Source organism: Ambystoma mexicanum, chromosome 4q (genome assembly GCF_040938575.1).
Source record: "Ambystoma mexicanum isolate Mex_15411 chromosome 4q, UKY_AmexF1_1, whole genome shotgun sequence".
Taxonomy (NCBI): domain Eukaryota; kingdom Metazoa; phylum Chordata; class Amphibia; order Caudata; family Ambystomatidae; genus Ambystoma; species Ambystoma mexicanum.
The window spans coordinates 571,676,087-571,820,265 of NC_090928.1; positions in this window are offsets into that span (position 1 = coordinate 571,676,087).

Genomic DNA, 144,179 nt, shown 5'->3' on the forward strand with positions numbered 1-144,179 from the left:
ACTTTATTTAAGCTTGGCAGCCAAGAGTACAGCATCGTGACATGGAGAAACCAATAGATCGCATTCCCAGCAGTAATACATGTACAACAGAGAGAGCAACTTCCCAGATCAGGATCCTTTACATTTAGTGTGTTACAGCATTAACCTGCCTCCTCTCCACATTAGCCGCACCAGTGCTATCCCCCACTTGTCTGTACAACACCCAGACCTTGGCCTTTAGACTTTGAGTTTGTCGTCCAGGTATGCACGACATTTCCCCATATGTCCTTAGGTCAAGGTGATCGGCAGTGTCCCAATGCAAGCCTCTTCACAATTCTCAGCCCACATCAGATCAACCTGCCACTCCTTTGTCCGCAGTGGGGCTTTGTCCTTGCACTTACACAAAATGCACCGCTTGGTCATCATGCATTCCATATTGAAAAATGCTTTCAGCCGCTTCCTCGGAATGTCCGCTCATAGGTCAAATAATGACCCTAGGGGCGAGCGTGTCACTGGGAGCCCCACCATCTCAGAAAATAATTTCAGCACCGAACTCCAGAATTCACCTAAACGTTTGCAGCTCCAGAGCGTATGCAGATGGTCAGCATTATCTAAACAGCATTTAGGACATGTGCTCTCAGCAGATGGTTTAATTCTGTCGATTTTACCAGGTGTATAGAACAATCTGTTAAGAATCTTGTATTGCACAAGCTTAAATCTGAAAATTCACTGCCACAGTTTTTGTATGAGAGCAGATCAGTTTCCATTGTTGATCAGACAGCCCTATACCCATATCTTCTGCCCATCAACGCCTACCCTTGGGGCTTGACAGTTCTATTTTTATAAATTATCATTTTTTCTAATGTGGCCAGCAGCCTACGCCTGCCCCAGGAGTTAGCAATTTATACTAGAAGTTCGTCTTCAGGGTGCTCAGAGGGATTGTCCTCCCACCAGGCAGAAACCGTTGCACACAGCCTATAATACTGCACTATTTCCAGAGCTGTGTCCCTGTGTTCCTGCTTCCATGTTTGTGGTGTGATAAATGTCTCTTCTGGGACAATGTCACCCAATGCCATATATTTCATCTGTTCCCAAGCCTTGATAAGTGCTCTATCCCATGTAGGGACAAGGCCCCTCCACAATAGGAGCCATTTATAATATTGATGTGCCACTCCTATTTTTGTGTAAATGGCATGCCATGCAGTCACTGTACTAAGGACCGGATCGAATGGGCAGTGGTCTTTATATCCCATATCCAGTAATAGCGGTGCAGTGTCTGTTTCGCCTGCCGCCAGTGCCTCCAACTTAACATGTGTTGGGGCTTGCACATCCCTGTACCAGTACGTGGCAAATTGGGCCTGGGCTGCCAGCCAATACACTTCAAGATGTGACGCTGTGAAACCTCCCCTTTGTTATGGCACTGTCATCTCGGACCATTTCTTCTGGACGGCACCCACATTTCATAAAAACTGCAAGAAGGACTTATGAATCTTCGAAAACAGGATTTGCCAGGCCAGAGATGAACATTGACAAAAACATAAAATAATTTGGGCAACAACACAATTTTTACTAGGGCCGGCCTGCCCGCTAGTGAGATAGATGGAGGCTGTCATCCAGCGAGTTATTCTCTCTGCATCATTCTGCTCTTGTGCTACGTAGTTATTCCAGAGAAGTGTGCTTTTCTGTCTCCATATAGTAAACCCTAAATATTTAATACAATCAGATGCCCACCGCAGAGGGAAGTCCCCACACGGTTCTCTTGTTGTGGATGTCAATGGGAAGATCTCATATTTAGACTAGTTTACCACAAATCCTGAGTATTCACCCACACGCGTGATATCGCATATGATTGTACAAATTCACCTGCATATCTCTAACATAAAGGAGGACATCATCCTTGTATAATGGAATTATCTCTGGGGATCCCTTCAATCATACCCCACGGTTCCCATTGCATTCTCTGACCAGGTCAGCCATTGGCTCAATGACTAGGCCGAACAGCAGTGGAGATAGAGGGAAGCCCTGAGACCTGAGAGTTCACTAGCACCCTAGCCAACAGTCGGAAATATAACAGCTTGATGTAATGAAGCATGTTGGAACCCAGCCCATTCTTACTTAGCACGATAAAGAGATACTTTCTGCACATCTAGCGTCACTGCCGTTGCAGAAGCCTCAGGTGTTAGTCTTGCCATGACGTTAAACAGTTGATAGATATTAAGGGTTGTTGATCTGCCCGTAATGAAGCTGGACTAGCCCTCATGAATCAAGTGTGGCATCAGTGGGAGCAGGTGGTTTGCCGGTGCCATTGCATATATTTTAGTATCCACATTCATGAGTGATAGGGGTCTATAAATCCCACAATCATTACTAGGTTTGTTTGGCTTAAGCGGGACCGTTATTATGGCTTTGTGCAGCGACTCCAGGAAAAGGGAGTTTTCCAAGGATTCCTCTCAAACTCCTAAGAGGTGGGGGCCAGGAGTGCACCATATTCTCCACAAAACGCAGCTGTCAAGCAATCTGGGCCTGAGGCTTTATGCTTCGTAAAGGTCTCTAATAATGGTCAGTAGCTACGCAACCATGAATGGGGAATTTATTTAGTCTCTAGCCTGGTAAGATAGCCGCAACAGCGTAACATCCTCAAGCAGAAAATGTATAGCATGCTCCCCATGATGCTGCTCAGCCCTATAGAATGTCTCATAAAAAAGTTCGGAACACCCCAAATATATCTTGATCAGCTCACTTAGTTTCACCCTGTACGTCTATACAAAGTCCACTTGTGTGTGTCACTTCTCACTACCCACCAGCCGGGCCTATGTCCTCCCTGGTCAGTCCCCCTCTCCATATTTCTTAGTGGCCATCGGCTGAGCAAAGTACTTGGTTTCTCTCTGGGCATGATCACGGAATTTTTCTAACATGATACGTATACACGGCAGCAGTTCTGGGTAGGTGCCGCTGCATACGCTCTCTCCAAAGCCTTGAGCTTATCCTCACAGGTCTGCAGGTCCCGCCTAATAGTTGTAAGTACCCCAAATTCTCTAGAAATTGCCATGCCTCTAATGAACACCTTATAGCCTGCCATCATGTACCCAGGGATGTGATGTCTAGAGTATTACACAAGAAGAAGGTCTTTATGTCAGCTCCTATATCAGCCTTAACACTATGTCCAGCAACGCCTCTGTCTTGAACCTCCATGCACCTCCTAAGGCCAGCCCCTCTATTCAGTGCCAGTCGTATCACTTTGGGGGAATGGTCTGACAATGTACACGGGAGGATATCCACATTTACAACCTTGCCTATCAGTGAATGTGATAATAGAAAAATATCAATGCATGATGCCATACCATGTACAGAGGAGTAAAATGTGTAATTGCGGGTCTGCTGGTGTACGATGTGCCACACATCTCCTATAGCTAACTTTTCCATTCAACCCAGAAGACATTGTGTGACCCTAGATAGAGGTCTAGAGGCTGTGACTGTTTTGTCCATACTCTGATCTAGGATAAGATCCATGTGGCCCCCCCACAGGATAGGTATCACAGGGTAAGCAGCCACTATTTGTGCAACACTGGTATAGAACTCCGGGCAGTCCACATTCAGCCCGTATGTGCATACCAGAAGCCCTATATAATCCCATGCACAACCACAAACCAGCCTTCAGGATCAATATGGGAACCTTTCCCAGTAAATTTAAGTGACTTATGAATGAGAGTCATAACCCCTCGGGACTGGGTCGAGAAGGAAGTGAAATATCTGTTCCTACCGATTTAACCAAATGAGAAATGTTTGAGGGAGCAAAACACAAAAGTTATTTGAACGAAAAAAAATTGCTTTCAGTTTTCACTCCCCCAAATATTTCTGGTAACCCGCACTCCCCATCCTATACTTACTTTTTGGCTGCACACTTCACTGTTTGCTGCGGACTCCTCTATCCCTCTATGATGCTGGTTACCTTCACTTATGTGCATCTGAACCGGCACCATAGGGTCGTTTTTAAAAAAAAAACATTATTTTGACTTAGCGGGGGAGACCCTCGCAACCCCTCAAGCCATTGTAACTAACAAGGATGCGCGGGTCACCCCAGCTCCTCTTGTTAGCCACAATGGTAATGAGTGGTAGATGTGTTCGAAATCTTCGGAGTTATCAGTTGTGAAAACAGAAACACTGGCCAACGAGCAGTGGGAAAGGTCCCCACCCAACCCCCCTTACCCTGCAACTGTACCACCTGAACATCCGGGGCGTCTTCCTACTTAAAACAAACTCAGAGCTATTGCAATGAAAGTGTGTACAGCCGCTGCTTTGGCACTTCCTTGAAGTCTCTAATAGGACATTCATTGTACAGTAGCAATAGTAGAAGAACCTGGTACCATCAAACCATATAGTTACGTTCATATTAGTAAATACTGCATATGGTAAGACGCTCATGTTGCTAACGGGTCCTCGGAAGTCCCACTGAAAGGTCCCTGAATCTGAATTTTGGCCTCAATGAATTTCACTGCCTCATCTGGGACCGTGAAGAAAAACAGTTTACCCTGGAACTGAAAGCAGGGTCTCACCAGGAATAACATTGTATATGAGATATTAAACTCCAGCAATATCTTCTTAACCCCCCCCGCTATTGCTGCACCGCCACTGAAAAATATGGGAAGATCCAAATAGTTTGGGAGCCCAGCCGGAGTACTCTTTTCTCTTGTCAGCTTCAGGAGCAGACCTCTATTGCGGTAGCACAGGATTTTAGCTATTATAGGTCTCAAAAAGTCACCAGGCTTTGGTTTCTGGGTCAGAGCTCAATGAGCCATTTCCACCGTGAAGAATGGCGAGAGTTGTGGCTCACCCGAGACATTTCTGAGCAGTTGCTATACGGCTTGCTCCAGACCCTCGAGAGGCCGTCCTCAAGAATCCCAATGATTCTGAGGTTATTCCTCCATGAGCGGGATTCAAGGCCATCGATTTAGGTTTGACATATTTTGTATCTTTTGTTAGGGCATTAACAGTTGATTGTAAAGCATGCACGGTGTCCTCCATTGCCCCAATCCGCTCCTCGGCCTCATTGATCCACTGGACCTCTTTCGCAATGTGGTGACATTTAGTGTGATGTTGTCCAGTTTTTCATTCACAGCCGCAAATCCCTTTGTCATAGTGCCCATCATTTGTTGTAGATCAGTGGGGGAGTTGCTCCCTGACTGTTCAGGAGTCACCACAGGGTTGGTCACCGCATCTCCCTCCTTCGGTGGAGTTGCCTTGGTAAATGCGTCTATTGTTCCAGTCTTTTTACCCCCCCCCTGCACACCTGGTCATGTTGTGTGTCAGGCTACCACTGACAGGAAGGCACCACTGTTCAATTACTCTTTGCTGGATATCCAAGAGATGTACTCCCTCAGGCGACCCTGTTCAGTCCCATTTGTCCCTCTGCTGTAGAGGGGAATTGATCTGGTATTATCAGCCTCTTTTTTCAGCTGTGTTTGGTATATTCCACACACCACTGTCTGCAGTGCTGCAAATGTATGATGACTACAGAGACGCCCACAATGCACAAAGTCAGGTATTTCAATATGCCATTGATTATGAGTCCCCAGCATGCACCTGCATCTATGTCGGGCCCTCAGCTGCACCCATAAGAGGGAGCCACAACCTCTCCCGCCACAAAGCACAGACGCCCAGCTCCCTGCTTCACCCCTGGGGTGGGCACAGCTCACCAGAGCATCCCCAGTGGGACACAGTAATGTCACTAGGGTGGCAACAAATAAGGCCTCCGAGTCCCAGCAATGCATGCCCACAAGCCGGACCCGCACTAAGGGAAGCCCCTCACTGCTCCTCCGGGTAAGCTTAGCCTAAAGTCTCCAGCCTCTGCTTTCCCCGAAGCCCCATCTGGTCCACGATCCACCAGGTCTCCGCTCTCATGAACCGGTGAGCACCGTGCAGCAGACAGTTTATGCAGACCTCAACGGTATGCTGCAATCCGTGATCAGGATATAGCTCCGGCAAGGATTATTGCTACTGTTCAAAACATTTTTGTGGCATGAATAAGAGCCCCCAAGCTACAGCCATCTCACTTGGCTGCTCCTCAGCACACTGGCTCATTCTAGTACATGGCACATTCTAAAAGCAGATGAATTCTATAGGAATCTGATGCTGTGCTGCCAGCATCAAAATCATGTTTTGGCAGGAATGCATGGGTTAAGTATGGCAGAGGAAGTCACTGAATATGTAAACTTCCTATTTGGATCATTGGAAGCAAATCCATCTCGTGATTATTCATATTGGAAATCATGAGAGACAGACGTGTTTGCTGCCCTCAAGAACTGGTGCTGCGCACCCATGTCTTGCATCTTTTTCTGAATGCTGCAGATCCTGTATTTTTCAAGGAAAACCAGTAATGCTGGGAAACATGGCACATCATCAGCACATTCTAAGTGTATTTAATTACAGAGACACAACCACACTGCACCAATGAGCCCTTACTATTGCATTTAATTAAGCAATTCTAACAAGGCGAAACAACTTCTGAACCAGCCGACACGTGTTTCAGGTGATGCTCTTTCTCAATGAAACGAGTAGGGAGGCGTCCTGCCACTTGTTTTTAGATCTCTTTACCTATACATTTTGGTAAAGGGTGATTATTCCAAGAATGGCCCTCAAAAGAGGCAAAAATTTGAAAGATATGTTAACCCATGCGAGGCTAAACAAGAAATCCCAAAGGACTAAACTTTGGAATATGAGAGAAATACTGGGACACCACCCATGTGGCACATGCAATGTATGTAGATTCACGAGAAAAACAACATCATTCCAGGTAGAAGAAAAAGAGTGGAAAATCAAACACTTCTCTAATTGCAAGACCAGCAATGTGGTATATATCATCGAATGCCCCTGTGGTCTCAGATATGTTGGCCAAACTCAGAGACAGATCAACAAGAGAATTGGCGAACATCGCTCAAGGATCCGATGTCGGGTCCATACAGCACCACTAGTCTCACATTATATGGAATTTCAACACAGCGCAGATGACATCCGCTGGTGGGTGGCTGACACAGTAGTTAATACCACCAATACCTCTAATGCTCTTATTCATAAAGAACTCTGGTGGATTTTCAAACTTAAAACCATTACAAAGGGCCTTAATGAGGCCACACCAACCATCCATGGGCAGTAGGGATACTTCCCCCCTTCCCCCCCCCCTTCCTTTCCCCCCCTTCTCTAGGCTACCTGGTTCCTAACATACATCACTAAGATGCCAAATAGGGGCTGTAATCCATGAATCCAAAACGAACAAGTTGTTTGTGATTATATAATCGTTTTTGTTCACTTGGCCTTCTATCTGAAAATATGGCCCGACCAGGTCTAAGATCATAATTACCTGTGATAGTTTTGAACTCTGCATGTATATTCACAACTATGTCTGCTGTAAAACCGACTGTCTACAATGCCTGTGATAGCCTTAAAGAAGCAATGTACCTTTATTTCATTTTATAAGTATGACAATATGTGCGCTATTTTGCTGAAGAGGGTGATTTCTAGATAAATGTCTGCATAGCTAGTTTGTGTTGACGTGTGAACTTACTAATAACCCGAGAGGACCCCATACACAGACTCCCCTCCAAACCTTACTTCGAGCATGCACCTCGCCACCACAGCAAAAATCTTCATGATTGCGAGTGCTAGGCTCCCGCACGTATACAAGCGGGTGCCATGACAACTTAGAGACAGAATTCTAAATGCACATGCGCGGTTCTTAGACACTGGTCTCACGCGCATGCGCACTTCCTAAATTATACGCACAGCTCAGTCCCTCCACTGAAGCTACGCGAACAACAGTAGCTGCGGAGCGACACATAACGACCTCGAGCCAAAATCAAGCGCCCCAGGTAAAGACACAATACAATGATAGACGGACTGTGAACAGGAACAGCAGTACTTTACATTCTGCCCTCCTGTCCACTAGTCCTCCACCGAAATACCAGTCTCCTTCATATGGACTGGATAGCCCGCGCATATCCATTCCCACGAGTCCTTAATTGCTTTCACACTAATTGATTACGATTTCTTTTCTGCTTGTTTCAGGGGCACTAAGCAGTCCCCCATAGACGGTTCCGATGCAGATCCAAGGGCCCTAGGACTGTGAACACAACCGCGCCTCCCTACCTATACTTCATTATCTAAGTTGCAGGCACAAGGGTTTTCCCCCCTGCTACTACCAGCGCAGAACCACCCATTTGAATGCACTTGGACGTGCGCCAAGGTAATTGGGGCTCCCTTATATGGCATATGTTCTATCAGCCCACATTAGAATATCAATGAGACACACATTGTTGTCTTCTTTTTCTTTTCTCTCTTTTGCCTCCTCAAGCACATTCTTAACCAAAGAAGCTGTGACAGTGGATCCGCCCATATTCTACTATCAATCCCGCTGAGAACGGCGGTCTCACAGCCCAATTGTACACTGTGCCTCCAACCACTTGGAGCCAGTCTAAACCAAGCACACTTGTCCAGGTCAGTGAGTGAGCTACAGCAAGCCACAGGACAACTGCAAATGTTGTACCCCCACTTGGTCTTTAATTATTTTAATGCATGCAGGCCACACTAGCACTAGACTCATCCCTTTATAGAGATGCACCTAATAGCAAGTTTGCCCCGCATTTTTATGTATTTTCTATTTAATACTTTTTCTCGTTTACCACACACAGGGGTGACCAAGTCAAGGCCCAAGAAGAAGGCTCTAAGCCGAAACGTCACGGGACTAAATAAGTTTGAAGGCTTTATTTCCTCCAATCCCGTCCATAAGTTGATCTGTCTCCAGACGTAGACCAAAGACTAGGTCCCTGTTTTCCTAAGAACTTACAGACACCAGTTGTCTTGCACTTATTATTTACTTAAGACAAAAAACTTTGTGAATGATGGTTCTAGGTTTTTTCATTTGTTTATTAATTTTTTTGTATTTTTCAAGTTGTTTGCCATAAACATGTTTGTTTTCTGTTCCTTTCTCAAATGCACTTATAAAAATGAGAAAATGAATGTATTTTGACGAACGATGTACCTTAAAAAACACCTATACATCTTCTTGTAAAATTAATTGCATAGATGATGTTGTGCAGCTACTAGCACTAAGTAATTCCTTTTTTTCTTAAAAAGAAAATTAAAAAATGTGGCAATCCAAGGGCCTCTTTTGCTCATCTTTTTAGAATATCCTTTGACAGCTAGCTAAGTAACAAAGCTGTTGCCAAATCCTATTTTTGCATGCTAAATAATCACCCTTTACCAAAATGTATAGGTAAAGAGATCTAAAAACAAGTGGCAGGACGCCTCCCTACTCGTTTCATGTACTATTAGCTCTCAAGTCCTTCCACTTATTCATGAGCTTACCCTTCAGTTACACACGATGCTCTTTCTCAAGGCTGGGCATTGTATGTACAGGTTGTTACAAAAATCCAAATAAACAGTAATATGCAACATAATCAACATATACAAATAACTATACAAATAACAATTGTGTGAAAGCAAACAACAAACAAAAGGAACAACAGGGGTTTACACCCCATTGTCAAAATCCGAAAGAGTGAAACACATTGGCAAATTGCATTGAATTATCAAAGGATATGAGGTGACATTGTTATATGCCAAAAGTCAATAGAACCGAAGAGAACAGTAGAAGGCACAAGACAAAAAAAGAGAGATAAAAGTGATGAAACTGATATGATCCATTCATAGCAAGCATACAATGTCAAGTGTGTCAGATAGGTCATGGTAAAGATACATTCTGTTCCTGCTTCAAAACATTCCACCCTAAGAGGCAAAGAAAAATCCATAGTTGTACTCAGTGGCTCATTTAATGAACTGCTGTGTAAGGTAACCAATGTAATTAAAAAATCACTCACCTATGGCAATTGTGAAAAAAGTGCGGGTGATTAACCAAGTCTAATTCTGCAAGAATAAATTGCAAACGCTATAAATCCATTGCATACAGTGTGAAATAAGAGTTTCATAAAACTTTCTGATATCACTAGTGTTGTCAAAGCTAGATCTGCAATTGTAGAGACTATCCACTCTTAAGAAAGGGTTATCATTCGCACCATCCAGATTTAATAATTTTGTGGATATACAAATTGACTTATTTAAATTTGTACGTAAATTGAAGTTTAAAAATGTCTTTAATACTCAAGTTAAACAGTACACAGCCAGACCTAAGCCACTCCCACTGTCAGATATCTCTTTACAAAGTATGCTTACTACACATGTACTAATTTCATTAGAAGACACGGCCATGACAGAGGATTTGAATATCCATGATATACTGAGAGAACTTAACATTCAGCAAAGAAATTTGAACATTAAAACGTTTCATAAAGCGGTTATTAAGGACCTAGATAGGCTGGCAGACAAGGCCAAAATTCAAAAATGTCATAACCTACTACCTGCTGAGGTACTGGCAGTTCAACAACTAGCCTGTAACCCACATCTGATCATTAAGGAAGCCGACAAAGGCAGCAACGTTGTAATCATGGATAAATCAGGTTATGTGAGAATGGGCCTGTAATCTTCTGGAGACACCAGGATGTTACCACAGATTGCCTTACAATCCATTACCTAGTATAAAGGTTCAAGTTTCAACACTAATTCATAGATGGCATTTGAAGGGCAATTTGACGGATGCTCAAAAACAATTTTTCGTAGTAGAGGGGCCTATCATGCCCACAATTTATTTCCTACCGAAAATACATAAGACATTTGTGGATATACCGGAAGGGAGACCAATTGTGAGTGGCATAGGAGAAATCCTAGAACCACTTGCCATGTACATCAATGAATCCAAACACCCACATATGTTAGAGATACAATGTACATTTTAAAAATCTTTCAGGAGTTGCCCATTCTCCCAGGTCTACTACTTGTCACATTGGTTGTGAAGGCACCCTATACCTCGATAGAACATCACAGAGCTATAGAGAGTGTGGACTATATTTTCAGGGAAAAATCTGCGTCATTGTATGTGCACAATCAAATGCTCAAAGAACTGCTTGCATTCACTTTGAAGAACAATTTGTTTTTGTTTAATGAGGTCTATTATAAACAACTCATTGGTATCGCGATGAGAGCTAGCTTTGTTCCCGCTCTGGCCAATGTATTTATGCATCACTTCGAACAGCAGTATGTGTTTGCCAACCCTGTGTTTCGTCCACATATCTACCTATGGAGATGTTACATAGATGACGTGATTATGGTTTGGTCAGGCACCCCAGAATCCTGAATGCATTTGTTACATTCCTGAACACGAATGACTGGGGGCTTCAATTCACATTGAATATGAGTGATAACTATGTGGAATTCCTTGACTTACAGATTCACTTTACACCCAATGGGTTTGACACCAGAACCTTTACAAAAAGGTAGGAAACGCAAAATCCTACCAGTGGAATGTCGCTGTTGCGATAACTAGTTAATTCTGTTAAAAAATTCAATTTCGGATGCAAAGTGCATTTGTGAAATGTTCAAATCCGTCGTGGAACCAGGTTGCGTGAGGACAAGAGATAAGCAAGGGTCAGCTACTAATATTCATCCCTGCGGTTCACCCTGCTTATTAATGCATGTATAATAGGCCAAACTATTATGGTTAGGATGATCAGAAATGCCAAATTATCACAGACTGCAATGCGCTATTACCTGTGCTTGCCTTTCGGCCAAAGCATCTGTCTTTCGCAGAGACACTGTTACTGTTACTGATATCTAGCATGTCTAACTGAGCAAATGTCTGTACCTAGGTAGGCAGCCATCTTGGTGGGTCCTAAGTCTGGTCGGACCTGTTAAGGTACGCAATGTTATATACCTGCATATAGCTAAATAGCTATCCCTACCTGCATATGTTGAGAGAGAGAAACCTAAAGGCGGCTGTTCCTAATAAGCCATGCCGTGACCCCACATTGCCGATTGAGAAATGCTAGCAATGTTACTGAGTTCGCAATGCTATGTGCCCGTGTATAGCCATTTACTCTCCAAACCTGCATTTTGCAGTCAGAATGACCTGAACACGACTATGTCTAACTAGCTATGCCTCAATCTCACAATGCCGGTTGAGTTCAAGTGTGTGTTTCGGGAGGAATCTGGTGTGCAAATGCTGTAAAAGAAGGAGACACTTTGCAAGCTATTGCAAGAACATTCATGAAAAGTGAACCAATGCAGAGGAGAAGAATTACTTCAGTCGAGAATGTTGGCGAGGGATACACCACGGGAGAGGAGGAAGATAACCCGGATGTATTGATGATTAATATGTTGGATGATGAAAGTGATCAGGAGTGTGATAGCCCCATTTCTAGAGTGTCTGTGAATTGGAAAGAGATACAAATGATGGCAGAATCAAGTGCAAAGTTCACATTGACATCAAAGTGTTTGTAGGAGAACGAGGTGAAGAGCTGTGTGGAGGATCGATTGCCTCCAGACTTTGAGCCCGGTGGGCACATAAAGACAGAAAAGGAATTGATAGGACATTTTGTGAGTAGGTTAGAATTTCTTTGTAGGAAAGTGAGTGGAAAGGTGAATGTAACTAAAAAAGGAGGAGCCTCACTAATGGGATGGAAGTATTAATAAAAACTGCACATAAGATTAGACCCCTTCACAACCAAACAGGTGTTGTACATGAGTGGGGAGCAAGTATGCAGTGAAGTTGAACAGTGCATTAAGGTGTTTGAAAAATAAATAGGTAGGCTTAAGGGATTCGCTGAAAGAGGATGGTGTACTTGTTGGGGCTGAGTTGCAACCAGATTCTTTAACTATAAGGGAGAGTGTAAAGGAGGAAATTAGTAGGCTGTGTGAAGAGTGCATCATTGAGAGGACAGGAGCAGAGGAAGGGGCCTCAACATTTGTAGTAGCGGAAAAGGGAAATGTAGATATCTGGCTTTGTGTGGATTTGAGGCAACTAAAGATGCGTGGTAGTAAAAAGACATCAATTACCGAACATGGCTGAGATGTTATGCTTGATTGGTAAAGGAAGGATATTTACAAAACTTAATGTAGCATCATACCACCAATTTACTCTCCACCTGTAATCAAGAGCTCTCACAGTGTTTTTAATACACGAGAGCATTTTCCAGTCCAGAAGGATGCCCTTCGGGGTGGTTCAAGTTTCAGCAATCTTTTAGAAAGCTATGAACACATTGTTTGGAAGGTTGGTAAATGTTCACTGGTTCCAAGATGACATTTTGATATGTGAAGGACGATGAGTGAACACTATGTTGCAGTGGAAAATGTTTTGAAAATCTTAGAGGCTAGTGGATTAATGCTAACGAAGGAGAAGTGTTTGTCTTGAAAAGTGAGTATTTAGGACATGAGATTTCTGGGAAAAATGGAAATGATAGAAGAGAAAAAGAGGGTGATGCTGCCTCAGGTCAAGGCACAATTGCGATCATTCTTGGGTTAGGTCAAATTTTATGAAATGTTTGTTAGGATTTTTTGGGAAAAACTGTATCATATAAGAACACTTTTAAGGAAAGGAGAGGAATTTGGTTGGGACAACAAATGTGAGAATTAATTCTACAGTATAAAAGAGGAAACAGACATGTTGGTGGCATTAAGCCTGTTTGACACCAACTTAAAGTCCATTGTCACGGTTGACATCAGCTGTGTCCTGAAGTAAGGTTCTCAGTTGTGGAAAATGAGCCTGTGGAATCTTAATCAGGCATAAAGGGGTTTTGCACTTTTCTTTGTGGGTCAGATTTTATTCTAAGAACAGATCAGCTGCTATTCAGCCAATTTTTGAGTCAAAGGGACCGGATAAAGTGTCACGCAGAATTGCGGGTTGTGTAACCTAAATGCAGTGTTATAGTTCTTCTCACCAGTGTCACAGTTTTGTAGTAGAGGTGCTACCTGGAAAGGAAAACCCATTTGCAGACCATTTGTCCAGATTACTGGGAAAGCTCGAGGATGGGAGAGAAGACCGGATGGAACAAGTGTACATCACACATGAGGGTATCATTGAACGACAGGAATGGATTTAGTACATGAGTCAAGAAAATGGTAATATGCATGCACTCAGGCTCGGACTGGCCTATAGGGCAATAGGGCAATGCCCGAACCAAAAACACAAAATGCTATTGTGGGCCAGTTTTTCTGATCAAAGTCTGGCACTTTTTTCGGCCGTTTGGGCCAGTTTGATGAGATACTTCGCTATGTGGCTGGTAGTTTTGACCATTTGTGCTCAATAGATATTCTTTAAATTGCAGAATTTGCATCGCATTTAAGCAACAAACCCCCCCTTGGGTTCTATTCAAACAGTCTGTCACAAAAGGAATGCATGGCCATTTGCAACTGTGAGCCACTTTTCCATTGGTGCATGAGGCCATTGTATGCCCCAATCCGACCCTGTATTTGCACTGAGATATTTAAATGGGGCTGGCCCAGAAATGGAACGTTACAAGGTGAGGAGAAAAGTTACCATGAAGTTAAAGATGAGTTGAGTAGTGACTGGTTTGCTTTATCGATCTGGTCGAGCAGTGGTGCAGAAAGAGCAAAGAGCGCAGCTCCTTGAGATGGCGCTCCAGGGGCACGTGGGAATTGCGAGAAGAGAGGGAGTTCTGAGAGGAGATTACTGGTGGCCACATTTCGGTGGTGATGTGAAGAGGAAACTGTGTGAGTTGAGTGTATGGATTCTGGCAAAGGGTGGTGTGTGAAAACATGCCCTATGGTTGTGCTGGAGAAGATTTATCAATGGATATCTTGGGACCAATTTGTCTAGGAAGATGCGAGGGTGAATGCATTCAGGTGTTGGTGGGTTTGCTGTGGCGGTGGATAGACATTATGTTTGTGAGAACAATATCTACAGACAGAATACTTGCGTTTCTGGAGGATGTGTTTGGTCCAGAATGCTATCCAAGCAATATCATGACAGACAATGGGGTGGTCGGAGAATATTTTCTGAAGTGCAGTACTTGCCATAAGAAAGCTTTGTTATACCATTCCAAAATGAATGGGATGGTGGGAAGAGTAAACAGCTGCATAATGGATTTGGCTACTATGAATATTATTTTTCAACAAGAAGACTGAAAAGTAACTGAGCCTTAGTTACTCAGTTTGGAGCTGCGACTCAAGACAAAACAATATTTTGGGGAGAATTGTTAGTAACCAATGTTCCTTGATAATCTTCTTTGCACTGTATTGCGTTATTTGCAGGTTAATGCTGGTTTGCACATTTGTCTATTGTGATATGTTTCGTGTTTGTGGTGAGACCACTAGGTTTTATGTACGAGTGGGAATGTGTGAGATAACTGAGTAGTATGAAATATGAGATTCACATTCAATTGAATTTTGCTGTATAGTTTTTGTCACATTATGTATTAAAATGTGTACTGCAAAATTCAAAAAGATATTTTCTTGAAGAATTCACTGTGTGTGATATAACTTTCAAATGAACTATCTAGTGACATATCATTTTGGCATGGGAGATTGCCTTTGTTTGTATAATGTATGTTGTGCAGACGGCGGATGCAGAAAGGGGAAGAAAGATGGAGTGCAGGAAAGAGTGAGAGTTCTGCAAACGCCTCCTCATGCAGTCAGGCCCGGCCTTATGGGGGGGGGGTGGGCGACTGCCCGGGGTGCAACGCCCCACAGGACGCCATTAGCCCCCGCCACGGCAGCTCTGGGGAGTCTTTCAAGGGCTCCCCGAGCTGGCGTAGTGGGAGAAGGTGCAGCAGGCGGGAGCATTCAATGTCAGTCGGGTGCTCAGCACCCCATTGTCACCAAATGCACCCCTCTGCCGCGGGCACCTTCACCAACAAAAGGCACCGTTAGCCCCGAACCACGCCAGCTCAGGGGAGTCTTCCAAGGGCTCCTCGGTGATAGCATAGTAGCAGAAGGCATGGCAGGCACCTCATTGTTAGTCAATGGTGCCCGCAGCAGCGGAGAGCATTTATAAACAAAAGGGTACTAATGCACTGTATTAATAGAATTACCTCCTCGGCAGAGCGAGGAGGTTTAAAAAAAATGTACACTTCGTGGCCCGCCCCCCTGTTGACCCAGGGCGCACGTGGAGGGGGGGTTGCCAATTCACCCAGGGTGCTGCTGCCCCTAAGGCTAGCCCTGCATGCAGTGACAGGGCTAGCGCCTTTTGAAATGATAAGTAAAAGGGACATTGAAAACTGTGTCCACGGTGAATAAACAGAGTGAGGAGCATGGAGATTGGTGTTGAGGCTGTGATGAAGAGGGATTAGGATAGCAAGGGAAGAGTGAAAATGGAAATGGACGAGAAGAAGCATGTGAAGGATGAAGTAATGAGGGTTGGAGAATAGGGGCATAACAGGGAGGCGGTAGTTAAGAGGAAAAGGGAATGTTTATGGAGTGACCGTGTGAGGGTGGAACGTGTTTTCAAGGGGGGGCTGGGTAAAGAGGGAGGCCAGGCAGGGACGTCTCTATGGGGGGCAAACGGGGCACGTGCCCCGGGCCCCCCATCCTGGAGGCCCTGGAGGGGGACCCCATGGGAGTAGGACATGGAGGGGATGGGGGGACAAATCCCCCACAATCTTAAGTGGGGGGATACAATATCCCCCCCAGTTTGTGTGTCCTGTGTCCATCTGTGCACTGATGCTTGCAAACTTCAGACTCTGTCTGAAGTTAGCATGCAGCAGGCGCGGGCCGACGCTGTGGTTTCGATTCCCATCCATGCCATGGCATGATTGATTCACTGTACAACAACAGTGGGGGAGGGAGAGGAGGACGACGACGCAGGACCACAAGCAAGAGTTGTTGACAACAACTCTTGCTCGTGTGTTCCCCTACTCCCCCACCCCCAGGGAATACAGCACGTGCCAGTGCAAGCTGGGCTGGAGTGCACAGTGCACTTCTGGCAAGCTCGCCAGCCTCCCTCATCTTCTGCAGCAAAGCCAGCAGGCAGCAACGCATGCTGTGGAGGCTCGTGACGATGACGAAGGACGGTGAGAAGAAGACTGATAGTCTGCTGCTCAGCTCTCTCTGTCTCAGGTAGGTTGGCAATGGTGCAGTGTTGACCAGGACTCTGCCATTAGACTGTGACATGTCCTCATAGAAGATCATGCATCAGCCGTCTCTGTGGCGCAATGTTGGTGGTTCAAGCCCACCAGGGAATGCATTTGTTTTCTTCCTCTTCCATTTTGTTTGATGCTGGCTCTTCACCACATTATACAGCCACCTCAGATGCCGAGAAAAGAGATGGCCCACAAAGGCGGTGGGCGCAGTACCCAGTATTAATAGCAGCAGGTTCCTCTGCTTCCTCCCCAAACACATTTAACCTCTAAAAGCGTCTTATTTGTACAGTGCATTTCTGTATACCCAGCGCTCGCCCTAAAGGTATACGGGTGAACATGCCCCTGTTGGCATGAGTGGGGTGGGGCTGTTTTCTGTGCGGGCCACAATATGCCCTGACATCACTGCAAGGTCCCTCAACATGTAACGTGGCTGTTAGCGGCGCTGTGAACTCCCTCCTTTCCGCCGCCACTGTGTGCAGCAGGATTGCCCCAAGTGCACAACAAAAAGCATCAACCGCTGGACACTGGGGGGTCCTTCTCTGGGTGAACATGTAGGTTTAGCAAACAGTTAAAGATTAACTCTGCATCTTCTATGCAGAGTATTTGGCAAAACGCCCACTGGATTAAAAATAATGTTACTTTTAATCACTCAAAAAATCGAGACTGACTTGACCCTGACGTGATTTGAACATGCAACCATCTGATCGGCAGTCAGACGCGCTACCGTTGCGCCACAAGGTCCTGTGTATGGGACATCTTGAGGATCTCATCTTTGGTCAGCTGTGGCAGTGAGGCAGTCATGAACCAACACTGAAAATGTACCTCTGATTTCATACATGCAAAACATGCCTTTTGAACAGGGGAAAGGAAGAGTAAAGCATCAGGGGACGCAGCAAATGCAGGCAGTTGTCAAACGCATCTGCTCCACAGAAGGTTTCTTACATGCGGCTTATCTTGGAAAATAACCCATGTTATAGTCAATTTGTCTTTATCCATCCCACACTCGTGTACATGCCCGGAAACAGGGGCTCACACCTTTCAGTTGCTTTGAAAAAGATGCATTTGTTCTTCCGTCCATTTCGAATCGTGTGCACATGTCCAATCGCCTTTCTAATTGATAAATGAACACAGAGCAGCCAATATTCTTCCAAAATTAATCCTTTATTCTGTCCCTCACACAGCCATAGGTTACGGAGGGGGACGAGGGGTCTTTTCATGGGAGTCTCTGAAGTATCAGAAAAGCTGTTTGTTTTCTGATTGGTTACACAAAATCTCCCAAATCACTACCCAGCACAGTTAATGTGTAGGATTATGGGAGTTGTAGTCTGAACTCTGAAAAATATTGTGTGCCGCCGGATGCAAACCATGCCCTCATTTCTGTTGGTATGGTTACGTCAGCATAAACTAGCAACTCACTCCCTGAGGATTAGCAATGTTTATTGATGTGACTTTTATTTTATGTTCTGCAGATTTGTCCCCCCCTGTAAAGAGCAGCTTTCTTTTGGCATATTTGTTTGCGGATATTAATTCAACAGGAAAGCATAATTAAATAAGTATATAAAGAAATATAAAGGAATGCACAAATAAATTAATCTGTATTCATCAGGGGGCATTTCTAAATAAAGTGGGTAGTCTTGTGGTTTGTAGGGTAGCGTCATTAGGTGTTGGCTTGATGAGGATGTGAGAGATACTTATTTTACTAAATGCGTTGGGGGAGGAAGCAGGGCAGTGGGGCCACAGACGTGTAACGCTCACCTGATTCCCGCAGAGGCGCCGGTCTTGACTGGGTGAATGCCGTATCTTCAAAGGTGATGTGTAACACACGGTTGGCTCTTTGGGCTGGACCTCTGTGCACTGCATGTCTGACTCGAAGAGTAAGATGTCTGCAGATGGAAAATATGGGATTAATGAACTGGGGTTATTGGGTGCCTCTCTCCTCTTCCCTTTCTCTTCTCCTGTAGAACCCCAAAGGTTAACGCCCTCACCTTAGGTAAGTGAACGCCGAGCTCTCCATCTGCCTCGGGGCAGGGTGCCGTAACCAGTTTCTTCACTGGATAAGGGTGCAGGCCTCTTGACCTCAGAGGACTGCTGTCCGTCGTTAACTGCACGAACGGTAAGTTTTGGGCTTTCAAATGTCTTAAAAGTCTTTTGTAATGATATCTCTTGTTTTGCAGGGTTCCGGCGATGGCGGATGGCGGGCTGATGTGAGTTGAGGATCGAACCCGCGTGAGGAATAGAAGCGCCTGGAAGCACGTAAGTAAGCGCTTGTAGCCTGCTTCACGATGCGCACTAACTGTCCCTTTTATCTTGCAGGTACAAGTTCGGAGCTTTAGAGAAGCTGAAGGGTGCTGGAATACCCACTGGATTCGGCGTGGGAAGGAGTATTGGCACGTGAGTAATAAAGTTGCCCAATGTCTTTAAACGCACCTTCTTTTGTCTTTCAGATGCGGGATGCAGCGCCGAAGGCCTCCGGAGCGTGCGAAGAGCTGGTAAGCTTTTGTCTTTCAGATGCCGGAATGCAGTGCGAAGACCTCCGGAGCATGCGAAGAGTAGGTAAGCCTTTGTCTTTCAGATGCCGGAATGCAGCGCGAGGCGTTGGTGACAGCCGATGGACCAGGTAAGAGATGCGCTGCCACTGAAGACCGTAGTGCTAACCTGTTCTTTCTTTGTCTTTACAGGTGCTGCTGAAGACTGGATTCCAGGATGGTAAGCCTTTGTTCCCTTAGGCCCAGGATCAGAAGCAGAAGACACGATGAGCGTTCTGCTGCAGAGAATGCAGAATAATGCAAAGCAAGATTCATCCATCGGGTGTGGTTTAAATAGCCTCCTGTAGTGCTTAGGTGTCTCCTTCCACAGCCTCGCCTAGGTGAGAAAAGAGTTCCTGCTTTCCAGAAGAGTTCCAGTGTTCTGAACCTAGGGAGTGGCTCCTGCCCCACCCAACAGGAAAAGAAGTCCCAAACAGAAGAGGATCAGGGGCTCAACTGGCAGGTAAGTAAGCAGCATGGTCTGCTGCAGGTAAGTCCACCCAAGCATTATGAGCCCGGCGCTTCCAGCGCTGGGACTGGGCATCTTTATGAGCCTGGTGCCACTGGCGCCAGGACAGGGTCCAAAAGGTCCCAATTGGGACTGGCTGGCACTCAGAACCGGGGTTATGGGTCTGCTTCCAAGGGAGTCGGGCAAGTCCTGATCTTTTGGAAGCAGAGATCATGACAGCACGTTACCATTCATTTTGGTGGTGCATCGGCAAGAATGAGTTTGGCGTGTGATCCCCAGTAAATCGCACATGCACAATGCAGAGTATTGTGGTCCTCATATTGCCTTGGTTTCCAGCCCATCAATGTTATACCAAATGTAAAACTGTTCAGGTGCTTGAACGCATCACTGATCATCTCACCCGGGGTGATACATTTGAAACTGCTAACAATGTACTGCTCATTCTCTGGGGGTAATATCTCACATTGGAAATGGGCATTGTTGCACTAAGAGATGGGTGCAATTCATCTGTGCTGCCGCAGAGATTAACCAGGACAAAAGGTTGAAAAGAGGTGTGGGGTTTACTGGTGTGTAGATATTCAGTACACAGGGTTGTGACGGTGCGTGGAAACTGCCACTGGTGGACCTGTCAATAACGGGGATAGGTGGCATGGAGGGGGACATGAAGGGGAACATGGAAGGAGCAACAGGCATGCCAGTGGATGTCAAGGAGAGTATAGGCAGCACTGGGATGATGGAGAAGTGTGTAAGGGGTGGCAATGCCAAGAGCACAGGGATTGCCAGCTGAAGATGCTGGGATACAATTGATGGAATGCTATGGCGCAAATCATTGTATTTTTGCTCTTTAAGCTCATGTTGTTCCTTGATGATATATTATAAATCTTTCAAATGATAGAGACCAATATTGTAGCTGGCCCTGTTCTGCAGCGTCCCAGGCTCATTGTGCACCACCCCCAGCCATTAACAGGCACACCCTGTTTCTTATAAGGCACAATTGCCACTTCTGGCTCCACAAGTCTGAGGCAATCCTCTGTATTCTGAAGTGCATATGGCTGGCTTTTTTTTGTGGGCACACAAATGTCCTCCTTCTTCGTTTAAATGCCATTCAAGCACGTGCTGAAGATAAGCGTCAGCATCAGAGTCAAATTTTGGCTGCAGCTCCTTGCCCCACTCCACGGTGCAATCCACTGGCTTGTCCAGCATTGCATATTTACCCTTTCACTGGGGTCACAGCCTCACAGGCAAGTTGTTGTGGCCCCTGAGCTTTCTCGCACTATGTGCTGTAGTGCAGTCGGAATGCATGCCGCAGCACTATGCCCACTGCTGGTAGGAGCAGCTGAGGTGTAGATAAGCTTGGCACTGCATTCCCAAATCTAGAAATCGCATTAAGAATATTCCTCTCTATGATGGTGACAAATTGCAGTGGGGAACGTTCATTTTCAAAATTGAAGTTGATAAAAAGTGAGCTACGAAATCGTATGCTTCAAGCCAGGCTGAATTCTTTGGCTCTGTTAAGCATTGAATCTGAAATGGTTCAAGAGATAGAATTTTCAGACATAATTAAGGATTTTGCAATATGCAAATCTAGAAGGAAACACATAGTTTAATGTTGGTGGTGTACAAAGCATAGCCTCACGGTCATCTCATTCTTTCTAGGATTACTTGAATTTGTTTGGCGTGCGGGCATGAACTCAAATGCCAAGTGAATTGTGATGTTTTGTTACATGCTTTTGTCATTTCTGTACTTCCTTTCTTTATTTCATGTGTTTCCAAGTGCTTGTACTTTGGACACATTCATACAGGCAAAAAAGTTAATGTTAAACTGTTAGGTTTTCATTTTGTTTAATACATGCTTGCTTAAAATCCTTTTCCTTTATTTTCTCACAAAATATATTATTCAAAACAAAAACAAAGTGAAATGTCCTTAATATAGCATCCTCTTGGGGAAACCGATCACAGATGTATAATGTTTATATTTTATTAACAACTAGATAATCCATTTAAAACTTAGAGGAGTATCTGTTGAATTAGACTCGAGATATTGAGGGGGCATGGGTGTCGTGTCACGGGGGGCAACATGGGTTTCGGGGGGGCAAGGCTGTCTGTGCCCCAGGCCCCCAAATCTGTTAAGATGGCCCTGAGGCCAGGTGTGAAACATATGCAGGGCTATAGTGTCTGCCCTGCCGTTGACAGGTAGAGCGTAAAAGAAGGGAGGTGTTTTGTGATGCTTCATAGTCTGAAGTCTCGTGAGTGGAAGAGAAGCGGGAACATGTGGTAGTTCTAAGTAGTCAGTTCGGAGAGTGATGAAGAGGTTGGCGTGAGGTGGTGACTTATTAACAGTGAACTTGTGAATGATTATGAAGAAGCTTTTACCACACTCGCTGACTCTAACGTCTTCACAAAACATATGATGCCTATCCAGCAGCACGCTGTGAGCACAGTAGATGTCCCAATGTGTTCATGTGTTTCACTGCATCCTTCTAGCCATAACAGTATTCAGGTCCAGAGAGCAGTTGAACCACACCGGCCAGCACAGGAACGCTTTCATGATCAGTCGAATTTTCTTCATGGTGTGCACCATGTAAATGCATTTTTTTCACTCACCTGCTTGCTCACTCAAATATTTACTCCCTACCAGTTCATCCCACAATAGACAGACATGAGGTGGCATGTTTTACATTTGTTGTGGGCATGTCTATTGACAGGGAGACTTTGAAGCCTCAGAAAGCCACACATTATGTCAGTGACCACATGCGCTTGTTTTGTACAATGAACGATTCATATCTAGATTTAACAGCGCACTGCTGTTTTAACATTTGAATCAACTTTGAACAAAGTTAATTATGTATGTTCTTAACTACAAATTAAGGTATTCATTCAATATGCTAGAGTTGAAATTCTCTAACAAGGAAAGAAATATTTTATGAAAGCCCTCCTCTGATTGTCCTCTCCACTTTTGTGTCTGTTTGCAATCAGTCATCTATCTGCTCCTACACCAACATTTTGAATAATCTGTTGATTCTGCCCATCTCCCATGGCCATCACCTTTGACAGTGCTTAGCCATATTGTAGTCAGTTGGAAGGGTGTTGGTTGGTGGCTGGGTCTTCCCATGTACCTGCTGCTCAGCAGAGTTAAATTCTGGCCCCTCATTCCATTCTAACCCACCCTCCAAGCATGAGTTGCTCACTTTAATGGACAAAACCAACAGTGCCACCCCTGGCCTTTGCATTTACAGAACATGTCAAGACTGCAGTTGGTGCGCCCATGCTGGAGTAGAATGAACAGTGGACAATGACAGAGGTTGCCAGTGACTGAGGAATTACCGAAAATATCACACACACAAACACAATCGCACACACACCTCTGTTCAGTTCCGCCATGCCACTCACTGTTTTCTTTATAACACTGTTTATTTGGGTTTATACAACAAAAACATCATGAACATAGGCATTCAACTGAAAGTTACGGCAGTAATGACAGCAAGAGGCAGCTGGGTCAGGTGGTTACATTGGATATATCAGAAAAACAAAAACGGATGGCAGTTCCAAGTACATCAGTTGTCCGAGGGGTGGCATGGGGGGGAGAAAGATACATTTTCTAGTACACATCTAGCCATTTCTCCCATATCTTCTCGAATTTCCGGGGGCAACCTCTCGCATTGTAGATGCGGTGTTCCATGGATGCGCACGTGCTTACTTCGTTGATCCATCGGTTCAGACATATTGACTCTGCCGAACCCCAAGTTGCGGCGATCAGCCGTTTTCCTGCTCCCAATGCCACCGCTAGGAACAGTTTTTCATATTTGGTGAGGTCTACCGCTCCCCAGATTCCCAGGAATGTCATTTTGGGGTCCTTTGGAATTGGTGATCCTATTATGTTGGAAATCTTATTGATGCATTCGTCCCAGAAGAATTGTAACACTTCGCATTCCCAGATCATATGAAAGAAGGTGCCAATTCTCTGTTTACATCGTAGACAAGTCTCATCCACGGGCCCTCCCCATTTGGCAAGGGCTGTCTGAGAATAATAGGAGCAGTGGAGTATTCTGAGTTGTATCAGCCTCAGTTTAGCCTCAATACCTATCTCTGGGGGGAACATCAGTGTGTCAACCCAGTCCTCCAGTTCCAGCTCATCCAGGTCCCCTTCCCACTTTTCTTTCAATTTAGTAAGCTCCTTAGTTTTGAAAGAATTAAGGGCCTTGTAAAGCATGGAGATAACTTTGGAGGTGATGCGTTGCAGGAGAATGTTGGCCTGCAGAGGGGAGCAAGGAGGTAAAGCAGTTATGTCTGGGAACTGGGTGTGTATGGCATGAGCAAGTTGTGCATGTCTAAACCGATCCATAGGCGTCAGGGCAAATTTGTCGTTCAGGGTTTCAAATTCTAGTAGGCGCCCCTCTTGGATCACATGTGCTAGTGTGCATATTCCTCGCTTTTCCCAGTTCTCGAAACAGCCCATTCTTTGTATTTCTGGGAGGTGCGTGTTGTACCATAAGGGTTGTGCTAATGTTGGTTTTGCTCCCCAGCCAATATGCTTGTGTGCTTCCCTCCAGGTATGGTGGGTATGAAGTGACATTCTGGTGTATTTTCGATACTTGTCCGTTGTCGGCATATAAAGCCTTTAGGGGTGTTACGTGGTGCATAACCGCTGTCTCTATGTGGATATATGGTAGTGTGGCATCACTGTGTAGCCATTTGTTTACCACCCCCGTCTGTGCCGCTAAATAGTATGTGCAAATACATGGTAGTCCAATGCCTCCCTCCCATACTGAGCGCTGCAGTGTTGTGAGAGTGATTCTGGGTTGTTTCCCCCCCAAAGCAATGTTCGCAAGTTCTTGTCTATTGATGCCAAGGTTTTGTGGGGGATGGGGAGTGGAGCATTTTGTAGGACGTACAAGAGTCTCGGGAGTGTCATCATCTTGAACAGCACTGCCCTACCCATTAATGATAGTGGGAGCAGTTGCAATTGGGAAACATCCTTACTAAATCTGTCTAGTACAGGTTGTAGATTAAGCTGACGGAATCTATCCAGAGTTAAGCCAATCCGTATGCCCCTATTTGTGAAGTCTCGAATGGAGACGTGGTAGGGGCAAGACTCAGGGATCACGGTGTCACCTCCCTGAATCGGGAAGTATATCGTTTTTTGGTTGTTCATCTTTAGGTGAAATTTTGGTATTTCCTAAGAGTATGGGACATGATTGGGCAGGAGCTCACCGGGTTGCTAAGGTATATGAGGAGGTTGTCTGCATATAGTGAGAGTCGATCCTCTCCTCCCCCCGGCCAGGTGAATCCAGATCAGTTTTTGTCTGCTCGAAGTTAAATTGCTAGTGGCTCGATAGCCAGTAAGAATAGGAGGGGGGAGAAGGGGCAGCCCTGTCTGGTTCTGCGGCCCAGTGGAAACAAACTGGAAGACCTGCTGTCACTCTAACAGTTGCTTCTGGAGATGCGTAGAGAAGTTGAACCCATGAAATAAAGCCCTGCGCGAAGTTCATCGAACCCATGATCTCCCATGGGGCCTCCGACCCGACAGACTGAAATGCTTTTTCAAAATCGACCATTAACAGGGCTAGTGGGCATGGTATCTCCGGGGCCCTATCGAGAGCAAGATGGGCTCTACGTAGGTTCATACGGGTGGACCTATTGGGCATGAACCCACACTGATCTGGGTGGACGAGGGATTCAATCACCCTGAGCAGTCTATTAGCCAGTACCCATGCAAGGATTTTTGCCTCCCCGTTGATCAGCGAGATGGGCCGATAAGAGGCACAGTCTTCTGGGGGGATTTCCAGGTTTAGGAATGACCACTATGCATGTTCTTCTGAGGTCAAGGGGTAGTACACCCTGTTCTTTGCTCCAGAGAAACATGCAGTGCATGTGTCCTGTTAATGTGTTGCTGAGACGTTTCCAGGTCTCCACTGAGAAACCGTTAGGCCGCGTGGTCTTTCTGGTTTGAAGCATCCTGCAGTTCATTTTCTGTAATATCAGTGTCTAGGAGCTCTGTCTGTTGTGTGGAGAGTCTCGGGACCTCTATCTGGTTGAGAAAGTTGGAGTGAGTGGGTGTGGGACTCACTACAGGTGAGGAATACATTTTTTCATAGTAGGTGGCAAATGTCTCCACTATGTCGGAGTCTGCTGTCAAGAGCTCCCCATCTGGTGATCGGATGGTCCGCACATGCCACTTACTTTGTTTGTGTCTCTCCAGGCAGGCCAGGGTCTTGCTTGCCTTATCCCCTCTTTCGTAGATTTGGCTCTGGACCAGCCAATGAGTGGTCCGGGAGTTGTCTAGGGCTATGTTGCTGAGGGCCTCTTGTGCCGTCATCAAGGCCTCTTGTGAGGCTCTGGTTCCCTGCACAAGGAATTGTTTGTCACTCTCGGACACCCTTCTTTCGGCGTCAACAATCTTCTAGGTGTGTTGCTTACGGGGGGCCAACACCAAGACAATTGCTTCCCCACGTAGGACTGTTTAGTACGCCTCCCATATCGAAATCAGGCATTCAACAGAGCCTTTGTTTGTTTCGAAGGATTCTGCAGTCTTCGTCTCTAGTCCCTCAGCAATCATGGGCAACCCCAAGTAGTATGTATTCAGTCGTCAGGGGGTGTCTGGTCGGTGGTGTGCACTCTACAGGGTTATAAGTAGAGGGGAATGATCCGAGATAACCCTTGCCAAAAATTCAGCGGAGATGAGCCTATGAGACATTTTCCAAGGGATGAAAGCATAGTCTATTCTCGAGACTGTCTTATGTGCATGGGAATAAAACAAGATCCCGGTGTCAGTATTGTGTAGTGTTCTCCAAGTGTTGGACAATCCCAGTGTTTCGGCAAAAGTGTATAGAGCAGTCGGGGTATGCCGAATCCCAGGTCCACTGTGTGATCTATCAACATTGACCTCCATGACTTCATCAAAATCCCACCCTAAGGCCCACAGGTCTGCTTGTTCATCCAGCAGTATGTTCTGTAGTTCACCGAGGAGTTCCTTCGTGAGTGTGGGGGGAGCACAAGCCGCAATGAGGCCCCATTGTTCTCCCCATATGTCACAAAGTACCACTACAAATCGGCCGCGGGGGTCGGCACGCACTTTTCTGACTTGCAGCGGCACTCGTTTTTGGAAGAGTACCATCGTGCCCCTGGCACCTCTTGAGAACCCAGCCTGGTATATGTGAGGGTAGTTGGACTTTTTAAAGAATCCACTGCTGGTTCCGATCAAATGGGTTTCTGTGAGGAGAGCTATATCTGGTGAGGTTCGGTTGACGTATTGGAGCACTAGTCTGTGTTTGACACAGGAACCAAGGCCACTGACATTCCAGGTCAACAGGGACAGTTTATCAGCGTGCATTCTAAGCACGTGTGCAGCATTTTGAAGTATCAAAAAGGATCATATGTCTTAGTAGCCCCCCGACGTGTATATGTGCCCTCCCGTCTTCTGTTCCGGTGCCCCCTGCACATTGTTGACACAGCTGCTAAATAGGTATGTGATATAAGCCCTGAGTGTCTGGGTGTTCCATTTTCAAGGGCCGGTTTGGAGGCTGCCATGTAACTTTGTGGCTTAAACTAGGGTATATTGGGTGCCCAATCCCAATGGATGAAGTGTTTGCACTTCCTGCGCCAACAGCAATAGACATCTTGCCTTTTTGTTCTGTAATTCTTGGTTGCCAACACCCGTGAACTCCCCCCGCCCTGTACTCCCCCCCTACCAGAAGCACCTGTCGCCCAAACATATAACCATAAAGAACAAGAACTTATTCGGGATAACCCAGACTGAAGCAGTAGATTCACCTCTTGGGGAGCAGCGGCCGCAGTGTCAGACCCTTTGGGAAGTTGTGTTGCAGCCCAATCAGTGCAGTGTGGGAGCTTCACCCGTTCTCCGTAGTGCCACCGTCGGTGTGCAGTGCCGTTTCAGTTTCCGGGCCAGTGGGGGTTGAGCAGGGTGAGGGATGTTGGGACCTAGGTTTCTGCCCAGGTGGTCCAGGAAACGATCAACAGAGGCCAGGCCCATTAAGGATTTGAGTTTGAAGCGATTCCCATGACTCTTTGGGAGTGTAAAACAGGTGGGTAGTGCCCTCATGATGGACTTTGAGTAGTGCAGGGAAAAGAAGGGCATATTTGATTGACAAGGATTGGAGATTTTTCTTCACGGAGTCAAAGGCCTCCTGGACCTCCTCAGTGTAGTCCGGATAGAACCCAACGCGGTATCCATTGTATGTGACTGGGCCTGAGACAATGGCCATCTAAAGGATAGTGTCCCGGTCTCGAAGGTTTAAGAGGCGTGCAATAATTGTCCTTGGTGGGGCTCCGGGGGTGGGCCGTCCGAGGGCATTCTGTGCGCCCGCTCGATGGAGAAAAACTTAGACAGTTTTTTGGGAGCAAAGATATGAGCCAGCCAGTCTTCTAGGAAAAGTTAAATGCTGGGGCCTTCCTCCTTCTCTGGGATCCCAAGAATCCTTAGGTTATTGTGTTGTGCCCTTCCTTTGCTGTCTTCTGCGCAGTATTTGAGTTGTTCAACTTTCTTGAAGATTGCTGCTAGTTGTTTCTCCAATTGGCAAACTGTATCTTCTGTGTCGAATATCCTTTGTTCAGACTCCCCGACTCTGGACGACAGATTGTGTAGGTCTTGGCAAAGGAAGGACACCTCAGAGGACAGCCCTCCGATCTTCAGTTCTAGAGACGTCCTTGCGTCGGCAATTGCCCTCATGACATCGGTGAGTGAAATTGGAGAGTCCTGAATGTCTTCCCTGGGCTCTTCACCATCTGGGATTTGCGTTGCGGGTCGGGGAGGGGCCGCTACTGTGAAAAGGTCAATTTTTCTTTGCAGGGCCTGTCTTTTGACCTACTCTTTACCCATGAAGCAGCTGTGCAATCCCAGTGAGGCACTGGGTCTGAATAAATCGCTACAGTCCCATGTAAGTCCCGGCATCGAGAACTATGCTTGTGTCCAGATTCTATGAGGCCAACATATGCTCGTAACGGTGGGACTGGTAGGACCTCTTGTTGCTCAGGTAGCAGTAATGCGTCCCCAGGATGCACAAGGGTAGGTCACTCACCTCCAACTTGTCGGCGGCGCAGAGCTGGGCATCGTGCGCAGTGTGGTTGAATGCAGTTCACAGTGTCAGGAGATGGCTACTGTGGTAGGCCGTCGGTCCCCTGGGTTTGTACTGTGGGGACCCCCGAGTTCCCAGGTCGCACCTGATTGCACTAGATAGTTTGTGGGGCTGCTTGGCCCGTCGTAGGCATTCCCCCTGGACTGAAGGTGAGGGAGGCAGGCCCCTCAGGTGAGTCGGTGCTGGTGTCCTTGGCGTCCAGTTGCCACAGCGGCTGGGTGTGCCTCAGTGAAGGGGGGGTGGTGCAGTAGTCTTGAGGTGAGGCTCGTGAGCCTGTGGTTCTCCCTGTTTTGTCCGCTCCTTTTACAAACGCTGTGTTGCGACCTGCAGAGTGGAGGTGCCTGCTTTGCGCTTGGGGCACGGGCATTGGGGATCCATCGTGTGCCTTGGAGGGTGTCCAGGGAGAGGTCTAGGCGTATGTGATGCCTCACCCCAGTCTGCCATTATTCTGAGCCAAGGGCCTGGGCTCAAGAAGGCGCTCCTTGTCGTGTGAGCAGCCCCTACCACCGGGCTGTGAGGTTTTTCTCCCCTGCCTGCCACCTGCTAAGGTGCAGATTAGTTGCTGCCAGGGTCTTCAGCTGGGACTGGTGGTTCGCTCCATATGCGCAGGGGGCTTGTGTACCTCTACACCGGTACCTGGGAGACAGTTCCATGCCTGTGGGATGCCTCGCTTGGATCAGATGGTGCACCATGTTCGGGACGTGTGCATGGGGGGGCGGCCTGCCAAGCCGCAGGTTGTCATGGCCGGTGTCGGGTGTCTCTTGGGCACCAGGGGGCACTTCCAATTGGGTGGGAGGAGGGTTTTACTGGCGGTTTCGGAAGCCACCATGGGCGCTGTGTTTGGTGCCCTCGTTTCACACAGCGGACACCCAGCGGCATTCTGCGCTCCCCAATCTCTTCCTTGGTCGTGGGTTCCGCCCTCCAGGCTCTGCAGGCTCTTGCAGCTTGTAGGCGGGCGGACTGCCTTCCGCCTTGGTCCATAGCAAAAATGGCAGCCGTCGCACTGCTGATGGTCGTCTGCCCACCTTGCACTTTCCAGGCTGCGGGTCTTGTCAGGATTGCAGCAGGCAATGGCCGGGAGGTACCGCCACACAATCGTCTCGTTTCCCTATGGAACCAGATCCAGGGGGTGATTATATTGTAGGATATTGGCCACAGCCGCCAGGAGCTGGTCCCTCTAGTTCCTCATATGCGGCTCGCGCATGCGCAGTCCCCAGGCCACTCACTGTTGAGGTCGGCATATAGAGAGTGTGTCTGAGAGTCAGTGTGAATCGCTATACATATGTGTATACTTTCAAAGTAGTTCATGTTAGTTCACATTTGCACTAAATATATAAGCAGAGCAAAGACACATAACATGTTGAATCATCTCTACTGCTGCACTGCAGAAGATTGAGCAAGCTTCAGGAACAGGACAAGCTGCAAATGCCCACTTTATATCTACTTGATATTGCTCAGGGCCCAACTCATGTCTGAGGACCAAATACACTCACCTAAGGCCAACATGGCACATTTTCTCAATATCCTATCCTGTATCCATTCCATATATTATTCACTGATATTTACTTTACCGTTGTTATTAATACCTAAGGAGTTCAAGCACAGATCCCCTAAATCCAAGATTGTGGCTGGATTCCCTATGTATTTAACACAAGATTATGATGACCCTCCATGATAAGTATCCTTCAGGACATCTCTCTAATTTGCTAGATGGGTGAAGTTATATACACATATGCAGTCCAGTGTTGATGCTGGTTGGGAGAGGGTTGAAATCCGTAAAAGACTGAGTGTCTGCCTTCTTGGAAAGAAAGAGGATCTTAAGGTTGATTTGGATTGTTGAAATGTCCTTGAATTGAACTGGTAAGGAATTCAAGTGAAGGTGAACCAGGAGGATGAAGGAGTTGGACAAAGGACAGTGAGGTTGTGGACATCTTTGTAGATTACAGTGTGAAGGGGTGAGTCACAAAACATAATGTGTATTTGTAGAGCCCAGGTTCACCCCAACAGGTGTATCATGCCACTTTAAACGGATATCAATATTTGTTTCAACCTCAGAAGGATGAAAGGCTTAGTGAACTAGCAAGGATAACAATCTACGACCATGTGACCAAACACAGATTCCTGTGGTGGATACATTTGTTCACTGATCCACAAACCCAGCATTACAGGAGTACCAATTGAGAGATTCAGCCAAGTAGTGGGAAGTCGGGTGCTATCCCAAGGTTGGGGTTTAAACACAATCAGAAGGAATTTGAACAGGGACCAATTTTTCATGGGTAATCAACCTGGGTGATACCGGTGTGGGGAGGTGGATAATGCGAGTGGGACCTTTTGCAGAAAAAGGGTAGCAAATCCCAATAACTTGTTGAGAAGAACAAAGAAGTTGAGGTTCCATCCCATGATAAAGATGGGACAGCAATCCAGCCCCTTGAAGAAGAGGTGGCAATTCATATTTTTTAAGTGTGAATGGTGAGGTGTATTTTACTGATATTTAAAAGATTAAGCCTGTCATCAATAACAGTGGAGGTGAGAAAGTTTCAGGTCACTGTCAATGAAAACACCACCATTGTGAGCTTTGTAGGATGGGATAAGACCGTCAGAAGTAAATTAGACAGGAGAACTGGTAAGGGATATGAAATTGGAGGCCAGGAGAAAGATAATTTCTGTTTTAGAGGAGTTGTGCAACAAGAAATATAGCACCAACCTGTCATGCATATTGAATATACTATAATGTGAAAGAACAGTTATGCAATGAAGAAGTGAAGGGTGCAGAATATTTGAGTATCATCAATAAACAGATGATGCGAGAATGAAAAGGAGAATTGAATCTCCTTTTTGGTGATTTTGACATCCTGCCATTAAAGAGAGTAACTCTTTTTCAAGATGAAGATGACAAAATCTTTATCAAAAGCCAAACGTGCTCTCTATTTTTCAGTGTTTATGCTGGCATTTTCTCGGAGTTGTGTTAAAAACAAAGTCATATGCAATCCAAATGCAAAGCCTAGCATTATCCAGCTGTCAATATAAGAACAGAAAGACTGGTGTAATTCTATAAGTTTGTTCTGTTCTCACTTCACATTCTATACATTTTCTACCATGCTGCTCTTTCAGTCTTTCACTCTAATGCAGGGAGAGAAACAAATATATGCATTTTACCTCAGACATTGGTCTCCGTTGTGAATGAGTTGCAAGAAGACAGAGTTAGTATATTATAAAAGGTATTTATTAAAAAACAACCAATCTTCATGGTTCTGACAATCAGTTTAATGAACATAACAAAAAGCACATTTAGGTTGATTCACCTTCTTACAAAATATATCCACCCTTCACAAATTCCTTCTTTACAATACAAATACTATACAATGGGTTGCAACTGTATCTTATTCCTCTACAACATTCATGTCGGTTTATATTTGAAATACCTACAAATGTATGTGCTGTCATGAGCTGTCTCCACACTTAACAGGTAGCTCTAACCTGAATCATACTTAGTGTATTGGTCTCAATAGAAATTGAGATGTAGGCCCCACTTGGTGTGCCTATAATGTAAGTCTTGGGACTTCAAACTAAAATGTTTGAAATTGCTCCTTATATCTCTATACTTAGTGTATTGTGTAACCAAAAATAGAACTTCTCAAAATGCTCCTTTGTATGAAGGTCGGAGGCGGTAACGTACATGTAGCTTTCCTCGATTTAACTATGGCATTTTACTCCATTAATAGGAATCTCTTATGGGGGAAGCTGACTAAAATAGGTGTTCCGGCTGGTTTGCTACAGATGATACAGCTGGTTTATAGCAATACCTCTATTACGATCTGATGTGCAGAGACAAATGCATGTCCTAGAGATATTAATACAAACCGGGGTGTTAGCCAGCGGTACCCATTGGCCCATATTTTTTTCTCATTGTTCCTATGTGATTTTAAACCACATAATTCCTTTTTTAAGGTGATCCCAGAAAAATTGATTGGGTCCTGCATAGTGCCCTCCTATATGCCGATAATACAGCCTTGATAGATCTTACTTAAGGGGGATTACAGCAGAGTCTCCAATATGTAGATGACTTTTTCAAAAGCCACAAACTCTCACTAAATGTATCTAAGACAAAGATTGTGGCTTTTGCAAAAGGCAGGCCCGTGGGGACCTGGTGTATCAATCAAGTAAGAATAGAAGTGGTCACTACTTATAGATATCTCAGAGTTGTTTTTACGAGAGATGGGAGGTGGAGTGTCCATATAAAGCTGCTGGCTAAGCAGATGGAAGCAAGTTTAAGGGGTCGTCAAAGATTTTACCATTTGTACAGGGAAAAGGCTGGATAATTGCCTAGAATGGTTGAATTTTAAGACACATATGGCAAACATATATGGCAGTGAGCTTGTTTGCTTGTTTGTTTTATTATTTGTAGTGCGCTCCAGACCCGAAGGTATCAGGGCGCAAGGTTATCAAGGATATTCTTAGCTTGGTTACAATGCTGTACAGGAATTTACAAGTTTATACAAAAATAATATAGGTGCAGATATGAGACAGGTGCATTAACAACAATATACAACGGACCCAGGAAGCGAGGATCGGGGTTACAAGTAATTTTCCTTTACCCAGTGAATGTAGTTACGCCTGAAGTGGGGGTAGGTTCGGGCAGTTCTTAGAGATGGGAGCAAGCAATTCCAGTGTTGGGCCGCTTTCACCTGGAAGCTATTCCCTCCAGTTTTTGATTGTTTGAATCTGGGGACTGTGAGGGGATTTAAGTTCACTGATCTGGTTGATCTGTTGGGGGTGTATCTCGTGAATATGTTTATAAGGTAGCAAGGGGCTGCATTATTGAGTCATTTGTGTGTGAGTGAGGCTACCTTTAGCAAGATGTTGTCAGTGGTGGTAAGCCAGTTGTATATTCTCCTGGTGATGGTGATATGTTCTTTTTGGGTAAGATCAGAGCTGCTCTGAGGGCATTATTTTGCAGAATTTTGATGTTTTTGTGTGATATATTTGTTGGCTCCAACGTAAAGGGCATTACAGTAATCCAATTTGGATAGGATGAGGGCTCTGGCTAGGGTAATGGAGCTGTGAGTTGAAAGGAAAGGTTTGGCTGCTCTGATTAGTTTGCAGGTGTAGGCTGTGGAGGATGCCATGGAGCTGACCTGTTTATGGAAGGAAAGGGTGGCGTTGAGGTAGAATCCCAAGTTTTTGACTTCCTTGGCCACATTAATCAGGTTGCCATCTATGATAAAGCTAGAATATTTGTGGTCGAGTTTGTTAAGGTTAATGGCAGCGCCCAATAAGATGATCTCTGTCTTGTCATCATTCAGGCATAGACTGTGAGCGGCCAGCCATGCCTGGATGATGAAGTACACTTTGTTCACCAAGGCCAAATCCTTGTCATAATCTCCCTTTCAACGGGATGAGGATCTGGGTATCGTCAGCATAGTTGGTGTAGGTGATATCCAGAACGTTGAGATCATTGAAAAGGGGCTTCATAAACACATTGTACAGAGTGGGGGAGACACATGAACCGTGGAGGACCCCGCATGTGATGGGGATAGGGTCAGAGGTTTCTCTTCATGTAGTAATTTTTGAATATGTGCAAAAGATTTTCTTGAGGAAACTAGTGAGGATCTCCCCAGCAATCCCAGGGAATGCATAACGACGCGAGGTAGGGATTTTTAGCATGGGACGACATGCCTGTTTTAGATTTGTACAATTTTTTATGAAAGTCTTATTTGATGTGTTTGTAAATCCTGATGTTAAGAATGCCCTAATGGAAATGTTAAGTTGTACTATGCAGGGTACATTTCAATGGCTCTGAAAGGGCATGAACCTATTGGATTAATGATGAATGAACAATTTAGAGCATTTGCGCACACTAACCAAATGGCAATGGAGAAGACTGATCAAGGTGTGCATGTATCATGATGAATGGACTAACACAGAGAAGCACTTCTCAAGATTTCCATCTATGCAAATGTGCCGGCAATGTTGTGTAGTGATGGCCCGAGGAACTATATTATAAAGATAAACTCTCACGAGCGCAGAAGAATTATTCCAATGATTAGGGTACATGTTTTACCAATACCGTCCAGAACACCATGGATATACTTGGATAAAATAGGTCCATGTGGGCTGGGAAAGACAGGAAACCTCTTGCATTTTGTATTGCTATGTAACTGTAACATAGGGTCAAGAAGATGGCTAAACCCACACTTCCTAAAGAATAATATTAGAAGTTGCGTGGAGGTTACGTTTTTAATAATGCACTCGGAAGAGGACGATTTTACATTTTATATTTTATCATTTGCGAAAGAATCTTGAATGGGGATATGCATACTTCCTGATAGAAGTGGCACTGTTTCAGTGTCTGGCCTAAGTACATGATTTCATTTTTAGCGCATCAGTTTATTAGCATGAAGTGTTTGTATTGATAGGTAGGTTTGTCTGTGATATTTTTTTTAGTGTTTTTTTTTAATGGTGCAGACTGAATGAACTTTGTATGACTGGCCCTTGTATCTCACTAAAAAACTCTAAAAATGTCCCTTTGTATTCCCACTAAAAATTCTCAAAATGCTTTCCTTCAATGACTTTCATGTGTAAGAATAACTGGGCAGTATGCAATATCTAAATGCAGCCATTTCAAAATAGGTGCACAATAGGTGCAAAGCAGTTTATAGTAACAGCCAGCAGGCAATTTTTCAGAGCATTTAGTAAAACGTTTTAACACAGTGTGCTGTTATTTTAAAATTCAGAGGTGCACATTTTTTACAAAGTGGATGTTTTCATGTCTGCGAACTGCATTAAAAATACATAATTAATTAACATTATACTAATTTTCATACTAATATATTAACTGCCCCTCTGAAATGTTAATGCAATTTGACATGCCTGGTTTAAAATCCACTTTATTTTTTCCATGAAGAGATTCATATTCTGAAATTCATACCATGTTAGTTTTTTCAGTGGAAAGCAGAAATATGCCACTGGCAGGAGGGCAAACGGAAACATTTGGTTTGCAGGGATGAAATCTTCATTGTCTTGAAAAACAAGGGCAGGTACAGGGCACATTCTTTTATTCTGATTGGTAGGGATTGGAGGTGGATGGGCCACGTCAATAGAGGGCTGACCTAGGGGTGATAGACAGGAGGGGTTTTCTTGATGAATGAGGCGGTGGGAAGAGTGGAGTTCGAGCTGAGACAGAGGTACAGACGGTGCTTCCAAGGAAATGCTGCCGGACTCCATGTGGATGTGAGCGCTGGCTTAAACAGCTGGGAGCTCCCCAAACAAGAAGGTCAAGTTGCTGTCTTTGATGCGAAGGAGTCCTTAGCTCTGGGTCTGCGAAGTGGCGAGATTGTGCAGATGAGGTCCTGACAACGAGAATTTCAAACTTCACTTGTCCAGGGTGAGTTACGTGCCAAGTGCGGAATGGGAATGAATGGGAGATGACGTAATTTCTTGTCAGTGCAGAAAGTTAGAAAAAATAATACTGCATGTTCATGTCTCTCTCTCCACGTTTAAAAGTGCTGAATACCAAATTCTTTTTTTTTGCAATGCGCCTGTTGTTTTCTGTTCTCTTTTATATTTTGTAGGCCTGGTGCTGTGATATTATGTGGTAAGATGTAACTATGTTTATAATGGTTGTGTAATACATAGCCTACAAAAACCAAAGGCTGGGATTTTGGTGTCATTTCATGCGTCTGTAAATCATTTCTATACATGGGAATCACAGAGGTTTGATGTTTATACCAGAGCGTTAAAGCATTTGCTATTTTACCACTGTAGCTAAAGTAGAACGCAAGGAAGAGTGAATAAATACCTGCACGGTAGGAAGGTGTGTGTATGTGTTTTGAATGTGCTTTTCTCTGCATGCATTAGAGAGAGAGTGGTGTCATCAGGACATATAGATAACCGGATGTAAATAAGCCAGTAATACAAGCCACATATGATAGATGGCATTTTGAATAAACTCGCTGGGTTCTCTAAAAGTGTGATCGGTCTGGGGGGTTCTCTACAGGCGTCCAAGAGACATTCTAATAGAGAGGAAAGGTTTGTTTTAAGATGGGGCTGTAGTATAAAAATATATGCTCACCACTATACCACAAAAATAAGGTAATTTTGAAAGTACCACAAGGTAAGATACCCTTGAAATTACCACCAACACAAGCTAACACTATATGATCACCAAAATAGGGTAATACTGAACTATCTCTAATGGTAAGGCCAGTTTACTGCCAGTTTACCACCAACATATCACAGTAAGAAAATACCACCAAATCCTGAATTAGCTCCAATAAGACAAAATCAACAATGGCACCTCTTTGAATCATATTAATTATTACTGTGTTTGGATAGCACATGTGTGCTCCTAAAAACATAACGCAAGACATTTGTTTCAATGTTGGGTTGTATTTATCATCCCCATGTCTTCAGTTGCTGCCAGCTGCCATATTTTTCTTGAATGTTTCAGCTCCCTTCAGATCTTCTGAGGTTGTTCTATTTCTAGATCATCTGGGCATCTTCGCTCTCCTCTGCCTGCCTGGCTGGCTATGCGTCAGCACCTCTTCCTTCTTCTTAGGTTTGTTCTGTGGCTGTTCATTCAAGCTAATCCTATGCCCTCTTTATATACTATTTTTAGGGATCCTTAATAGTAATCATCACTGCCAATTGCTGAGTCTCACATTGCATCATCTGTTTAAGGGCTAATAAAATGTAGGCTCAAGTGTGAAATGCTGAAGCTTGCATTTCTTCACCAGGCACTAATACAGTTTCCATATCTTGTTTACTTATTGGTCATTTTTATTTGTAAAAAATGTCACTACATAATTTGGTCTTATATTACCTTGTCAGAGATTGAATGTAATTTCAGTGTCCTGTCTCCTGTTGGTTATCTTATTTCATCAAAACTTCCATATATTAATTGGAACCTTGTCCTACCCTTATTCATCTAGATCCTTATCATGTGTCCAATTTTGAGATTAAAGAAGGGACTTTTCCAAACTTGGCATTTTCTGACTGAGTCATCAAATTGCAAATCTCAGACGCCTTTACGAAGTCACACTACTAGCTGCACCTCCTCAGAGGTATTCTTCCTTTCCTCTCCTTCCCCCAGAAGCTCACCATCTCCAGAGCCCTGGTTCTCTCTAGGCAGGACTATTGCAACAGTCTCTATCTTAATCTGCCTGCCTCTACTCTCCTCCCTCTGCAACTTATCCAAAACAGGACTTCAAGACTTGTACTTGGCCTCAAGCCCAGGGACTGTATCTCTCCAGGACTGAAATCTCTGCACTGGCTCCCAGTAGCTGCAAGGATTAAGTTCAAAACCCTCTGCATTATCCACAAGGCCTTCTGGGGCCTGGGGCCACAATACCTTCAACTCTCTCTTCCCAAATGCCTTCCTTCTCTGGCTCTTCGCTCATCTACCTCCAACTCCCTCAGGGCCAATCACTTCTCCAAGTAACGAGTTGGTGGTCGAGCTCTCTCTTCAGCAGGGGCCTCCCTCTGGAACAGTCTTCCTGCCTCCCTGAAACTTGAGGAGAACCATCTCCAGTTCCGAAATCACCACAAAACCTTCCGCTTTGCTTCTGCATTCTCTGCCTCTCTCCCCTGCTGAAATTCCTGGCTGAAACTGCACTGGTTACCTGGCCACCCTTTCTGATCTTGGGGCCAAGCCCCACTTTTGCACACCTGCCCTGCCCCCCCCTGGAAACGCCCACACCGCACTCACTTGGGCTACTCCATTGGTAATGATAAATATCATGATCCTTGATTCAAATTCTACCTTTGCTAATAGTTTGAAGGCAATGTTCGGAAGTTAGGAAGTAACCAGTTCAGTTAAAGGACTACTATTGCACCTGAAGCAGGTTTGTTTAGACCTCCTTGCTTACATCACCACATTTAAACAGATGGCCACAGATACAGCCTTGTCCGATGATGCCCTTCTGACATTGATCAGGTGCAGGTTAAACAAAGACCTAAAGGATGAGGTTGTACAAATCCGTTGGGCAGCAAATCTGGCTGAAATAATTTCATTCACCATGGAACTAGATTATAGACTTCAGGAAAGTCTATCAGAACGTAGAAAGCATAAAGGAGAAAGGAATAACGGAAACATGTCAGGAACCCATGTTAAACCTGTAGCCCAATAAGAACTAGTGCAATTGTGACTTGCTAGAGGCCCACTGACTGCCAAGGAATGTAGCCAGAGAAGATCTGTGCAATTGTATATGTATTGTGCTGGTAAGACCCATCTATTGAGAGATTGTCATTTACCCCCGCTGCAGCGTCAGGAAATGCCAGTTCCCAATTGTAGGGGTACCCATGATTGGAGATGGCAGAACGGGATCCAAGGAGTTAAATATGGTGCCCCAATCACCTCCTTCTTTTAACATCCATGTGGTGGTGATTAGGATCAGCTTAACCTTCTCCGGTATCAGGGCCCAAGATATACCAGCTCTGACAGACTGTGGCGTAACAGGACTCTTTCTTGATGAAGTTTGGGCCACATTAAATAAGATTCCCTGTGTATCTAAGGTCATACAGTTTCCAGTGGAATGGAGAATATAACACCTCTGGTATTAGGTCTGATATGTGAACAGACAGAAACTTTGCTTATGTCTGTTTCCTCCCATAAAGTGATCATTTCTTTTGACATCATCAAGGCTGCACACCAACCTATTATTCTAGGTCTTCCCTGGCTTCATTTGCATAACCCTTTCATTAACTGGAGAGCCAACACTCTATTTTTGGGGTCAGAACACTGTGTAAACCACTACTTGTATTCCAGGACTAGACACTCTAAATCCATCACAACGGTTCCTTCAGATGATAACATTCCTAAAAGTATCAATCAGATACACCAACTCGCAAAACAATATTGGGAATACCACAAGGTGTTCTCGGAAGAACAATCAAGAGAAATTCCTCCTCATAGTAGAGATGATTGTATAATCAATTTAATTCTGCAGCAGCCAATTCTCTTCGGTAGGATGTATATGTTATCGGAAAGAGAGAAGACATATTCTTAAGCAATATTTGAAATTGAATCAAAAGAACGGTTTAATTACTGAATCCACATAAACAGCGAGGGCCTCTCTGTTTTTCATACCAAAGAAGGACTCAGATGAGCTCCGTCCTTGAAGAGATTTCAGGGGCCTGAACAAGATCACAGTACCGGATAGGTTCCCCATGCCTTTGATCCCCAACATTTTGGAAGCAGTAAAAGCCGCCCAAATCTACACCAAATTGGACCTGCAGGGAGCATACCATCTCATTAGTATAAAGGCAGGGGACGAATGGAAGGTGGCTTTCCAAACTCCCTTTGGACATTTTAATAAGGGTGATGCTGTTCATATTATCCAACGGTCCTGCTATTTTCCAGTGGTTCATGATTCATTTGCTCTCTGATCTCCTTCTCCACTTCATCTATTTAGATGACATATTAATCTTCTTGCATGACTCAGGTGTCAGGTGCGGACAGCACAATGGATATATGTCGGAGTACACACTGTAGTTTCGGGGTGACTCGGGAGGCAACACTTACTATAGAACAGAAACAGGGTATATACCAGGATGATCTTTGAGGAGACAGGTAGTCACCGGAACTGTATGTGCAGGAGTGGGATGCAGCAAAGTGACACAGAGAGAAAGAGAAGGCAGACAAATATACTGGGTAGCACGGATCGATCAGAATAAAAGGTGTACTGGAATATGATAAGGCATTTCCATGATATTAGGGAAAGCCCTTGGGGCCCCGACCAGCAGATTACTCTTAACAACAATCGTGCAGCAACATTATGGGTAAAGTGTGCTGATGAGATGGTTATACTAAGTGGAAGGGTAAAACTGGAGACCATATACTGAGACAGGTGAGACTTGAACAAACTAGACTAAGGCAACAAATGTCTTTCCCTTATCTGATGTTAATGGAGACCATCCCAGGGGTCACATTGTATATGGATACATAGCTAAGGCACAACAGTGGACCAATTTGTAATTAAGAAGGAAAAGCAGATTGGATAGAAATAACCATGTACAGGACAGGCAGAGAAAAGAAGCAAAGATCAGAAACTGTAGACAGAGGCTGTAGGCAGGAACTTAGGCAAGGAAGGTTTCCATGCAAACTTGGAAACCTAGTGTTCTAGGAATATCATGACACAAAGCTTTAGTCATAGGAAAGGTAGTCGGACACTGCCAACTCAGTGAATACATGGTTTAAGAAACTCAGTGCACTAGTCATAGACAAAAAAAGACTTTGCCGCAAACAAGTGGTTCAGAAAATTAAATTACACTAAAAGGCAGGTACTTAAACTATGGACAAGGGTCTTAGCAAGCAAAGCATGCAACTTGGAGTGTAAAGTGACATGGGAAGGGGCAGCTTTGCAAGAAAAAAGGTCAATCTGTGAGTGTCACGACCCTCGCCCAAAACCCCCTCTGGCAAACACATTGGCCAGGTGGAGACAGGACTCGGGCCTCTAGAGCCTGGCATCCTCTTCAAAAGCCCTCATGAGGCCAGTCCTGGCGCATATGGCGCCAGGCTCATACACCATGAAAAACAATGTGCTTGGGAACTACTTTATTGTATTGTCAGCCAACATGGAGGCATCCACATAGCTTGGTTCCTAAGAACCAAGCTATGCGGTCTAGTGTTTTGGGTGTGGTAGCCTAGGGACTACTTTACCTGGACTCTTTTGTTGGGGCTATTTAAACCACAACCGAGCAAGACAACACGCTTCATGTTACTTTGCAGCTTGCAACGTGACACACACCGTGTCCAGCTATTCCCTCGAACCTCGGAGAAGCAGAACCTGCAAGGAGACAAAAGGATCATCATTAGCAGCAGCATCTTACCTGCAGTCTTCATCTTTAAACACTCGCAGCTACTGAGAACAGCTTCCTCGAAATCTGCACGGCTTCCGGACAGAACAAACTGAAAGAGGAAGACAGAGGCAACATTAAAGAAAGCTGTAGAGACATTTACAAATTACGAACTGCTCAAAAGGCTTATCTGGCTGGTCGCCTCTTGGCTGGCACCACTCCGGACATTCCACTCGCACTGAAGAAGACCGCGACCTACAAGGAAGGAAAACACAGATTAGCAAAGGCAAGACGTTGCAGCGCTGCGCATAGCGCTTACTTACTGCATCATAGCAGTCTTAATGCGTCATCATTTACCAGCGGCGCACAACCAAGCCAGTTAGCTGCGCTGAAGCACCGCATACCTAAGGGAGAAAAAAGAGACATTTTAAACAAAGAAAGGCATGCAGGATAGCAACAAAACTAAAGAACAGCAATAAGACCTACCTGAACAATATCAAACGGGCCGGAGTCAGTGAAGTAACTGGACCGCACTCGCCCATAAAAGAGAACACGCCCCTGCAAAGAAGGCAGTACGGAGAGCACGCCTAATTCTACCACAAGTTGAGGAGAGGGCACCAGAGGGACTGAAATCATACGGGGGTGGAGGGAGGATACTTACCCCAGTCGGTCAGTCTTGAACACAGTCCTCCTGTATTTTCAGGCAGAACCTTCCCCGCAGACCACATCAGGGCAAAGCTGAGAAGCATACCAGCGAGTTACCCAGCTGGGTCGGGTCCCTGTGGATACCAGATGAGCGTAACAGACACAAAGACTACCATGACAAATCCACCTGGGCGCCATGGAGACATCACAAATGGACCAATTGGCCCAATTACTAGGAGAGCTTCCTGCTGAGGTTCATTCTGCCCGACAAGAGACTAATGCCCTCTGGAGAGACCTTATAGTGACCAAAGAACGCACTGAAGAGATTAGCAGGCAATACTTGCAATCACAGGCAGGACAGACGCCTCTACCTGGAAGCAATCCAACAATGCAAAACCCTGCTATACCACCCACTCCGGTACGGATCACGTTACCTGGACCACCAGAAAGGTTGTCAGGCGACCCACGGAAGTATGCAGCATTCATCAATCAGCGCCACCTTCATTTTCTTTGTAGGCCTGGAGCATTTCCAAATGACCAAGCTCGGGTAGATTTTGTCTTATCATACCTGAGTGGTAGTGCAGCAGATTGGTCGGTGCCATTGGTAACCCATGATGATCCTCTATTACATGACTTTGGGGGGTTCCAGAGAGAAATGGAAAAACTTTTTGCTCGCCATATCCAGGAACAAGCAGTAGACAATGAACTCTTGTCCCTCCGACAGGGGAATCAGGACTTGTTAACGTACATTGCTACCTTCAACAGACTGGTTGCGGAAGCTAGGTGGCCAGAAAACAAAAGAACCATGTTATTCCATCGAGGCTTACGAGACAAATTAAACAACGTCTTAGCCCAAGTGGTTGATCCACCCAGAGACTGTGCAGAATTCATAAATCTGGTCGTGCAGCTAGACCACCGGTTGCAGGACCGAAAGGCAGATCGGTCTAAGACGGTCCCTCGGACCGTGTATGTTCGACCAAGGGAAAACACACCCTGTGTACCTGAAAATGCTGTAGAACCCATGCAGATTGGAGGGATATGGCTTCCATTAACAAAACAAGAGCGGGACAAAAGAAGACAACAACAGCTTTGTTTGTATTGTGGGAAACCAGGACATTTCCTGAAGGACTGTCCAGTAAAACCCCCAAGAAGAACAGTCGGGCCACAGAGAAGGATGAAGCTAAGGAATTGGAAAACTACCAAGCTCGACAAACGTAGAGGTCAGTTTGTCGAGTGAGAAGAAAGAGTTGCTGACCTCGCACTTTGCAATGCCAGTGATCTTAATTATCCACCAACAGTCATCAAGAATGCATGCCGTTGAAGCATACATCGATAGCGGAGCAGTTGGAAATTATATTGATCAAGAACTGGCAGCAAAGATGGGGCTTCCTTTGTGTTCTAAGCCAACTATGGACAAGGTAACCATCGTAGATGGGACAGAAATCGCTTCCAGACAAGTAACCCAGTGCACAGCCAGGGTAAACTTGCTGTGCCAGGACGGACATCGGGAGTCTATTTCATTCGATCTCATCAAGGCACCTCAGTTCAGGCTAATACTAGGGATGCCATGGTTGGTTGCTCACAACCCTTTGATAGACTGGCGGGCACAAAAACTAACCTTCCCCAGTGACTGCTTCCTTGCCTGCTATTACCAAGAGGAGAAACCCGACGTCTGTATCCCCATGACTCCCGGAGGGACAGTATCAACCCTGGGAGCAACTAATATCTTGCCAAGTGAATACCATGATTTCCAGGATGTGTTTCCGAAAGGACCAAGTCAATACATTGCCGCCGCACAGGCCCTATGACTGTCAGATCGACCTTGTTCCTGGTGCTCAAATCCCTTGCGGCAGGATCGACACGCTCACAGAACCAGAAAACCTTCATTTGAAATCCTATTTAGACCAGTACCTTGCAAACGGATTTATCCGCCCTTCAAAGTCCCCCGGGGCCAGTCCTTTGTTCTTCATACCGAAAAAGGAAGGAGACTTGAGAACCTGTATTGACTACCGCACATTGAACCAGATCACCGTGAAGAAACGCTACCCCTTGCCACTTATCCCTGAGATGCTAGAGCTAGTTAAAGATGCCCAGATTTATACCAAATTGGACCTTCGAGGAGCGTACCACCTGGTCCGAGTCAGAAAAGGAGATGAATGGAAAACCGCCTTCCGTAATAAGTACGGCTTGTTTGAATATCAACTCATGCCCTTTGGGTTATGCAACACTCCTGCGGCATTCCAATATTTCATGAATGACGTCTTAAGGAAGTTAATTGATGTGTGCGCCTTGGTGTACATAGACGACATCTTAGTATACTCAGCCTCAGAACAAGATCATGTCAGTCACGTTCATTCAGTCCTCACCAAACTCCGTCAACATTGCTTGTTTGCAAAGCTTGAAAAATGCTTTTTTCACGTCACCGAAGTAGAATTTCTTGGTTTTATCCTTACTCCAGGAGGCATCAGAATGGACGTGCACAAGGTAGATGCCATTCTGAAATGGCCTTCACCGACGTCTCTGAAAAGGGTACAAAGCATGCTGGGCTTTGTGAACTTCTACCGCCGGTTCATCCCAGACTTCTCTCAGGTTGTGCACCCAATCACAGTACTATTACGAAAAAACAATAAAAAGTTTGCTTGGACCGAAGAAGCAGAAGAAGCCTTTCAGGAACTTAAACAAAGGTTTACCTCCGCTCCAATCCTGCAACATCCTCGTCCAGACCTCTCTTATGTCGTTGAAACGGATGCATCCAGTCTCGCAATGGGGGCTGTCCGGAAACCGGCCAGCTACATCCTGTGGCCTTCTGGTCGAAAAAGTTCTCACCTCCAGAGATGAATTATGCCATCACAGACAAGGAACTCCTGCCTATCAAATCCGCCTTTAAAGCCTGGAGGCACTACCTTCTGGGGGCCAGACACACCATTACAGTCATCACAGACCACCGGAACATGCAATATCTCAAAACAGCCACGGCCCAGTCCTCGCGCCAATTACGGTGGGTCCTTTTCTTCGTCGAATATGATTATGTAATCACATTTCAACCAGGATTCAGAAACGGAAAGGCAGATGCCTTATCTCGCATGGGCATAGATGAAATAGTATATACAACTCCAGACCCAGTACCTATTATACCTGAAGACAAACTCTTGGGTATCACGACAGCCTTAACACAAGCAGAACTACGAAAAGAAATCCAACGGACAATTAGTCCTGATGCCTACCTCGCATGGCAAACTCAAGGAGAACAATATACCATCAAGGACCATCTACCCTTTTTTAGGGATCGCCTATCTGTACCCAAGAAGGAATTACAACAGCATATTATTTCAAACTATCACGATTCACTGATCGAAGGGCATCCTGGGATCGCCAAAACCCTAGCTTAGGTGAAAGAGAACTTTTGGTGGCCTACCTGGCGTAAGGACATCATTCAGTATATTCAGTCCTGCGGTGTCTGCGCACAAAATAAATCACAGAAACAAAAACCATCTGGTCTCCTACAACCATTGGACATTCCTCCAGTTCCATGGCACACTCTTTCCCTTGACTTCATCACTGATCTATCTCCAAGCCAAGGTTTCAACACCATCCTTGTAGTTGTGGTCTTATTCTCGAAGATGGCCCATTTTATTCCTCTCAAAGGTCTCCCAGACGCAGCCACTTTAGCAAAAGTGTTCCTAGAGGGCATGGTTAAGCTACATGGCTTCCCTTCAGTTCTGGTCTCTGATCGAGGCAGCCAGTTTGTTTCAAACTTCTGGAAAAAATGTTGTGCAATGGCGCAGATCGACGTTCAGCTATCTACCAGTCACCATCCTCAAACGGACGGCCAAACCGAGAGAACCAATCAGGCACTCGAGCAATATTTACGGTGCATGCTGCACCACGAACAAATAAATTGGAAAGACCTACCATGGATAGCCGAATATGCATATAACAATTCTTTGCATTCAAGCACGGGACAAACACCCTTCTATACCCTTTATGGCAGACATCCTCGTACCTCTGAACTAGACCTTCCAGCCAGCTTGGAAATGCCAGTGGTAAAGACTCTACACACAACCATTACTCAGGACTTCAAAAGGGCAAAGGAACACCTTATTCATGCTAAAGAAAAACAAAAGAGATTCGCTGACCAACACCTGAAAAAGGCCCCTGATTATCAAGTAGGAGACAAAGTTTGGTTAGTCGCTAAATTCCTACCCATCAAGGGAACCCGGACCTTTCATCCCAGATTCTTAGGACCCTATACCGTTAAGGCAATTATCAACCCAGTAGTCGTGAAACTGGATTTACCACCTAATGTACACATCCACCCGGTATTCCATGTGTCCCTCCTTAAACCAATGCAACCACGCACACGGATTGGGACACCACCTAAACCCATACTTGTTGACGGAGAACGAGAATTCGAAATCAAAGATATCTTGGATTCTAAATACTCTAGGACCAAGCTATATTATCTCGTCAATTGGAAAGGATTTGGACCACAAGATAGATCCTGGGAGCCCAGTGAGAATATCCACGCACCACGTCCAATCAGGAAATTCCATCGGAACTTCCCAACCAAACCTGGGCCAGACAGAAGGAACACCATGGGCGGGGCCTTAGGGGAGAGTGCTGTCACGACCCTCGCCCAAAACACCCTCTGGCAAACCCATTGGCCAGGTGGAGACAGGACTCGGGCTACTAGAGCCTGCCATCCTCTTCAAAAGCCCTCATGGGGCGAGTCCTGGCGCCTGTGGCACCAGGCTCATACACCATGAAAAACAATGTGCTTGGGAACTACTTTATTGTATTGACAGCCAACATGGAGGCATCCACATAGCTTGGTTCCTAAGAACCAAGCTATGTGGTCTAGTGTTTTGGGTGTGGTGGCCTAGGGACTACTTTACCTGGACTATTTTGTTGGGGCTATTTAAACCACACCTGAGCAAGAAAACACGCTTCGCGTTACTTTGCAGCTTGCAACGTGATGCTCACTGTGTTCAGCTATTCCCTCGAACCTCTGAGAAACAGAACCTGCAAGGAGACAAAAGGAACATCATTAGCAGCAGCGTCTTACCTGCAGTCTTCATCTTTAAAAACTCGCAGCTACTGAGAACAGCTTCCTCGAACCTCCCGGACAGAACGACCTGAAAGAGGAAGATAGAGGCAACATTAAAGAAAGCAGTAGAGACATTTACAAATTACGAACTGCTCAAAAGGCTTACCTGGCTGGTTGCCTCTCGGCTGGCACCACTCCGGACATTCCACTTACATTGAAGAACACCACGACCTACAAGGAAGGAAAACACAGGTTAGCAAAAGCAAGACTTTGCAGCGCTGCGCATAGCGCTTACTTACCGCATCATAGCGCTCTTAATGCGCCAACATTTACCAGCGGAGCTCAACAAAGCTAGTTTGCCGCGCTGAAGCTCCGCATTCCTAAGGGAGAAAAAAGAGACATTTTAAACAAAGAAAGACATGCAGGATAGCAACAAAACTAAAGAACAGCAATAAGAGCTACCTGAACGATATCAAACGGGCCGGCGTCAGTGAAATAACTGGACCGCACTCATCCATGAAAGACAACACGCCCCTGCAAAGAAGGCAGGACCGAGAGCACGCCGAATTCTACCATAAGGTGAGGAGAGGGCGCCAGAGGGACTGAAATCATACGGGGGTGGAGGGAGGATACTTACCCCAGTCGGTAAGTCTTGAACACAGTCCTCCTGTATTTTCAGGCAGAACCTTCCCCGCAGACCACATCAGGGCAAAGCTGAGAAGCATACCAGCGAGTAACCCGGCTGGGTGGCATCCCTGTGGATACCAGGTGAGTGTAACAGTGAGCCGGTGGTGGGGTGTCTGCTCACAGCAAAATAAGGTTTGAGGAAAGACAAAAAGGCAGCACAAATACTTTCTGAATTTCTTTTAGCTTTAACAGCAAACAAGACAGAAACTGGAAAGCAGTGATAGCAGGTAGGAATTAGTAAGCAGAAGCAAGATAGCATGAAAGGTTCAAAAACCACATGAAGCAGTTACTCCAAGTAAAGGCAGTTGAGCACTGGGTAAACCTCAGAGTGAGTCAATGAAGCACTCCCAGCACACAGCCCAACAGGGTGGAGCTGATTGCAGCATGGGCCAGCTGTGTCCAATTATGCCCAGTCCAGGCTTCAAAAGCTTGCAGCAGAGGATTGCAATTAAAGCCTCACCCTCTCTTTGTAGGCTAGTCTGCAGGAACTTGTAACAGGCAAATGCAATCAGGGTCTCTCCAACTTGTAGCAGCTTCTTCCAAGTGAATGTATTTACCATGCCTCCCCCAGCCCTTTGCCTTTTGGACAGCATACATCTACCAGAATGCATCAGCTGGTTAATCCCAAAACCCGGAATGGAACATGAAAGTAGTTTGGTGTCCAAAACCACAGCAGTAAAACAGGTAACTGTTAATGTTAACGTTAAAGGTAATTGTACCATGCACCGTCACCAACGGAATTGGTCCCCAGGTGAATGCCATGGCTGTTTGCGGGTTTTAATATGGCAGTTATGCTATGAACAAAGTCTGTGAAGAGGTGCATACAGTGGTACTGGGTAGCAGGCAGGCAGATTCCTAACACCAGGAAAACATACCAGTCAAGTTAAAACAGTGCTGCAATGGATAAGGGAAAACCATCTTTATTGCAAATTGGAGAAGTGTGAGTTCAGTAGAGAAACAGTGAACTATCTTGGCTATGTTCTATCCTCCTGTGGGATCTCCATGGACCCGAGTAAAGTGTCTACAGTTGTGGAAAGGCCTCCCCTGACTTCAGTGAAAGAATTACAGCGTTTTCTTGGTTTTTGCCAATTCCTACTGGAAATTCATATCAGAATATTCCAGAATCTCTATTCCCTTGACTGCACTGTTGAAAAAAGGAACAAATTCCTATGGTCAGCTGCAGCTCACAGTGCCTTGGAATCCATGAAGATGGCGTTTTGGTCAGCTCCTGTATTGAAGACTCCTGAACAGTCCCGAGGCTTCATAGTCAAGATCGATGCCTCCATTATGCTCTGGGAGCCATGTTCAAACAAGTGTCAGAAACTATTGATAAACTTCCAATTGCCTATATGTACAAGACTTTAGCACTTGCTGTAATTAATTATACAGTGCTGGAAAAGAACTCTTTGCAATCAAACAGGCATTTCAAGAGTGGAGACATCTTCTGCTGGGCTCAAAATATAACATCCAAGTCAGAACCGACCATCAAAACTAGAAGAGTCTGTAGTATGCCGAAACCCAGAACAGCTGCCAAGCATTTGTTGGATGAATTTCTTTTCTCCTAAAATATCATTTCACATTCATACCTGGAAACACAATCCTTATGGCCGACACTTTGTCAAGAAAGTCAAGAACATCCACAGCTAAAAGGTTTTTCCCTAAGGCTACTTTTATTTACGTTATCCATGACTTCTTACAAGCTATCCAGCATGATACGACAGACATACATTATTTGTCTATGGACAATGGACACTATTTCCATAACCAGCAGGTATATCTACCTACTCCCAAACTGCAAAAAGGAAGCTATGAATATTTGTCATGATTCAGCAATGGCCAGTCATCGCGGAGCAAAGGGCACATTAGATGAACTGCGGAGATACTTTTGGTGACCGAGTATGGTTTCTGACACAAAAGTTTACATAGCGTCATGCATCGCAAGTCTATAAACAACAACACCCAGAAAACCTCCTCTAGGTCAATTAGATCCAAGTGCTCTTCTGCAAATGCCATGGCAAATCATCTGAAATTATTTCATTATGGGCTTACCAAAGTCAAAGGGTAACAATACCATCATGGTGACCTTATATTATTTTACTAAAATGGCCAATTTTCGAGCTTTGAAACATGTCCCTACGGCAGCTGAAAGGCCAGAACATGTATTGAAACCATTTTTATTCAACATGGTCTCCCTAAGGTTATCTCATTGCATCGGGGCCCGCAAAATACATCCAAGTACTGGAAAGCGGTTTGTACAGTACTCAACATTCAGAGGGATGCTATTGACAACTGGTCTGAGATCCTGCCGCTGTCAGAATTTGCATATAACAATGCAACGCACACAGTCTTGGGAGCCAGCCCTTTTTTTGCTTCCCATACCTTGCAGCCGTTATGTTTTCCATCAGCGTCTGTTTCTTCAACCCAGTTACCTGATGTGGATGCCTTAGGTTTTGATCTTCAACAGGGTCATAAGCAAGCTCTTGTTACTCCTGGAGCGGCACAGGACTGAGGCAAACACTTTGCGGATCGCCATTGTAGAGCTGCACCTTCCTTATCTCCTGGTGATGAGGGGTGGCTGTCTTCGCGGTTTCTTCCTTGCCACTTGGTTCCATCTAAACTGTCTCCCAAGTACTTCGGTCCATTCCAAATCGTTGCAGCCGGAGGGCCCAATACGTTTCTTTTAAAATTCCCACCTACCTGGTCTAGACTGCATTTAGTGTTCCACGTATCTCAACTGAAGCCTGGCTTGCCAGATCGGTTTCATCTGCAGTCTCATTCTCATCCTCTTCCCTTCCCAATGTCCTCGGGACATGAATTTCAGGTGTCAGGGATATGTGATTCTGGGTATTTTCATGGTCGTTTTCAATATCTGGTGGATTTGAAGGGCTGCTACCCGGCTGAGAGTATGCCTCTTTTGTTCAAGCCCCTCATTTGTTCAGGCGTTTTCGTCACCTTTGCATGGGTAAACCAGGGCAGTCCCATCTTGGGAGGGGGCATACTGTTACATCTCGTTTTAGCCAGCATTTTCTCTGGAACAGGTGGAGGAGAATCTCATTGTTGCAAACTGTGGTGTGTTTGCCCAACAGGGCGGCTGAAGCGCTGTGCACTGTTGCAGTTCCCTCTGAGGGGGCATGCTAGGGGGGAAGACACAGCTTCCATGTTATCGCTGTTTCTGGAAGAGATTCTACTTGTACACAGGAGATGGCAGCAGTGGCACGTTTTTGCTCTCAGCAAGACACTTGTGAGTTTGTTTCTAGCCTGTTACCTACTTTTCCTTCCTAGTCATGTTTATTCATCTTAGTCCTATTCTACTAACCTTTCTTCTTATCAAGTAGAATTTTTGTCCCCTTGCTCGTCGCAAGACCGCCACGTTTCCACTCTTCCAGCCCACTAAGTCAAGATCAAGGGTAAAGCCTCTCTGAACAAGATTATTGCGTTTGCTCAAGCCACGTATAATCAATCATCTGTCTCGTCTTTTAGCTTCAGGTGGTGATCTGGGAGTAAGCAGCACTTTGACTAGCACACAGCAATCTGGACAGCAGCACTCTGAATGCTAATACATACCGCTGCCACAAAGTAGGAGAAGTCCACCATTGATCCAGGCAGGGTTTTCTTCCGATTAGAGGGTTTCCCTGGAGCCCTTGCCTCTCTGATTCCATACATACGGAAGGCAGCATTCCTATCAGGGCGATTCTTGCCAGCACCTTAGACTGCTGCACTTGAGAGACTTGTCCATCGTGAGTAGTACAACATTTTCATGCTTTGGGGAATGTTTGATGACATACACAGATCTGATCACCCAGTTGTCCGTACATACCCCTGCTGCCCCTGCTGCTGGTGAAACAGTTGAATACATGACAAAGGAGGAAATGGGTTTGCCAAGAGAGGAGGTACTGAGTCACAAAAAGAAAGCACTGACAGACCCTTGAATTGTCGCTACATGGAGGGTAGTCATAGACAAAGTCCCATTGTTCCAGGAAATTGAAAAAATTGAAAAAGAGCAATCAGGTAGAAGGAAACCCAAGCCAAATTAATGTGTTCAAAGCCTAGTGACAGAGTCTGGAGGAGGGAGGGACTCCCCACTGTGTCAACGTGGTTGAGCATTGTGTCCAAGTAATGCACTTTTTGAAGACTAGGAGCCTACATGTTCAAGAACTTCAGAATAGTGTCAAAGGAGAGACATGGGAAGAGAGCTATTGGGGTCGGCTGTGGGTTTCTATAAAACGAATGTGATGGTTGCTACCTCAAAACAAGGATTGGAATATATTAGGAAAGTCAATGTTGGCAGGTAGGATAGAGGTAAGAGCAGTCTGGTCTGTCAGCTCTTTCATCTTTGTCATTCAAAGCGTTCAGTGTGCAGGAAGCAATGCAATCCCAGAGAATAGATGCAAGATCAGATAGTGAGGACTCAGTGAAGGGGTGGGAGTTGAAGAGAGGAGGAGAAGGCAGTTCAGGCATACACTATCCTAGAGATTCTGGAGGTGCTGTAGATGCCAACATAATTTAATGATAAGAAGAGGGCAAGAAATGGTTAAAGGTGTATGCATATCTTGTGGTGGCGCGAGTTATGGTTGCTTACCTTACCATAACTGGCAAATTTCTGGGATTTTTCAGTTTTACTTGTAACCATAACATCCCTTTAACAAAGTTTGTCCACTGAATTTGTTAGGTTTTTATTAGTGCAACTTAACCATAATGTCCCTTTATCAAAGATTTTACACTGAATTACACAGCCACAGTAGTGGCTGTGTAGTTATGGTTAAGTTGCTTTTTCCATAGGAAGAGCCCTTTTTGGGTGGCTTATAACTCCGCTCTCCCTGGACGAATCCTCACCAAACTTTGCCAAAAAAGTATATGGGTCACTCTGAATTTTTTGCAAAGTTTGGTGAGGTTTGGTCCAGGGGGGGCAAAGTTATAAGGGGGGTCCTAAAACTTCTTTTTTTCCCATAGACTGAATCGGTAAAAAACTTTGCTCACGCCTACAGCCCAAACCGCTGGACGGATTTTCACCAAATCTGGACCAGGAGCAGCAGCTTGGTCCTGAAAGGGTGCTTTTGCAAATTTGGTGAAAATCCGTCCAGTAGTTTTTTAACAAATTACCAAAAAGTAGGTCACATTTATATTTCAGTCCACGGACACACTTCCCTGTTCGCTCCGCGGACAGGGTCCCGATTGAATGGGCGATGCGTGTCATGTCCGCGGACATTGGACATGTTCGCTGATTGGATGGTTGAGAGTGTGTGGTGTGTCAGATTTTCTGGGCATGCCCGCCATCTTGTATTCGTGGACATCCGCGGACAGCGCAGTGAAACCGGGTGGAAAAATACTATTGAGTCAAGTGTGTTGGTGTGTAAGACTGTATGGGGAGGGTGGGGGAGTAAGAGATGGGTTAAATGTTGTATTTATTTAGGTGGCAGGCACCCCTGTTGTGTTCGTTCTGACCGCGGACAATACGGGTGTCCTGAAATGTTTGTAAATAAACAAAATGGGGGTGTCCTGAGGACGCTGTCTGTACTGTTCGTAGGCAAGTTGAAATTGTTCTAAGAACACTCATATTGTTTGCGGACATTAAAAGTGCCCATATGGCAAAGTTAAAATGTTTGATTCTATGGGTGTGGTCTATGGATGTGATATGCTGTGGTGGTTGTGGGCAGGGCCTATAGTCTTGGGTGCATTGCCAAGACCAAATTTATAAGCACCTAAGTTATAAGCCACTATGGGTGTGATTTGATGTGGTGGTTGTACTTATTATAATATGCTTACTGTTAGGTTTGGTAACTGGAGTACATATATTCCTTGTTAATTTCTGTGATAAAAGAAAAGATCATGTTAGTATTGGTAGTGTGTAATGACTTGTAACTTTGAATAATCATCATTTTTTTTTTACCCTCATATTTAGTAGATTACAAACCAGTGTACTGTGCAATTTGCTCAGTTTATGTGTTTGTTGCTAAAATCATTAGGTCTGTGGAAAAAAAAAATCCATGTTGGATTAAAAAAAAACTTTTGTTGTTATGCTACAGTCTGTTTGTTTGTTTTCAGTGTTAACTTGTTGTTTCTGGCTAATGTTCTATATGTTGGCTTGTTGCTGATTTTTGGAGCAGTTAGATACCTGTTGGCATATTCTAACTGTGTATTGTTTGTTATAATGAAGTGGTATTGATTTATCTGTTTGGTTATTGAAAATCCTGGGGCAGTTAGATGCCAGTTGGCATATTCTAACTGTCTATTTTTTGTTATAATGTAGTGGTATTGATTTATCTGTTTGGTTATTGAAAATCTTGGGGCAGTTAGATACCAGTTGGTGTATTCTAACTGTTTATTTTTTGATACAATTTAGTTGTATTCATTTATCTGTTTAGTTGTTGTAGAATCTTGGGCCCGTTAGATACCTGTTGGCATATTCTAGCTGTCTAATTTTTGTTATAATAAAGTGGTATTGATGTATCTGTTTGGTTATTGAAAATCTAGGGGCAGTTAGGTACCAGGTGGCGTATTCTAACTATTTTTTTATATATAATTTAGTTGTATTCATTTATCTGTTTAGTTGTTGTAGAATCTTGAGCCAGTTAGATACCTGTTGGCATATTCTAACTTGCTTTTTTTGTTATAATAAAGTGGTATTGATTTATCTGTTTGGTTATTGATAATCTTGGGGCAGTTAGATACCAGTTGGCGTATTCTAACTGTTTATTTTTTGATATAATTTAGTTGTATTCATTTATCTGTTTAGTTGTTGTAGAATCTTGGGCTAGTTAGATACCTGTTGGCATATTCTGTCTATTTTTTGTTATAATAAAGTGGTATTGATTTATCTGTTTGGATATTGTAAAATCTTGGGGCAGTTAGATACTTGTTGGCATATTTTAACAGTTTATAGTTTTTTAATTGAAGTTTTGTTAATGTTTAAGTACAGATTAGTTAATACATTTTGGTTTGAAGAAGATTAAATAAGCATTTATAAGATTTGCTGGTAATCTCTGCTTTAGAGTAATGGTACTATCATTACATTCAAACCATCCACATTTTTTTTTTTATATATGCAGTATAGTGACCTGCATTGGTTGTGGCTCCTGTGCGGTAGAATATACCTATTGCTGTGAAGGTTTTCTTACCAAGTGATACTTGACCATGTGTGAATCCAGTCAGATTGCAGTTGATTTTGGTACCATCTGCATTGTAGCGTAGAAGCATTAGTATTACGTATTTACTATGTGTTTGTATTAGTAAGGTGGAGCGATTATCTGAATTGCAGGTAGTACATAATCTACCATGGTTTGCATTTTGTACACGTTGCTGAAATGGAACGGATTCACAATTGGGTATGGCTACATACACAAAGCTCTCATTGGGGATTTGTTCCTGTGTCACGTTGTTGCAGAGAGTGCATGTATGTTTCCACATGTATGAAATCTGGAAGATTTCATTCATAGGTATGTTTTTGTTTTCCAGTACTTGTAGTAGGTACATTAGAAATTGTTGTGGATCTTCCTGTGAGTTTATAGTGAATTTCACCATTCCAGCACAGTAGTCCAATTGTTGTCTTATTCCATGAACACTATACGTGTTGTCAGGATTGTTTGTTGCATTTCTATGAAGTACTAACATTTGCAAACACAATTGGTCTGTACTGTGTAAGTAAATGTTGTCAACAATTGGTGGTAATTGAAATAGAATATTCATTCTACATTTGCGTAGCAACTTACACCAGTTATATTAGAAAATTTAAATGGACCAGATAAATCTGTGTCCATTCATTTTTTCGGAATGTGTGTTGTTTCTTTGAAGAAGTACTTGAGTTACTTTGAGTAATAGGTTCTTCTTTGGTTCTGGTAATTGATGAAGTATTAGTTTTTTTAACTCTCTTTGGAAGATTTGCAGTGACATCCTGTTGCATTTCTGTTTGATTTAGTTTTCTTTTACAACGTTTTACTTTTTGTGGAAGAGGACATGTTTTTAGATGGGGGGTGTATAGTGAACAAAGTCTATTGTATTCTAAAATGCAAGGAATATCAGCGTTTACTTTACTTGCATCAAAGTTGATTAGAAATAGACCGTCAAGTGTACGTAAGCGTGATAGTGCTACATAGCTCATGCCTTCTTTAAAGACTGTGTTACCAATATCTATCAATGCTTTGTCTAAGGTAAGACCTTGTGATTTATGAATGGTGACTGCGTATGCAAGAGTTAGAGAAAATTGTTCTCTGCGTATATCCGTGTCTTTGAAGAGAAGGAATCGAGCTGTTGAGCGTCCTATCCTTTTCACTTCTGAAAGTTTCTTAAAGAGAATATTGACAAACTGAATGTTGTTGTCATGTGGGTATGTTTGAAAGCCAACAACTATACCCAGTGCTCCATTAACTAGTCCTTGATCCATGTCAAGGTTACGTTTAAGCATTACTCTACAGTTTAAGGATCATTTTAATATTTTTTCCAACCCAGCTGTGTTGGAGATTGAATTTTCTAAACTATTTAGTCTTGTTGTGGCTTGCTCACACATGGGTAGTGTCATACCATGTACGTCTAGTTTGTCTGTGGCGCTAATTTCAATTATTGGTTGCATTTCTTTTTTCAACATTGTTTCATTGAATTTGGAACAGCTTGCAAGACTTGGCATTAAGGCGATACAATTGATATTTATGTGTGCTAATTGTTCCATAACATCCGTAGCACATGCATTATCGCCATAAAGTGCATAAATGTGCCGGGTTTTCAATATTGTTTGTGCTTCTTGAGATAGTATACCAACTCTAATACTTTTTAAAATGTTGGCATAAGTGAGATCTGCAGATTGCTGCATGTTTTCTGTTAATTCTCTGTATTGGAAATTTTGCCAAAGGTTGACATTTCCTATGCTGCCAACAGTTTTACGCAGAGTTTGTGTCCAAAGGTTTTAAAAATAGGCTCACCTTTCACTGGTGTCAATTGAAGAAGATCTCCAAAAACAATAATGTGTTTTCTTCCAAAGAGCTCTTCGTAGTTTGTTTTGGAGACTTCTTGTAATCTGAGGTGAATCAAAGCCAACATTAGGTTGGAGACCATGCTCACTTCATCTATTAGTAGCATTTTCATTTGTTTTAATACTCTGCATAGTTCCATTGCAGCTTCTGTAGAAAGTTTGTAATAGTCTAATTTGTTTTGGTGTTCTATTGGCAGGAGTAGTAATTGGTGTAAAGTGACACCACCTATGTTGTAGGCAGTTAAACCTGTGGGGGCAGTGACAACAGTGGACAGTTTGTTGTTTGTCAATTGTTGAAGTAATTTGCTGATGATTTTGATTAAGAATGTTTTGCCAGAAGCAGCTTCACCACTTACGTACAGTAGTATAGGTTTGTAATTTTGGCAGTTGCATCTTTATTTTCATGTTGTACACCATGTGCAATTTCTTTTGTTACTTCTTGAAAAATGCTACGCTGCTCATTGTTTAATTTTGATTGTAGTATAGTTAAGTCTTCTTTATCTTCATACTGACACATGGTGTTTTCTACTTCTGTCATAGCTAATTCTGCCTCATTTGCTATCAGTGGCTGTCCCAGTGGTTCTTGGCTTCCTGTTACAGAAGGTTGACTACTGTCAGGAGTGTCCTTATTAAGCTGGGCCTGGAGTTCTTCTTTGTGTTGCTGTTCATTGTGCAACATTGTTTTGTAGTGTGTAAAGTTTACATTGGTTATAGTGCTTTCATTTGCTGTGAAAGCATCTTTGTAGGAATCATAGTTATCTAGTATTTCTTCTTCTTTTCTCTATGGTTTAAAGAGTTGTAGCAGGGACATGTAATATAGTTCTTTATGTTGAGGAGTCTTTAATGACAATTTCATATGATTAATTAAACTTGGTTTGTTTATTTATATATTTATATTTTTATTTATATATTTATAACGCGCCGCAGCTCGCGAGCATCAGGGCGCGACAAGAACACGAAAAGACAGAGGTCACAGGACTACGTAAAAAGAAAAAGGGGAGGACTCAGAGGAGTCCAGGCTGAAAAATAACGAATTACCGGAAAAGTAATGTTTTCAGCTGTTTCCTGAATAAGGAGTGACTGCTTTCCAGTCTGAGGTTATCTGGAAGCTCGTTCCAGAGTGCAATAGCTTTGGTGGGAAAAGCTTTCCCAAGTCCAGTAGCTTTTATTCTGGTGTGGCTAACTTTAAGTAGCCCTTTTTTGGCTGATCTTAGGCAGCGGCTTGGTTCATACTAGTGAAATTCCCTTTTGTGGTAGGATGGGGCCGTGCCGAATAGACAGCGGTGGACAAGAGTCAACGATTTGAATTTAATACGCTCCTCAATGCGAGCCAGTGGAGACCTATTCGGTCGTGGGTGATGTGCTCGCGCTTGGATTTCCCGGTGATAGTTCTAACAGCGTTGTTCTGGATTATCTGGCATTGTTTGATGCAGGAGTTGCTTGAACCAAGCATCAACGCATTCCCATAATCCAGTCGGGACAAAATCGTGGCTCTAGCGATGGTGGCGCTGTTTTTGGCGTTGAGATATGGCCTAATACGGCGTAGTAATCTCTGGTAGTATTGGCAGTTCTTTTTGAAGTATGAGACCTTTGCGTCAGCTCCTAGTGAGGATTGCAGATATATGCCAAGTGTTTTCACTTTACTTGTGACCACAATGTTGGAGTCCTTTATAATGAATGACGAATAGACTGGGCCTAGATTCGATAAGGCTTTCGTAGATCCAAATGTCATGAGTTCTGTTTTTGAACCATTCAGACACATCCAGTGGGCCTTCATCCAGCATTCTATAGTATTATAGATTGCTGACAGCCTGTTGTTGTCTGTAGTGTGGTCTCCGCTGAGTTCTATAATCAGTTGTGTATCATCTGCAAAGTTGGTAAAAAAAATTCCCAAGTGCGAGAGAAGGGCGCAGAGGCAACGAATATATAGGTTAAACAGAAGAGGGGAGAAGCTGGCGCCTTGTGGGACGCCTCAGTCCACAGGGTTCGTACTGGAGGAATAACCACCCCAGGTGATTTTAGATTTTCTGTTCTCTAAGAAGGAGGATATCCACTCGATGGCTTCCTCGGCACAGTTTCCTGCTTTTCCCAGGGCCTCACGAAGCTTTCCATGATCTAATAAATCGAAGGCCGCTGAGAGGTCTAACAGGATGAGCAGGCCGGCCTTTCCTTTATCAAGAATTTCCAGCATTTTAGACTGAAGGTCGAGTAATGCAGATTCCGTGCTGTGTGCACTTCTGAATCCTGATTGCTGGGGGTGTAGCAAGTCGTGCTTGTCTACGTACTCTTGGAGTTGGTGCGTGGCTATTTTATCAAGAATCTTCAACAAGAAGTTGCAGTTCGTGATAGGTCGAAGATTGGCTGGGTTTTGCTGGTCAAGGCCAGGCTTTTTAACCAATGGTGTGACTGTTACTGTTTTTAGACTGGTGGGAACAGTCCGGTCTCTAAAGGACGAGTTTACCATACGGCAAAGGAAAGGTGAGAAAATATCTGCATTGTCTAGGATGAATTTGGGGGGCAGTATGTTTTCAGGGCATGATGTGCAATTCATGTTGGAGAGCGTGTCTGACATGATTTCTGGTGTTATTGGTGAGAAATGAAACTTGGGTACTTTAATTTCAGGGTCAACTTTGTTAATCCTCAGTGTGGTGTCAATGATATTGCAATTTAAGATGGTATCTCTAGCTTTTGAAATTTTTTGTGCAAATGCAATTTGAACTTTTTCGCAGTCCAACATGGTTGGCTGGAAGGGAGGGGTGAGAATGGACGGTTTTTCGAAGGTTTTTAGAATTTGAAACAACTTTCCTGTGGAGTTGGATGCACCTATAATTTGCTCGTTGTAATAGTTTTTCTTTGTTTCGGTTACTTTATTTCTATACAGGATGTCAGATTCCTTCCATTTGTCTTTATTAAGTTCTGTGGGGGTTTTAAGCCACTGTCTTTCGAGTTTCCTTTTGGCTGTCTTGAGGGTGCCTAGTTCCGTGGTGTACCAATTTTGGTGGTTAAGGTTAGGGCGCACTTGTTTATTTTTCAGTGGGGCATTCTTATCTACTAGCTCTTGGAAGTGGTTATTATAGGTGGTAATGATAATGTCACACGGATCATCATCTGAGGTGTTATCCAAGATGTATGAGATCCCCTGCGAGAGAATATCTGGCGTGATTCTCTTGAGGTTTCTGCTCTGGATAGTTTTGGGTGTGTTGTCGAGGAGGGTTTTTTCAAATGACAGTGAGAGTGTGGCTTCAATTTTGTAGTGATCGCTCCAAATACAGGGCTGTGTGTTTGTAACTGTGAGGTCTATGTTGTTGGTAATAATCCAATCAAGTTGGTTGTTTGAATTGTTGGTAGGGCCATTGTTGGCAATCGAGTAACTGATGTCGGAGAGGTTTTTTTCTAGTCTAATAGCCTCTTTGTCAGTGGGGTTTCCCCTCCATCTATTTAGGTCGCCCAGGAGGAGTGTGCCTGAGTTCTTTCCTTTGAGATTGTTAAGAATATGACAAAGGTCGTCATTAAAGTCCGATGTGAGTGAAGGGGGTCTGTAGATTACAATAAAATTGATACAATTGTTTGAAGAGGGGGTGAATTTGAGATGGAGAACTTCGCACCCCAGGCATTGAATGGGAGAGGTGAAGAGATGTATATCTTGTCTGATTATAATGGCGACTCCGCCTCCCTTTCCTGTTGCTCTGTTTTTAAAGTGGATACTAAAATTGGGATGGACAGCTGAGCTAATAGTCGGACCGGTAGGTTCTTGTAGCCAGGTCTCAGTAAGGAAGAGGATATCTAGTTTCTCTTCAAGGATGTAATCGTGTACGTTTTGGGCATGTTTGTTAAGGGACCTCGTATTAAGTAATGCTATTTTAAGGACCTCTGGTTTGGAGAGAGTCTTAGGTTGTTCTAGGATCGAAATCCCACTACGATTTAGGGGTGGTGTAGCATCAGTGTGCGACACTTCCCTAGAGTTGATGTAGTGCTTGACAAGTTGTTCATTCTCTAGGCGCTTAGCATCACTGAGTAAGTGCAATAAATTAGGGAAACGCATCTTTTTACCTTTATTTACTGAATTCGGAGCAGAGTGTCAGGCCGAAGGCCGATGTCCGCTGTGGACTGGCGTAGACCGGCACCGTCTCAGAAGCGCCGGCGCTGAAGCGCCTGACGTTTCTTTTTCAGCAGCACTAGTGCTGCTGGGACTTGTAGTCCAAGGTGATTGCAATTAAGTAAACAGTGCAGCAGTCAAACACACATTAGCACACAATCCAAACAAGTATGGGCGTTACAAGCGCTCTGTTGTAGAATGGTGCTGAGCTTGCTGAAATGCTCAGTTGCACAAATTCACTTCCAACACTTAATTTAGGTAATGTTGTCAAAACTAAGTACAAGATGTTACACGCTAGCAGCAAAACAGTAGTTTGGTGAGTTTTACTAAGCTGCTTTCACAATTTGTCACTCTGTATCTACCTTTTTTTCCTCTGGTTTTATATTATTTTTGTATGTGAAGTTTTGGGCTATGTGGTATAGACACATGGTTTCCAAAGTGGTACTTCTGTTTGGGTAGTATGTGTCCAGCAAATTGTTTTTCAAAATGTCTTGGCTGTTGGGATCATTTTTGGCTATTGTTTCTACGTCGTCGTATGATTTGAGAACTCTTTTCTAGATTTAGCAGGACCAAGACTTAGCCATACTATATTTTCCATACAAAGCAGTACCGGTTAAGCTATCTTCTACTTCATAGGAGCCACATTCTCTATGGGAGAACATTTTTATGCCCAAGCTGTACAATTTCTGAGACAGTGTTTTGTCTAATGACAGGTCATTCCAGAGGTCTTGAAGCTCTGTTTTTTCTGCTTTGGATAAGTATGCTGTAACATATCGTGCAACTGCAGTGGAATTGTCTGCAATGTACTTCACATCTATGTTTGCATTCCATAAGAGGGCAATGATTGCATTGTAATCACTGATATATTTCTTCTTCTGTTATTTTTATGTAATATGTATTTTTAGGTGATTTACCTTTAACACTATGTCTAACTGAAGACATGCAGTTGTTCACTTGACCTGTTTTTGTAACTGGTCTAGGAAAACCAAAGCAGCATTTGGTGTAGTATTTCCCTTTGTTTTTGTATTTACGACAACAATATTTGCCACATTTGTCTTTGAAATTGTAAAATTTGAGCATGAAGATCACTATTTGTTGCTTCCGATGGAATTTCACAAGTGACATATTTTTCAATAAACTGTAAAACAGTGGCATCATTGTCTTGACCACATTTAGGAGCATCTTTAATACATAAAAGCATGTGGATATGTGGTGCTCCTCTGGCTTGGTATTCTTTTCTCCAAAAGAAGTGTTGCACTTCTCCAAGGGGAGGAACAGTTTTATTACAAATAAAGTGTAGCATAGCAATGAAGCGATGATGAAAATATCTTGAAACATTAACAGGATCTAGAGAACAAAGTTCTCCAGGTGTTAGTATATCTATGTTTGTTTTGTTTTTGTTTGATATTCCATGACGTCAGAACCAGTACTCTTTAGTACCACGCATGTTTGCTAATAGATTTGTAATACTTGATTGTAAAACATCATCTTTTTCTTGCACTTTTTGTAATAATTGTGTAGCTGACATATTTTGAAAGTGGATTCCTGATTTTAATGTGTGTGCAACTCCGTAACATAGAGTTGCTAGTTCACTTTCAACGAGTAGGTGGAATATGTATTCCACATTTTGTCTAAATCTGTGATCTTCAGAAAACATCCGTAACGAGCGGTATTCTGATGCTGTTATCTGAATAGGTCTATCATCGTACCTTCCAACTTTGCCAGAAGGAAAGAGTAGAAGAAAAGCATGTGCTTCTATACTTTTTTCCCATATGCTGATTGGTGATCCTTTTGTTTGTCGCATTTGGTATGTTTTTAGTGCATCTTCTATGGTGTCATTAGAGTGCAATGGATGAATTGTATAATGGTCTAAAGTATTGGATACTGTAGCAGGATCTAGAAGCTCAAATTGACCAGTTTCTGGTGACTCTTCAACTATTTCAGTGGTTTCCTTCAAGTTTTCTTCAATATTAATTTCTGTGTAGTATTCATTATTGTCTTTTCGATATTGCAAGGCTTGTCTAACTTTATGTAAGTCTACCAGTTGTTGCCAAATTGTTTTGTCTTTTGTAGTTACACCCTTAACTAAGATAATGAAAGATTGCTCAATTGGACGTTGCACTCCCAGAATGTGCACATTTTGTTTTAGATCTAATGGTAAATAGACTACTTTGCCACGAATGCCTTTCACCAATTCAGAGGGAGGTAATTTTGCTGTTTTTGGTTGAAGGCGTATTATTGCTTGAAACGGGTGCACTGTTTGAATTATGATGCTCTCATATAAATTGAGCTGTTGTAGGGGTTTTGGTAGTGGGAATAATTCCAAATTATTTGTGATAGCACGTGAAGGAGTTTGGTTGTTGTCAAGTTTTATAGTGCATTAACTGCAAAGTTAAGGGTAAGTTATTTCGTATTTGTTTTCTGCTATAAGGTAGAGGGCTAATTCAAACCATTTGGAATCTTCCTTGTCTTCTATTTTGTATGCTAGGTCTACAGTTTTTGTGTTACTTTTATAAAAAGTTCTGCGGCAACATACACACACATGAGTACTTCAGCAGATTTACTTTTAAATTTCAGTATTTCTTTTTTGTTTATGTGTAGTAGAAGGTTGCCATGCGTAGAATTGTTGCTAGCCTGTTGTAAAACTATTGCATTTTGTAAGTCGCTTTCACTTACAAAATATTTATTCTGGATATAGTCGATTTCTTCAAGTAGGTCTTTGGCTGTACCATGTAGAAGAATGTTATTTAAATTGGCTAGTGCTAAAGCAGGACTTTTAGCATAGTACAGTTTATAGACTAGATTTCTTATAGTTGAAAGATGTGTTGATATAATGTTGATATGATGGAAGGTGGTTTTGCAAATAGGTCCTGAAATGCAGGCTAATGAATGTCCTTGTAGTCCTGTGTACTTGCGCACTGGACAGGTATCCATATTTTGCAGTAGTTTCATTTTGATTTTGTCTTTGTCTTTCACATACTGATTGAGGAATTGGCGCAAAGACTTGAAAGATTTTTTAGGAATCTTACACATTGACGTGCAAGGCCATTTGTATACTAGATGTTCTGGTTCAGTTGAATGGAGAGGTAATTCTAGGTTTTCTGGGGATATTTTTGTAAGCAGTATTTCATGTTCCATTATGGTATTATTAACCTTTTCATAACCTCATCCACTGCTATGTATGGCAATTGTATGTGTTTGCTTTTGTTTGTATGCTTCTTCATTGAAATATGGTTCTGTGCTTGTGGTGTGACTCCACTCACCTTCACAGATATTTAAGAAGTTATTTTTGTTAACATTTCGTTTATTGAGAAGTGTATTTTGTAATTTAGTCATTAGTTTTGTTAGTGGTTTCATTTTGTTTGACACTAAAATAAATAACTTTCTTTTGAGAAGGATTGCACTGTCTATCAAAGCTTCTAAGATTAATTTTCTACGGTAGATTTTAAGTGTTGTGCATGATTTCTCTCCTGTTTTTACAAGATTTTGAAGGACTCTGTGGCAGAACATTTTTGCTAAAATACTTTTTTTGGTATGCTTACTTGACACTATATCAAGATTTATCGGAATAGTTTTAGCAGTAGTGGTAGCTGAATTCTTGTTAATCGTTTTCTGTTTTGTTTTACATTTTGATAGAGGAGGCAAAGTTTCTGTACTTGAAGCTTGTTGTGTTTCAATAAATGACTGTATTAGCTGTTTTGTTTGAACTTCTTGTACAAATTCTGCTAGAGATGGATGCTTATTTTGGACACTTCTATTTTCATTTGCTCTACTTCTGCATTGCTTTCTACAGACTTGATATTTGGTAGGCATTCTTTAGGGTCTGTTGAAAAAAATAAAGAAGGTATGGTTGGGGTGTTCTGCAATGTATGTGTGCTGTGTGCATGAGTGTTTGAGTATGATGATAAAGATGTATGTGATGGTGTGTGATTGTGCATTGGACAACTACAACTAGTTGGGATGGGTATTCTTGAATTTATGTGCTACTAAACTGGGGTTCAGATGACAGCAGAAAGTCAGCTAGTGGTGAGGAGAAGCACAAATAGTAAATCTAATGGTATAGAATTAAAACAGTTCTTTGTTCTATAATATTAAAATTCTAGGGGCTGAGTTATGTCATTTGTGCGTCGAAAAATGGGGATTTGTGTGCCATTCTTCCTGAAAATCCCTGTTTAACAAATGGGGATTTCTGAACAGAATGGTGCACAATCTCTGTTTTTAGGCACAGAAATACCATGAATGAACCCCACAGTGTGTTTGAGTAATAGTAAAAATATTATGGTGGTATTTAACTTAACTTTTTTGTGGAAAGAGCAGGTTTCTTCTGAGTTGTTGTTTGTACTTCAGATTCTGCTGCTGCTTTTCAGGAGAGTGGTCTTCGCTGCAATTGTAAAGGAAAGAAATTAGTAATTTTGTGTGTTTATAGCACTGATGTTAATTTAGACATTGATGTTTATGTTTTTGTACAAGTATTGTTGTTTGATATCTGAACACAGTGTGTGCATGCAATTTCGTTTGACTATGTGCAGTCTTTATATTTTACTTTAAATATGTAAGTTCAACATGCTTTGCACATGTGTGTGTAAAAAGAAATTAAATAACAGATAGGTTTGGAAGTGACAGTTGATTATAGCAGATTTGAAAAATGTTATAGGTTATACAGGTTAAAAGACAGTTAATCTGTTTATATGCATTTATAAGAATTGTACATGTACTATACAGAAAATATGCATACCTGTAGTTTGTGTTCATGCATATGGATATGCATGCAGCTCCAAGTATAAATCTTGGAGACTTGTACAGTAGTTCCTGTAGTAGGTGCTTTCCAATGATATGACACTTGTACTCAGAGTGAATAACAGTACATTTGAAGTGCTGATCTATGATGATGGAGTTAGATGTAGAGGTCTTGGATGTGATTGGTGGATGGTTGTGTGACTGCTTAGCTGTATACAATGAGGGAATGGCAAAGAGAGTGAAGTGGAAATGGTAGAAGGGCTGTCCATGTTACGATATGTTTGTGGACATGGTGGTAGTCCACGGACATCGTGTGTTACATACAGGGATTTTGGGGTGGGGAGGCATTCAAATGAGAATGAGCAGAGCAAGGGATTGGTCAGTAAAGTTTAGTGGGTGTGTTGTGTCAGGAGAGAGTTTGTCATAAAGTATTTTTCCTGAGAGAAGAACAGATAGCTATGGCTGTGTGTTTCAGAAAACAGATTGTCTGGATTTTGGGAGACTCATGGATACATTGGTTGAAGGTGCATGCAGAAAGCTGTGGAGTAGCTGTAGATCTTGTATTCCCACATGTGGAAGTGCGCTAGCATGGAGTGCGTGGAATGAATGAAATGAAGTGGCTGGACTTGCTACCTCTCTGTGCTAGTTTGGAGACAGAGCATCATCCAGACATAATGATAATTCATTGTGGAGGGAATAGTTTAGGACATGTGTCTGGAATTTCTTTGCAATTTGCAATGAAAGAAGGACTTGGGAAGGTCATGGACATGTTTCCAAATTCTCAAGTAATTTTTTCACTGATTGCGCAGAGATAAATGTGGCTGTGTTCTTCTTCATTTGGTCCACAAATGGAGAAAGCGAGGCGCAATATCAATAAGGCTGTTTGTGCCTTTCGAAGAGATGTCGGCATGTCCTTTTTTCACAATGAAAATATTATGTTTCGTAGCACATACATTTTTCGCAGAGATGGAGTCCATCTTATTTATGCTGGCAATCAGATTTTTCTGAGAAATGTACAAAATGCATTGCGACCTTTTTTGGAATTTCAGCCATCCATTTTGCAGTAGGTGTTGACCATTTCAAGTTTTTCAAACACAAACAAACACCACCAAAAGGCTCTTTTCAGAGCCACCACTTCCTCCCAGAGAAAAGTACAATGGTTATGATAGGGCAGCACCCCAAAATTTTAGATGTCCGTGAACTGTCAATGACATTTGTGATGTCATCTTTGATGTCCTGGATGTTAGTCTTAGCAGTGCACGGTGGTAGCGCGAGTTAAGGTTGCTTTGCTTACCATAACTGGCGAATTTCAGGGGTTTTTCAGTTTTACTTTGAACCATAACGTCCGCTTAACAAAGTTTTTTTTACTGAATATATATATATATATATATTACATGCCACGATAGTGGCCATGTACTTATGGTTAAGTTGGTGTTTCCATAGTAAGAGCACTTTTTGGGCGGCATATAGCTTTGCTCTCCCTGGACGAATCCTCACCAAACTTTGCAAAAAAAGTATTTGGGTCACTCTGAATTTTTTTGCGAAATTTGGTGAGGATTCGTCAAGGGGGGCAAAGTTATAGGGGGGGGTCCCAAAACTTTTTTTTCCCCATAGACATAATGGGAAAAAACTTTGCTCACGCCTACAGCCCAAACCGCTGGACGGATTTACACCAAATTTGCGGCAGGGGCGGCGGCTTGGTCCCAAAAGCGTGCTTTGCTTTATTTGGTGTAAATCCGTAAAAAAATGACAAAAATGTAAGTGAAAAAAATTAGTGATATCTGTGTTCGCTTCGTGGACACACTTCCCTGTTCGCTCCGCGGACAGGACGGTGATTTGGCAAGCAGCTTGCGTGATGTCCGCGGACATCTGACGTGCTCTCTCATTGGATGCAGTGAAAGCGTGCAGTGCGTCTGGCTTCAGAGACGCCCGCCATCTTTGTTCCTCGCCGCCTGCACAGTAAGACTTGTGTCTGTCTCCTGTTCCTCCCACCCCCGCTCATGCCCCGTGTGTCCTTCTTGTCCCCCCCACCCCCACTCATGCTCCATGTCTCCCCTGTTCCTCCAGCCCCCTGCTCACGCCATCGGCACATGGTGGCCAGCAGAGGGCCGAGGAGCGGGATCTGCTGCCTGCACACGAACGCCGTGTGTCTCTCTCCCTCCCCCCCACTCCCCGCTCATGCCCGATGTGTCTCTCTCCCTCCCCCCACCCCCCGCTCATGCCCCGTGTGTCTCTCTCCCCTTCCCCCACCCCCCGATCATGCCCCGTGTGTCTCTCTCCGCCCCCACCCCCACTCATGCCCCGTGTGTCTCTCTCCCTCCCCCCACCCCCGCTCATGCCCTGTGTGTCTCTCCCCCTCCCGGCCACCCCCCGCTCATGCCCCGTATCTATCTCCCCTTCCCTACACCCCCCGCTCATGCCCTGTGTGTCTCTCTCCTTCCCCCGCACCCCTGCTCATGCCCTGTGTGTCTCTCTCCCTCACCCCACCCCACTCATGCCCCGTATGTCTCTCTCCCTCCCCTCCACCCCAGCTCATGCCCCGTGTCTCTCTCCCCTTCCCCCCACCCCCTGCTCATGCCCCGTGTGTCTCTCTCCCCCCCACACCCACTCATGCCCTGTGTGTCTCTCTCCCTCCCCCCACCCCCGCTCAAGCCCCGTGTGTCTCTCCCCCTCCCGCCCACGCCCGCACATGCCCCGTGTGTCTCTCCCCCTCCCGCCCACCCCCCGCTCATGCCCCGTGTGTCTCTCCCCCTCACGCCCACCCCCGCTCATGCCCCGTGTGTCTCTCCCCCTCCCGCCCACCCCCCGCTCATGCCACGTGTGTCTCTCTCCCCTTCCCCATGCCCCGTGTGTCCCTCTCCCCTTCCCCCCACCCCCCGCTCATGCCCCGTGTGTCTCTCCCCCTCCCGCCCACCCCCCGCTCATGCCCCGTGTGTGTCTCTCTCCCTCCCCCCAACCCCCGCTCATGCCCCGTGTGTCTCTCCCCTCCCCCCCACTCCCCGCTCATGCCCCGTGTGTCTATTCCTCACGCTGCCCACCCCCCGCTCATGCCCTGTGTCTCTATCCCTCCTGCCACCCACCCCCCGCTCATGCCCCATGTCTCTTTCCCTCCTGCCGCCCACCCCCCGCTCATGCCCGGTGTCTCTATCCCTCCCACCGCCCACCCCCCGCTCATGCCCCGTGTGCCTCTCTCCTTCCCCCCACCCCCGCTCATTCCCCGTGTGTCTATCCCTCCCGCCGCCCACCCTCCGCTCATGCCCCTTGTGTCTATCCCTCCCGCCGCCCACCCCCGCTCATGCCCCGTGTGTCTATTCCTCCCGCCCACCCCCCGCTCATGCCCCGTGTGTCTATCCCTCCCGCTGCCCACCCCCCGCTCATGCCCCGTGTGTCTATCCCTCCCGCCGCCCACCCCCTGCTCATGCCCCGTGTGTCTATCCCTCCCCCCGCTCATGCCCCGTGACTCTATCCCTCCCCCGCTCATGCCCCGTGTGTCTATTCCTCCCGCCCAACCCCCGCTCATGCCCTGTGTGTCTATCCCTTGCCGCCCACCCCCGCTCATGCCCCATGTGTCTATCCCTCCACCCGCCCACCCCCCGATCATGCCCCATGTCTCTATCCCTCCCGCCGCTCACCCCCCGCTCATGCCCCGTGTCTCTATCCCTCCCGCCGCCCACCCCCCGCTTATGCCCTGTGTCTCTATCCCTCCCACCGCCCACCCCCCGCTCATGCCCCGTGTCTCTATCCCTCCTGCCGCCCACCCCCCGCTCATGGCCCGTGTCTGCATCCCTCCCGCCGCCCACCCCCCGCTCATGCCCTGTGTGTCTATCCCTCCCGCACACCCCCGCTCATTCCCTGTGTGTCTATCCCTCCCGGCGCCCACCCCCCGCTCATGCCCCGTCTGTCTATCCCTCCCGCCGCCCACCCCCCGCTCATGCTCTGTGTGTCTATCCCTATCGCTGCCCACCCCCCGCTCATGCCCCGTGTGTCTATCCCTCCCACCCACCCCCCGCTCATGCCCCAAGTGTCTATCCCTCCCGCCCACCCCCGCTCATGCCCCGTGTGTCTATCCCTCCCGCCCACCCACCACTCATGCCCCGTGTGTCTATCCCTCCCGCCGCCCACCCCCCCGCTCATGCCCCGTGTGTCTATCCCTCCCGCCGCCCACTCCCCGCTCATGCACCGTGTCTCTATCCCTCCCACCGCCCACCCCCGCTCATGTTATGTTATGTTATGTTATGTAATGTTAAGAAATTTATAATGCGCACCTGGTACCCAGAGGCTGATGGGTGCAGACTAACAAACATGAAACAGAACTACATATACATCAAGAGCTAAAGCAGTCCATGGTTAATACTGACACGGGTCTACACGAAGAGCAGTGTATTCAGCTTTTTAAAAAAAAGTTCTGTTGAAACCAGAGTTCTTATGTGAGTAGGGAGGGCATTCCAAACTGTAGGAGCCGCAACTTCAAAGGACCCTTGTCTTGTCTTATTGGTCTTGTGCCGAGGAACCATGAGTATGTTCGAGTTGTCTGATCTCAATGACCTTCCCTTGTCTTTCATGATTATGGCTTCCTTCAGATACGATGGCATTGGACCAACAATGCATTTTGGAGTAATCAGAAGGAGCCTGAACTAAATTCTTGCTCCAACTGGTAACCAGTGGAGACTCCTTCTGGCCTCCGAGACATGATCTCTTTTTCTCAATCACTTTACTACTCTTACTGCCCCATTTTGGATGACCTGAAGGCGATGAATCTCCGACTGAGGAATGCCCACCAAGAGACCATAGCCATAGTCTAATTTTGAGCCAATAATGGCTCTAGCCAAGGTTTCTGAGTGTTTTTCAGAAATAAATGGGCGAAGATGGTGGAAGAGTTTGAGGAAATAGGAGGCTGAAAAGACAAGACTATTCACCTGCGCCTTCATTTTTAAGTGTCTATCCAGACATACGCCCAGCGTCTTAACCTTGGACAGTGTATTATTGACACAATTGTCCAGGTTAATGTTCTTATATTCCTTGCCTAGTTTGTCCATTTTGTTTGGCGACCCTACCAGAAGGAGCTCCGTTTTGGCACTATTCAGGGCCAGTCCGTTAGCTACCATCCAATTTTGGATCTTCGCATAGATTCTATTAATGGAGGGATCATGCCCCATGTCTCTATCCCTCCCGCCGCCCACCCCCCGCTCATGCCCCGTGTGTCTCTCCCCTCCCTCCCACCCCTGACCTCCCGCTCAAGCCCCGTGTGTCTATCCCTCCCGCCGCCCACCCCCGGCTCATAGCCCGTGTGTCTATCCCTCCCACCGCCCACCCCCCGCTCATGCGCCCCGTGTGTCTATCCCTCCCACCCACCCCCGCTCATGCCCCGTGTGTCTATCCCTCCCGCCCATCCCCGCTGATGCACCGTGTGTCTATCCCTCCCGCCCACCCCCGCTCATGCCCCGTGTGTCTATCCCTCTCCCTGCTCATGCCCCGTGTCTCTATCTCTCCCACCGCCCACCCCCTGCTCATGCCCCATGTGTCTCTCCCCACCCCCCCTCCCCTGCACCCCACCCCCAGACCCCCGCTCATGCCCCATGTTTCTATCCCTCCCGCCGCCCACCCCCCGCTCATGCCCCGTGTGTCTCTCCCATCCCCCCCACCCCCAACCCCCCGCTCATGCTCCGTGTGTCTATCCCTCCCGCCGCCAACCCCCCGCTCATGCCCCGCGTGTCTATCCCTCCCGCCGCCCACCCCCCGCTCATGCCCCATGTGTCTATCCCTCCTGCCGCCCATCCCCCGCTCACGCCCCGTGTGTCTCTCCCATCCCCCCACCCCCAACCCCCCGCTCATGCCCCGTGTGTCTATCCCTCCCGCCGCCCACCCCCCGCTCATGCCCCGTGTGTCTATCCCTCCCACCGCCCACCCCCCGCTCATGCCCCGTGTGTCTGTCCCTCCCGCCGCCCACCCCCGCTCATGCCCCATGTCTCTATCCCTCCTGCCGCCCACCCCCCGCTCATGCCCCATGTCTCTATCCCTCCCGCTGCCCACCCCCCCGCTCATGCCCTGTGTCTCTATCCCTCCCGCCGCACACCCCCCGCTCATTCCCTGTGTGTCTATCCCTCCCCCCGCCCACCCCCCGCTCATGCCCCGTGTCTCTATTCCGCCCGCCGCCCACCCCCCACTCATGCCCTGTGTCTCTATCCCTCCTGCCGCCCACCCCCCGCTCATGCCCCGTGTCTCTATCCCTCCCTCCCACCCACCCCCCGCTCATGCCCCGTGTCTGTCTCCTGTTTCCCCCCACCCGCTCATGACCCGTGTCTGTCTCCTGTTTCCCCCCACCCGCTCATGCCCCGTGTCTGTCTCCTGTTTCCCCCACCCGCTCATGCCCCATCGGTACACCCCATTTCGGCGTCGCCGGTTTGGCGACGGGATGTTTTGGCGCGCCGCACACCAGTGCACATCGCCTGCTGTTTAGGGAAACGTTCAGTGCCGTGCACTGAAAATGCGAGTTTCAACTTCACCCCACACTATTTTAAAATGAAACTGTTCTAGAGCGGTGGAGGACACTATGCCTGTCCGTATTTTTCATTGGCAAGTTGAAACCGTTCTCAGAACACACGTGGTGTCCTGATATGTTCGTAAATAAACAAAATGGGGGTGTCCTGAGGACACTATACCTGTCCATACTGTTCATAGGCAAGTTGCAACTGTTCTAAGAACACATCAAGTGTCCTGGGATGTTCGTAAATAAACAAAATGGGGGTGTCCTGAGGACGCTATGCCTGTCCGTATTATTCGTAGGCAAGTTGAAATTATTCTAAGAACACATCAAGTGTCCTGGGATGTTCGTAAGTAAACAAAATAGGGGTGCCCTGAAGACACTATGCCTGTCGGTATTGTTCGTAAGCAAGTTGAAACTGTTCTAAGAACACACGCGGTGTCCTGAAATGTTCGATAATAACTGAAATGGGAATGACCTAAGGACACTATACCTGTCCGTACTGTTCGTAGGCAAGTTGAAACTGTTCTAAGAACACTCATATTGTTCGCGGACACAAAAAGTGCCCATATGGCATAGTTAAAATGTTTGATTCTATGGGTGTGATCTATGGGTGTGATATGCTGCGGTGGTTGTGGCCTAATGTTCTATCTGTTGGCTTGTTGCAGATTTTTGGTGCAGTTAGATACCTGTTGGCATATTCTATCTATTTTTTGTTATGATGTAGTGGTATTGATTTATCTGTTTGGTTATTGCAAAATCTTGGGGCAGTTAGATACCAGTTGGCGTATTCTGTCTATTTTTTGTTATAATGTAGTGGTATTGATTTATCTGTTTGGTTATTGCAAAATCTTGGGGCAGTTAGATACCAGTTGGTGCATTCTAACTGTTTGTTTTTTTATATGATTTAGTGGTATTCATTTATCTGTTTAGTTGTTGTAGAATCTTGGGGCAGTTAGATACTTGTTAGCATATTCTAACAGTTTATAGTTTTTTAATTGAAGGTTTGTTAATGTTTAAGTACAGATTAGTTATTAAATTTTGGTTTTAAGAAGATTAAATAAGCATTTGTAAGATTTGCTGGTAATCTCTGCTTTAGAGTAATGGTACTATCATTGCATTCGAACCATCCACATTTTTTTATATATGCAGTATAGTGACCTGCATTGGTTGTGGCTCCTGTGTGGTAGATTGTACCTATTGTTGTGAAGGTTTCCGCACCAAGTGATACTTGACCATGTGTGAATCCAGTCAGCTTGCAGTTGTTTTTGGTACCATCTGCATTGTAACGTAGAAGCATTAGTATTACGTATTTACTATGTGTTTATATTAGTAAGGTGGAGCGATTATCCGAATTGCAGGTAGTACATAATATACCATGGTTTGCATTTTGTACAAGTTGCTGAAATGGAACGGATTCACAATTAGGTATGGATACATACACGAAGCGCTCATTAGGGATTTGTTCCTGTGTCACATTGTTGCAGAGAGTGTATGTATGTTTCCACATGTATGAAATTTGGAAGATTTCATTTATAGGTATGTTTTTGTTTTCCAGTACTTGTAGTAAGTACATTAGAAATTCGTGTTAATCTTCCTGTGAGTTAATAGCGAATTTCACCATTCCAGCAAAGTAGTCCAATTCTTGCCTTATTCCATGGACACTATACGTGTTGTCAGGATTGTTTGTTGCGTTTCTATGAAGTACTAACATTTGCAAACACAATTGGTCTGCACTGTGTAAGTAAATGTTGTCAACAATTGGTGGCAATTGAAATAGAATATTCATTGCTACATTCGCGTAGCAACTTACACCAGTTATATTTGAAAATTTAAATGGACCAGATAGGTCTGTGTCCAAGTCATTTTTTTGGAATGTGTGTTGTTTCTTTGAAGAAGTACCCAAGATACTTTGAGTAATAGGTTCTTCTTTGGTTGTGGTAATTGACGAAGTATTGGCTTCTTTTACTCTCTTTGGAGGATTTGCAGTGACATCCTGTTGCATTTCTATTTGATTTAGTTTTCTTTTACAACGTTTTACTTTTTGTGGAACAGGATATGTTTTTAGATGGGGGGTGTATAGTGAACAAAGTCTATTGTATTCTAAAATGCAAGGAATATCAGGGTTTACTTTACTTGCATCAAAGTTGATTAGAAATAGACCGTCAAGTGTACGTAAGCATGATAGTGCTATGTAGCTCATGCCTTCTTTAAAGACAGTGTTACCAATATCTATCAATTTATTTATTTATTTGCATTTTTAAAGTGCACAGATGCCCACGGGCATCGTGGCGCTGTTACAAGAAGGTTTACTTAACACAGGCGATGACATGAAAGGCAGTGGACATGGTTACAGACATGGTTGAAGGTATGAGGTTACATGGGACAGTGCAGTTTGGTATAGCAGTATACAGAAATGATTTGCATTGCAGTAGAGTTCACTTAAACAAGTTGGTTTTCAGAGCTTTTCTAAAGGCACTTAGGGATGTTTCCGCTCTCAGCTTGGGTGGTAGGGAGTTCCATGCTTTTGGTGCTAGGACTTCGAAGCTCGAGCCGCCAGCTTTAACTCTGTTGAAGTTATGGACTAAGAGTTGTTTCGCGTACAGGTCCCTTTTGGGCCTGATTGTTTGGACTGGTTGTATCCGATCAGTGAGGTAGCTAGGGGCAGAATGGGATATGCATCTGTAGGCAATGGTTAGGGTCTTGAACTGGATGCGCTCTTTGACTGGGAGCCAGTGGGCATTTTGTCTTGCTAGGGAGATATGTTCCCTCTTCGGAATATTCAGGGCAGCTCTCAAGGCATTGTTCTGTGTGATTTGGAGTCTATTAATGTTTTTAGCAGAGGTGCCTAATAGGAGGACGTTGCAATAGTCCAATTTGGCACATATGGTGGCCCTGGCTATGTTGAGGCAGTTTGTAGTGGATAGGTGAGGTTTTACTGCATTAATTATTTTGGTTGTTAAGGCTGCTGAGGATGAGATGTAGCTGACATGTCTATCCATGGAGAGGGTGGAATCTAAATAGACTCCCAGAGATTTTACAGCAGAAGAGACCGGGATGACCGAGTTCTCAATTAGGAAGGTGCTATATTTGCCGTCAAGTTTGCTAAGGGATTCTTTGGGGCCCACCTGTAGGATCTCTGTCTTGTCTCCATTGAGACAGAGGCCATTGGCTGCCATCCAGGCCTGGATGATGGCATATGTGTGTTGTAGGGCTTTTAGATCTTGGTTGTAATCGCCAGTTAGAGGGAGAAGAATTTGAGTGTCGTCCGCATAATTGGTGAACGTTATGCCGAATTCTTCTAAGTTGTTGAATAGAGGGAGTGTAAATAGGTTATATAGTGTGGGGGAGGTGCAGGAGCCTTGTGGTACTCCGCAGTTGATGGGGGAGGGGGTGGCTGATGCTTGGTCTGGGTAGACTCGCATAGCTCTGCCTTCCAGGAAGGATGAGATCCATGTTGTGGCTTCGGTAGAGAAGTGAGCTGTATTGGTGAGGTGTGTCTTTAGAGTTTTGTGGTCGACTAGGTTGAACGCAGCCGACAGGTCAAGGAGTAAGGGGATGGCACATTTGCCTTTGTCCATATATTTTAGGAGTTGGTTTTTCAGGTCGAGTAGCGCAGACTGTGCCGTGGCGTGGGCGAAAACCGGACTCTCTCTTGCCTAGGATGTTATGGGATTCGAGGTAGGCTTGTATCTGTAGATAGGCAGCCTTATCCAGGATTGTCAGCAGAAATGGCACTGTTGTAATGGTCCTGTAGTTGTTAGGGGAGTCGGGATCTAGTGAGGGCTTTTTCAACAGTGGGCGAACCCAGGCTTCTTTAAGTGAGGAGGGAACTGAGCCAGTGGCAAATGATGCATTGATGAAGGTTGCAATTAACAGCGCTAGGGACTCAGCGCAGTCTTTGATTATGTTTGCTGGACAGATGTCTCCTTTGCAGAGTGATGGTTTTATTTGTTTCATAATGTTTAAGACCTCAGGTGAATGGCGGTGGAAGGTTGCTATTGTGTTGTGTAGGAGATTTAGAGTTCGGGGTGGCTAGCGTTTTGTGAGGGGGCTTGGGTAGATTGTCAAGGTTGGTTTTGATTTTCTTTTGGAGTAAATCTAGTTTGTCGAGCATGGCTTTCTAGATGTCATTACACCATTTCTCCTCTTTGACTGTTTGATGTTTGGATGTGGGAGGTACGACCAGCTCGTTGAAGATGGCGAATAGCTCTTTTGAGTGCGATTGGGCATTGTCGATTCTAGTATTGTATGTGGCTGCTTTTGCTTTGGCTATGGCATTTTTGTATTGTTTGACAATCGTTAGGTAGGAATCGCGTGATGGGGCGGAGGGGATTGATTGCCATTTTTTGAGCGCTTGTCTTTTAAGTGATTTTAGGTCTTGTAGGTCTTGATCAAACCAAGAGTTGGTGTGGAAGAGTTTTTTTGCTTTTTTTGTCTCTAGTGGGGCAACTGTGTCTATGACTTCTTTGATGGTGGTGTTATAGAGATTGACTAGTTCTTCGGGGTTATTAGAGATGGGTGATGTTAGTGCTGAGACTTCTAGGAGTGGGCAGATACTCTCTTTGGTGAGTAGTTCTTTAGATCTAGCTAGGGTGGCTGGCATGGGAGGGTCTTGATTGGTGGCTGCATTTGTAGGGATGAAGAAGTGGATGAGGTGGTGATCAGTCCAAGGTTGAGGCGTGTTTGAGCTGATATCTACCTTGCAGTTGTGGTCGACTAACCAATCTAGTATGCGGCCTTTAGTGTGAGTGGCAGAATCAATTCTCTGGACGAATTGAAGGTCTAGGAGAGCTTTGGCAAAGGTTTTGCTGTGTTTGTCTTTTATGTCGTTGAGTCCGAGTTTCATATCTCCTAGGAGAATGGCTTTGGTGTTTGGTTTGAGGTTGTTACCTATGAGGTGTAGGATGTCGGCTTGGAAGTTCAGGAGTGGGCCAGGGGGCCTGTAGATGAGGTGTCATGGTGTCGTTAGGTGAGAAAGAGATTTTAACTGATAAGGCATCAATGTCTTCGGATATGATGGGTTTAATTTGTCTAGCCTTTAGTGTCTCTTTAACTATGAGAGGCACACCACCGCCTTTGTGTGTTGGTCTATCTTGGCGGAGGATGATGTACCCAGGGGGGAGGGACTGGCATACGGCTGGTCCAGAAGCTTCGTGGAGCCAGGTTTCTGTGATGGCTAGAGCGTCTAGCTCGAGGTCAGAGATTAGGTCATGTATTTCTGTGGCGTGGGCTTGTAAAGATCTGCCATTAATGAGAGCAAATTGGATTGGGGGGGATTGTGTGTGCTTGGTTTGGTGTTATTGGTGTGGTGTTTAGTGGCAGGATGTTGGGCTTTGGGAGGAGTGGTGGGTGGCTGGGGTGGCTGCAGTGTGGGTTTGCGAGTTTTGATGTGGGCTGTGCGGGCTCCTAGTCTAGAGTTTCTTATGTGCACTGGTAGTGTGTGGGGTGTGTTTCTGGCAGTGGATTTGGACTTGGGTGCAGCGTTAGTGAGGGGGGTGGCTGAGGATTGGTGATTAAGGAGCTCGTGGCTGAGTAAGGCTGGAAGGAATGGGGTAGGAGGAATGGAATTCGAGTGTGGGAGCCTGTTGGAGTGGTTGGTGTCCATGTTGACTGTAGTGGATGTGGCCTGGGGCAGGGGTACAAGGTGGGCAAATTCGACTTAGACTAGATGCATAAAGCAGGCAGATGCGACTTGACTGTTAGACTTAGTTAACTTAATGAGCTGGAGGTAGCAACTAGATTCAGACTGGCACAGTTAGGACATAATCAGTGGTTCTGGGGGCAGATCAATGTAGTGGTGGTAAAACGAATTGGAAATGTCACAGTTAGGCAGAAATCCACAATGCAGAAAGGCAGATTAGACTCAGTGGTGGTAACATCTAAAATCGAATTATCACAATTGCGCAAAAATCAGCAGTACCAGGGGGCAATTAGAGGCAGTAGTGGCAACATCTAAATTCGAATTATCACAATTGCGCGAAAATCAGCAGTACCAGGAGGCAATTAGAGGAAGTAGTGCCAACATCTAAATTCGCAATATCACAATTGTGCAAAAATCAGCAGTACCAGGAGACAATTAGAGGCAGTAGTGGCAACATCTAAATTCGAATGATCACAATTGTGCAAAAATCAGCAGTGCCAGGAGGCAATTAGAGGCAGTTCGATGGTACAGGCGGTGCCTAAATTTGACTCACAGCAACGGTACAGGCAACGACTAGGATGCAAAGCTATATGCAATGAGTAACTGCAGTGACACATACTGTACACATATCTATACTGTCTAGTTGTAGATGCGGTATTGCAGAGAAGTGGGAGCTATTATCACGTGGTGGAAGATTCTAGGAAGCGTCTGATGGAAGTCTGGGTGGAATGCTGTGCTTGCCATACACTGCGGGTGCGCTAGTTGAGTCTGTGCGGGTGAAGAGCGTATTACGTGGCAGTAAGCATTGAGGTACAGCTAAGAGTTACAGTACCTTTAGGGGAGACGGTCAGGAACATGGTACACCTTGGTGGTCAGGGGCAGCGTTTCTGGCAGTTGGCAGGGATCGGCAGGACAGGCACAGGACAGGCGCCTTAGTGTGCGCCTTGTTGTGGGCCGGCTCATGCCTGCCGGTCCCCCAAGATCGGTGAAGTGGATAGGCTGGGAGGGATGGACCAATCAGGTCGGCGATCACCATCCTGGCCGAGGTGTGATCATGGCGGCCATGTTGGCGTTGTGTACTCTTCGTGCACACAGAGAGGCAGCAGAATGCTGAGGCATGCAGGCACTCAGCAGTGCGGATAGCATAGGCTTGAGGAGTGGAGCCTTGCTAGGAGTGAAGGGGCCACCCTCGTAGGTATCGGTGAAAGATCTCCCGCTCACCTCTGGGAACGGGATGCAGGACATTGGCTGTGGGCTGCTCCGGCAGCCAGGAGAAAGGAGCTCCTTCTCCTGTGGACGCTGCTAACTCTATCCCTCAGGCACAGGACAGGCGCCTTAGTGTGCGCCTTGTTGTGGGCTGGCTCACGCCTGCCGGTCCCCCAAGATCGGTGAAGTGGATAGGCTGGGCGGGGTGGACCAATCAGGTCGGCGATCACCATCCGGGCCGAGGTGCAATCATGGCAGCCATGTTGGCGTTGTGTACTCTTCGTGCACACAGAGCGGCAGCAGAATGCTGAGACATGCAGGCACTCAGCAGTGCGGATAGCATAGGCTTGAGGAGTGGAGCCTTGCTAGGAGTGAAGGGGCCACCCTCGTAGGTATCGGTGAAAGATCTCCCGCACACCTCTGGGAACTGGATGCAGGACGTTGGTTGTGGGCTGCTCCGGCAGCCAGGAGAAAGGAGCTCCTGCTCCTGTGGACGCTGCTAACTCTGCTTTGTCTAGGGTAAGACCTTGTGATTTATGAATGGTGACTGCGTATGCAAGTGTTAGAGAAAATTGTTTTCGGCGTACATACGTCTTTGAAGAGAAGGAATCGAGCTGTTGAGCATCCTATCCTTTTCACTTCTGAAAGTTTGTCAAAGAGAATATTGACAAACTGAATGTTGCTGTCACGTGGGTATGTTTGAAAGACAACAACTGTACCCAGTGCTCCATTGACTAGTCTTTCATCCACGTCAAGGTTACGTTTAAGCATTACTCTACAATTTAAGGATAATTTTAATATTTTTTCCAACCCAGCTGTGTTAGAGAATTTTCTAAACTATTTAGTCTTGTTGTGGTATTTCTTTTTTCAACATTGCTTCATTGAATTTGGAACAGCTTGCAAGAGTTGACATTAAGGCCATACAATTGACATTTTTGTGCGCTAATTGTTCCATGACATCAGTAGCACATGCATTATCACCATAAAGTGCATGAATGTGCCAGGTTTTCAATATCGCTTGTGCTTCTTGAGGTAGTATACCAACTCTAATACTTTTTAAGATGTTGGCATAAGTGAGATCTGCAGATTGCCGCATGTTTTCTGTTAATTCTCTGTATTGGAAATGTTGCCAAATGTTGACATTTCCTATGTGTCAACAGTTTTACGGCAGAGTTTGTGTCCTAAGGTTTTAAAAATAGGTTCACCTTTTACTGGTGTCAATTGAAGAAGATCTCTGAAAACAATAATGTTTGTTCCTCCAAAGAGCTCTTCGTAGTTTGTTTTGAGTACTTCTTGTAATCTGAGGTGAATCAAAGCCAACATTAGGTTGGAGACCATGCTCACTTCATCTATTAGTAGCATTTTCATTTGTTTTAACACTCTGCATAGTTCCATTGCAGCTTCTGTAGAAAGTTTGTAATAGTCTAATTTGTTTTGGTGTTCTATTGGCAGGAGTAGTAATCGGTGTAAAGTGACACCGTCTATGTTGTAGGCAGCTAAACCTGTGGAGCAGTGACAACAGCTGACAGTTTGTTGTTTGTCAATTGTTGAAGGAACTTGCTGATGATTTTGATTAAGGATGTTTTGCCTGAACCAGCTTCACCACTGACGTACAGTAGTATAGGTTTGTAATTTTGCCAGGTGCATTCTTTATTTTCATGTTGTACACCATGTGCAATTTCTTTTGTTACTTCTTGAAAATGCTACACAGCTCATTGTTTAGTTTTGATTGTAGTATAGTTAAGTCTTCTTTATCTTCATACTGACACATGGGGCCTCATTACGAGGTGGGCGGTAAGGGATTACCGGCACTGGTAAGGGCACCGGTGCTGGTAAACCCTTACCACCCTACTACGAGTTCCCTTTGCGGGTCCTTCATTAACACCAGGTTTTTTCAGGCGTTCAGGACGGGACCTGCAAAGGGACTCTAGAGCTAATAACGGTACCGCAATTCGCGGTACCGTTATTAGCGCCTTCGCCATTCCCATTTGAGCCCTATGGGGGCTCAAATGGGAATGTGGAATGGCCCTGGTGAATGGGAAATTACCAGTCCCGCCAACCTTGGAATGGACCGGTAATTGCTCCATTCACCAGGGCGGAGTCGGAACGACTTTGGAGGCAGCCATGGCGCTAATAGCGCCATGGCTACCTCCAACCTCGTAATGAGGCACATGTTGTTTTCTACTTCTGTCATAGCTAATTCTGCCTCATTTGCTATTTGTGACTGTCCCAGTGGTTCTTGGCTTCCTGTCACAAGACATGCAGACATGCTAATAGCGGCATGGAGCAGGCCCAAAAAGGCCATACCGGCATGGCAGAAATACCGGCATCGCGAACCACCCGTTAAGGGTCATGTGCAGTGTTCCCAACTGCCACAGGTGGCCACAATCAGCACAGGTGGAGGCAATGGAGACTGGGCCAGCACAAAAGGAGCACACCATACCCCTTCCCACACCCATTCACACACTAAAATGATTCCAATACTAGCAGCATTACATGGGCTGGAGGACATGATTGCATTGCAGCAGCAACAACAGGCAGCACAGAGGAGATGCAGGAGGGGGAGGAGGGCGAGACAGGCCCAGCAAGCCCCACCAGTGCACCTAGTCACACCACAGAGGCAGCAGCCAATCCCCAGGATCAGAGCCAGACCATTCAACCTAACCCCTGAGCAGATACACACCCTGTACCGTCTGGACTGGGATACCATCACCACCATTGTGGACACGATACACAACAACATCGTCAGCCTCATAGACATCCGTACTGCCATCCCCCCTCTACTGAAGGTGGTTACTGTGCTCCACTTCCTGGTCACAGGCACCTACCAGCATACGGTAGGGCAGATGCATGGCATATCACAACCAGTATTCTCACGCACGCTGAACCAGGTGCTCAATGCCCTCCTGAAGCACACAAGTGAACACAATCCCTGCCACGGACTGCCCAGGAGATCTCCAACACCAACGTTGGCTTCCATTCACTGGCAGGCATCCCAAGTTGCATCAGGTCCATCGACTGTACCCATGTGGAATTGGTGGTCCCACATGCCAATGAGGCAGTCTACCGAAACAGAAAGCAATACCACTACATCAACGTCCAACGTCCAAATGGTATGTGACTCTAATAAGATAATCACATTTTGTTGTGCCCGATATCCCGGATCAACCCATGATTCAATGGTCCTGCGGAACTCAACAATACCACGCTGCATGGAGCGACATGCTGGCCAACGGTTGTGGCTACTTGGTGAGTAGCAGGGCAAGCACATGGCAGTGTGATGTGGGATGTGATTGGGGGGGGGAGAGATCCATACTCCAACTGGGTATGATTGGGAGGGGGAGAGATGCATACTCCAACTGGGTGTGATTGGGGGGGAGAGATGCATACTCCAACTGGGTATGATTGGGGGAGAGATGCATACTCCAACTGGGTGTGATTGGGGGGGGATGCATACTCCAACTGGGTTTGATTGGGGGGGGGGATGCAAACTCCAACTGGGTGTGAATAGTTGTCAGGATAAACAATGGACATACAGATTTACACCGCTGTCCACCGAGGCAACCCACAATGGACCTGACACATTAAAACCACATGCTGCACAACAATGAAATGAATCCATTACCTCAAACATGCCATATCCATTCACATGCACATTGCACATCAGACCATACCCTCTATAACACAATGCAGCTACATGCAGCCAAAATGGACATTGGAAATGTACGCTGAACAGAATCACAACGGATATGCGCCCTTGAGTGCATACAAAGGGATCTCCTGTAGCCATTATACTGATCCACACCCGTACACCACTACTGAAGTGCCGCATGACAGCATGGGGACATCAACTTCGGAATGGCAGTACACTAGCAGTGTGGTACAAACGGTGCCAGGACCAAAAGACGCGAATGACTTGACCTCACCCAGTACATGGCAATAACTGCCGTAGGCATGCATGGTGCATGTCCACTTGCAAGCACTACCTCAACTTACCACATTGCAGTTACTTTGATTGCCTCCATGCATGTCATTCACAATGCAAAGTTGATTTGTGTGATATGTACAGGTTCCACTTGATGTACACACTTACACATACCCCTTGTTGCACCCATGCATTTGATGCTGGCTATCCCCTGAAGAGGGGGCTCCTTACCTCTGTACGGAACCCACAGAACAGGCACGAAGCGGAATACAATTGTGCACATACCCGTACCCGTGTGGTAATTGAGCAGACATTTGGCCTTTTGAAGACATGGTTCCGGTGCCTCAGCAGGTCGGGTGGGGCACTCCTGTACGGGCATGAGAAGGTGGCCAAGATCACCATGGCATGTGTCATGCTGCACAATATGTGTATCAGACGGAATGTTCCAATGTCCCCTGACATTGAACTGCAACCACCTGCTGAGGATGATGATGGGGATGAGGAGGGAGACGGGGCTGCAAGTCATGCAGGTGGCGATGCCCAGGAGGGACGTGCTGTGTGCCAGCATCTGATCGACCAAAATTTCTAATACACATGGATGAACATTGTTCAATGGATGTTGGTATTTGGGCACTGGGTTTTGTGGTGAAATGTACACTGTGCCCTGTCCACCAGTAAAGCACACATACACAATGAAATTGTCCACTCCTGTGATTTCTCATGTCACCAGTGTGTATTATTTATTTTAAGTAAAAGAAATGCATGGACCCAACTACGCAAACACCCTTTACCCCCTCCCCCCACAACACTCCCAAAACACCCTTTCCCCCATCCCCCCACAACACTCCCAAAACACCCTTTCCCCCTCCCTCCACAAAACTCCAATAAATGGCTTGTACATCAGTGCTGCATAGCTGTACATGTGTCAGCAACATCTGGCTGGCCCTAGTTCCCATCCCCACTGCCACCATTGGGTGGTTGAGAGGTTGTGCACTGCATAGCCCGCAAGGACCTGCGCCGGGGGCTGGTCTGCCTTGAGCTGGCAGAGGAGGAGGTGCACGGTTGGTCCAGTGCCGGTGGGGGGTCCTGCCTGTCCATTGCGTCTGCTATGCGTGTGAGGACCTGCCTCACAAGTAACATTTCCTCACATAGCCTGTTGGTGCTGGCTTCTATGGCTTGTCTGATGTCCTTTGCATGCTCCCTGCACTCCTCCCTCGCAAGTGCAGCCTCATCCACATGCTCCTCCTCCTGCTGCTGTCTGATGATGGCCATGTCATGGCCACTGTGTCTGCGTTGTGTGGTGAGTGCCGCACCTTGTTGTATTGGTCCAGCATCAGGTGATGACACCGGTGGACTCCAGCACCCTGCCACGATTTCATCCCCAGACTGGCCACAGCTGCTGAAATGTGATGTGGGGTGTGGGCTCGGTTGTTTTGACTGCTGGGGGCTGGGTGTATGTTGTTGAATGGGTGAGTTACAAGTGTCCTCCACGTCGGACATGGGTGCCGTGGCAGCTGCCTCGCCGATAGAGCTATTGGCAGCAGACAGTGTCCCTTCCACGGGTGGATCGTGCATGGGGGGGATTTCTGGAGTGGTTGCTGCAATTGGTTCAGGCGTACGTTCATATCTTGGTGACGTGGGTGGCTTTGTGGGTTTGGCCCTCTGCGGGACAGTACTCTTTCCTGTGCCCCTCGATGTGCTGGCCATGTTGCCTGATTCCTTTCCCCTGGGTTGTTTCTTAGTGGGTGAGGCCTACGTCGCAGTGTCCTGCTCATCGCTGTTGAGCAGGACACTGCGACTGTCCCAGTGGTTCTTGGCTTCCTGTTACAGAAGGTTGACTACTGTCAGGAGTGTCCTTATCTAGTTGGGCCTGGAGTTCTTCTTCGTGTTGCTGTTTATTGTGCAACATTGTTTTGTAGTGTGTAAAGTTTACATTGGTTATAGTGCTTTCATTTGCTTTGAAAGCGTCTTCGTAGGAGTCATAGTTATCTAGTATTTCTTCTTCTTTTCTACATGGCTTAAAGAGTTGTAGTAGGGACATGTAATATAGTTCTTTATGTTGAGGAGTCTTTAATGACAATTTGATATGATTAATTCAATTTGGTTTGGTGAGTTTTACTAAGCTGCCTTCACAATTTGTCACTCTGTATCTACCTTTTTTTTCATCTGGTTTTATATTATTTTTGTATGTGAAGTTTTGGGCTATGTGGTATAGACACATGGTTTCCAAAGTGGTACTTCTGTTTGGGTAGTATGTGTCCAGCAAATTGTTTTTCAAAATGTCTTGGCTGTTGGGATCATTTTTGGCTATTGTTTCTACGCGGTCATATGATTTGAGAACTCTTTTTCTAGATTTAGCAGGACCAAGACTTAGCCATACTATATTTTCAGATTGTCCATACAAAGCAGTACCCGTTAAACTATCTTCCGCTTCATAGGAGCCACATTCTCTATGGGAGCGCATTATTATGCCCAAGCTGTACAATTTCTGAGACAGTGTTTTGTCTGATGACAGGTCATTCCAGGGGTCTTGAAGCTCTGATTTTTCTGCTTTGGATAAGTATGCTGTAACATATCGTGCAACTGCAGTGGAATTGTCTGCAATGTACTGCACATCTATGTGTGCATTCAATAAGAGGGCAATGATTGCATTGTAATCATTGATATATTTTTCTTCTTCTGTTCTTGTTATGTAATATGTATTTTTAGGTGATTTACCTTTAACACTATGTCTGAAGACAGTGAGTTGTTCATTTGACCTGTTTTTGTAACTGGTCTAGGAAAACCAAAGCGACATTTGGTGTAGTATTTCCCTTTGTTTTTGTATTTGCGACGACAATATTTGCCACATTTGTGTCTTTGAAATTGTAAAATTTGAGCATGAAGATCACTATTTGTTGCTTCCGATGGAATTTCACAAGTGACATATTTTTCAATTAACTGTAACACAGTGGCATCATTGTCTTGACCACATTTAGGAGCATCTTTAATCCATAAAAGCATGTGGATATGTGGTGCTCCTCTGCCTTGGTATTCTTTTCTCCAAAAGAAATGTTGCACTTCTCCGAGGGGAGGAACAGTTTTATTACAAATAAAGTGTAGCATAGCAATGAAGCGATGATGAAAATATCTTGAAACATTAACAGGATCTAGAGAACAAAGTTCTCCAGGTGTTAGTATATCTATGTTTGTTTCGTTTTTGTTTGATATGCGTAGGAAATCATGTAAATCTTCCCATGCATATTCTGCACAACTTAATGTAACAAACCAAGTGGGTGGGCCAAGGTTTCTTATCATACAACGTACATCTCCATGACGTCGGAAGAGTACTCTTTAGTACCACGCATGTTTGCTAATAGATTTGTAATACTTGATTGTAAAACCTCATCTTTTTCTTGCACTTTTTGTAATAATTGAGTAGCTGACATATTTTGAAAGTGGGTTCCTGATTTTATTGTGTGTGCAACTCCGTAACATAGAGTTGCTAGTTCACTTTCAAAGTGTAGGTGGAATATTTATTCCACATTTTGTCTAAATCTGTGATCTTCAGAATACATCCGTAACGAGCGGTATTCTGATGCTGTTATTTGAATAGGTCTATCATCGTACCTTCCTCCTTTGCCTGTAGGAAAGAGTAGAGGAAAAGCACGTGCTTCTATACTTTTTTCCCATATGCTGATTGATGATCCTTTTGTTTGTCGCATTTGGTACATTTATAGTGCATCTTCTACGGTGTCATTAGAGTGCAATGGATGAATTGTATAACGGTCTAAAGTCGTGGATACTGTAGCAGGATCTAGAAGCTCAAATTGACCAGTTTCTTGTGACTCTTGAATTATTTCAGTGGTTTTCTTCAATATTAATTTCTTTGTGGTATTCATTATTGTCTTTTAGATATTGCAAGGTTGTCTAACTTTATGTAAGTCTACCAGTTGTTGCCAAATTATTTTGTCTTTTGTAGTTACACCATTTACTAAGATAATTAAAGATTGCTCTATTGGCGTTGCACTCCAAGAATGTGCACATTTTGTTTTAGATCTAATGGTAAATAGACTACTTTGCCACGATTGCCTTTCACCAATTCAGAGGGAGGTAATTTTGCTGTTGTTTTTGGTTGAAGGCGTATTATTGCTTGAAAGGGGTGCACTGTTTGAATTATGATGCTCTCATATAAATTGAGTTGCTGTAGGGATTTTGGTAGTGGGAATAATTCCAAAATATTTGTAATAGCACGTGAAGGAGTTTGGTTGTTGTCAAGTTTTATAGTGCAGTAACTGCAAAGTATTAAGGGGTCAGTTATTTCGTATTTGTTTTCTGCTATAAGGTAGAGAGCTAATTCAAACCATTAAGAATCTTCATTGTCTTCTATTTCGTATGTTAGGTCTACAGTTTTTGTGTTACTTTTATAAAAAGTTCTGCGGCAACACACACACACATGGTTTGGTACTTCAGCAGATGTACTTTTAAATTTCAGTATTTCTTTTTTGTATGTGTGTAGTAGAAGGTTGCCATGCGTAGAATTGTTGCTAGTCTGTTGTAAAGCTATTGCATTTTGTAAGTGGCTTTCACTTCCAAAATATTTATTCTGGATATAGTCGATTTCTTCAAGTAGGTCTTTGGCTGTATCATGTAGCAGAATGTTATTTAAATTGGCTAGTGCTAAAGCAGGACTTTTAGCATAGTACAGTTTATAGACTAGATGTCTTATAGTTGAATGATGTGTTGATATCATTATGATATGATGGAAGGTGGTTTTGCAAATAGGTCCTGAAATGCAGGCTAATGAATGTCCTTGTAGTCCTGTGTACTTGCGCACTGGACAGGTATCCATATTTTGCAGTAGTTTCATTTTGATTTTGTCTTTGCCTTTCACATACTGATTGAGGAATTGACGTAAAGACTTGAAAGATTTTTGAGGAATCTTACACATTGACGTGCATGGCCATTTGTATACTAGACGTTCTGGTTCAGTCGAATGGAGAGGTAATTCTGAGTTTTCTGGGGATATTTTTGTAAGCAGTATTTCTTGTTCCATTATGGTATTATTAACATTTTCATAACCTCGTCCACTGCTATGTATGGCAATTGTATTTGTTTGCTTTTGTTTGTATGCTTCTTCATTAAAATATGGTTCTGTGCTTGCGGTGTGACTCCATTCACATCCACAGATATTTAAGAAGCTATTTTTGTTGACATTTCGTTTATTGAGAAGTCTTTTTTGTAATGTAGTCATTGGTTTTGTTAGTGGTTTCATTTTGTTTAACACTAAAATAAATAACTTTCTTTTGAGAAGGATTGCACTGTCTATCAAAGCTTCTAAGATTAATTTTCTACGGTAGGTTTTAAGGGTTGTGCATGATTTCTCTCCTGTTTTTATAAGATTTTGAAGGACTCTGTGGTGGAAAATCTTTGCTAAAATACTTTTTTTGGTATGCTTACTTGGCACTATATCAAGATTTATAGGAGCAGTTTTAGCAGTAGTGGTAGCTGAATTCTTGTTAATTGTTTTCTGTTTCGTTTTACATTTTGATAGAGGAGGCAACGTTTCTGTACTTGAAGCTTGTTTTGTTTCGCTAAATGACTGTATTAGCTGTTTTGTTTGAACTTTTTGTACAAATTCTGCTAGAGATGGATGCTTATTTTGGACACTTCTATTTTCATTTGCTCTACTTCTACGTTGCTTTCTATGGACTTGCTTTTTGGTAGGCATTCTTTAGGGTCTGTTGAAAAGAATAAAGAAGGTATGGGTTTGGCTGTTCTGCAATGTATATATGCTGTGTGCATGAGTGTCCGAGCATGATAGTAAAGATGTATGTGATGGTGTGTGATTGTGCATTGGGCAACTACAATTAGTTGGGATGGCTATTCTTGAATTTGTGTGTTACTATACTGGGATTCAGATGACAGTAGAAAGTAAGCTAGTGGTGAGGAGAAGCACAAATAGTAAATCTAATGGTATAGAATTAAAACAGTTCTTTGTTCTACAATACTAACATTCTAGGGGCTGAGTTATGTCATTTGTGCACCGAAAAACTGGGATTTGTGTGCCATTCTGCCTGCAAATCCCTGTTTAACAAATGGGGATTTGTGGCAGAATGGTGCACAATCTCTGTTTTTTGGCGCAGAAATACCATGAATGAACCCCACAGTGTGTTTGAGTAACAGTAAAAATAGTATGGTGGTATTTAACTTACTTTTTGTGTGGAATGAGCAGGTTTCTTCTGAGTTGTTGTTTGTACTTCAGATTCTGCTGCTGCTTTTCAGGAGAGTGGTCTTCACTGCAATTGTAAAGGAAAGAAGTTAGTAATTGTGTGTGTTTATAGCACTGATGTTAATTTAGACATTGATTTTTATGTTTTTGTAGAAGTATTCTTGTTTGATATCTAAACATAGTGTGTGCATGCAATTTTGTTTGACTATGTGCACTCTTTATATTTTACTTTAAATATTTTAGTTCAACATGCTTTGCAAATGTGTGTGTAAAAAGAAATTAAATAGCAAATAGGTTTGGAAGTGATAGTTGATTATAGCAGATTGGAAAAATGACAGTAAGTTCATTTTATAGTTTATACAGGTGAAAAGGCAGTTAATCTGTTTATATGCATTTATAAGAATTGTACATGTACTATACACAAAATATGCATACCTGTAGTTTGTGTTCATGCTTATGGATATGCATGCAGCTGCAAGTAGAAATCTTAGAGACTTGTACAGTAGTTCTTGTAGTAGGTGCTTTCCAATGATATGACACTTGTACTCAGAGTGATTAACAGTACATTTGAAGTGCTGATCTATGATGATGGAGTTAGATGTAGAGGTCTTGGATCTGATTGGTGGATGGTTGTGTGACTGCTTAGCTGCATCCAATCAGGGAATGGCACAGAGATTGAAGTAGAAATGGTAGAAGGGCTGTCCATGTTACGATATGTCCGCAGACATGGTGATAGTACGCGGACATCGCGTGTTACATACAGGGATTTTGGGGTGGGGAGGTATGCAAATGAAAATGAGCAGAGCAAGGGATTGGTCAGTAAAGCGTAGTGGGTGGGTTGTGTCAGGAGAGAGTTTGTCAGAAAGTCATTTTCCTGAGAGAAGAACAGATAGCTATTACTGTGTGTTTCAGAAAACAGATTGTCTGGATTTTGGGAGATTCGTGGATACATTGGTTGAAGGTGCATGCAGAAAGCTGTGGAGTAGCTGTAGATCTTGCATTCCCACATGTGGAAGTGCACTGGCATGGAGTGCGTGGAATGAAGTGGCTGGACTTGGTACTGCTCTGTGCTACTTTGGAGACAGAGCATCATCCAGACATAATGATAATTCATTGTGGAGGGAATAGTTTAGGACATGTGTCTGGAATTTCTTTGCAATTTGCAATGAAAGAAGGACTTGGGAAGGTCATGGACATGTTTCCAAATTCTCAAGTAATTTTTTCGCAGATTGCGTAGAGACAAATGTGGCTGTGTTCTTCTTCATTTGGTCCACAAATGGAGACAGCGAGGCGCAATATCAATAAGGCTGTTTGTGCCTCTTTTCACAATGAAAATATTATGTTTCGTAGCACATACATTTTTCGCAGAGATGGAGTCCATCTTACTTATGCTGGCAATCAGATTTTTCTGAGAAATGAACAAAATCCATTGCGACTTTTTTTGGAATTACAGCCGTCCATTTTGCAGTAGGTGTTGAGCATTTCAAGTTTTTCAAACACAAACAAACACCACCAAAATGCTACTTCAGATCCACCACTTCCTCCCAGAGAAAAGTGCAATGGTTATGATAAGGCAGCACCCCAAAATTTTAGATGTCCGCGAAATGTCCGCGGACTTCTAAAAAATACAGAGGGTCCTGCTCCATTTATTTGCCACTTCTATTTTTAAACTGTGAAAGGCGGCTCTGAATAGAGCCTTTTTTTTGTTGATTTTTGTTGTTTTATATTTTTGTTGGTTTTTTACACACGGCACACTAGGAGAGGAGGGGAAAGGAGGGTAAGGGGGGACACCAGCCACGGGGATAAGAAAGGGCCGGTGGAGAGAAGAAAATGTAGGGTGGGCCTTACTTAGTTAGTGGGCAGGTCTTCTCTTTTTCTGAGACCGTAGTCTCAAAAGCACTACGAAGTCTCTCCCCCCTGCAGAGTACTGTGTCACAGTACATACACACAACTGTGACCCTCGAAAGGTAAGGGTCATCAGCATTGCGAATGGCTTGTGAGGCAGCTGGAGGGATACGCTCTCCCACAGGAGTGTTCCTTGTGGTGACAGGATCGGAAACAGAAGATGTAGTAGAGGAAGTCAACCTACTACGCTCCTCGCAAGGTACAACCTCGCGAATGGCCCCACCGTGGAACGACGTTAGGTGTCGCTTCATAGTTGTCGTACCAAAGCTGTACGAACCAAGTCTCCCGCGACCGAGCACCATTTTGCACTCTTTGCAGGTGACTTTGTCTGCACGTGCCTTGGGTACTTTACCATGAATGGTAAATAACCGCCACACCTAAGAGTCACTGCGAGTGCTGGTAGTAGGGACTTCCACTACCTCATCCTCTTCATGCTCGTCATCCTCCTCTACATCCTCGATCCTGTTCCCCTCTTCAGGCCCTTGAGGAGGTGGTGGTGGTGGAGGGGGTGGGGGTGGTGCTGAGACAGATGTAGCACCAGGTGGAAGCAGAGGATCCATGGTTGCCATCAGGTTTCTGAAAAATCAGGAAGATTGTCAGCCAAAGTACAGTGTTCTGTCAGGTAGCCAGAAACACCATGAGGATGAGCTCTGGGGTGTGGCCTTTGATAAGGGTGCTGGTGCGTGCCTCGCGGACACTCGTGCTGTCCGTGGACAGATCGGACACCAAAAAAAGGCTCAAAAAGTCCCAAAAAGTATGTAGAAAGTCAGGATCATTGTCTGGGACATGTGCTATGGTGATTTATTATTATAAATTATTGTAGATTGCCAGAAAAGGTACTTTTAAATTGTTCGGGGGCACGAACAGTATCCGCAATCAGAACACACGCTTAACGTGGGCGCGGTCACATGATGGTGTCGCGAACATGTCTGCGAAGGGAACGGGTGTCCGCAGGACACCAAATGCCCGGGAACTGTTTTGCGCATGCGCGTTGGTGTTCTACGGACAGTGTTCCGGTCCTCAAACTGATTAAAAGTGTGACAGAAGTGTGCCAGACAGCTACGGACAGGCGCAATGTTTGTAGGACTTATGGGTGTGGTGCACATGTGCGTAGATGGTCTACGGACAGTGTTCGGGTCCTGAAACTAATTAAAAGTGTGACACAAGTGAAACTGACAGGCGGTTGCTCTTAGAACAGTTTCAACTTGCCTACGAACAATACGGACAGGCATAGCGTCCTCAAAACACCCCCATTTTGTTTATTTATGAACATCCAAGGACACTTGATGTGTTCTTGGAATAGTTTCAACCTGCCTACGAACAGTACGGACAGGTATAGTGTCCTCAGGACACCCCCATTTTGTTTACTTACGAACATTTCAGGACACCGCGTGAGTTCTTAGAACAGTTTCGACTTACCTGCGAACACTACGGACAGGCGTAGTGTTCTCAGGAGACCCCTATTTTGTTTATTTACGAACATTCCGGACACCCGTGTTATTCGTGGACACCAAAACTGACTTTTTTTTTAAAAAGCACAAAGGACTAAATTAACACACACATGACATTTATTTTTCATTATATTATATATATGTACAATTTATGATAGAGAAGGGGAAGCAGAAACTGACACAAACACAGGGGAATTGGGGTTTTCAAGAGGATGGACAGGAGAAGATGAAGGGATGGAAGTCTCATCAAAACATTTCTCTATGTGGGGAGGGTTTGGGGATAACTGACTGGGATATGGAGAGGGGGGGCAGGTACATGTTGCACAATGGTCCTCCACAACATCTTTCAAAAGGTGGAAATTTGTCATGAGCTTGTTCATTTTTTCTTCCATGCACTGGAGAGTTTGTTCTAAAGTATCTTGTTGTGTATTGTTTTCAATGTTTGTATGGTCTGTTAAAATATTCGGTCGGGTTACATAAAGTAAACTTATTAGTAATGTAAAGTAATAAAGTAATGCTTATTAATTTGGTTATATAGAGAAGTGTCTACCATTAGTTTTACTATCTTCAGACATTTCACCATGTGGGAAATTCTCCTCAAGCCATTCTAAAGTATTTGACATTTCTGTGAGGAAAAAATATATATATATTACTTTTATTGTATCTGATATAGACATTTTAGAAATATATAAGAAAAAAGAAGTTACTTTCTAGATTGTGGTTTGTTGTCTTCTCACTGTTCTGTAGGTCTTCTGTTGCTCCTAGTCCTGCAGTTTCTGTGAGGTAATTATGTTAGAAGCATATCTTTCTTGTTTTGGTATATTCCATTTTAGTATATATGGTATTTAAATGGATGGTTGATGTGTTATATATATATATCACTTCTACTTCTTATTTATTACTACATATAATGTGTTTGTGTGTTGGTTTTTCAACTTGTGCAGTGTTCATATGGCATGATATAACAATTTAAGATACCCCTGAGTTTTTGGGTAGTTTTGCTGTTGTCCGCGTCCGCCGCGGACATTCGCACAGTCCGCGGACATCAAAATCTCTAGCTGGGGGTTCAGTATGTTCTATGTTACATATATATAAAGTCAGGGATATTATGGTTGCACTTCTAAAAACCTATGAAATTCAGTAAAAAAAACTTTGTTAAAGGGATGTTATCGTTAAGTTGCGCTACTAAAAACCTATCAAATTCAGTAAAAAAAAACTTTGTTAAAGGGACGTTATGGTTCAAAGTAAAATCGAAAAACCCTTGAAATTCGGCAGTTATGTTAAGCTAAGCAACCATAACTCGCACCACCGTGCACTGCTAAGACTAACACCCAGGACATCAAAGATGACATCACAAATGTCATTGATGACATCGCTTGGCATGAAGCGTCAGATTTTTGGAACCCCCCGCCATCTTGGATTTGCAGACATCGGCCGGTGTCCGCAGACATCGCGGTAAAAACATATTAAAAAACACAACATTGCACTTGTCAAATTTATCAAATAATCTCTGGGGTGATGTGGATGGGGTGGAATATGGCTGCAAGAAGCAAAATATCAGTGATGTCATCAATCATATGTGTGATGTCATCTTTGATGTCATGCATGTAATTTTTAGCAGTGCACAGTGGTGGCTATAAATAGAGCACACAAATATTAGATATAGCCTACAAAATAGAGAACAATGAAGAATCCCAATGGTTCCAATTAGCTTTTTATGTAACAGCAGAAACTAAATACAAAATAACTGACCTGTCAACAGTTTGCACATACTACAACACAAAGCTTGACATAAACCAAATGCCATCACTTGCTATCAAGTATTCGCACTTCCCAAAGCTCTCCAACAACTTAACTTGTATGAGAGCATTATAATCCAAACAGTACACGCATTTCAAGCTATAATACGCCTTCAACCGAAATCGGGCAAATTAGCTTCATCCAAGTTACTAAAAGGCATCCGTGGCAAAGTAGTATATTTGCCATTAGATCTCAAAGAAAATGGAGAAATGCTAGGAGTACAACAACCAGTGGACCAGTCTTTGATTGTACTAGTTATTGGTGCACCGACAAAAGACAAAACATTTGGCAACAACTAACCGACTTAAACAAAGTAAGACAAGCACTACAATATCTAAAAGAAAACAATGAATACTACAAAGATATAAACTTGGAGGAAAATGTAAGAGAAACCCCCCAAATAATACAAGACTCACCAGCAAATGGCCAATTTGAATGCTTAGATCCTATCAGTGGAGGCATCGTTTTAAACCAGTATTCAGTTCACTGACTACACTCCAAAGACACCATTCAAGATGCATTAGAAACATATCACATGCATCAAACCAAAGGATCCCCAATGAGCATATGGGGAAAAAGTGTCAAAGCACGTTATTTTCCTTTACTCGTTCCTACAGAAAAAAGAGGAAGATATGATGAAAGGTCCACACAAATAAGTGCATCAGAATATTGCTCTTTAAGAATGTATTCTGAGATTCAGACAAAATGTGTAATACAGTTTCCACATTCTCTTTGAAAGTGAACTAGCAACTCTATGTTATGGAGTTACACACACATTAAAAAAAGGCTCTAACCTTCAATGTCGGCTATCCAACCACACATCCACATGCTGTTGTGGATAAAAAATGCTCCTAACTTTGGCCATGATAGTGACGCCACTGTTTAACAGTTTATTGAAAAATACATTACCTGCAACAGCCCTACAGAAAACACAGATAGTGACCTACATACACAAATCTTACGCTTCCAAAAACATATGTGTGGCAAATACTGCCAATGTAGATATAAAAACAAAGGTAAATACTATACCAAGTGTCGATTTGGCTTCCGTAGACCAGTTTGCAAAAAAGGAAAAGTAAATAACTTGATGTCTTCTGTTAGACACAGCGTAAAAAGCAAATCCCTGAAAAATACATACAACATTAAAAGGGATGAAGCATCCAAGTACATAAATGATTACAATCCAATAATTGCCCTCTTGTGGCAAGCAAACATAGACATACAGTACATTGCAGACAATTCCACTGCAGTTGCAAGATGTTACAGCCAAAGCTTAAAAAGAACAAAAAGAACTCTGGGATGACATAGAATATGACAACACACTATCCCAAAACGTGTACATCTTCGGTATACAAATGCTCTCCCAAAGAGAATGTGGGTGCTACGAATCTGCAGTCCCTTTTCTTTTTTTAGGTGCAGCCGTATATGGCAAATCTGAACACATTTTCTGGCTGAAACTTGATCCAGCTTCATCCCAAAAAAAGAGTACTAGAACCCTACCAAGAAGTAAAAACCAAAAGAACAAATGATCCCAACAGCCAGGACATTTTAACATTTTAAAAAAATAATGTAATTGACATATACTACCCAAACAGAAGTAATGCTTTGGAAAACATATGTCTGCACGACATGGCAAAACTACACCTACACCGAATGATACAACTGGCAAATATTCAGTTTCAACTTGTGAAGGAAGCCTAGTGGAACTCGCCAAACCCAGTATAAAAATCATAGCAAGTTATCATTTAAATATCTACAACAGAGAACTGTATTACAAGGACCTACTCCACCTTTTTAAACCTTGGAGAAAAGAAGAAGAATTCTTAGATGACTATGACTCATTTGAAGCTGCATTCAAAGCAAATGAAAGCAGCATAACAAAAACAATTAAAAAAAATAGAAAGAAATGTTGGACAATGAACACCAACAAGAGGAAAACATTAAAGCTCAACTAGATAAAGACACTTACAGGAAGCCAAGAACCAATTGGAGAACCACTAATTCTAAATTGTGCAGAAATAGCCATGAGTGAGGTAGAAAATACCATGTATCAATATATACAAACTGAGAAGACTTGTCAGTGCTCGAATCACAGTTAAATGATGAACAACTCACCATTTATCTAGAAGTCACTCAAAACATTGAACATGGTTTTAAACATGAAACTAAAACCTGTAGCTGTAAAAATTATAAACCTCTGCTCCTGTATGAAATTGAAGAAGCTTGTTCTGGTAAAACATTCTTAAATTAAAATAAATAGCAGATTTCTACAAACCCTAACAAACAGCAACCTTTCAGCTGCAATAACAGCCCCCCCCCCAGGTTTAGCTGCCTACAACATAGGAGGTGTAACTTTACACCGACTATTGCTACTCCCCGTAGAACACCAAAACAAAGTAGAATACTACAAATTATCAGCAGAAGCTGCTACTGAAGTACACAGGATTCTGAAACAAATGAACAAATGATAGTGCTCCTGATAGATGAGGTAAGCATGGTTTCCAAATTCATGTTGGCTTTAATTCATCTCAGAATGCAAGAAGTCCTAAAAGCCAACTCAACTACGAAGAACTGTGTGGAAGAAAACATGTTATCATTTTCAGAGACATCCTACAGTTAACACCAGTAAAAGGTTAACCTATTTTGAAAATGTTAAGACACAAACAGTGCCACAATACACTCCACAGCATTTGAAATGTAAATCTCAGGCAACATTTTCACTACAAAGAAGTAATTCAAAATATGTGTCAATCTGCAGACCTCACCTATGCTAACATTTTAAAAAACATTAGAACTGGTCTGCTTACTAAAGCCGCAAAATTCATCTTAAATAGAAGACTAATCCATGAGCTATATGGATGAAACACATCTGCTCCTAATGTCATCGAACAATAAGCTCAACAAAATCTAAAACACATGTCCTTAATTCCAACCCTTGCAAGCTGTAGTCAATTGAGCAAGACAATGTTGAAAAAAGAAATACAACCCATACGCATATCAGCTCCACAGACAAATTAGAAGTGCACGGCATGACACTTCCTATGTGTCAACAAGCAACATGACTAAATAGCTTAGAAAAATGTATCTCCAACACAGCTGGATTGGAGAAAATGTTGACTTTGTGTCTAAACTAATTAATAATTCTAAAACATAACCTTGATGTAGAACAAGGTTTAGTCAATGGAGCAATTGGTGCAGTTGTTGGCTTCCAAACATATCCACATGACAACAACATTCAGTTTGTTAACATCCACTTGGACAAACTTGCAGAAGTTAAACAAAATGGCAGCACAATAGCACATTTCCTTCTTTTCAAAGACACGTTTGTACGCAGAGAACAATTTCTCCATCTCTTGCATATGCTGTCACTATTCACAAATCACAAGGTCTAAACCTAGTTCAAGCATTGATTGCAATCGGCAGCACAGTCTTTTTAAAGAAGGTATGAGTTATGTAGCGTTTTCATGTCTGCGTACACTCAATGGTCAATTCCTAGTTAACTTTGATGCAAACAAAGTCAATGCTGACATTCCCTGCATCCTGCAATACACCATGTTACATGCACTATACATCCCCATCTAGATTTGTACTGTGTACCTTGTTAGGCAGAATTATATGCAGTACACTTTGGGAACATTACACACAATTAGGACTACAAGTGCCAGCACAAATTCACCTTTGGTACAAGCCCGTACTACACAGTACAGTAGTAGCAATGGCTGAGCAAAAGCAAGTGAGCAGTATCAAATAGTTACACAAAGGAAAGCAGTTACTATGATTCAAGCAAACACTGACTCAAGTTTTCCAAGTAAAAGAATATACATTTATTTACTCTTCAGTTGTATAACATTTCACTAAAGTAAAGCAGTTCAAAGATTACACTCTTAATACACCACACCACTCCCAATAGTTTCCAGACAAATTAAGCTCACAAAATGAAGTGGGAGCAAAATATCACTCTGTTAATTAAAAAGGGAGGGAAAGACAACATTAGGTAGAAAGGGAGCAGTACCAACAGGTAAGTAAGCAGGGCAATCTAGAAGGAGGAACTACAGTGATGGAATCAAGTCAAATAGGCTTAGGGCCAAAGTCAATAGGACAAACGTCTTTTGCTTAAGATCACACAGTTCAGGGTAGTTCGCAGTTAAGTCCAGAACGAAGTTGGTCGGCAGAAAAGTTAGCTTAAAGAGGAGAGAAGGACAAGCCCTCGGATTGGCGAAAGGTTTCACACCATTCCACTGCGGCTGGATGAAACGAACAACCAGATGTTGAACAGGACCTTAAGTGGAGAAGAAGCTGTAGCTGCGGCAGGCGTTCCTGGTAGTTCCAGCAGGTTCACGGTTCCTGAAGCGACTGTCGGACTGGCACAAAGTAGGAAGACTGGAGGATCATGCACTACCCAGGGAAGAAACCAGCAGCAGAGCAAAGCAACAAAGAAAAGGTGTGCTCTATAAAACCCAAGAACGGTCGGACCTTCTTGGCTATCCGGCCCACTGTAGCTCTGTACAGCGAATTCGACCAGAAGAGGGGGTCCTGGCTTGCAGTTTGGGTGAACTGGTTGGTCCCACCAGCTCAAGGGAAGAAGATTCTTGGAAGATCCTCTCTGTCATTGGAGTCTGAAGATTCGGACCTGCAGCAGGGCTTCACTGGGCGGTTCAGTCGTGGTAGGGGTCCTCTTCTGTCAGCTCCTCTTCGGTTCTCTCATTCTAGTGGTGACTCTGCTCTTCCAGACCCAGAGACATGCGTTTTATGCATGTTTCCCTCATTCACTCAGCCTGGCTGTCAATAACACAGCAGGGTGTCTGTCCTGGCGGGGACAATCACCCAGCCAATCAAACAGGAGTGTGACTTGGGTTACCAAGGGAACCCATGGCAGGGGTTCTATAACCCCTCCCTCACATCCTGCCTACCCAGACTTTCAGGCGCCTAAAGGAGAGCTTCTGTGCAGAAGCCCGCAAAAAGACGTTGAACAAAGGAGCCAAACCTTGTTTGGCGCATTGAGACGAACACGAGAAAGACTTTTCCAAAAAGAAATGATGACTAAACCCAGCCGGAACAATATTAATAACAATATGGTCAAGCGGTAATAAGTTTGAGGCTACCAAGATAGCCAAAACAATTCCATGGTTATTTAAGATATCCGCGGTAGGAAAAATAGGGTAGTTACCACAGCCACCAGCCAACTCTTAATGGAAAGGGAGCAAAACAATGCTCCAAGAGAAACAGACAAAAAGGGATAAGTATTAACCCTTTCCAGTACTCCATGTGAGATGGTTTGTACTGGGTCTGTGGATTTAAAAGAGACTAGTAAAGTGAATGGCAACTTTACATGTTCTGGGGGACAGTAGTCAGCCCCAGAAAATGAAGTCTGAGTTGGGATGTCTAAAAGACAACCCTGTGTCACTGCTTGAGGGTGCTGTGTAACGCATAGTAAAAAGATGATGCCTGTGGAGTAGGTGAGGCTGCACAGTCCATGGACACAAAAATGTTAAACACACACAGCACAGCAAAACACATGTAAGAGTGGGAAAAAAAGGCTCACACTCTTACCAGGTTAAAACAAATAAATCCTAGAAATCCAGCAAAGCTGCTGAGGGACTTACTAGGTAGGGGACATTAGCCATACTTGAGAATTCTCCCTAACACACCTTGAAAAAGGAAACTGTTAAAAAGACAACTGATACAAACAGAATCTATAATAGATCTCCCAACAATACCACTAAAGAAACAAAGACCAACTCCTTCTGTATCAAAGAATATAACCACAAAACTGTCCAGTACAAAGTCTACTACACATCCATCAGAAAACAAAGACACACATGTCTCTTCTCCAGAAGAGTCTGAAAGACCCATCAAACGATCCACAAACAGAACTCCCTGGTACATTTAAATTCAGCAACACAACTGGAGTAAATTGTTATGCTAATTTAACAATATTCTTTTTCAATTGCCACCAATTGCTCCCAACATTTACTTAAACGGCTAAGACCAGTTGTGTTTGCAAATGCACATCCTTCATAGAAATGCCACAAATAATCCTGACAACAATTACAGTGTTCCAGGTATAAGACAAGAATTGGACTACTGTGCAGAATTGGTCAAATTCACCATAGACACACAGGAAGATCCACAAGAATTCCTAATGTACTTACTACAAGTACTGGAAACCAAAAGCATCCTTATAAGTGACATGTTCCAAATTTCATACACGTGCACACATACAGACACTCTCTGCAACCATTTTTCACAAGAGCACATCCATACTGAACAATTTGTATATGTGTCCATACCACATTCTGAATCCATTGCAATTCACCAACATCTGCAGAATGAAAATCAAGGCATATTATGCCCTTTTTGAAATTCAGACAATCATACCACCATACACATGAAATCACAGAGCCAATATGTCATACTAATGCTTCTAAGGTACAATCCAGATGGTACCAAAAATAACTGTAAAAGTACAGGCTTCACATACGGCCAAGTATTTCGTGGAAAGAAAACCTTCACACCAGTAGGTATAATATACCACACTGGTGTCACAACCACTTTAGGACACTGTCCTGCATATGTTAAAAGGAGAAATGGTTGGTTTGAATGCACCACCACCTCTGTTACTCCAAAGCATAGGTTACAAGCAAATCTAACAAATGCCTACCTAATATTCCTTCAACTCAAATGTATTCACTAAACTGTACCACAATTAACAATTAGAATATTCCAATTACTTTACTTAAAAAATACCCTCCATTGCAAAACACTTCAAATACGCCTTCACAACTCTGACAAAACATCTGCTAAACTCTAATGTAGTTAGAATATTGATATTCTATAAGCAGTATCCTCAATTGTACTACAATCGTAAGTACCAAATACAGTTCAATTCCACCATTCCACCATATTACAAGCACTTTGTACTCCGACTACATTACCTATAATCACTATACACATATTACTACTGTGGTGGTTGTGGCCAGTCGACATATTCTTGGGGCCATGGCCGACGGCCATGCCCCCCAGAATCTGGCCTCTGGCCGCAACCACGACAATAGAATTAAACATACAACAAGTATGTACCATACAACGTCAACTAATAAAATTCCCCCTGAACCCCTTGCAATTGAAATGAAGTCCACGGACACCGAAATTGACTGCAGACTTAGCGGCATCTGCAAACCCTTTTTTCCACCTACAGAAACAGCTCCATATCATTTTTATTCAACTCTCCTACCCTTTCCAAGCCCTCTTTAATCCACCAAATAACTCTAAATGTGTTTCTCATGCGTCTGTTCATTGTGCTGTCCACGTACTACTGTGGTGTCCACGGACAACTACGACACAAGCCCAACCTTTTTCCAACAGCAATAATAGCCCCACACCATCTTTTTTCCACTCCTCCACCCTTCCCAGCCCCTCTTTCCACCATCAAATAACCCAAAATGTGTTTTCCAGAGTTTTTCCCTACAGCGATGTCCGCTCTCAGCTGCAACTGTCTGCAGATACAACTGAAAATATGACACACCTCACGCTTTTCACCATCCAATCAGTGGGCACGTCTGATGTCTGTGGACTTCATGCCACCCTTTGGACCAATCGGAGGCTTGTCCGCGGACCAAACTGGGAAGTGAGTCCACAGACCGAACCCAGATATCACTAATTGTGTTTGCCAACTTTTTGGCTGTTTTAAAAAATGCTACTTGATGGATTTACACCAAATTTATAAAAGCACGCATTTGGGTCCAAGCCACCGCTCCTGGTGCAAATTTGGTGAAAATATGTCCAAAGGTTTGGGCTGTAGGCTAGAGCAAAGTTCTGTGATGATTCATCCAGGGGGGAGGGGGTGAAGTTATAAACCACCCAAAAGTGCTCTTCCTATGGGCTGAGCAACTTAACCATATCTACAGGGCTGCTACCACAAGCCGTGTAGTTATGGTTAAGTTGCTAAACTCATAGGAAGACCAGTTTTTCAGCGGCTTATAACTTCGCTCCCCCTGGAGGAATCCTCACCAATCTTTGTAAAAAAAAGTATATGGCCGGGTCTGATATTTTTTGGCCAAGTTGGGTGTGGTTTTTTGCAGGGGGGCATAGTTATAGGGGGTGCCCATTTTCTTTTTCCATAGACTCAATGGGAAAAACTTTGCTTACAGCTACAGACTGAATGGCTGGATGGATCTTCACCAAATCTGACCAGTAAAAAAGAGTACTAGAACCCTACCAAGAAGTAGAAACCAAAAGAACAAATGATCCCAACAGCCAGGACATTTTAAAAAAACAATGTAATTGACATATACTACCCAAACAGAAGTAATGCTTTGGAAAACATATGTCTGCACGACATGGCAAAACTACACCTACACCGAATGATACAACTGGCAAATATTCAGTTTCAACTTGTGAAGGAAGCCTAGTGGAACTCGCCAAACCCAGTATAAAAATCATAGCAAGTTATCATTTAAATATCTACAACAGAGAACTGTATTACAAGGACCTACTCCACCTTTTTAAACCTTGGAGAAAAGAAGAAGAATTCTTAGATGACTATGACTCATTTGAAGCTGCATTCAAAGCAAATGAAAGCAGCATAACAAAAACAATTTAAAAAAATAGAAAGAAATGTTGGACAATGAACACCAACAAGAGGAAAACATTAAAGCTCAACTAGATAAAGACACTTACAGGAAGCCAAGAACCAATTGGAGAACCACTAATTCTAAATTGTGCAGAAATAGCCATGAGTGAGGTAGAAAATACCATGTATCAATATATACAAACTGAGAAGACTTGTCAGTGCTCGAATCACAGTTAAATGATGAACAACTCACCATTTATCTAGAAGTCACTCAAAACATTGAACATGGTTTTAAACATGAAACTAAAACCTGTAGCTGTAAAAATTATAAACCTCTGCTCCTGTATGAAATTGAAGAAGCTTGTTCTGGTAAAACATTCTTAAATTAATATAATCAGCAGATTTCTACAAACCCTAACAAACAGCAACCTTTCGGCTGCAATAACAGCGCCCCCAGGTTTAGCTGCCTACAACATAGGAGGTTTAACTTTACACCGACTATTGCTCCTCCCCGTAGAACACCAAAACAAAGTAGAATACTACAAATTATCAGCAGAAGCTGCTACTGAAGTACACAGGATTCTGAAACAAATGAACAAATGATAGTGCTCCTGATAGATGAGGTAAGCATGGTTTCCAAATTCATAGTGGCTTTAATTCATCTCAGAATGCAAGAAGTCCTAAAAGCCAACTCAACTACGAAGAACTGTGTGGAAGAAAACATGTTATCATTTTCAGAGACATCCTACAGTTAACACCAGTAAAAAGTTAACCTATTTTGAAAATGTTAAGACACAAACAGTGCCACAATACACTCCACAGCATTTGAAATGTAAATCTCAGGCAACATTTTCACTACAAAGAAGTAATTCAAAATATGTGTCAGTCTGCAGACCTCACCTATGCTAACATTTTAAAAAACATTAGAACTGGTCTGCTTACTAAAGCCGCAAAATTCATCTTAAATAGAAGACTAATCCATGAGCTATATGGATGAAACACATCTGCTCCTAATGTCATCGAACAATTAGCTCAACAAAATCTAAAACACATGTCCTTAATGCCAACCCTTGCAAGCTGTATTCAATTGAGCAAGACAATGTTGAAAAAAGAAATGCAACCCATACGCATATCAGCTCCACAGACAAATTAGAAGTGCACGGCATGACACTTCCTATGTGTCAACAAGCAACATGACTAAATAGCTTAGAAAAATGTATCTCCAACACAACTGGATTGGAGAAAATGTTGACTTTGTGTCTAAACTAATTAATAATTCTAAAACATAACCTTGATGTAGAACAAGGTTTAGTCAATGGAGCAATTGGTGCAGTTGTTGGCTTCCAAACATATCCACATGACAACAACATTCAGTTTGTTAACATCCACTTGGACAAACTTGCAGAAGTTAAAAAAAATGGCAGCACAATAGCACATTTCCTTCTTTTCAAAGACACGTTTGTACGCAGAGAACAATTTCTCCATCTCTTGCATATGCTGTCACTATTCACAAATCACAAGTGTCTAAACCTAGTTCAAGCATTGATTGCAATCGGCAGCACAGTCTTTTTAAAGAAGGTATGAGTTATGTAGCGTTTTCATGTCTGCGTACACTCAATGGTCAATTCCTAGTTAACTTTGATCCAAACAAAGTCAATGCTGACATTCCCTGCATCCTGCAATACACCATGTTACATGCACTATACACCCCCATCTAGATTTGTACTGTGTACCTTGTTAGGCAGAATAATATGCAGTACACTTTGGGAACATTACACACAATTAGGACTACAAGTGGCAGCACAAATTCACCTTTGGTACAAGCCCGTACTACACAGTACAGGAGTAGCAATGGCTGAGCAAAAGCAAGTGAGCAGTATCAAATAGTTACACAAAGGACAGCAGTTACTATGATTCAAGCAAACACTGACTCAAGGTTTCCAAGTAAAAGAATATACATTTATTTACTCTTCAGTTGTATAACATTTCACTAAAGTAAAGCAGTTCAAAGATTACACTCTTAATACACCACACCACTCCCAATAGTTTCCAGACAAATTAAGCTCACAAAATGAAGTGGGAGCAAAATGGCACTCTGTTAATTAAATAGGGAGGGAAAGACAACATTAGGTAGAAAGGGAGCAGTACCAACAGGTAAGTAAGCAGGGCAATCTAGAAGGAGGAACTACAGTGATGGAATCAAGTCAAATAGGCTTAGGGCCAAAGTCAATAGGACAAACGTCTTTTGCTTAAGATCACACAGTTCAGGGTAGTTCGCAGTTAAGTCCAGAACGAAGTTGGTCGGCAGAAAAGTTAGCTTAAAGAGGAGAGAAGGACAAGCCCTCGGATTGGCGAAAGGTTTCACACCATTCCACTGCGGCTGGATGAAACGAACAACCAGATGTTGAACAAGACCTTAAATGGAGAAGAAGCTGTAGCTGCGGCAGACGTTCCTGGTAGTTCCAGCAGGTTCACGGTTCCTGAAGCGACTGTCGGACTGGCACAAAGTAGGAAGACTGGAGGATCATGCACTACCCAGGGAAGAAACCAGCAGCAGAGCAAAGCAACAAAGAAAAGGTGTGCTCTATAAAACCCAAGAACGGTCCGACCTTCTTGGCTATCCGGCCCACTGTAGCTCTGTACAGAGAATTCGACCAGAAGAGGGGGTCCTGGCTTGCAGTTTGGGTGAACTGGTTGGTCCCACCAGCTCAAGGGAAGAAGATTCTTGGAAGATCCTCTCTGTCATTGGAGTCTGAAGATTCGGACCTGCAGCAGGGCTTCACTGGGCGGTTCAGTCGTGGTAGGGGTCCTCTTCTGTCAGCTCCTCTTCGGTTCTCTCATTCCAGTGGTGACTCTGCTCTTCCAGACCCACAGACATGCGTTTTATGCATGTTTCCCTCATTCACTCAGCCTGGCTGTCAATAACACAGCAGGGTGTATGTCCTGGCGGGGACAATCACCCAGCCAATCAAACAGGAGTGTGACTTGGGTTACCAAGGGAACCCATGGCAGGGGTTCTATAACCCCTCCCTCACATCCTGCCTACCCAGACTTTCAGGCGCCTAAAGGAGAGCTTCTGTGCAGAAGCCCGCAAAAAGACGTTGAACAAAGGAGCCAAACCTTGTTTGGCGCATTGAGACGAACACGAGAAAGACTTTTCCAAAAAGAAATGATGACTAAACCCAGCCGGAACAATATTAATAACAATATGGTCAAGCGGTAATAAGTTTGAGGCTACCAAGATAGCCAAAACAATTCCATGGTTATTTAAGATATCCACGGTAGGAAAAATAGGGTAGTTACCACAGCCACCAGCCAACTCTTAATGGAAAGGGAGCAAAACAATGCTCCAAGAGAAACAGACAAAAAGGGATAAGTATTAACCCTTTCCAGTACTCCATGTGAGATGGTTTGTACTGGGTCTGTGGATTTAAAAGAGACTAGTAAAGTGAATGGCAACTTTACATGTTCTGGGGGACAGTAGTCAGCCCCAGAAAATGAAGTCTGAGTTGGGATGTCTAAAAGACAACCCTGTGTCACTGCACTGAGGGTGCTGTGTAACGCATAGTAAAAAGATGATGCCTGTGGAGTAGGTGAGGCTGCACAGTCCATGGACACAAAAATGTTAAACACACACAGCACAGCAAAACACATGTAAGAGTGGGAAAAAAAGACTCACACTCTTACCAGGTTAAAACAAATAAATCCTAGAAATCCAGCAAAGCTGCTGAGGGACTTACTAGGTAGGGGACATTAGCCATACTTGAGAATTCTCCCTAACACACCTTGAAAAAGGAAACTGTTAAAAAGACAACTGATACAAACAGAATCTATAATAGATCTCCCAACAATACCACTAAAGAAACAAAGACCAACTCCTTCTGTATCAAAGAATGTAACCACAAAACTGTCCAGTACAAAGTCTACTACACATCCATCAGAAAACAAAGACACAAATGTCTCTTCTCCAGAAGAGTCTGAAAGACCCATCAAACGATCCACAAACAGAACTCACTGGTACATTTAAATTAAGCAACACAACTGGAGTAAATTGTTATGCTAATTTAACAATCTTCTTTTTCAATTGCCACCAATTGCTCACAACATTTACTTAAACGGCTAAGACCAGTTGTGTTTGCAAATGCACATCCTTCATAGAAATGCCACAAATAATCCTGACAACAATTACAGTGTTTCAGGTATAAGACAAGAATTGGACTACTGTGCAGAATTGGTCAAATTCACCATAGACACACAGGAAGATCCACAAGAATTCCTAATGTACTTACTACAAGTACTGGAAACCAAAAGCATCCTTATAAGTGACATGTTCCAAATTTCATACACGTGCACACATACAGACACTCCCTGCAACCATTTTTCACAAGAGCACATCCATAATGAACAATTTGTATATGTGTCCATACCACATTCTGAATCCATTGCAATTCACCAACATCTGCAGAATGAAAATCATGGCATATTATGCCCTTTTTGAAATTCAGACAATCATACCACCATACACATGAAATCACATAGCCAATATGTCATACTAATGCTTCTAAGGTACAATCCAGATGGTACCAAAAATAACTGTAAAAGTACAGGCTTCACATACGGCCAAGTATTTCGTGGAAAGAAAACCTTCACACCAGTAGGTATAATATACCACACTGGTGTCACAACCACTTTAGGACACTGTCTTGCATATGTTAAATTGAGAAATGGTTGGTTTGAATGCACCACCACCTCTGTTACTCCAAAGCATAGGTTACAAGCAAATCTAACAAATGCCTACCTAATATTCCTTCAACTCAAATGTATTCACTAAACTGTACCACAATTAACAATTAGAATATTCCAACTACTTTACTTAAAAAATACCCTTCATTGCAAAACACTTCAAATACGCCTTCACAACTCTGACAAAACATCTGATAAACTCTAATGTAGTTAGAATATTGATATTCTATAAGCAGTATCCTCAATTGTACTACAATCTTAAGTACCAAATACAGTTCAATTCCACCATTCCACCATATTACAAGCACTTTGTACTCCGACTACATTACCTATAATCACTATACACATATTACTACTGTGGTGGTTGTGGCCAGTGGACATATTCTTGGGGCCATGGCCGACGGCCATGCCCCCCAGAATCTGGCCTCTGGCCGCAACCACGACAATAGAATTAAACATACAACAAGTATGTACCATACAACGTCAACTAATAAAATTCCCCCTGAACCCCTTGCAATTGAAATGAAGTCCACGGACACCAAAATTGACTGCAGACTTAGCGGCATCTGCAAACCCTTTTTTCCACCTACAGAAACAGCTCCATATCATTTTTATTCAACTCTCCTACCCTTTCCAAGCCCTCTTTCATCCACCAAATAACTCTAAATGTGTTTCTCAAGCGTCTGTTCACGGTGCTGTCCACGTACTACTGTGGTGTCCACGGACAACTACGACACAAGCCCAACCTTTTTCCAACAGCAATAATAGCCCCACACCATCTTTTTTCCACTCCTCCACCCTTCCCAGCCCCTCTTTCCACCATCAAATAACCCAAAATGTGTTTTCCAGAGTTTTTCCCTACAGCGATGTCTGCTCTCAGCTGCAACTGTCTGCAGATACAACTGAAAATATGACACACCTCACGCTTTTCACCATCCAATCAGTGGGTACGTCTGATGTCTGTGGACTTCATGCCACCCTTTGGACCAATCGGAGGCTTGTCCGCGGACCAAACTGGGAAGTGAGTCCACAGACCGAACCCAGATATCACTAATTGTGTTTGCCAACTTTTTGGCTGTTTTAAAAAATGCTACTTGATGGATTTACACCAAATTTATAAAAGCACGCATTCGGGTCCAAGCCACCGCTCCTGGTGCAAATTTGGTGAAAATATGTCCAAAGGTTTGGGCTGTAGGCTAGAGCAAAGTTCTGTGATGATTCATCCAGGGGGGAGGGGGTGAAGTTATAAACCACCCAAAAGTGCTCTTCCTATGGGCTGAGCAACTTAACCATATCTACAGGGCTGCTACCACAAGCCGTGTAGTTATGGTTAAGTTGCTAAACTCATAGGAAGACCAGTTTTTCAGCGGCTTATAAGTTCGCTCCCCCTGGAGGAATCCTCACCAATCTTTGTAAAAAAAAGTATATGGCCGGCTCTGATATTTTTTGGCCAAGTTGGGTGTGGTTTTTTGCAGGGGGGCATAGTTATAGGGGGTGGCCATTTTCTTTTTCCATAGACTCAATGGGAAAAACTTTGCTTACAGCTACAGACTGAATGGCTGGATGGATCTTCACCAAATCTGACCAGTACTTTTGTTGCAAAGAACTGAAATGTACATCCCAAAAAATGAGTGAAATCTGGGTCCGCTTTGGAAAGCTGCCATGGTCTAGCAGAGGATAGTGTTGTGGTGTGTGTGCCAAGGCTGTAAGCCATTGTTTGCATGGCTGGGCCTCTTGTACGTAGCAGTGTGCCCACTAAAATTAGTCATATCTAGCTCTGCTCTGGCGTCCTATTTCCTTGTTCGCCGCGCAGTGGAAATTTTGATTGCCATGCAATGTGCGGTGATGTGATGTGCGTCAAAAGTTGTCCATAATGGCGGCATGTTGTGTCAGAGGAAAATGCGGCGTAAACTATGAAAAACATAGTTCACGGCATCTGGTGGTGGGAAGAAGGGATGAAAAGGGTAGGTGAGTGAGAAGTGCTTCAAGTGATATACCTAATTAGATGAAGATGGTGGTGTGCCAGTGGTATCCGTGCATACTACGACAATTTGCGGTTACCTCAACAGGCAACAATCTTGTGTGGTCATTGCATGCAGCCTTCGTTATGGCATGCCAGCTGCAGCAGCAATGTCTTTCGGTGATGAGTGGTGGCAGGCAAATTTGCAGAAGGGGAGTGCATTACACAAGACATGAACATTTACAGATAGGGTGTACCACGGTGTGATGTGTGTGGTTGGTCCGTAGCCCCTTTATTGCATGGCTGCTGCCCTTCCACTGGTTGAAGGGCAGCACCACATTGTCGCTTTGTGTGTGTGGTTTTGCTGCATTGCTCACATTGTTAGTTGCATGGGTGTGGTGATTGGTAGAACAGCCTACAGTTGTCGGTGTATGGGTGGTGATGTGAGGAGATGCTGCAGTGACTAATGGTGTAGTATGGCCACTGGGTGCACTAATGGAATAGTGTACATATGGAAGACATTACGGTGCAACATGTTCTTATATGTGCTTGCGTAGTGTGCATTGCACAGTTAAGTAAGTGTTGCAGTGCACTATGTAGTATTGCTTGTATGCACATAGTAGAGTGTGGAGAGCAAGACCAATGCTGTGAAGATTGTGTTCTTTGGTTGGCATTTTTACAATGGTTTCTGAATGGAAGTGGGTAGCGATGCCAAACACTGTGGTATGTTTGTGCATTACGGTAAGTGGAACAGGTGTGCTTGCATTTTTGCTTTAGGGTGCACAGGTTGGGTAGAAGTGCTGGTGCCTATGTTACCTTTCTGAATTGTGGCACATGCCTACATATTCGCCTGAATGGCTTTGTTATGTTGTGGTGGGTGTGGACAAGGCCTAGACTGTTGGGTGCATGGCCAAAGGCCATAGGCCATAGGCCATGCTCCCAACAGGCTAGGCCTTCATCACAGCCACCACAATATAACATAGACATGCACTTGTCAGTCTGCATGCATGTCAGGTTGGTGACATTTATGCAATGATTGTGGAGGACATTGTAGACTTGGTAGAGCAGCAGAAGTGTGCTGCTATGCATACATTAGCATACTGTGTACATCATTGCCCTTGTTGTACAATCGGGAGCCACATGTCATCATTTCTGTTTTCTATGGTTAGGCCCTTATAAGAGCCTTGCTTTAGGAAGTGCTGTAAGATATTGCAGCATGAAAGGACGTGCTCAGCAGCACACATGTAAAATATGGCCAATGTACACAGCCTCCTACATACCGTTCACCACACCTGCACCCAACAGCCTAGGCCATCATTACAGGCACCACAACATAATGCAGCCATGAAGTTGTCACTCTGCATGCATTTGAAGTTGGTGACTTTTACACAATGGTTGTGGAGGACATTGTACACATGGAAGACCAGCAGAAGAGAGCTGCTATACGTAAATTAGCATATGGTGTACATCATTGCCCCTGTTGTACAATAGGGCGCCACATGCCACTATGTGAATTTTATATGGTTTGCCCAAGCCCCTTGCTTTAGAGAGTGCTTTAAGATATTGCAGCATGAAAGGACGTGCTCAGCAGCACACATGTAAACAATGTCTAATGTACACATACCATTCAGCACACCCAATGGAACGTTATGCAGCATGCATGCAAATATGTGGCCAGGGTGAAAGCTGGCAGGCTCAATTGCAGATGGGGAGTGCAGTGCACATGCCATGAGTATTTAAACAGCATGTACGATGGTGTCTGCATGCATTTGACATTGGTGACTTTTACACAATGGTTGGGGAGGACATTGTAGATTTGGTAGAAGTGAGCTGGTATGCGTACAGTAGCATACAGTGTACATCATTGCCCCTGTTGAACAATAGGGAGCCACATACCACCATGTGCATTCCCTACGGTTTGGCCCGTACAAGCCCCTTGATTTTGGGAGTGCTTTGAGATGTTGCAGCATGAAAGGCCGTGCTCAGCAGCACACATGTAAACTATAGCTAACGTACATTGCCTCCTACATACCGTTCAACACACCCAATCCAATGTTATGCAGCCATGCATGCAAATATGTGCCTAGGGTGAAAGCTGGTAGGCTCAATTGAAGATAAGGAGTGCAGCATTTAACCATATTGTGTACTATGGTGTGTTTTCTGTGGTGACGGCCTAGTGCCTTGCATGCATGATGTCAAATTGCATGATATGCCATTTACAGTGCAGTTATACACTAGCCGTGCAAGGTGCAACGAGGCAAGGGAGGGGGAACAGAGGAGAGACAGAGACAACAAACCTGCTAGGCTAGTTGGCACTGGCATCGCCCAAGTGCATGGGAAGGGGGAGGCGAAAGTGCACTACATGAAAAGAATAAAAAAGATAAAGAAGTCAAAATACGGCCCGATGGTGGCAAGTGCAAGGATAAGTGCAGACATCTGGTGGTGGTAGAACTATTAGGGATACGGCAAACAGTCCCCAAGCGAGGGATTTGCCAGAAAGGCAGTGCAGGGGTGCAACTGGCAGGGGGGAGAGGTGGACCTGGCCCGACATCAGAGGGTGGCTAGGTTACCAGTGCAGCATCAGTTTCAGGCAGTAAATCAGCAGGGGAGAGGATGAGGAAAAGCAGAGGCAAAGAGAAAGATTTTCAGTTGCTTCTGGAACCGGCGATGGCTCTCCTCAAGTTTCAGGGAGGCAGGGAAGCTATTGCAGAGGAAGGCCCCAGCCAAAGAAAGATATCTACCACCAAGTGGTTGCTTGTAGAAGCGAGTGACCCTGAAGGAGTTGGAAGCAGATGAAGGAATAGCTGGAGCATGCACACATTTAAGCAGTGACAGTTGTAGGTATTGAAGCCCCAGGGCCCAGAAGGCCTTGTGCATTATGAAGAGGGTTTTCACCTTCTTGCTCACAGATACTAGGAGCCAGTGCAGACGTTTCAGTCCCGGAGAGATACCATCCCTGGCCTTGAGGCCAAGGACAACCTGCACAGTCCTCTCCTTGATGAGTTGCACAGGGTGTGGAATGGAAGGAGGCAAATTTCGACCAAGGCTGTTGTAATAGTGCAGCCTACAGAGAACCACAGCTGTGGAAACAGTCAGGTTTTTGGACCTTGCTTTACGTTGCCACTATACTATATGCTGGTTTTGAAGCCACATGTTCACAATTTCTGTAAGACATGGGCTAGTGGTGAAATAAATGTCTACTATTATTGAAAGGAAGGAAGAGAGTTCATGTTGCAATATAACAATGAGTGGTATGGGTAAATGGAAACGTTGCAAGCACATGCAATTGATGTGTGTCTTCATGGCAGTGGATGTGAGAAAAAAACAGTAACATATTTACTATCGTAATGGATGCTCAGTGGCACATACCACGTACACAGGTACTTATAACTGAGTTCTACACATTTCACAGAAATAATATTCATAACTTATGAAGTGTTGTACAGAAGTGACAGTGTACGATGCATAGATCTTCAATGTCATTGGTGGATGCATGTGTGACTACTCAACAGTCCCCAATGAGGTAGTGATGGACAAGAAATAGTGCACAGGGAAAAAAGGAGTCCTTTTCCTTTACTGGAGTGCAGCCTCGTGGTACTTGGGGAAGCATACCTGCCACATTACGCGCTTCTCACCATGATGGGCCAATGGAAATGAGACTGTAGCCATTATCCAGTGAGGTGCTCAGGGTGTGCGTCACAGGCAAGGGCACCAATAGGGAGAAGGACTCCTCCTGTTTCACTGGGGCGTGGCCCTCACAGTACTTGGGGAAGGGCACGTACCACATTCCGTGATTCTCACCATGGTGGCCAATGGAAATGGGAATGTGGGGAATTTCCTTTCATGCGCTCAGGGTGTGCATCACAGGAAAGGGTGGTAACCATTTTTTCATTACTTTGTTTAGTGTGGCTGGCAAACATGGCAAGACTCACAGTTTCCGTCGTGGGTGATGCCTTTGTGGAAGATCTGTTTGTTTATGCCCTCCAAGAAGGCTTTTGTGGCAATTTCGGTTTTGAAGGAGTGGAGGCTTTGTGGTGCAGTGTCAAAGCGTGCTGTTTCGGCAGAGTGCTTGTAGAATGCCGACGCATGGCCACTTTCGCAACTGTACATGTTATGGTTGTGCACTTTCGAGCCATCTTTTTGGGTTCCATGCCTTGTTCCCTTGTGTACCGTCAACTGATGAAGATGATAAAAGCAGTGCATTGCATTTTTCATACTGCCAAGGTGCTTTTCTGTCAGAAGGGGTCTCATCAACAGACGCATGTGTGACTTTAAGTGCTGCTGGGATGTTCTCCTGTGAGAATGAGAACATTGGTAATCGATACATATAAACCTTTTCAAAACAAATGGCATGTCTTTGTCGACCAGTGGCAATGACATTTTGTTTTTTTAAAAAAGGCTCTTACCCCTGGTTGAAAGTTATTCCCCCACTCACGCGCATGCACAGCACAAAAAGTCAGTGAATATCGCGATAGTTGCAGGGTGGCACGTGGTAGATATGCCTCTTTTGCAGATGATGGCCATAGAAATGGGCATGTAGAGCCTATGGGATTGGTCAATAAGGTTTATAGGTGTGGTGTGTACACACAGATTGTGGTACACAGTGTATTTGTTGACAGAAATACAGAGGATGTGGTTATGGCTGTGTGTTTCATGAGCCACAGTGTGCAGGTTTTGGCCAAGTTCGAAATACATTGATTGAAAGTGAATGGAAAACACTGTGCAGTGGCTGCACATTTTGGAATCTATCATGTGGATGTGTAGTGCTATGGAGTGTCTACAACTAAGTGACTGATTTTGGTTTGTCTGTGTGACAATTGGTGACACGCAATCATGCCGACATTATTGTTCATTGTGGAGGGAAAATTGCACAGCATGGTACACGAGTTTCAGTGCCGTTTGCGATGAAGGAGGCACTTGCCCCGGTCATGTGTTTGTTTCCGATCTCCTGCATAACTTTGTATCACATTATGCATACATTGATAAGGCTGCATCATTTTTTATTTGTTCCGCAAATGGAGAAAGTGTGGTACATTGCGAAGAAGTGTATTTGGGCCTTTCTACGACATGTGCCAATGGCGTACTTCACACATGGGAATATGGCGTTTCACAGCACGAACAGTTTTCCCCAGCTATAACGTTGATTTTACTATGCCTGCCATCCAGATTTCTGTATAAGCTACCTAAATTGCCCTGGTGCCCTTCTTGAAAGTAGTGGAAGAATGTTTGTAGTGTGTTGTGCACTGAAACTCTTCAAAGCGCTCTGCAACACATAAAGAATCCTCTTTCTACAGCGACCCCCTTTCCAACCGATTCAACTACAGTGTATTGCACAGTGCCACGCCTGCCACCCTGCATCCGTTCATTGGCAATTCCATTGTTCTGAAAGGTGCTTTCTTTATTTCTCATTTTTCCTTTCGCAGTTCATTTCCATTTATTATGGTCTTCTGACACACGCCACAGAAGGAACGGCAGGAAAAGCCAGGAAAGTCATCTTTGAGGTCATGGTTGTTAGTCCTTGCAGTGCACAGTGGTGGCGCGAGTTATGGTTGCGAGTTATGAGATTGTGTACCTTACCATGACTGGCGAATTTCTGGGGGTTTTTGGTTTTGCCTGTAACCATAACGTCCCTGAAGCAACATTTTTCCATTGAATTTCAATTTTTTTAGTAGTGCAACTTAACCATAACATCCCTTTAACATCATTTATGTCAGTGAAATATATATGTATATTCCCCAGAAATATATATATTCAGTGAAAAAAACTCTTTTAAAGGACATTATGGTTCAGTTGCCCTAAGAAAACCTATCAAATTCAGTGCAAAAACTTTTTAAAGGGACATTATAGTTACTTTGCACTAATAACAACCTATCCATATTATGGTTATAAGTAAAACAGAAAAAACCCAGAAATTCACCAGTTATGGTAAGCTAAGCAACCATAACTCGCTCCACCACCGTGCACGGCTAAGACTAACATCCATGACATCAAAAATGACATCACAAATGTCATTGATGACATCACATGTCTGGCTCCCTCTTTTTTTCTTTACTGACATATCTTTTCTTCAGTAACACTCAGGAACAAAAAAATCAAAAGGTAGTATATTTGTAGACTTACCCTTCAAATATGTTCTTACACTACTTTCCTTAGGGTCCAGTCGCATATGATACATATACATAGGGTAAGAAGGAGGCTTGAAACACAGCAATCATTTCTGTTCATTGTTAGGGAGAATTCTCCAGAATGGCTTATTTTCCCTTACCTACTGAGTCCCTCAGCAGCTTTGCTGGATTTCTAGGATTTATTTTTTTCACCTACTAAGAGTGTGAGCCTTTTTTTCCACTATTACATGTGCTTTGCTGTTTGTGTTTAACATTTTTGTGTTCATAGACTGTGGAGGCTCACCGACTCCATATCCATCATTGTTTTACTATGTTTCACACAGCACCTTTATTGCAGTGACACAGGGTTGTCTTTTTCAGACTTCCCACTTTAAACTCAATTTTAAGGGACTGACTACTGTCTCCCAGAACATGTAAAGTTGCCATTGACTTTATTAGTCTTTATAAATTCACAGACCCAGTACAAACTATCTTACATAGAGTTCTGGAAAGGGTTAATAGTTATCCCTTTTTGTCTGTTTCTCATGGAACATTGTTTTGTTCCCCTTTCTTTAAGATTTGGTTGTAGCAGTGGTATCTACCCTATTTTTCCTACCACAGTCTATTTTAATAGCTTGGTACTGTTTGAGGCTAAGTTAGTAGCCTCGAACTTAAATCTGCTGTACCCCATTTACTTTTATTTGGTTCCGGCTGGGTTTATTCACCATTTCTTTTTGTAAAGGTCATTCTCGTGTTTTACTCGGCGCACCAAACCAGGTTTGGTTCCTTTGTTCACCGCCCTTTGGCGGGCTTCTGCACAGAAGCCCTCCTTAGGTGCCTGAATGTCTGAGGGGGACAGGATGTGACGGAGGGGTTTGAGACTCCCAGGGCAGGGGCTCCTTGGAGACCCATGTCACTCTCTCTGTGATTGGCTGTGGTGACTGTCCCGCCGAGACAGCCACCCTGCTGTGTGGTTGACAGCCAGGCTGTGTGAATGGGGGAAAACTGCATAAAAAGCAGGTCTCTGGGACTGAGAAGGCAGAGTCGCCACTGAATCGAGAGAACCGAAGAGAAGCTGATAGAAGAGGACCTCTACCATGACTGAACCTCCCTGTGAAGCCATGCTGCGGGTACGAATCTCCAAACTTCGACGACAGGGAAGATCTGCAAGGAATCTTCTCCCCTTGAGCCGGAGGGACCAACCAGTTCGCCAAACTTCAAGCCAGGCCTCCCTCCTCTGGCCGAATTTGCTGTGCACAGCTACAGTGAACTGGATAGCCAGGAGGACCTGACCCTGCTTGGGTTTTAAGGATCGCACCTTTTATTCGTTGCTTTGCTCTGCTGCTGGTTTTTTCCCTGGGCAGTGCAGGATCCTCCAATCTTCCTACTTTGTGTCAGTCCGACAGTCTCTTTAGGAACCGTGAGCCTGCAGGTCCTGCCAGGAACGTCTGCCTCAACTACAGTCTTCTTCATTTAAGGTACTGTTCAAACCCGGTTATCGTTCCCTGCAACCAGGGTGAAAGTGTTTGAAATCTTTTGCCAATGTGAGGGCTTGTCCTTCTCTATTCTTTAAAGTAACTTTTCGTCTGACCATCTTCGTTCTGAACTCTTAGCAAAGACTTAACCGCAAACTACCCTGAACTGTGTGATCCTCTGCAAAGACTTTGGTCCATTGACTTTGGTCCCGGCCTCTTGATTTGATTTCCTCACCTTAGTTACTTTTTCTAGATTGCCCTGCTTACTTACTTGTTGATGCTGCTCAACTTTTGTCTAACCTTGTCTTTCCCTCCCTTTTAAATAGCTGGAGTGCCATTTTGTTCACACTTCATTTTGAGCTTAACTTGTCCAGAATCTATTGGGTGGGGTGTACTATATTTAGAGTGTGATTTTTCTACTGCTTTACTTTGGTGAATTGTTTTACAACTGATGTGTAAATAAATGTATATTCTTTTACTCAGAAAACTTGAGTCAGTGTTTGTTTGAACCATAGTAATCTCTGTCCTTTGTGTAACTATTGGTACTGCTCACTTTACTCTTGAGATAAGTCTGGCTGCTCAGCCATTGTTACCACTTTACTGTGTAGTACAGGCTTGTACCAAAGGTGAATTTGTACTGTCACTTGTAGTCTTAATTGTGTGTGGTGTTTCCAAAGGGTACTGCATATGATTCTGCCTAACACTGGTGTACAGCGGTGAGGATCAAGTATAGTAATTACACTTAGAGTGCTGCTATTAACTTGGATCAACTAACCACAAAGCTAAACATCACGAAAACGCAATATTAATCATGTCTGATATGGAAAGCTACAGTCAGGAGACCCTCCTTAGTTACACTTTGGATTATCTGAAAAATCGGTGTTGAGATAGGAATCTCTATGTGAAACGCAAAAAGTCAAAGGTGATTGAAAGGTTGTTAGAGAAACAAAGTCTGGGGGGTGGGTCTGAAATGCCTAACCCCTCAGCAAATGCGGAAAATTGTGAGGATGATAATGTGTCTGTTATTGATGAGTTAGATGAGGCAGATGTGTCTCACAATGTAGTCCTCACTGCTCCTTTACCTGCTCAACAACCTCAACCTTTGTCCACTGGAACCCCTACAGGTCCTACACTCAGTTATTAATTCATTGCTCTAGAAAAGATGAGGCTTCTATTGGAATTTAAACATCTAAATGCTCAAACTGAATAAAAGCATCAAGAACTTAAGCTCAGAGAAATGGACATGAATCATGCCTTAGAAATTAAAAAGTTGTCTTTGGAAAATGCTTCTCTCCCAGAGTCTTCTATGTCTTCTAGTCCTAAGAGACCCTGTATGCCTAAAGAAATTGTTGGTATGTATGAGGCTGAGCTTGATATTTTGGATTGGTTGGCAATTTTTGAATATAACCATGGGATTCAAGACATTAGAGGGAATCAGTTGCTTCCTTGGCTCTTCTCTAAGCAACTCACTGTCGCGTCTGATGTTGTGATGGATTTGGGGGAGGTGGATAGGATGGATTATGAGTGTGCAAAGCTAGCTTTAATTGCTAGATTTGGGAAGACCCCTTCCCAGTACCTTAAGAGGTTTAGGACCCTCAAAAAGCATGATGGTACCCCTTGGTCTGCCTGGGCATGTGAATGTTTGAACAACTTAGATGGTTGGGTTAAGGGTTCCAGAGTAAACACTTATGAAGGTATGAGAAATCTTGTTATGTTGGAGTCAATTTATGATGCCTACTCTCCTGAGCTCAGACAGCACTTGGCTGATTCTAAGGAGATAGATAAAAAGAAGTTAGCTAAGGCTGCTGACTTGTGGGTTGCTGTTATAGGTAATACGTGCACGAGTCTCCTTAGAATCTCGTGCACGTATGGTTCTTTTTCCGAGTGCCTCAACAGTGTGTCCTTGACTGTTGAAACCCCGGGGGCCGCGAATAAAGCTCTTGTGTGTTTTCATATGGTGTGCCTCTTTATTTCACATGGCGATGAGGCACCGTACCCCGAGGCCCCCGGGAGCGTATCCTGCCACCTGACTGCGAGCTCAGCACCCTCCTCCCGCTGCCGCCGACTTCTGCCGCCAGCGCCTGCAGCGGGCTGCCTGTCAGCTGTGGACACGCGAGAGAGGCCTCGCCATCCTTCCCCCCACCTTTCAGCGCTCCACTGTGAAGGGCGCCGCTCCTCCCCGCCGGGAGTTTAGAGCGGCGCACAATCCACACCTGCCCTGCTCCAACAGTGCTCCAGACAGCAGGAGCTGTTCACCTACCAGGTCTGAGGAGGGGGAGGACGAATTGCCAAGCCTTTTTAAAGCTTCATTAGCAAAACATACGCTTCCCTTTCATTGGTATTTTATGAGCCTTCCTTCTCAGCTCATAAAAAGGCACACCACCGCCCTGATTGGAACCCCGCATCACTTTCAAAAGCTGCCACCTGTTGCACAGCAACACGCACACGGCTAAGAGTAACTTTCATTCTCTAAATGGCCACTCTGACCTTCCGGGACTAATCACTTAGCATCTTGGTCCATTGTGACATCACAATTGAACATTCCATCAAGGTCTTCCCAGGACCAGCCACCCTGCGTTTCCAGCCCATTGTGAGGCCACAATCTGTACTGAAGGCCATCCATGTACTGATGCTTAAAGACTCTGCAGTACAGGTCCACCTAGGCACTCTCTGAGTCAGGTTCTAGACAACCCCTTCAGGCACTCCAATACAGGCTGAATCCCAGCGCCTCCTTGCCAACTCACCTGATTGGCTGCCAACAATGCTGCAAGCTTCTGTCTGTTAGCCGATCACCACAGCAACAGCCGCCATTGAACAGCTGCCATACATCATATTGACATACATAGTCCCCACTATAACAACTGCTGATCTCCTTCAGCGTTGCATCCAGACTGTATCAAGTCAGTCCACTGCAGCAGACGAGCTACCTTCTCATAGGTGCTCGTTGTCTCCTTGTCAAACACAACTAAGAACCATGCACACCCACCATGCAGGGCGTTCCGCCTCCCACCAAGTTTCTTCCATGCCCTGGGAGCCCAACCTGCCCATGGGAACAATGGATCGATGGCTTTCACGTCTACCTCAGAGCCATTGGGGGCAGTAAGTTCAATGATGACCTTAATGAGGCGACCCTCTTGAACTGCTTTGGGGCAGAAGCACTGAGACTCTTCAGAACTTTTCCCGAACCTGGCAACATGGGAGGAGATGGCAACCGCACGTTTGACATATCATTGGCCAAACTCACCAGTCATTTTGGCAACAAGACCAACGTAGTTCTGGAAAGATACAGGTTTTTTTCCAGAAAGCAGCTCAAAGGCAAATCTATTGATTCATACATAGCGTCCCTCAGGGCGCTTATGTCAACCTGCAGCTTCACATGTGTCAGTGATGAGTGTTGGAGAGACCAACTTGTGCTGAATGTGGCAGATCCACGCATCCAACAGAAACTGTGGCAAACCAAAAATCCCTCCCTGGACCAAGCCACAGAGATAGCAAGGAGCATGGAATTGGGAGATCGTTGTGTGAAGGAAAGACTTGATCACACGACCAGTGTAGAGATAAAATCTGTCAGCCCTGAGTTCGAGCCTTATGAGCCTTTAGTAGCAGCAGTGAGAAAGGCTCCCCCATCAAGAGGTTCGAAATTCGGCTCAAACAGAGGGAAGCCGTACAACTCCCAGAATCCAACACGCTGCCAGAGGTGCGGATGGTATAAGCATGGGAATCCCGACAAAGAATGCCCTGCCATGGCTGTCGAGTGTTATAAGTGCGGCCAGATTGGACATTTTGCCAAAGTCTGCAAGAACTCACGGGGAAGGTCAACCAGATATGGCAATTTCACCAGGCGACCTTTCATCAGAGCATCCTCTGTGAGAGTCATTGAAAGTGACCAAGGGCACGATGACATGTTATCCATCAATCAAGTGCAACCAACGGTACAAATACTCACCGTAAAATCCCTACAACAGAGCAACGGTCCCTGGGTCAACATGCAAATCAACGGCATATCATTACCCGTAATGATAGACACCGGCTCCCCCTACACCATGGTGGATCTCAACACCTTCCTGAGTGTACTCTCTGGCAAGGTACACGACTTGCGGAGCACTTGTGTAAGAGCTACCGGTTATGGAAAAACACCCATCGATATAATGGGACACGTGTGGGTGAACCTCAAGTTCCATGACAGAGAATCATATTGCAAACTCTTTGTAGCCAAGGATGGCTCCTCTGTTGTGGGATGGGAAGAACAAGCTGCCCTTCGAGTGAGGATACACCCTGGAGAAGAAATCCCTGTGCTGAGTGTGCTCAATACCGATGCGGACATCAAGTCTAATCTAGCAAAGCAATTCCCCAAGGTGTTCTGCGACAAGATCGGACTCCTAAAAGGTTTCCAACACAGAATCATCCTCAAAAGAGGTGCTGTCCCAGTGGCCCACCGAGTCCGCGGAATTCCCTTTGGAACAAAAGAGGCGTTGAAGAAAGAACTTACGCGCCTCTGCAATCAAAATATCATACAGCCCATCGAGAGTTCAGAATGGCTTGGCCCAATTGTCTTATTAAAAAAACCTGACGACTCCACAAGAATGTGTGTTGACCTGAGAGACCTAAACAAAAACATATGGGTTGACAGACACCCACTTCCCAACATATCTGAACTCCTATCTACCATGAAACCTGCAAAGTACTTTACAACTCTGGACCTCTCCTCAGCCTATCACCAGATTGCTTTACAAGAGGGCTCAAGGAACTTAACATCTTTTGTCACACCTCTGGGTGCATTCATGTTCAACAGAATGCCATTCGGACTCGCTTCAGCCGTGGCAGTTTTCAGAGGCTAATGTCACATCTATTTGGAGGACTTGATGGCATACACTGTTTCCAAGATGATATCCGCATCTCAGCCAGTACGGAAGAAGAGCACAACGCAAAACTTGTGGGTGTCTTACAGGTTATACAAAAAAGGGGTCTCACACTTAAATTAGAGAAGTGCAACATAAAATGCGACCGAGTTTCATACCTGGGTCATTCCATTGACGCCAACGGCATCAGCCCCAAGAGGAAACTCATGGACACCATATTGAACATTGCAGAGCCTCAAAATAAAGATCAATTAAGGAGTTTCCTCTGGATGACAGAATACTACTCCAAATTAAAAAGCAACTATGCTGATAAGACCAAAAGCATGAGGAACCTCTTGAAGAAGGCAGCCAAAATGTATATGTTCCGCTGAATGCAAGAACGAATTCGAAGAAGTCAAATCCCAAATTAACCAAGCCCCAGCTTTAGGAATGTTCGACTGTAAAGCCAAAACCATCATATCCGTAGATGCAAGTAAAACCGGGCTTGGTGGTGTCCTGGAACAGCAACAAAATAAGAACACTGTGACGATCGCATTTGCATCGAGAGTACTGAGGGGAGCTGAACTAAACTATTCCACCATTGAGAGAGAAGCTCTGGGTGTGAGGTGGATTCTTCAGCACTTCAGGAACCTAATTTGGGGTTTACCCATCCTACTGAAAACAGATCATAAACCTCTAGTAAATCTACTTCAGTCGAAAACCCCTCACCTTATATCACCAAGAATCAGACATTGGTTCCTTGACATCATGCAATACAACCTCCAACTATGCTATACTCCTGGTCCACTAAACCAAGTAGCAGATTGCCTTTCCAGATTATCGACCAACCTCGACGCTGAGATTGCATCCTCAGAGGGGACATCATAGCTGTCGTAAACCCTGCTATCTGGAGGGATGAATGGAAAATTAGTGCCAGTACTGATGCAGAGCAGCGAGAAATCAGGGAGGCAATAGCCAATGACTGGGAGGAAACGGGAGAGGCTTTAACAAGTGTCATTCCTTTCAAGGAAGAAATATCCATGGACGATGAGCATATCTTTAGAGGCGACCGGGTGATCCCACCCACCCAACTCAGAAAAAAACTACTCCAACAGGCACATGAAGGTCACCTAGGAAGGAGCTTGACAAAAAACAAGTTGAGGAACAACTATTGGTGGCCAAGAATGTGGAAAGAAGCAGAAGAACTGGTCAAAAATTGCTCCACGTGTGCCATGAGTGACAAGTCTAAGATCTTAAGAAAGACCCCTCTACAGCCTATTGAACCTCCCAAACATGTGTGGTCTAAACTGGCAATAGACATCATGGGTCCATTCGAGAACCTCGAAACAGTGAAAATATATATCATAGTGCTTGTCGATTACACCTCAAAATGGACATAATGGGGAATTGCTGAGGACAATGTGACCCCAAAGAAAGTTGTGGACTTCCTGACAGAGATCTTGAACAGGGAGGGAGACCCCAAAGAATTGGTCTCGGACAACGGGTCTCAATTTATGTCTATGGAATTTGGTGATTTCCTCACGAAAAGGTCCATCAGCCACATAACAACATCTTTATACCATCCAATTTCTAACGGACTTGTGGAACGCATGAACAGGCTCGTGAAGAGTGTGGTTCAACTAGCCACGGCCAACAACCTCCCGTGGAGAGAAAGCCTCAAAGAGGCCTTGCATGCGTACAGAACAACCCCACATACCACCACAAACATAGAGCCCTTCACCCTTATGCGAGGTAGGGTTGCAACTAGCCGATTTAGGCCGGCGTGGATGTTCTTAAACACGGCAGAAGCAAAGGTGAACATGGATTTACATCAGAAGACAATAAGAGAAAAACAAGCAAAATACAAAAAACAATATGACTCCAGACATGGAGTAAAAGAGATGCTGGTTCGTGAAGGGGACTGGGTTTGTGTCAAGGAACCGAAGAAAACTCTCAAGGGTGAATCCACCTTCAGACCTCCACAGAGACTTGTGAGTTGCCATGGGAAGTCTGTCATCCTGGATGATGGCAAGAGATGGTCTGGAGATGATCTCATAAAAGTAACAAAAGACATCCACAGAAACCGCAAAATCATCCAAAACATCAACAACGACTATGTCTATTATTAATTTACCCCGGTTTACCTACCTTCCTTCTGTAATCCCCTATTTGTCCTTTTCCTTTTCCCCTTAAGCACTCCCCCCCCTCCTTCCCCTTTTTTTTCCCTCTCTTTTTTTTTGCCTTATGTAAGGGAGATGTTATAGGTAATACATGCACGAGTCTCCTTAGAATCTCGTGCACGTATGGTTCTTTTTCCGAGTGCCTCGACAGTTTGTCCTTGACTGTTGAAACCCCGGGGCCTCGAATAAAGCTCTTGTGTGTTTTCATACGGTGTGCCTCTTTATTTCAGTTGCCAACAGGGATACTCACAAGGATTCTGGGGCAACTCAGAAGAAGGATGAGGGAAAGCAGCCAAAGAAAGATAACTAGGAGAATTCTAATACCTCCAATCCAAAAGAGGAACCCAAACAGAACAATAAGGGTAAGCCACAAGGGAAACTGAATCAGGCTAGTGTACCATCTGGACCCAAACCAGATGGAGGTCAGAACAAGCCCCCATTGTTAGGGAGAATTCTCTGTAAGGCTAATTTCCCAAACCTAGTGAGTCCCCCAGCAGCTTTTCTGGATTTTTGGGGTTTATTTTTTTTCTCTCTTGCTAAGAGTGAGATTCTTTTGCTCCCACTCTTAGACATGATTTGAGGTGTTCCTTTCACTTTCCATGTGTTTTATGGGCTATGGGGTCTTTTACTCTATAGGGTCTCATGTGTTTTTTTATGTGGGTTACACTGAACCCTCCGTTCTGTAACCCAGGGGTGTCGTAGCGACCCCCCAACATAGACTCCATACCCTGGGACTGACTACTGTCTCCCAGGGCATGTAAAGTCACCATTGGCTTTGCTAGTCCCAAATTATGAACAGAAACCAGTACAAACCATCATATTGTGGACGTACTGGTCGGGGCAATTCGTTTGCCCCGGGGTCTGTTGTTCGAGGGGGCACGTCTCCGTCCCCCCTGATTGAGTTTTGTCTGGTGGCAGTGGATACTACTTTTTATATTCGACCGCAAATAGATCTCTATGGGATTTTCCCATTGTTCGAGGCTACCAACATTAATTATTTCATTCTTATAGCCTCGAACATACCGCTGGTTTATTTATTTAATATTAATTCACTGGTTGGTATTTTTTGCCAGAACTCGATTCTAAAATGGCGTTTGTGTTCTCTTCTGTGACTCCAACCCAAGTCGAGCCCTTTGTTCCACTTTTTGGCGGGCTTCTCCACAGAAGCCTCCAAAAGTGGTGCCACTCTGTCTGGGTACCACAAGGGGTGTGGGAGAGGGTTTAGGCACCCTGGACTTAGTTACCTTGGTAACTCAAGTCGCACTCTTGTGTGATTGGCCCAAGTGGTGAGCCGGCCGGCTCACCACTTAGCATGTTTGATTGACAGCTAGGCTGAGTGAATGGGGGTGTGCTGCATAAAAGCAGGGCTTTGGGGACTGGAACTTCACAAGTCGCCACAGGACCTAAGAATCCAAGGAGGGATAAGCTGAGCCAACCTGCAACAACGACACCACCGGTGGAGCCCTGCTGAACCGTCTCACCACTTTTCCCGACGACAGAGGAGATCTCCAGTCCGGAGAGTCTTCTTCCTTTGACTGGTGGGGATAGCCAGTTTTGCCTTCTTTTCCCCTTCCTGGGGCATCTCGTGGCCGCCTTGCCCGTGCCAAGGACCCTGGCAACCGGAATACCACGGTTTACCACTACCGCAAAGAGAAGGGTAGTACCTTTTAACCGGAGGACTCCGCGGCTGGTTTGTTCCCTGGCAGTGCAACGACCTTCATCTTTCCTCCAAGGCGAGACCTCTTCTTCCTCTGGACGAAATACCGACTTGCACCTGCTGCAAGGAACAACTGCCCGCGCTGGAGCTCGCTTCCCACTTAAGGTACTGTGTCCCGCCTGGCTTCCCTTGCGACAGATCGTTCGGGGTGACAGTAAAGCCTCGACTTTCTAACCTGGGCTAGCCTGGGAAAACCTAGCTAACTTTGCCTGACTTGAATTTCATCCTTTTTGTGTGAACTATCTACAAGACTCTTTGGGCATAACCCCACTGTGTGAACCTGGACCCCTTCTGCTTGCTCTCTCCAAGAGTGGGCCTGGCAATTGACTTCCTTGCTCTCCAGTAGAACTCTGCCTATCCTGCCTTACTGTGGTTCTTTGAGAAAGCATTGAAACTTGTGTGCTTCTTTAACTCTGCCTTTTTCCCTCCCTTTCTTTACAACTTATTAGAGTGTCATCTTATGTTAAGTGCTCACCTCTGTCTGAAAATAAGTGGTGTTTCTCACTAAGACTTGTCTAATAACTGAATAGGGTTGTATATATATGATAGTGACTGTGTGTTGAATTTACTTGCCTCGTTTTTGCTAGTGTAAACTACAAGTGTGTTTTTAAATAAATAATTATATACTTTTACACAAAAGCTCTGGTCAGTGTTTGTTTGTACTACTGTGTCTCTGTACCTATTGTGTATACTCTGCATACTGCCTAACTCTTCTTGAGGGAAGTCTAACTGCTCAGCCACAGCTACCAAGTGAATCTGTGTGGTACAGACTGCTACCAAGTGGGTTTACTGCCAAACACCTGTCGTCTTAAATCTTTTGCAGTGGTCCCTAAGGGAACTGCACAGGTTTCTGCCTAACACCCATTCATCAAAACATTTGGGAAATGTTATGTTTGTGGGTCGACTGACCATGTGAAAGGGGATCCCAGATGTAATGATAAACCTTCAGGGGTCCACACTGTCTCCTTAGCCTTCTCCCCAGAGGAAGAAGTACCTATGGAAAGTGAAAACTTTCACCTACTGGCTGATGAACCCATGAGGGTCTCAGCTAGTGTTTCTTTAGTGTCCCTGGATTTGTGGGAACAAGAGAATTTAGATGTCTATAATTCCATCCCAGATAATACTAAAGAGTATTATAAAGATAGTGTTCTTGTGAATGGCCAGGGGACTCCTGCCATCAGAGACACTGGAGCCAGCATAACTGTGGTTGATGAATCATTTTTAAAGGTGGAGGATGTTGTTAAGTCACCCAAATGCCTAACCATGTTAGCTGGAGGCCCTGTGCAAATGCTTCCCCAGTTACCAGCTCTCATCCAGTGTAATGATATGACTGTCAAGATACCTGTTAGTGTGCAGAGTGAAGTGCCTTGGAGGTCCTGTCGGGTAATGACCTGAAAACTCTTAGAGTTGTATCTAGTACCCCCAGGCCTCCCAGTAAAAGGAAACATGCGCTCACTAGGCCTGCAAGGGAGAGGAGCTTGAGAGGCTCTCCAGAGGAGTTGGTAGAGGACATTATCACTCCCATTCCACAGGAGTTGCTCACTGCTATTTCTGGAAAGAAAGAGGCAAAGGGGAAACCCAAGACTTCCAAGAAGAAGACAGATAGCACCCCTGTCCTACCAACAAGAACACCCCAAGATTGTGCAAAGTCACACCTGTGACTCCTCCACCTGCTGAGGTAGAGTGTGAGGTGCAATCCTGTGTGGTTGATCCAGTTTCTGAAGAGTCAGAACTGAAGGAAAACATTGTTTTAGTTGGAGATCTAGACCCTGTTGACCACCCTAAGCTGCAGTCTTTACTGGCAGAAGGTGGACCCAACAGGGAAGACTTCAGCAAAGGACAAAGAGAGTGTCCTACTCTTGAAGGTCTTCACCTACAGGCAGCATCTCAGCTCGATGAGCAAGAGCCTGGGAAGCATAGGTTGCACTGGGTAGATGGCCTCTTCTACAGTGAACTCTGAGTCTATCCCTGGGGACTGCAAACAACTTCTAGTACCCCTAGCAAACAGACTCCAGTTTCTACAGTTGGCCCATGAGATACCTTTGGCTGGTCATTTGAGTTTCAAAAAGACGAAGGAAAGTCTCTCCTTATACTTATACTTATACTCCTGGTGCCTCTCCCAGTGGCGCGAGTTCCTTTTGAGAGGATGGGCATCAACATTATTGGTCCCCTTGACCCTCCCACATCTTCAGGGAACAGGTTTATCTTGGTTGTAGTAGACCATGCTACTAGATACCCTGAAGCAATACCTACGAGGACTGTTACGGCTCAGGCTGTGGCTAAGGCTCTACTTGGTATTTTTACCAGAGTAGGGTTTCCTAAGGAAGTGATATCCGACAGGGCATCCAATTTTATGTCCCACTACATACAAACCATGTGGAAAAACTGTGGTGTCACTTACAGGTTCTCTACAGCCTACCATCCACAGACAAATGGACTGGTAGAAAGGTGTAATCGTACTATGAAGAGCATGATAGGTGCTTTAGAGGAACTCCTTAAAAGAAAGTGGGACCTTCTACTGCCATGCCTTCTCTTTGCTTATAGAGAAGTCCCTCAGGAGGGAGTTGGTTACAGTCCCTTTGAACTTCTCTATAGCCATCCAGTCAGAGGTCCATTGGCCATGATTAAGGAGGGGTTGGAGAGTGCTCCTTCCCTCAAGCTAGTCAGAGTGACTGACTATGTGATAGGTCTCCGGAGGAGAATGTCACACACGATGGCAGAAGCTAGTGATAACTTAAAAGCAGGTCAGGCTCTGGTCAAACATTGGCACGACCAGAAGGCCAGCATGGTTGAGTTTACTCAAGACCAGCTTGTACTAGTTTTGGTGCTTTTTTGCTTACGTTACTTTCCCTGTATATGCTCATATTTGTATGCATTGTGGTTTCTTTATATTATGTCTGTAGTAATTCAATTATGTAGTAAGTTGGGCTTTATTAGGTACTTATTATATGTTTCACAATATGCAAAACTCTAATACGAACGCATTTATCATTTCACTATTCAACATGGCAAGATTATGAATATTACACCCCCATCATGTATGCTGCACTCAATGCAATGCTTCTACATGAGTAGGTTCCTATACTGGAAATAACTCCATAATACAATGCTTTTTATAGCAATGCATTCCTTAATGAACTACATAGCTCATGATATTTATCCCAATGACACCAGACACTTTTTTCTGCCAATGTTACAATTAGAATTCCTTGTACAGACTTTTCATAAAAAGTAAATGCACATGTGATGTCATCAGTGATGTCATCAATGACATCTGTGATATCATCGGTGTTAGTCTTAGCAGAGCACGATGGTGGTGCGAGTTATGGTTGCTTGACTTACCATGACTGGCGAATTTCTCTGGATTTTCGGTTTTACTTGTAACCGTAATATAGATAGGTCCCTTTAACAAAGATTTTTCAATTAATGTATTAAGAAGATTACAACTACCACTAGTGCTAAAACTGCACCTACCAATGTTAATGTAGCCACAAGTAAACATTCAAAAAAATTAATTTTACAAAAAATGTTTCACCATAGGATCCTTCAGAATCTTATAAAAACAGGGGAGAAATCACGCTCCACCCTTGCAATCCTTCTCAAAAGGAAATTATTTAGATTAGTTTTAAACTGAATGAAACCACTAGCAAAATGAATGACTAAACTACAACAAGTATTTCGTAACAGACCTAATATCACCATAGATACCTTTGGAAACGTCTGTCCAGTGAGTGGAGTCAAACCACTAGCACAGAGCCATATTTCAATGAAGAGGCATACAAACAAGAGCAAACAAACCCAATTGTAATACATAGTAGTGGGCGAGGGTATTAAAAGGTAGAAAATACCATTACGGAAGATGAAACGTTGCTTGTAAGAATATCCCCAGCAAACTTACAATCAACTCTCCATTCCACCGAACCAATACGTCAAATGGCCGTGCACATCAATGTGTAACAAACAAAAACAGTCTTTGAAATCTTTACAGCAGTTCACAAATCAGTATGTGAAAGGTAAAGACAAATTAAAAAATTAAATATTACAAACTATGGACTCTTGTCCAGTGCGCAAATACACAGGACTATGAGGACATTCATTAGCCTGCATTTCTGGACCTGCTTGCAAAAGCACCTTCCACCAAATCAAAATGTTAGTAACACACCAATCCACTGTATGACATCTCATTGACAAACTGTACTATGCAAAACGTCCTGCTTTAGCACTGGACCTATATGGTGCAGCCAAACAACTGCTCTAAGAAATAGACAACATCCAAATCAAATATTTTGGAACTGAAGAGCACTTACAAAACCCAATAACTTTAGAAAAGAGGAGCAACAACCTTGCAGGTGTCAACCTTCTATTACACACATACAGAAAATAAATACTAATGTTTAAAAGCACATCTGCTGAAGTACCAAACCAAGGTGTGTGTTGCCTCAGAACTTCTTATACAAAGAGTACCAAAACGGTAGATATAATGAACAAAACAGAAGACAATGAGGAATCCTAATGGCACCAATTAGCTCTCTATCTTACTGCATAAAACAAATACGAAATTACTAAACCCTCAATACTGTGCACATACTGCACTGCAAAACTTGACAATAACCAAATGCCTTCACAGGCTATCACTAATAACTTGGAAATATTCCTACTGCCAAAACCACCCAAACAGCTTAATTTGTATGACAGCTTTACAATCCAAACAATACATCAATTTCAAGCGATAATATGCCTTCTACCGAAAACAGCGAAGTTGCCTCCGTCTGAATTACAGAAAGGCATTTGTGGCAAAGTAGTTTATTTACCATTAGATCTCAAAGAAAATGTAGATACTCTAGGATTGCAACGGTCAATAGATCAATCTTTGATTATCCTAGTGGATGGTGTACCTACAAAATACAACAGAAATTTGGCAGTAACTTGTGAACTTAAAGTTAGAGAAGCTGTGCAATATCAAAGACAACAATGAATGCTGCAAAGAAATAAACATTGAATAAAACCTGAGAGTACACACTGAAATAATTCAGGATTCCTCAGTAACTGGCCAATTTGAACTTCTTGATTGTACTACAGCCTCCAATATTTTAGAGTAGTATACAATTCACCCACTGCACTCCAAAGACACGATACACGATGCACTGGCAACACATCAAATGCAGCAAGCTAAAGGATCTCCAATCAGCAATTGGGAAAAAAAGTGTAGAAGCACAGGCTTTTCTCTGCTGTTTCCTACTGGAAAAGGTGGAAGGTACGAAGAAAGATTCACACAAATAACAGCACCAGAATACCACTCTTTACGAACGTATTCTGAAGACCACAGATTCAGACAAAACGTGGAATACATATTCCACCTCCTCTTTGAAAGTGAACTAGAAACTGTTATGGAGTTGAACACACATTGAAAATAGGTTCCGATTTTCTAGACATGTCTTCTACGCAGCTACTTCCAAAGGTGAAAGAGAAAGTTGAAGTTTTACAGTCAAGTATTTTTTTATATTTTTTTATTAATAGTTGTTTATTAGTTTGATCAACAAACTTTTACAACACCGACAATAACTTGAACAAGGAAGATTATATATACAGTCTCCTCAGAGTTACTTTCACATGTTTGCCATACATAGGTTACAGCACAAAAAACAATATTTTATAGATCACAGTCTTCATTGTTTAGCGTGAAACCCAACTCTAAATGATATATGACGTGCCTGACTATTTCCAGTCAAGGCGTTCACTATGGTGTTGCTATGATTACAGCCTTCCTTGTAAGTTCCTTCTTACATAAATTCCAGCATCAAAGTACATTTAAAAACCACTTAGTATAGGTGGATGACCAGCAAACACCTATTCAAAGATCCAATCCACATCAAAGTTTTTCTCATCGACAATAATCCATAACTATATATAGAACAGCACACAACATTAGATGGTTTGAGTGTAAAACAATATAACTTGCATACTTCATCCTATGGATATCATTTTTTCCAGTTCTATATTTAGTATTACCAGAAATGTTGACACAGCTAGAATAATTTTTGTGGAATAACCCCACATGCATAACATCCATAACCATTCCCAGGTTAGCGCTGGTGTGCAAAGATCTCAACTCCCATAGTTGTATAAGTATGCTATCAAAGTGTTTACAGTAAATTACAAGATGCTTGAGTGTTTCCTTCTGAGTCAGGTTATCACAAAAGCGGCATCCTTGGAAAGCCTTGTTTGCATATGTATTTCCCCATTTCATGGTCCGTTCATAAGTGTGCATCAAATTTAACTTGAAGCAAATATATGTACCCCGCAATATACAACAGGGACATTTTAAAAGATACATCCTGCGAGGTATACGTTTTACCACAAACCTAGCTGCTTCACTGTAAAGCCTCCTTGTGGAGATTGATTTGAAGGTTTTACTCCAGTCGACCTGATACAAACGCCTCTTAACATATAAAATACGATACTGGAGATCGGCCGGGGTAAGCCGAAGTTCATTTAAGAGTTCCACCAAGGTCTTATAGTGTTTTGCTACTGAGCTGGGATTTCTCTCTAGAACCATTCTTCGGAAATCCTCATATAAAGAATTTGAAGGAGGATACAACATTTTTGCCAGGTTTGTCAATAACCGCCAATGGAATCTTGTGGAAAGAGAAGTTAAATCCTGCTCCTGGTGCAGTCCAGAGTTGAGAAGAGACTTAGACAATCGCAGTGTACCTTTCAAAGATATCCCTGTAACTGGTCGAGGATAATGTCGATCTTTGCTAAACACATATCCAAATCATACAAGATAATAGCCTCAACTTTTAAAGTATAGAATTCCAGAAGAGGGACCATTGAAAATTTACAAAATTTAGCATATACAATGAGCATTTGGATAAATGTGACACAACCTTGCTCCTAAGCCCATCATTCCACATTTTCACCGAGTTCGAATCGACCACAACATACCCCAAGTATTTAATCGATGTGGCACTGGGAATAAACATGCGATCAATAGTCCACTTTCTCATTGGAGTTTTCCTCTTGTTGTTATGCAGTATGAATACCCTTGATTTTGTGGCATTACATTGCAAGTTGTGGTTGTATAAATAGGCTTCAAATAAGTCAAGCTTAAGTTGTAAGCCATAGGGAGTGCGATTGAAGACGAGAATATCGTCTGCGATTCCAAGCCTTTGAAGCTTGAGATGTCCCAACCTTGCGGGGTAGGTGATTTCCTGTGACCAGATCTCATCAATATCACAGAGGTAGAGGTTAAACAGGGTGGCAGCCAAGGTGCAGCCCTGTTTAACCCCCACCTCCTTTGGTATGGGGTGCGATGTTGCACCCGAGGAGTTAATCCTGATCAAATATGCCGTATTGTGATGTAACTTAGCAATAAGAGAAATAAGATATTCAGCAATACGGATTAGTTCCAATTTCTCTCACTATTTGGCACGTACAACACAGTCAAAAGCTGCATTAAGGTCCACATATGCCAAGTATAAAGGACCAGAGTCAGTAACTTTAGATCTTGCCAAGAGATGAGCCAAAATAGATGCATTCAAGCTGTTACCCATTTCAGCTCGAAATCCAATTTGGAAGTGAGACAGTATGTTAAGTCAAGTATGACAAATCTCTTGGCAAACATGCGTGGTACAAAAGAATACTAGTTCCGACGTCAAGCAGATGTACGGTGTATGTTACGCAACCTTGTCCCACCCACATGGTTTGTCACTTTAAATTGTGCAGAGTATGCATGGGAAGACTTGCATGATTTCCTACGTACAGCAAACCAAAATAAAGCAGGAATAGACATGAAAACACCAGGAGAACTCTGCTCTCTTGATCCTGTAAATGTATCGAGATACTTCCATCATCACTTTATTGCCATGGTGCACTTCATTTGTAATGAAACAATTCCTCCCTTCAGAGAAGTGGAACACTTCTTTTGGAGGAAAGAATATCAAGCCGGAGGAGCACCACAAATCCACATGCTGTGTGGATTAAAGATGGTCCTAAATTTGGTCAGAACAGTGATGCCACCATTTTGCAGTTCATTCACAAATATATTACTTGCAAAATCCCTTCAGAAAGTACAATTAGTGACCTACATACACACATTTTGCAGTTTCAAAGACACAAATGTTGCAAGTATTGTCGATGGAAATATAAAAAGAAAGGCAAATACAACACCAAATGCTGCTTTGGTTTCCCTAGACAAGTTTCAGCTACATGACAAGTAAACAGCTTAATGTTTTCTGTTAAACACAGTGTGAAAGTGTGTCAAGCAAATCACCTAAGAACACACACTACATAAAAAGACCTGAAGCATCGAAGTACATCAATGATTATAATGCAATCATTGCCCTCCTATGGAATTCAAATATGGATGTGCAGAACATTGTAGACAATTCCACTGCAATTGCACAATATGGCATGGTCTACTTAAACGAAGCAGAGAAAACAGAGCTCAAAGATCTCTGGGATGGCATATCATCTGACAAAACACTTTCACAAACATTGTACAGCTTTGGCATAAAAATGTTCTCCCATACAGAATGTGGCTGCTACGAAGCCGCAGACCGTTTAACCGGCACCGTCTGTTATGGGAAATCTGAAAACATTGTCTGGCTAAACCTTGGTACTGCTGCATCCAGAAAAAGAGTTCTCAAATCATACCAGGACATAAAAACAATAGGCAAAACCGACCTCAACAGCCAGGACATTTTGAAATACAGCTTATTGGACACATACTACCCAAACAGGAGTACTGCTTTGGAAACCACCACATAGCTCAAAACTTCTCATACAAAAATAATGTAAAACCCGGTGAGAAAAAAGGTAAATACATAGTCAAAAGTTGTGAGGGCAGCTTGGTTAAACTTACCAAACGCAGCCTGATTTATCATATGAAGCTATCATTAAAAACTACTCAACATAGAGAACTGTACTAAATGTCCCTACTTTTTAAAGCATGGAGAAAAGAAGAATATTTATTGTAAATTTTACGCAATACAAAAACATGTTGGACAATGAACGCCAACAAGAAGAAGAACTTCAAGCACAACTAAATATCGACACTCCTGAGAGCAGTCAACCTCCTCTTACAGGAAGCCAGGAACCACCTGTACAGCCACTCATAGCAAATGAGGCAGAATTAAGCATGATTGAAGTAGAAAACACCATGTATCAATGTGAGCAATCTGCAGAAACTTTGCTTTAATGAAATCAAAACTAAACAATGAGTAGCTTAGCATTTTCCTAGAAGTAACCAAAGAAATTGAACATGGTGTGCAGCACAAAACTCAAACATTTACCTGTCAAACCTATAAACCTGTACTCCTGTATGTAAGTGGTCAAGCTGGTTCAGGCAAAACTTTCATAAAAACCATCAGCAAACTCCTCCAACAATTGACAAGGAAAAAGCTTTCAACTGTTGTAACTGCTCCTGCAGGTTTAGCTGCATACAACATAGGTGGTGTCACTTTACATCGATTGCTACTCCTTCCAGTAGAACACCAAAACAAATTGGACTACTACAAACTTTCCGCAGAAGCTGCTATGGAGCTACGCAGAGTTTGGAAACAAATGAAAATGCTCCTAATAGATGAGGCGAGCATGGTCTCCAACCTAATGTTGGCTTTGATTCACCTCAGATTGCAAGAAGTCCTCAAAACAGACTATGAAGAACTCTTTGGAGGAAAGCATGTTATTGTTTTTCGGAGATCTTCTTCAATTTACACCAGTAAAAGGTGAACCTATTTTTAAAACCTTAGGACACAAACTGTTCCATAAAACTGTTGACAGCATAGTAAATGTAAATCTCTGGCAACATTTCCAATACAGAGAACTAACTGATAACATGCATCACTCTGCACACCTCAACTATGGCAACATTTTGAAAAGCATTCGGATTGGTGTACTTTCCAAGGAAGCACAGTCTATCTCAAATAGCAGGTGCATCCATGAACTATACGGGCATAACACGTGTGCTACTGATGTCATGGAACAATTAGCACGCAAAAATGTAAACTCTATGTCCTTAATGCCAACTCTAGCAAGCTGTGCACAATTCAATCAAGCAATGTTGAAAAAAGAAATGCAACTACTAGTGCAAATTTTACTCCACAGACAAACTAGACATGCACGGTATGACAGTACCTATGTGTTAACATGCCACAGCATGACTAAATACCTTCGAGAATGCTATCGCTAACACAGGTGGTTTGGAAAAAATGTTAACATTGTGTTCTAACATTTTTTTATTATTATGTATTTATTTTTCTTTGACACAAGTATCTTTACAAATATTACTTCATGATACATAAAATACAGTTCAAGATCCAATAAATCCTTTAAAACATAGCCACTAAAACAACTTGCATATTTACATATTTACATACAAAAACCATATATCTACTTCATAAGATGTTACATATCGGATACACTTTCATTAAAACATACAAGTGTTATCCTAAATTCATCTTCTGGTGTGCTATTACAAAACAAAGAGCAAAAGATGTCTCTTTTGATTCATTTCCATGTCCTTATAATCATACTTTTAATTCTCTTTTAAATGATTTTGTTCCATTTCACTTAAATGAACCTGCAAAGCTGTTAATAAACATTGTGTTTAAACTGTAGAGTTATGCTAAAGCATAACCTTGACATGGAGCAAGGTTTAGTTAATGGAGGACTTGGTACAGTTGTTGGCTTCTAGGCATACCCACGTGACAACAGCATTCAGTTTGTCAATATTCACTTTGACAAACTTTCAGAAGTTAAAAGGATAAGACACTAAACAGCCTGAGTCCTTCTTTTCAAAGTCATGTATGTTCCTCTGTCTCTAGCATACACAGTCACCATTCATAAATCGCAAGGTCTAACCCTAGATCAAGCATGGATTGATATTGGCAGCACAGTCTTTAAAGAAGGCATGAGTTACGTAGCACTGTCACACCTATGCACACTTGAAGGAATATTTCTAGTCAATTTTTATGCAAGTAAAGTCACTGCTGACATTCCTTGCATTGTAGAGTACAATAGACTACATGCTCTCTACACACCCCATCTCCAAATGTACCCTGTTCCTCAAAAAGGCAAACTTTGTAAGAGCAAACTAGTGCAAACTCAACTAATACATGATCTCACAACAGTACCACCAAATAAATTGAAAACAGCTGGTACTTCATCAATTGCCACAACCAAAGAAGGATGTACTGAAAAGACACATGCATACCCAACTGCACAAACAAAGACAACTACCTCTTCAGAGAAACTACATGCACTTCCATCAAATGAGTCATACACAGAAATGTCTGGCCATTCACATTTTCCAATACAACTGGTGTAAATTGCTATGCAAATGTAGCAATCAATCTTCTATTCCAATTGCCACCAATTGTGGAAAACATTTACTTAAACGGCGCGGACCAATTGTGTTTGCAAATGTTACTCCTTCATAGAAGTGCAACAAACAATCCTGATCACACTTCCAGTGTTTCTGGAATAAGGCAGCAATTGGACTACTGTGCAGGAATGGTGAGATTCACTATAAACACACAAGAAGATCCACACCAATGTCTAATGTACTTACTACAAGTACTGGAAAACAAACACATACCTATAAGTAAAATCTTCCAGATTTCATACATGTGGAAACATGCACACACTCTCTGCAGCCATGTGATGCGGGAACAAGTCCCAAGCGCTTTGTCTATGTATCTATACCTAACTGTGACTCCATTCCATTTCAGCAGCTCCTACAAAATGCAAACCATGGCATAAAATGTACTACTTTCAATTCCGTTAATCGCACCACCTTACAGATAGAATTGGCCTCATTACAAGGTTGCCGTTCTGATAAAATCGATGCCCGTACCGGCATCGTTTACTAGACTGGAGTATTATGAGCCGTGATGCTGGTGTCACCAGTAGGGACCCGCCATGACTAGCCTCACCCTTGCTGGTATAAGCATCAACACGCGACAGCCGTGCCAGTGACAACGGCATGTCGCAGTTAAGTGCACATTAAGAGGTGCTCGGACATGCAATTACTGGCAATGACATGCCGGTAATAATGGATACAATGATGCCGTTAACACCGGCATCGCAGTGCAGGTGTTAATAGGAATCTTGTGTGTAGAAAACTGCCACAGTTGCACACAATTAACACAGGTGGAGGCAATGGAGTCTGACACAGCACAAAAGGAACACTCCCACACACCACACCCTTCCCAAATCCGCAATGCTACCATTAGCACTTGCAGAACTGGAGCTGTAGGACATGCATGCACTGCTACTCTTTGAGGAGGCAGTGAGTCAGAGAATGTAGCAGAGGTGCAGGAGGAGAAGGAGGGCGAGATTGGCCCAGCACATAGCCATTGTGCAGGCAGTTGTTCCCCGCAGGCAGCCACCAATCCCTCGCCTAAGGGCCAGCCCATTCAGCCTAACCCCTGCACAGAGCCACACCCTGTACTGGCTGGTCAGGGACACCATCACCACAATAGTGGACCTCATTCATGATGACCTGGTGAGCCTGATCATTATCCGAACAGCCATCACCCCTTTGCTGAAGGTAGTGTCCTTGCTACACTTTTTTGCCACAGGCACTTATCAGCACACAGTGGGGCAGCTGCATGGAATCTCACAACCCTGTTTCTCCCGTGTGCTCAACGAGGTCCTAGTTGCACTCCTGAAACACGCAAGCAACCACATTAAGTTACCACGGACTGCGGAGGAGATGAATGCTACCAAAATGCTGTGGAGGTAGTGTACTGCAACAGGAAGCTGTACCTTTCCCTGAATGTACAGATGGCATGCGATGCACGCAAAATCAACACGCATTGCTGTGCAAGATTCTCTGGTTCCACACATGACACCATTGTGCTGCGCAACTCCATGCTTCCCCACTACATGGCACGACACGCTGCACAACGTACCTGGCTGCTGGGTGAGTCTAACCACAGGGCCATGAGAGGTGTTGATTTGGGAGGGGGGAATTACAAATGTAGGCAATGTGTCTGCTGGCTGGGCCATGAGGGGTGTTGATTGGGGGGGGGATCACAAGCATAGGCAACGTGTCTGCTGGCTGGGACATGAGGGGTGTTGATTGGGGGGGAATCACAAGCATGGGCAACTTGTCTGCTGGCTGGCCATGAGGGGTATCAGAACATAGAATAGGATTGCATGCATGAGGAGCACAAGTGCACATTGCATGCCTTAATCCATTGCCACTCCTGCAAATAGGCGTAAACATTGCCAGGTATGCAACAAAGTGCTGAGAGACTGGGCCGGGCAATAGAAGGCAAAGTCAGATGAGGAATCAGACCTTGCAACCTCTACATTCCAAACATGCACAATATTAAACCACACACATAGAATGGAACAAGACCGCACACAGCATCCCGGGTTCCTTCAACAGTGACCGTATTAAATCAAACAAAATGTGCAACACAGCCAATGCTTGCAGATGTGCAAGGCCTACACAGCTGTGTGTACATGCAATCAACAGACACAGTGCACACAACAGCACATGTATCAGGAACATCAGAAAACATGAACCACATGTACCACAATGCACCACCCTGTAGTGACAATGCATGAAATACATGATCTCTCCTTAAGGGACACCTCCAAGTACAATGGGTCAAGTATAAAAACGATTAAAATCAGCAATCATTGACTACCACCAAGATATGATTGAGAGGAGCTGTATCACAGAAACGTAATCCTTCACCCATGGTCCATACCACCAATGTAAATCTGACCTAGTCATATGGGGGAAGGTGTTGATGGACATGTACATGGAGACATGAATAAGTAGAATGCATACTTGGGATACCAGTAGGTCAGGTGTGCCACAGGGGCTGTGTGCCATGTGGTGTTTCATTGTGGAACTGATGTGCTCCCATTCTGTACTTTGATGCATTGATGTTTACTATGCGTGTATGGACATGGTGGGTGTGACAGGTGTGCAACTGGTGCTGGTGATGTGTGCCTCTTGCCATGAGGTGACACATTAGAATGTGGCACTAAAAATGGGTGTGCTTAACATACACTCAGATTCAGCGATACTGTTTCGAAATAGCTGACTGTGTCTGTTTATACCATGATGTCATCATGCCTGCGAGTGCATGACGCCACATGTAAACAAACCGGTGTCAATGTCCCGGGGACTCAGGATCTTTTATATAGTGAGGAACTAGGTTATGAAAAAACCTGGTATGTGTCCAATGGTGAGTGGACTGGGTAAGAAATGGACCCCAAGGTCAGTAGGAGCTGGGGGGTCTACATTTAAGAGGGAGATAAGAGCATTAGTAAACAAATGCTCTTGGAGAAAGTCTTACGCCTGAAAACCTGTGTAAGATGCCTCTAACTAGGCCAATACTATTTACCATGTGACTGTATCCCGCAGGAGCGTGGATAGTGTCCTATGTAAACAGCCCGGTCTCCTGTTGTGTAAAGAAGTTGAAAAAATTGTTTTGCATGGCATAGAGGTGGTCCGTATTAAATAAAGCTGATAACCTTTATAAAGGTAAGGCCACAAGGCTATAAGAACCGAGGGATCTCTCCTCAGGAGACCAATTGAGTAAGTGCTCTAAATGCTCATCACTCAAGTGTTAAAACCAATAGTTGGTGGGTGAGTGATGTTTAACCTGAATGCCATGGGGAGGTTTTTGATTTATACCTACCCCTTATTGCATATTTGCACTGTTGGTTGTTTGTTTTTAGAATGAATAAAAACAAAACATTTTTGTAAGAAGGTGTTTTGGTCTTCAGTGCTGAATTTGTGGCATGTTTTATGTTTTTTTGTAGTAGTGTTACAACCCTCTATATACATATGTTTGTTTACATATATACATATATATATTTGGGACAGCAATCACCTAACGGTGACAATACAATTCAGAAAATAAGCAAGGCAATTAAATTCACTTATAATGATGCAGAATAAAAAAAACACATGAAAAGAACAGTTTTGGTTTGTGCACAGATAGCGTTTAGGTTAATAGTTCCCACTGCAAATCACTGAAGTACAAATGAGCAATCCTACACAGATGTGAGTAATCAGCATGTATTCAGGAATGAAAGACAATGGGCCTCATTACGAGGTTGGAGGTAGCCATGGTCCGGTCTGGTGGATGGAGCAATTACCGGTCCATTCCGAGGTCAGCGGGACCGGTAATTCCCCATTCACCAGAGCCATTCCCCATTCCCATTTGAGCCACCATAGGGCTCAATGGGAAGAGGAAAGGTGGCAATAATGGTACCACAAATTGCAGTACCGTTATTGACCCCGGTATCCCTTTGCGGGTCCCGTCCTTAATGCCTGGTTAAACCAGGTGTTAAGGGAGGACCTGCAAAGGGAACTCGTAGAAGGGCGGTAAGGGATTACCGGCACCGGTGACCTTACCAGTGCTGGTAATCCCTTAACGCCCGCCTCGTCATGAGGCCCAATGTCTAGAGTTTTAATGCAATCTTCCCTCCCCAAACAAGAGAGAAAACAGTTTTTGGGAAAATGACACTTTTAAACTGACAGGTGAAAATTGCTTTGCAAAATAATGCAAAAGGTTGCAAAAATGCTTAAATGTAGAACACATTCTGAGGAAAGCAACACTAAACAGTCCTAACACACATGAGCTATAATATAAACAACAGTACACACTTTAGAGCAGAATGGAATTGAAGAAGCACTTTGAAATGGGAAAAAGACAAGTGTAAACTTTTGAAAACTGCAAATTCATGGCAAACTTTTACTATGCGATTTTCAATTAAAAATGGGTCAAATACATTGTTCCGTGATGTGGTTTGTGGATGTAGCTAAGGATCTTAGGTATCGGTGAGAGTTTAAATTTCGTTTCTATCTTTAAAACATAATAAGTTATAGAGATTCTAGTAAGAGGCGTTTTTGCAAAATAGGTGCACAAATGGAACAGGAATTTGGTTTAAAAAATGACAGGTAGGTTTTATTACACTATATTAAGGACTATGAAAGAGAGAATGAAAAAAAAGAAAGGACCTAGGCTTGTTAGCCGCACACCTGTGATTCCCACTAGGGGTTAAATGTCTGATCTTTTTCAATAAAATCAATGTAATCACATTTAAAGATGTTTTAGATGAATTCATTTATTCAAGAAGTCTTTTGTTGCTTTCAATAATAATTGGTTAAACATCATTAATTTAATGAATGCTGAATTAGTGGCAAATGAAAACCCTCTGGCTAATGCATTTCGGAAAATATCCTTCTTCAGAGCCGGGTTTCAATACAGAATTACATAATTATTACTGAGGGCAGGTAGCATCCCTGCTCAGGATCAGTGTGTATGAGCAGTCGCAGTCTGCGTTCACTGAACGCTTATGTGCGCTTGCAGCGCAGATATAGTACTTATTTGTGTGGCGTGAAGAAGACAAGTCCCAATCTGCCACAGGACCAACACTGGACTCCATGTGGTCCTCCAAACTGACCTCCCATCTGTCCACCAAACCTAGGCCTCACTCCTCTAAATCAACCAAATGCACTTCCTCATCCCCATGTGAAACTTCCTCTGCCCCCTGAAAAACCTCCCATGTCTCCAAAATCAGGAGTATATACATCCATCCACCCTTATGCCATATTTGTTTCAAATTGTCCCTGCTGTCCTTGCTGTCCTGCAGTGGAGCTTGTGATCATGGCTCCTTCTAAGCTTATCTTGGCCAACTGCTTTTGAATGAGCTTATTGTCAGCTTTCTGTGCCTGTTCCACTACTTCCTTTTCTTTCTCCCGTCTCCTTTTACAATGGTGCATGATATGTGCTTGAATTTCTGGCCAACCCTTTGCTTCGATACCTACAACATTATTTAAATCTTGCTGTATCTCCTTGGGGAGTTACTCTTTTTAACATATGATCAAAAATAGCCACATTTATATCCCATGCCTCCCCTGTCTCTGCTCTCCACCTCTTTTGGGTCTGCTGTAGATATGCAGCGGGATCATCATCTGCCTTCATGGTCCTAGTCATTATCGGATTAATGTCTGGTGGATCAGGACACATAGCTCTAAAGGCTGCCCACACATTTGCCCGTACAATTATTTAAGGGTGAACCATCATGATTATTTGTGTCTAGCTGTACCCCTGTATATCCTGCTCCTATAATGGCAGCGAGCACATTGTTTCATATCTCCCACGGCCAACATAATGCCTGCTGTCTGTTTTTCCAAATATAACAGGGCGTTCCCATGTGGAAACAACTAAGTAAGTCTCACAGTGATTTAATCACTTAATTTTGTGAAAGTTTAATACCTATCAGTGTAAAACAGTACAATATATCATGCATTAAACACAGAAACCAAAGGAAATGGTTGACGAATACATTCAGACCAACATTTTATTATTTTGATTAAGTGCAATCAAAAGGAAAATCGCTCACCAGAGAGCTTATTCATTTTCTGTGTTGATATATCATGAATGATAAACAAAGGAAACCAAATATTCAAGACAAAGGGCCTGATCACGACTTTGGCGGTAATGCCGGCGGTATTACCAGCGGCGGTATTAACCCTACCGCTGAACTCCCCGGCGCTAATAGCGCCTGATCACGAGTTCGGCGGTAATGTAATTCCCCATTCCCCATTGAGCCCATTCGGGAATGCCCCATTCCCCATTGGGCTCAATGGGTAATATTTGCGCTCTTACGGCCGGCGGTATTACAGCCAGCGGTAATAGTGTGAATTTTCGGCGGATTTCCCCCAAGCCAAGATCTGGGGCGAAATCCGCCAAAGTCCTGATTTGGCAGACCCTTAAATCCAGTGGTAAGAGCGCGACCGCCGGATTTAAGGGTTACCGCCAAAGTCGTGATGAGGCCCAAAGTATTTTGGAACTTTACAAACACACAGAAAGATAAATACACTTATGTGCAGATGAACCTGGGTCGAAAAATACAGGTCGGGAGCTGATGATTGGGAAAACACATACAATATGCTAAAGAGAAAATTCAGTTAAAGC